This window comes from Carassius carassius, chromosome 48, assembly GCF_963082965.1.
Source record: "Carassius carassius chromosome 48, fCarCar2.1, whole genome shotgun sequence".
NCBI lineage: Eukaryota > Metazoa > Chordata > Actinopteri > Cypriniformes > Cyprinidae > Carassius > Carassius carassius.
In genome coordinates, this window is record NC_081802.1 from 9,375,384 (window position 1) to 9,518,581 (window position 143,198).

General features: G+C 38.6%; 3 protein-coding genes across 7 annotated transcripts; 1 reads left to right on the forward strand and 2 right to left on the reverse strand.

The window, feature by feature from the left end:
- Nucleotides 1-58,543: 58,543 nt before the first annotated feature.
- LOC132131101 (midnolin) lies at nucleotides 58,544-85,188 on the reverse strand. Of its 2 annotated transcripts, none has more exons than XM_059543036.1 (8): nucleotides 85,173-85,188; nucleotides 79,082-79,313; nucleotides 76,956-77,043; nucleotides 76,802-76,864; nucleotides 69,784-70,245; nucleotides 69,528-69,648; nucleotides 69,130-69,435; nucleotides 58,544-61,688 (listed from the first exon to the last, which is right to left on the reverse strand). In XM_059543036.1, the coding sequence occupies exons 2-8, from the start codon at nucleotides 79,303-79,305 to the stop codon at nucleotides 61,426-61,428; spliced, it is 1,527 nt and encodes a 508-aa protein (XP_059399019.1). In that variant the 5' UTR covers nucleotides 79,306-79,313; nucleotides 85,173-85,188; the 3' UTR covers nucleotides 58,544-61,425. The 2 variants fall into 2 exon arrangements, with proteins under 2 accessions (XP_059399019.1, XP_059399018.1); XM_059543035.1 differs by lacking the exon at nucleotides 85,173-85,188 and adding an exon at nucleotides 81,488-85,155.
- A 7,287-nt stretch (nucleotides 85,189-92,475) lies between these two features.
- Nucleotides 92,476-96,683, reverse strand: LOC132131645 (ATP synthase subunit delta, mitochondrial-like). The gene is made up of 5 exons (XM_059543704.1): nucleotides 96,436-96,683; nucleotides 94,867-95,020; nucleotides 93,663-93,751; nucleotides 92,703-92,842; nucleotides 92,476-92,603 (listed from the first exon to the last, which is right to left on the reverse strand). Exons 1-4 carry the CDS (start codon nucleotides 96,547-96,549, stop codon nucleotides 92,720-92,722), a joined length of 480 nt encoding a protein of 159 aa, XP_059399687.1. The 5' UTR covers nucleotides 96,550-96,683; the 3' UTR covers nucleotides 92,476-92,603; nucleotides 92,703-92,719.
- Nucleotides 96,684-97,468: 785 nt separating this feature from the next.
- LOC132131215 (voltage-dependent calcium channel beta subunit-associated regulatory protein-like) lies at nucleotides 97,469-118,966 on the forward strand. 4 transcript variants are annotated; one of them, XM_059543224.1, is made up of 10 exons: nucleotides 97,469-97,814; nucleotides 99,874-99,950; nucleotides 102,226-102,371; nucleotides 105,011-105,090; nucleotides 105,309-105,471; nucleotides 106,541-106,712; nucleotides 108,421-108,558; nucleotides 108,716-108,950; nucleotides 114,012-114,201; nucleotides 115,465-118,966. In XM_059543224.1, exons 2-10 carry the CDS (start codon nucleotides 99,900-99,902, stop codon nucleotides 116,900-116,902), a joined length of 2,613 nt encoding a protein of 870 aa, XP_059399207.1. In that variant the 5' UTR covers nucleotides 97,469-97,814; nucleotides 99,874-99,899; the 3' UTR covers nucleotides 116,903-118,966. The 4 variants fall into 4 exon arrangements, with proteins under 4 accessions (XP_059399207.1, XP_059399208.1, XP_059399205.1 ...); XM_059543225.1 differs by lacking the exon at nucleotides 97,469-97,814 and adding an exon at nucleotides 98,424-99,523; XM_059543222.1 differs by lacking the exon at nucleotides 97,469-97,814 and having other exon boundaries at nucleotides 99,530-99,950.
- Nucleotides 118,967-143,198: the final 24,232 nt, after the last annotated feature.

The window sequence follows — 143,198 nt, forward strand, 5'->3', positions numbered from 1 at the left end:
ATATCGTATGTTTGGTCTGGTTTGAAAACTGTTCACTTAAGTCTCATATTTTGACTGACATTGGTGCCGCACACAGATTGATATAACTGTTTATGTGTAATGGGTTGAAGCTCCATTTTTAGATGGCCTATCGTGTGTATCCTCCTGCATGAGTGACTCTGTGAGCATGATATCTGACAAATAATGAAACACCCACGAGAATAGTGACTGTAAATCCACCACAACTCATTTAACTGTATATAACTATTCCACCTGAAACTCTGGCACTATAGCATTGATAGCGGTATATTGAACTGCTATACAGTCTTGAGTCTCAAGTGATCAAGTCTTAAAAGTCAAGTTGTGTTCTTGTTAGGCATCAATATACATGAAATGTATAATGTGTGTAGTATAATCATGGAAGCATATGCATTTTATATACAAATGTCCACTTTTATATAGGTCAATTAACCGTTTATTAACTATTTTTTAAATATTGAATTAAATTAACCACAGCCGGGTCCAAAGCGTTTAAGATCACATTGAAAATCTGAGATTTTGAGTTTTTAGGCCTAATAATATATTAATAATAATAAAATGTAAAAAAAAACAAAACAAAACCGTGCACTATCAAAACAATAACAATCGCGTGGTTTGATGACGCTAAGGAGCATGGAATGATGGGATTTGTTGTCTTCTACCCAACCGCTGACGGCCATCAATCAGACGGAAAGATAAATCATGGATTTAACGCGAGTTCAACGATTTGCGCGAGTAGATTAGATACAAAGTCAATGCAAAGACGCGATCAGACTATGGATCAGACACATCTTTGCGCGGCTCTAGAGACACGATGCCCCTCGTTTGGCGTGTATGCTCCAAAATAATAATCTTGTTGATCGTTATAATAGCATACATTTTTGTAAAGATACTAATCAAAACAACTCACCTGTAGAGTAAAACACAAGCGAGATCGGCATCTCTTTCTAGATGAAGTTTGTCGCGAAGCTACTTCCGCATTTGTCCACGACACTGTTGTCATGTGGTTTCTACGTCAGTAAAGGCGGTAATAAAGGGTAACTTAACGTCATTGACAGGCGACTGCACTGCCCCGTTTCACTGTTTAGAATGGAAATTTTCTCATGATTTGCAAATATTGTTAGTAATCAGCTGGACAATACATATAACACTAGCCTAGTGGTTTTTGGATATTTTACTGCAAATATGTTACAAATTGTACCTTTAAATCATGCAAATGTTTGGATTTTTTCTTCAATTATCATTTTTATAAAGGATAATTAAATATTATTATTTAATTATTACTATATTATTACATATAGTGGAGTCCAAACAGTCAAATCTGAGATTTGAAGAGTTTTGGGGGGGAAAAAACTAAAATAAATATAAATATAATAATGAAATGAAAACAAAAAATGAAATAGTGAAATCAAGCAATTATTTAAAATATCTACTTTACTTTAAATATATACATATACACACACACAGACACACATACATACAATTAAAAATTCAGTGTGGTTTAGAAAGTCTGAGATCAAGACCAGAAATTAAATAGTGTAATCATGCAAATATTTAAATATAAAATTATATAAAATACAATTGGGTTCAAAAATGTTGAGACCACACTGAAAAAATCTAAGACTTAAATATTTACTTCAATGTTTCATTCAGATTCTGGTTGTTGTATTTTCAATGAAAGAAACTATATTAAATTGGAACAAAGAATCATGCAAATACACAATATAACACTATAAAGTCCCTTTAGCATAAATTTCCCCGTTCTGGGTTAATAATAAATCAGTCAGTCATATTTCTCTAGTAGTGTCTTATTTGTCATCAGTCACCATTGGGAACTGGGACACACTAAATTGTTTAATTACAGACTTTTGCTTGTTCTCACACACATGTCGTGTCGGAGCTGCACACAAGTTGCCCCCGCACCAGCCCTTAGCGCTGAGCGCTCGAAGAGTAACAAAGCATTGATTTCTTTGCTATCAGTCAAAGAAAAGCAGTTTTCTTGCTGGAAACTAAAACTGAATTATTTATTTCCTCATTCAATTTTGATTGCGCTCTTCTGGTGGAAAAATAATGCTTCCTCAATTAGACGGTGTCTCTCCCCCACTATCCTGCTATCTTGCCTCTTTCTGACGCGGTCTCGCTCTCTAGCTCTCCTCTGGGTGGTTTAAATGTGGACAGTGTCTGAGCATCGGAAGTCATGGAGTGTGTGACAAAGAGCCACACACAGAGAGGAGAATTAGATCATGTAATCTGAACTGCTGGCACTGGTGTAACTATAACTAACTGTATTACACACTGGCCATCTGTAACCATTACATTCTAGTGATTGACAGTGTACTAACGTCTAAACAGAAAAGAAAAAATGGCATTTGGAAAAACAGGTTTATGGCCATAAACAATTATACAACAGTTGGCTCCAGTCCTCTTATTTGATTGGTAAAGCAGCGATTATTTTTGTTATTATTTATATACTATTATAGTATTTATTTATATTTTTAAATTAGCTTTAATTTTTAGATTTTCAGTTTTAATTATAATTTTACTTTAGTAATTTGAATTTGAAAATCGAATCGAATACTACACAGGCTTAAGAATTAAAGTGTTTATATAAAATATTACTTTATATATTTATGTTGTGTTATTTTAGTATCATTGAAATACTTTTATAGGTTATTATCATTTGATTTTTTATTAAGTAATTTTGAGTAATTTTGTTGTGTTCTTATTTTTAGTTTTTCTTATTTTTTTTTGTAATTTATCTTTATTAGTTGGTTTTTAGGCCTACATAATGTTTTTAATAAAAGTGATTTCAGCTGTAGTTATTTAAGTATGTCAAGTTAAGCTAAATAAAGTTGAGAAATGTACCTGAAATAACAAAAAAAATAAAAATAAAAAAATAATATATATATATATAGTATTATTATTCTTTTTTCACTTTAGTTAATATCTCTTTTAAATTAATGAAAAATTATTTTTTAAACAACAAGGCATTGAACCTGGATTAGTTCATAACTTTATTTATAGAACTGTCATATAAAAGCAATATTACCCGTGGCCGACTCAGAGCTGCACTGAAATAAAGTACTACAGCATGATTGCGAGTGTGATATTGCTTAAACAAAAAAGATTTAAATCAGGATGTCAGGTGCCTCTGGGTAGAGGAGGTAGAATAAAAACAGAAAGGCATTGTGGGTGGATGGTGAAGGATACAGAGTGAGAGAGAGTCTGAGTTGGTCTGCTCACCACCCTGGTTTAGCATAAGCTCTCCTGGCATCCTCTGCATTCAAACCTGGCTACAACAACTGATGGGAGATCGCTGCCAGAGCGGCCTCTTTGACCCCTGCAGGTGCTTGGGTGATGTGGTCAGGAGTGCATAACAGCACGAAAATGAAGCAGCTTGATGAGAAAGAGAGAAGGTGGGAATGAAGCAATGGCTGATGGCGACTAAGAAACAGCAGCGGGCTCTCCAGGCAAGAGATGAAATATTTGCAATTCTGCCTGGTCCCTGGGCTGCAGGCCTACACTCCATTTATATGGAAATGAGTTTGTCTTTGCTAAGGTGGGGATGGAGAGAGAGAGAGAGAGAGAGAGAGAGAGAGAGAGATAGAGAGGGAGGGAGGGGAGTGAGATCAGAGATGGTCACTGTGCTTTTTCAACACTTGTCATTTCAGAGAATTTTCGATTATGAAAATCTAGTTCATTCGCATTGCTTTTAACTTCCGCAATATGATTCAGTGAATCATTAATTTATATATACATATATATATATATATTTTCCTGACTGAATATCATATTGTACTCAGAAATGTGTCATATTATTTAAGTAATTTGTATTATGATCACTTTCATGTTGAGGGATAGTCCATCAAAATCATTTACTCACCCTCACGTCATTCCAAATCTGTATGACTTTCATTTTCTGTGGAACACAAAATACAAAAACGCTTTGTAGAATGTTGGTAACCAAACATTTTTGATTACCTTTGACTTCCACTTTAAACAAAAAAACACTAAAACTTTTCTCAAAATATCTACTTTGATGTTCCACAGATGAAAGACGGTCATACAGGTTTGAACCAAAAATTTTTTTGAACACACACTACGTCTGCCTTAGACTATGGACATCATCTGGAATCTCCAGCTTTCACAGCACTTTTGATAAACCAACCAACCCCCCAGTGTCCCTCATCTCTATTCCTCAGATCATACAACAGCGCTGCTGGAAAATTAGCAGATGTTCAACAGACCCTTCATTCCAGATCAGTCCATTTGCAGAGAGCTCCAGAGCCTGGCCGAGTCTCGCTGGAGCATTCATGGCCAGCTGCTCTGTGATGCCCAGGGCTTTACTAATACCAATGCTAATGCTTACTCTCTTTTCATACAATCAAGCTTAGTCATGACACCAGGACCCACAAGACCTCAATGTTTGAGACACGTGACAGTGAAGGCCAGTCAGGCTAGGAATGGAGACAACACATCATTTAGAAGTCATTTACTATGTTCCAAATCCTAGTGAGCTGTCTTGTTTCCTATATAGCCTATATATCCTAAACAGAACCTCATAAGTGACTGATTTTCAATGTTCAATACAACGAGAAAAGGTATGTTAAAAAATATTGCAGTAACTGAACATAAAAAAAAAAAAAAATAAAAAAAAAAAATATATATATATATACACACACACATATATATCAAAACTATGAATTAACACATGTGGAATTATATATGGAATTATATACATAACAAAAAAGTGTGAAACAACTGAAAATATGTCATATTCTAGATTCTTCAAAGTAGCCGCCTTTTGCTTTGATTACTGCTTTGCACACTCTTGGCATTCTCTTGATGAACTTCAAGAGGTAGTCACCTGAAATGGTCTTCCAACAGTCTTGAAGGAGCTCCCCGAGAGATGCTTAGCACTTGTTGGCCCTTTTGCCTTCTGTCTGCGGTCCAGCTCACCCCTAAACCATCTCGACTGGGTTCAGGTCCGGTGACTGTGGAGGCCAGGTCATCTGGCGCAGCACCCCATCACTCTCCTTCTTGGTCAAATAGCCCTTGATGCCTTCAGTGTGACTCTACAATTTTCATAGTCCTGAAAATAAAGAAAACTCTTTGAATGAGAAGGTGTGTCCAAACTTTTGGTCTGTACTGTATATATATATATATATATAAATACATACATACATACATACATACATACATATATATATATATATATATATATATATATATATATATAATAAAAAAATGTATTAATAATTTTAATTTAATGATTAAGATGTTTTTTTAAAAGAAGTGTGTTCCATAAAAAATATTTAAATCACTGAAAATGATATATAATTTAATAGATAAAAATGTAACCTTGTAAGCGACTCTATATAGAGCTATAGAGAAAGAGCAAGCGATATGTATAAATATATACATACATATAGTAAGAATATGTGTGTGTGGGGGTGGGGGGGTGAATGTGGGTGTGTGTGTGTGTTAATCTAAAAATTTTTTATTATTTCATTTATTATTTATTATTAGCAGCTCACTAGGTTTTGGAAAACAACTAAAATCATGCATTTGAGTTTGGGTTTGTGTAAACACGACAAAGAAGTCTCGCTGGGGCTCCAGAGTTTAAATGTCCTCAGGGTGGTCTCTGAGGTATTGTCTGTTCATAGAACATGGGTTGTGTTGTGCACTGCCTCATAATCTGTGTCTCAGTGCCTCGTTGAAAGGGTGGGAGTGTTTGCTTTTGCACTGCACTGAAAAGTCTCGTATTTTATGCGAGGACAAGGGTCTTTCTTGTGCTGATGCTGTTTATCGGTGGAAGTCACTCTCTCACCCTGATCTCAGACTGGTTTTAAGATTACCTTCACAATAGCTCTTGTTTTGGTGAGAGGCTGGTCTCGGATCAGCATAGGAGAGATGAGCTTTCCACGGCCATGGAGACAGATGAGACAGATGTGACAGATGTGACAAGTAAACACAATGAGAAACGAGACCACACATGAATTCAAAAAGCTTCGATGCTATGTAAATTTTTTGGTTTGTACCACATTCAGTTCTTTTACTGTACTGAATGTGTTTATTTTGACATGTTTAAATAACAAAAAAGCACTTGAATCAGACCCAGAACTAGCCTGATTTGTTTGAGTGTTAGTGTAGGTGGTCCATAAAGCTTTAAAACAAAATATTTATTGTAATGAATGGCATTAAACCATTAAATACAGAAATGTCAATACAAAGACCTGAAAAAAACCTGAAATCAGTTGTGGGAACCACCCAGCCAGGCAGCTTAATAAAGTAGTGTATTAATGACAATACAATACATTCATACAGTTTTGGGGAGTTATACAATGTATTTACCTCATTATTAAAGTAATTGAAGCCAATGGAAAATCCATGGCAGCTAAAGGTGTGTTTTAGGGATGGAAATTAGGTCCGCCTCCAGCCAAATGCAGGTGATTTTGTGTTGTGGTGGGTAAACTCGCTTCACCTACCGGCTACCGTGGCGGGTAAATAAAAATAGCATACTGTTTCACCCGGCCGTTGTTCACCCGGCCAATGTTTGCAGCTGAAGTTAGTGCCGCTGGCGGGGTGATATATTTGTTGGTTATTTACAGTACTTTTTATAGCACACGCTCATGATATACAAGATCGCAAGGAGAGTAGAATATGTTATCGCACACAAATTTCCGCGTACTGTCACGTCTCTGTCAAACCCCGGTAAATTCATTCTCCTCCAGCATTCTGCAACATTTTAGATTATATGGACAGTTTGTGTTTATCTTATTGTTTTTAACGGCATAATAAGCAAACTAACAAACAGTATTATCAGGGGATGCATTTTGTCCGGGGGATGCATTTTATTTCCAGTCTTCAAGTACTTTTTCAGATGTTAGCTCTGTGGCTAGTAAGTTGTTAAGCTGTTTGTTTTTGTTTGTAGAAACAACAATGTATCGCTACACGTTTGACAGCTCTGGCATGACGAGACGCGTAAAAACTATGTATTAAAAATGCAGTGTGTTCGTTTATCGATGGCGTAAAAGTTTGCGAGCCGAGATTTATTTCAGTGATACAGTGTTGAACAAGGGACTTTTCCCCACGTGTTCCCTCAACCACAAAAAAATTAAAAAAATACACTTATACTAGTGAATCCTTTCCTTTGGAATTAAATACTACATTATTAATGCGTACGAAAACTGTTAAGAATATCGCAAACATTTTTCTGTTCATTATATAAGTTCAGTGCAGTGTATCATCCGGTTGGGCTAAGGAGTTGAGAGAATGAGCTACTTCAGCAAGAGTCAGCTGTTTCAAAACCTAGTAAGCTAGTAACCTGGATAGGCAGCATTTTTGAGCATCACTGATAGAGAAAATGTCAGTATTTCATTCAGACTTGAGATTAAATAAACTGCTTAAGTATTGTAGATCTTGTAGTATTAATTTTCACATGCAGTTACACATTGTCGGTTAAAAACAAAAAAATGGCTGGTAAAAACATTGAGTGGCTGGTAGACTTTGAAATCCACGGTGGACAAAAAAGTAAATTTCCATCCCTGGTGTGTTTAATGTAAAACTGGAGCAGAAAACAATGTGAGTGTACCTGAGCTGAGCTGAAGTATTTCTTATTGTGGTTTAAAGTTCATTAGTGTTTTAATACACTGTTTACTACTCTAAACGTAAGCAGCATGCCAAAACTAGAGCAACCAGAAACCGGATGCGCCCCCACCCATTGTTTTCACACTGTCTTTAGCTTCACTTACTGTAGTTATTAGTGAAATAAAGCACTTTCAAAGCAGTTCTGTTCATGTCCAAAACACTACCCAGACAGCAACATAGTGTTAGCCCAGATCTGGCCCATATCTGGTGCATGTGGCCAGCACTATTTTGTGGTCTGTGTAACAAAAGTAACTTTTAGCAAATCTCAATGTCTCCTTCCCAAACAATTCTGCAAGTGTAGATATGATAAAAGTTTGATATCATAAGCATGGTTTTTCTGTTTGTTTTGCGAACAAAGGGGTTTTGTATGGTTTTGCCAGACTGTGATTAAATTTTAAGGATAAAGACTATTTTAAAACTGTAACCAGCCCTTTGATGTCTCGCACCAGCTATTTTAATAGGAAATATGGCAGATATCTGAAAGTTTCCCTCGCTTTGTGCCTGACAGGCTGATCGGTCTTGCAGGCTCAGTAAGATTAGGGTTAGGCCCTCGTCAGCCTGTCAGACACAAAGCGGGGCTCCATCTTTCAATGGGCGGAAATATGTCAGCAGAGATTTCTGTTTTGAACAATGTCATTGGTATTTTAACTCTATGTGGCTCAGCTGAGGATTCTAAGGCACATGCATTTCTCTCTTCGGAAATCAATATACTGGTTCATCGCGTAATGTTTGGGCTTTGAATATTTCTAATAGATATCCGAGGTCACTTTCAGTGCATATATCAATTTCAGATAGGACTCGCCATTTGAATGCAATCTTAATTATTGATTGGACAATCGGTCAATATTAAACTGTCGTGGAAAGAGAATGCACAACGACATCAAATACACAACCTATTAGAGCCTTTGGGGTGTAGAAGCATCCCTGTTTAAAATAAAAACTATTCCTGATTCTGCTGCTCCGTTTCTCTCTGGAAAAACTGTTTTCTCATTCATATTCCAGTGGAATCCTCTGGCAGCGAGACTGCAGTCGCTCTCAGAGCAGCCGTGGACACATGGGCAGAGGATGAGGGAAGGAGACAAAAAGAGGACTGGGGGAGGGATGGAGAAGGGATGAGATGCTTAAAACGGAAAAGAAACGGACAGGGTCAATAAAAAAGATGGGTTAGGGAAAACAAAGATGGAAGGCTGAATGGGACTGGTAGAAGAAAATGGAATACAGGAGGGTTGCACAATTAATTGAAATAAAACCACACTATCTTAGTGCCATTATCAAATCACAAAGGCTGCAATTTGATTAAATAAACACACGCACTGCATTTTTATAATTAAGTGCGGCACTGTGTTCTTTTACACGCAAACAGCTCATGACCCTGCGTTTCAGGATCTCAAAGCAGGTTGGTTCAAACGCCATCTTATAACTGCTTAATAGTGAAATAAAGAAAAAAAAACATAGCATACGCAAAACCATCTTCCCAGACTTTTAATGGAAGTGCTGTTGTTGACAGAATAGAAAAAAAAGATTCATGGTTTAACATTTGAAAATTACTAAATGGAGACACCTATAAATATTAGTATTATAATTTTATAGTTGTACTATAAAATTTATAATTTTTCTTGAATTTTCTTGGTTATTTTTCTTCTTTCTAATGCAATTTTTACTGTACCTTGTTTGGTATAATATGTTTATTTAGTAATAATAATAAAACATATTATTAGTATTAATATTATTATTACCACCCTTCAGGTCGCATACTTCTGGTGCAGTTGCTCCAGCCAAGCAACTGCTATTGAGCTGAATGGAAATGCTAACGGATTGCTTTTTCCAGGTATTGGATACCTCCTTGTTTGGACCTCATGGGCATTCTAACCTCAAGCTCAAGCTAGTGCACCATTAAGGCCCCAACGATCACTTGTTCTATGTTTCTCTCTTTATTTTCCATTTCTTCTCCCTCTCTCCTACTCGCTTTCCCCCTCCCATATACTGTCAGAGAGATGTGTGTGGGCAGCATTGTGATAGGAATAGATGTTCCCCTAAGCGAGACCTGCAAAAGCCATTTGAAATCTGCTTGATGGAGAACAGTAGGTAAGAGAGTGGGCTGCTTGCTTTTCCCTCTCTCTCTCTCTCTCTCTCTCTCTCTCTCTCCCCCCGCTCTCTGCTGTTCCCTCCCGTTTCCCCTCACCCACCTCTTTTCCTTTCTTTCGCTGTCCTCTTTTTCACCCTCTCTCCTCCCTGTGTTCTGCCACTTAAAGCGTTCCTCCATCTCAGGTGGCACTTCCCCCTCCACCACCCCATTTGCTTGCCTTTCTCTGTCTGTCACACACACTCCCCAATCCTCATTTCTCTTCTGTTTTTCTTTTTCTTTCACTTTCTTTTCTTTTATATCTGGGCACGCATTCCTTTCCACCCACACTCAACATACTCTCTAAATGATTCCAAGTGTCTGGGCCCCAAGCTTCCTCTAACAGACGTGCATACACATAGACACACAATGCTTAAAAGAAAAAAAAGGGCTCTTCAAGCCCTTTTCTAGTATTAACCCCATTTACCACAGTCATTTGCTTCACAACGTCCATTTAGAACTGATGGTACTGCCCAGAGGAACATTTTATTGCTTAGTGGTCGCTCCTTCATCGCTCAGCATACTTAATGGGTTCTTAAAACAAAATTTAGTTACATTTTTTTTTTTGAGTGTACTACCCCTTTAACTTAACTGGTGGAGCACTGGACTACTGATCAAATTCATAGCTTGAAAGCAGTAGATAAAATTATCTGCAAAATGCAGAAAGTGTATTATATTTCATGTTAGGTTTCTGATTATGTTAGCTATATTAAGTTGCTCTCATGGAGATCTGGGGTTAGGCCTGTTTGCCGGGTTCTTCCGAAACCAAAATGATCTGTGCTACCCACGTACATTTTTCAAATATTTTTGTTTTAGTTATTTAATTTTTGATATTTAATAAAATTATTTAAACAATTTTTAGATGTTACAGCTCTAATCACAGATGTTTCTCTTAGAATTCCATGAAAAAAAAAGAATAAGATAAAACAAAAATACAAGATGAAGAGTTCATTCTGAAGTCTTATTGGATGCAAATCAAATCACAGCACATATGAGACATAAAAGAGATAGAAAATGAGATCTCAAAGTTTCTGAAAAACATTTTGTGATTATTTGGGTCTTTTTATCAGAGGAATGTCTGAGACTTAAGCAAGTGTCCTTTGCTCTCCATTCAAAGAGAAAGATTGGGAGTATTTTTTTTAAACAGGTGAGGACATAGAACCCTGAGGACAGTGAACTCTCAACTCTCAGACACTCTCCATAGCGCTGTCTCTTTTTAAAAAGGGTCACTACCGGCCATAGCAACTAATGGAAACATTTTAGAAATTATGTTTTGGGCCATTTTGTTGATGGTGAGAGTAGAGATGTAATAGGAAACATCGGGGTGAAAAAGAAGAAGAAGAATGGAACAAGACACAGGCCGGATTCAAACCCATGTAGGCTGATTATTGCACTTTAGCACACTGAATACTAACTATTATATTAAAATAATGTGTAAAGTCGGCAGTGTGCAGTATGCAATGGTAAATGTTTAAAATAATATTCTTCATGAGCTCATTAAGTGCATGTTTAATTCAGCAAGGGCTTGCAGTTATTATCCTTTAAGTAAATGCTATTGTTTTTACTTTTTTAACCCAGTTTTATATTAAAAAGTGTTAATTTTTGGCAGCTCAACAATGGCAGCATGCTTTCCGAACATAGCCAATGTCTTCTCTTACTCTGATTTCGTGGCGTTTTTGTATTTCCCTGCTGTTGCATCACAGTTCTTTCATTTTTGTCTATTTTTCATTAATAATTGAGATTGCTGTGAATAATGCAAAACACATTCTCAACCATACAGTATATGCTCTGAATCTATAATTATTGCTTAGCTTGTTATGAACTATTAAGTAAATGCAGTACCACCCTGATTTGCGTAAACAAAAATGCTTCTTCAAATCCTAATTTTCATGTATTTTTTTCCCCTTACTACTTATGTTTTCTTGTCCCCTTTCACACTAAATTACATTTTCACTCCCTCTGTCTGTCACCGAGATTACATGCATTTGTGACAGAGCCCTTTTGGTTGAAAGAAACAACACAGAAACTGGAATAAGCACCAGTGCCTGACAGGGGATTTCACTCACGATCCACTTGCTCCACATTGAAGCCCACAATCACACAAAGTAATCCCATCTCCTTAAGAGTCAAAGCTTTCTGAGCATTTTGTGCATTGCAGCAACGTTTTCTTCATTTCAGAAAACCTTGTATTCCTTGACACCTTATTTTTTTTCTGGATGAGTCAAAGGCTGGTTTATTTTCATGGCCTTGTGGCAAAACCTTACAAGTCATTTTGAGGATGCAAGGTGCTGTAATTAGCTTTTTCATATCAGTCTGCTTTTCTATAAATGTCCTCTGGTAATGAATATTGGCACAATGCAGGTTTGTGAAGTAACATGAGCCAATTAAGCTATTGAATTACAAGGTTGTGTTTAGACATCAACAGTCAGTGCAAAATGATCACATTTCAATTTTCAAAGTCTGTCCGCACTGGATGTTGGTATTTTCCCAAATGTCTGGTAAGACTGTAGAAATCATTGGCACCAGTGATGTATTTGGGATTACATTGGTTTTGGGAAATGTAGCCTTGGACATATTTATTTCAGAACTGATTTGAATAGATTATAGCATTCACATTGCCAGTGTAAGCGGTGTGTTGCAGCATAGCAGAAGCAGCACTGCAAGTGCTTGTTTTTATTGCACTGAACAATGCTGAAAGTATATTTATCAAACATTTTTATATAGGCTTTTATTAAGTAAAATGAAACATTGGAATTGCCTCCCACATTTTTTTTTGCTGAAAGTCTGACAGAATCCAAACAATTTCATAGCCTATCACTACACTTTTAGGATTGGGCTTCCATTCTGTGTGGATTAATTCAAACTTGGACATAAGTAAGGCCACTTTCCAAATGTAAATTAGATCAAATGACAATCAAGTTTTTATTAATTCTCAGTTGCCTACTTCTAATAACATACTTTAGAGCCATTAAAGTATGAAATCACTTTTTTATTGTATAGATCTGAAGTTCAGTTCTGCTATCAGTGTGGAAACACTGACAGTCTTGCAGTTATGCAGGCAATTATGTGCTGCTTACATTGTGGCGTGGAACAGCTGCCCCCCACATCTTCATGAAAGCAACTAAACACAGCTAACATAATCAAAAACCTGACATAAAACAGGCAAAAAGGAGAACAAAAAGTTTGGGGTTTGAATAACATCAGCAAAACTTTTAAAACAATAATTCCTTCCATTTGTTTTTCTTTTCACCTCACCCTTTCCCGCACCTCAGCCGCAGTGTTTAAGTTCCTGTCATGTAAGAATTCACCACAACCCTCCCTGGAGGATGAGTCTGTTTACACTTCACACCAAAGGCTTTTGAACCACCCCGACGACTCTCTGAACATCAGTAGACGTATGTACACAGAACTGAATGCTGACTTATCAGTATGTTGTGTTTGTTTGGTAAATAAAGCAGTTCTGTGGCAGGATCTTTCTAAGCTCTTTTTGCACGGGTAACATTGGTTATATCTGGGATGACGCTCTAGAACTGGTTTTTATGTTGGAAAACAAGTATTGACCCAAACATAAAAATGTCCTTAAAATCAACCATAAAATTTTGATGACTCAAAATGATCAAGCAGGTGAATCTGTCTTAAAAGGTAACATTGCCAATTTTCATACAGCTTTGTGTTGTTAAAATTGTTTTCCTGTTTTCGTGCTTTCTGAAGGTAATAATTCAAAAATTGGTTTGACCAATAACATGCAGGCATTGTACATAATCGACCAATCATGGCGCATGAGAAGGTGGGATGGTCAAACAGAATGGTCAAAGCGATGCAAATACGCGTGTGCTTTACTTGAAGCGGCGCTGCACAGACCTATTGGTGTATCATGTCAAAGCATAGCAAGAGAAAAATAAGGAGCCGTCTGCTTTCTATAGCTCTAATGGTACTTTGATGTAATACACTGATACAACAAACCCAAAACCTGAATATTTAAGGCAATATAGAAATCCTGTCCAGGACGTGTTGGGATAAAGGGCACGCATTTTGCCTTTCTAGTGCAGCCAATTTTACCATTAACCACTTTAATAAAACAATCTGACTCCCTTAGCTGAACTTAAAAGCATGAAATGAACTAAAAAATGCATTTAATAATAAGTCCCATCCCTAATTCTCTTATTTTCTGACCATTTTGCCCGTGTTGGCATTTAAAATTTTTTTTGCACAAATGCACAATCTTTGACATCAACAACAAAAGTTAAAGGAAGCATTTTCTGCTCCCTTTAAACATTTTAGAAGATTTCGAGATTAGTACTGCGGTACACAACATGCTAACCCTTTTTAGGGTCTTGTTGGAGAGCATCACCCTGATGTTGGTTAAGATGGAAATGATTTAGTGGCAAAATGAAAACGTCTTTTAATGAGCTAACGGCAACAAAAAGCACGATTTTGTTTTCTTGCCTTTCGGCGACTCCTCTCGCATTTCTGAACAAAAATAAATAAAGGAGTTTGTCTAGAAGAATACACAAGAAAAATCCTCCAATCAGCCTACAGTGTTTTGAAAAACAAACAGAGGAGACATGCTGAACTCCTAGAAAGTGCAGATTTTGTCACGCATAAGTCAGGGGTCGAGTTTGAAAAGGCTTCGGTTCATGGTTGGCTGGCCTTCTGTGGCTGACGGCCTGCTGTTAAAAACACACTAAATTTCACAAAGAATAGGTCTGAGAACTAGGCAAACAGATGACTGCTCTTTCAAAAAGGTCGAAGGGGGCATTTCGCTGAAGCTGTGCTCCAGGAAACCAGCTTGAAGGTCAAACCGAATTGGCCATGTGCCGGCTGCTAATGTCTGTGGTGTGTGGTCAGCAGTATTGCACCTATTCAGAGTCTTCAAACAAAGGGAATTGCCTCAGCTTCCTGTGCTGGGGACAGTACCCGTTTTCTGCTCATCTGTCTTTTTTTCTTCACCGGTTAAGAGTGCATTGTTCTTGTAGCCTTTCTCAGCCCCTGTGGGTTGATGTATCAGCGGATGAAGCGCTCTGGTCTTGACTACAAAGGTCAAAATCTAACAGGAGGAAATGGCCTTCGTGTACACGAGCAAAGCTTTGTTCTAGCCTGTGCTTAAATTAGCACCCAGAACTGGATACTACAACGCTTATCTTTACTATAATATACATGTAAATTCACGTCAGTGCCACGTCATGGCTGTCCTTTGGCTCGCTGGTAACGTCCATTTACATATGGTGTGTCCCGCTTATTTGCCTGTGGGCTGTTTTAGCTTGTCTGCGTGTCATCACGGCGTGCCATCTTTTTTTTTTTCCTTTTTGAACAGACACTTTTAAAGCGATGGCTTTCCTCCCAGGCCTGGCATGCCTGCAGCTCCCTCCTATATCGCCACTGGCCAGATTCCCAGCCTGTGTACTCTGGCAGAGTGGCCCTGAAGCGTCAGCCGCTTCCTTGCAAAAGTAGCAGCCAAAACTGTTAGTCACCAGCCCTGCTGTGACACAGTGATGGCTGAAAGGACCTGGGGCCAGGCCTGAAGAGGTGGCTTCTTGACTTGTATATGTGCGGCTGATTTCCGGAGGAGGGAGCTTGGCACGCCGAACACCTATATCAACATTTTTTAGAAGCTTGGATATGAACAATGTGGGGTTTTCAGCACCAACTTCTCCTGTAAAGGCTGACGAGGTGAAATGAGTCACTCTGCGGTTCCCCAGATGAGTCTAAGCTACCAACGCCCCACCCGGCCGTTGCTTTGAAACCCAACCTGTGTATAATGCAGGCTTCTCTGTAACGGCATATCTGCTGCGATGCGTTTTGACATGGTGAATCTGAGAAGAAAGAAAAACAAAAAATGCAGTGGGGCAACACGTAATGCAACGAAGTTGTGTCAACGAAGCAGAAGAAACAGCGTCAAATGGACGCACTGGGCGGGTTTGTTAAGACACCAAACAAGGGGCCCTCTGGAAAAACAAATAAAAAGTGGAAACCAGAGACGATGAAGTGCACAAACAAAGAATAAATAACATCCAGCTGCTAGAATAATTTCCATCTATAAATTCTCAGTGCTGTCTTGCTAACTAATTTATGTTAGCAATATTACAGAACTGGCATGAAAGGTTGGTCCAAAAAAGGTCGCTTTACAAAATTCAACAGTTCTTTGTCGAGCAAAGATAGTAATTGATTTTACTTCCCGTTTAAATTCATATGATCTAGTTTGACGTAGCATTCATGTAAAGGAGTTGCTGAACAACCTTTAGTCTTTAAATATTTGAAACAATCGGCCTCGTTCACCAACGTACCCACGTACACAGAAATGTGTGAATGAAATCTTTTATTTATTTATTTAAAATGTATTTAAATTTATAAAGAAATATTTTAAAAATCACATACTTTGGGAGGCCTTATATGTGTTAAAGATGTCTGTAATCTGGGTCTGTAGAAAAGTTTGTGTTTGAACTGGTTTTGAGAATGGCACACTTAGTAGTGCTCAAGGTTCTTACAGCGCAAGTGTCAAGTGTGATGCAAGCACTTTTATGTAGAAAATTCTTATATGGATATGGTTTCACCATGTTTTATTTAAATGAATAACTTAATTTCAAATTCATTATCATTAGATCAAGGTTAAGAACAAATTCACATGTGTTGAAAAATTTGTCTCCTGTCCGTACAAAGATGAATAATCTAATTGTTATTGAAGGAGACCCACTGTTTTTAAGGTAATTACAAAACCAAACACACCGACCCGAGCTCTTATTTTTATTGCATATTTACGATTTCACATTGCCGTCAGATATCCAAATGTGGGTAAATTAGTGAGACAGAGTGTAATGACTTTCATTAGGGTTTGTTTAAGTTCAGGACCCTTGTGCGTGTTGACACAGCTGCTGTAGAGGCACTGTGGAAGAAAGACACGGGGAAGTTTATGTAAAGCCGGCCGGAGCGCAGGGTCAGGGCCAATTATGGCATGTATACATTTGTGCATTAAATGCGAATTCTGGCATTTCAGCTCCTTCACGACAGAAATATTGGTCTCCTGGATTTGGTTTTTCTGTTGCATTAGCAAAGTAGGGTGGGTAAGATAATTTTTTTGTTAGTTGTGCCAGATCACTTGATGGGGGTAGGGCAGCAGTTGCTACCTGCATTTCAATGCTCCTTTGTCCAGATTCATCTCTCAACATGGCCCTCAGTGCTGTCACCAGAGTTGCTCCTGACTTACATACTAAAAAAGCGAAGTGAGGATTGTGTGCTCATCAGTTCTTGAGCTCAACCACTAGTGACCTTTGTCCTTTACAGACTTCCATTAGGTGTGTGTATTAGAATATCTCTGACATGCAAAATCACCCCATAGTGGATCATGCAATAGATGCAAACTCTTTGCTAACTTTGCACACCAGGTTGTTACTGAGTTAAAAGTTGATTTATTTTCCTTTATTACTGCTATATCAATTCTGTGCTCTGGATTTTGTGTGTATAACTCCAAATGCTAATTGCATTATATATTATCATTATATCAAATCTCCAATGGCAGTTCAATTTAATTTCTGTTACTGAGCATCCAAAATCCTAATTATGCATCTGTTCCGGCACAGGTAGCCATCCAGACTCTATCATCTCAATCTTAACAGCAGGCCGTCCAGCGATCTATTCAGATATATCAAGAATCAACGTGACACACTGTAATTATCTTTTACCTTTAAACTGTATGATGCTCGACTGCTCATTCGTCTTTTCCGATCCACCCATGGAGCTCGATTAGCATCTAGATGTCACAATGTGATGGGGCTCACCTACGTGAAATGGTCCATGAACACACAAGCTGATATGACTTGTATCTACTGATCACTTTGGCTCGACTGACATTTCAGGGCCTTTGTCTGCGACTGTCTAAAATGAACCGGATAGGAAATTTCTGGACTTGGCAGTGATGACATTTGGATGAATGGAGCTGGCTTTACATTAGGTGACTGGAAATATTCAATCGTTTCACGGCACTGCACTTTTGGTACTCTCCACTGCAACTAAAGCAAATGACAGTCAGTATTAATAATAAATATTTGTCTTTTACTTTTTCACAGAAATGTTATTCTACAATATTATGTGGTGAGTACGTCTTATATTGGTACTGAGATACTCAAATCCCCATTGTCTTTTCGGTGTCAGTTGAACTTGCTTTGAACCTCTACCCTCTTAAGGAAAAACCAATATCATGTTTATCTGTGTAATCTCATTGTTCACACTTTGTGTATGTGTGAGTACAAGACACTCCCTGTATGTTCACCCTTCGTGGAAAACACTGTACATCCTTGCTTGGAGATACTGCTATATCATGTGACCACTGATAGAAGGTGAAATGTTAAAGAAGACATATATTTAAAACAATGATTTGGGTCAATTCTGTATATTCCTTTGTCAGGATAGTGCCATATTTAATTTTGACAAGAATTAAAACGAGTCTGTGAGAAATAGAAATACTTTGCGTTCAGTGGACTGTACTGTTGTATAACATTATACCAACTGTTCAGCTGATATTTCAGGAGTTCACACTTATATATGATCAGATACTGTAAAGGTTATGCATATTTGATGTGCTGTCCAATGGGAGGGTTCCGAGCTCAGAATTTGGCCCGAACTCCCCCCCTTGCCCCTAGCTTGGAAGAGGATTAAGCCAAGAATGAGGAGATAGGGAGGTGGAGGGACACGGGAAACTGTTGAGGAACGTAGGTGAGTTGGTTATATATATATATGCCTCCTCTCAAGCTAATTGGGTAGATAATTTGAAGTGCACCTCCCGAACATTGTTTATAAAACCTAATTTATGAAAAATAAAAAAACTTTCATAAAACTCCACTGATCTTTATACAGTGCATACCACTGTAAGTCTCATTTTCATCCGCATTAAAGTCAATATCATATAACCCGATTAAGGTCTTTTACCTCAGACTTTTAAAGAATTATCCAGGCCGTTCATTACAATAACTATAATTACCAAGAATGTTATTCTTATACTTATCTCGGATGTTCTTTAAAATTCCTCCTTTTGTGTTCCACAGAATAAAAGCCATATTTTTGGAACGACACGAGGGTGAGTATAATGGTGACATATTTGTCTTTGTTGTTTTTAAACGAACTATCCTTTTAAATGTCTTCAGCGTTTGTTTGCTGTATCTCAATTGTGTAATTATTCCCTCTGAGACGTTACTTTATGCTCATAGGCATGTGATGCATTCATATAATTGTCACCTGAAGAAAGATTAGGGATTTTTCTCTGTTTACATCGAGCCGCCTTAGTCTAGCATTCCATTGTTGTCGGGCCTTGAAAGGGAATATAAATGGTTGCATTTGAGGATTAGAGACAGGGATTTGTTTAGAGCAGCAGCATGAGATAGATGGCAGTGCCGTGTTCTGTTTGCCGCGCGTCGGCTGTGCACTCGCCTTGAGGTGATGCTTCCCCTCGTGACGCACTAACCCGCACGCTGACGCGCTCTCTGAGATTACAGTCACTGAGGTAAATGGAGGAAAGAACACCTGGCACTGTCAACAAAAGCGAGTGCGTGGGTGTTGATGGCGGGATACACACACGGGACCAGCGTGGTTTATGAACGCCAAGAAGTGAGGCATAACAATAAATCCATCTTTTGATAACTTTGCCTTTCTCTCTACCTTCCAGCCGAAAGTGAGTCACCGTGAGAGATGTGTAAATGTCAAGGGAATTAGCAGCCGCCGCCGCCTTATTTACCGGCACCCACGGACGAACCGCTGACAATGGCTGTTATAGGACAGGTTAAAGTACTCTACGTCACCTTGACAGAAATAAAAAGGCTCTCCACTTCTTCTCTTGCTGCATGGAGAACGCAGAACAAACGTGTTTCTTGTGCCTCTCTTTGTAAACTTAATTACTGCCACAACAGGCACTCAGCACAGGTGCTTTTATTATAGCTTCCAGTTGCATTAGACAGTGTCACCATGACAAATCACGTACATAGGCTAATCAAAAGCCGACTGTTAACAATACTAACAATTTGCATAAAATGCCAAAACTTAAAGATTTTGTATGTGAAGTAGGAAATTTAATCAAATTACTTAATTAACAAATGAATAATTAACAAAAATAGGCCTACCATGATTGATCCGTTTTTTTTTCGTATTTATTATTATTGTTGTTGTTGTTCCTTGTTTTGTACTATTTGGAAATGTTCCATTGTGCAAAAATGATTATACTTATATTTACTTAATAATATGCATTACGTTTTGCATTGTGTTTTCAGAATATATCTCTATAATCTTTGCAGTAATCTCTATATATTTGTAAACATAAATCTGACTAAATGTTGTTAAATGATTAAAACAAGAAAAAATACAACCTCATTGGAATTCTTATTTGTTTATTTAATTTATATTAAAAAAATATTTATATATATATATTTTTTTGATTTCTTATAACAGAATTTTTTTTTACCATTGCCATTTTTATTTACTTTTTATTTTATTAAAATATTATAAAAAATATTTAATATTTAACATTTTTATATTTAAAATATATGTTGTTCAATGAGGGTTTAAAGCAAGAAGGAAAAATGGAAACTCGTTGGCATTTTTTAAATAACTTTTTTCATTTAATAAAATATTATTCAAAAATAAATTATTTTGAAAATTTAACATTTTAATATATGTATATATATATATATATATATATTTACATAATTCTGACTGCCTGTAGCTTTGCTTCTCAACAATGATGTTAGGATGTTTAAATATTTTTCCTGGAAATCAAGACAAAAAATGCTCTATCGATAAATCTTTCTGGGTTCATATTCGTTCAAGTGCATAAATGTTACCGCGTCAACATGTTTACTGTGACCAAAAACAAGCCTAACAGGATTTTTTTCATGATTTAAACCCAGCCTTGTGCAAGCATGTGATGTGGAGGCGGTGGGGGCGTTTAGGGAGGATGATCGGGGGTTTTGGAGAGTGTGAGTTCAGATCAGACGCAGCTTTTTACAGTCTGATATTCAAACCCTTTGTCCTAATGTAGCTCTGTGAAAACTGACTCAGATTGAGGCCTGTGTAGGCAACTTCCTGGCCTGAACTCCACTCAGTATGCCCACACAGCCAGCCGGCTCTTTTTAGATACTCAACATTAGGTCTGGCCAAGATTCATCGCAGAGTGTGGAGTGGAGGAGACGGAGGTAGGCTGGAAGTGTTTGTGAATAACTTTCGTGGCCCTGACTGAGTGCTTCGCAGACCTACCAGCGTAGTGCAAGACGCTACGAAGAGCTGGAGTACAAGTAGATCAAATGCCATTGACTTGTAGTTTTCAATTGGCTCCAACATAAACATGATACAACAGTGCAAAACTATTCATGAGGAAATATTTTTGGAAAGAAAATAATCATGTCCTTCCAAACCAAAAATATTTCAGTTTGTTTGTCTACACAATGAAAGTCAATGGGCTCGTGTTGTTTGGGCTTGATTGACTTCCAGTGGGGTCCAATGTTGTTTTGGACTCCATTGATTTTCACTGGGGTCCTATTTTGTTTTGGATCCCATTGACTTTCAGTAGGTCCTATGTTGTTGTTGTTGTTGTTTTTTAGGGCCCCATTCACTTTTTTGCGACTTTTTTTGTGACTTTTGGTGGGCTCCAGTGTTGTTTTGGACCCCATGGACTTTCATTGTATAGACAAAAACAGTTGTAAAATCTTTTTGGTTGGACTACCCCATTAATCAGCAGAGAATATCAACATGTTGATTTGTAACCAGACAGTAAACAGTGAGCTTGGTGGTTAAAAAAAGTATCTATATTTTTGTTATTGCATATAAAAGGACAGGGTGTACCACTGATTACATCATCCACAATTGTTCAGTTAAATAATTGCTTCATAATCTGAAGTCTTTTTTTGTGTTATATCATCATGGGTGGTAGGTGCTGTTGGGCGAGGCTACATGCTGTGTACTCCGATTGACTTGTTGCACAAGTGCACCTAACTAGTGATTGGTTTAACTCTTTTATTTTTTTAATGAATTTTTTTTATTTTATTTTTTTGGTCTGCTAAAACCGCCAGCCTGGTAAAGAGCCCAACACACCACCGCTGATGATGCACAGCACTTCCTCAAAGACAAGAGACTGCCCACTTCTGTATCAGAAAGAGCATCTCGGTCCTCTAATCAAGAGGACTTCTGATAGTCCTTGTTTTGAGGGGGTTTTCTAATGGAACAGATGCACTTGGATATCCTCATGAATAGAGAAGCTTAGACAGTTGCCATGTTAGTTTAAATGACTAATGGGAAATCTGCACAAACACAATTGCTTTTAACATAATTGATATTTACACTGGCTATTTCTGTGTATAATGTGTGATCATAATATTTTATAATGCAATACAAATGTATAAAATGAATTTGAAAGAATTAGACAGATATTTAAATATATATTCAATACTAAATATATTTGAGTATGAGTATGGTCAGATGACTAGAACTTGAAAAGAATACATGGTGGAAATTGACTTGAATTTAAATTAATTTTATGGTTAAATGATAAAAATTAAATGACTGCAAAACTGCATTTTTTTTTTTTTGTATTTTAACTGATACTACATGACTAAGCTTTAAGCTTAAATCACATGCAGTAGTAAAGTCTATGATGTATTGTCTCTGTGGACTCTTTTTGGCACAGGTTTCATGTTTATGCGGGCTGTAGTTTTAAGTCTGGTTATGAAAGCCAGGGAAGACAAAGACACGCTTTGAGCCAATCCATTTGGAAATTACCCCTCTACCTTCATCCACCGGCCTAAAATCAGATCCAGACTGTAGTCAACCCCCACACAGATCTGTGAATGCAGATGCATGGGTAAAAAGAACAATGCAACAAAAGGGGTGCATAAATGTGAAAAAAAATGCATAAACCTGTATATATTATATTCATTATTATATATTATACATTTTTAGATACCTAGACAGACAGACAGACACATAGAAAGACAGACAGAGATAGATAGATAGATAGATAGATAGATAGATAGATAGATAGATAGATAGATAGATCACTACATAGAACATACCATGCAGTTGTACGTTTTATAAAAAGCAACATAATGTTCCGATGCCAGAGCTTAAATTAAACTGGCTGAACAAAAGCATGAATAGGCGCGATCGCACACACCATTTTCAGAGAGGGATCCCTTTTCTTTTCTTGTGCCGGCTGCTTCTCCGCCGTTGCTAGGCGACGGCACTCACAGTCCTCCGCGAGCTCGAGGTGCTTGACACCGATGCGAGGGCCCGTCTGGCTCCTCAGCTGTCATTTTAAATGTAAAGCAAATGAAAATAGACACACAGGCATTCTTAATTAGCACGGCAAGGACTACCAAAGACATCTTGTGCTCTTTTTTTTTGCCTTGTCCTTTTTTTTTTTTTTTAATGGCATTAGTTATGAAAGGGCTGTCGATTTTCCTAAAAGATGATGAAAGTGGCACTTGCTTGGGTGACTACAAAGAGTTTTTTATTTGTATTTATTTGATAATGCAATGAGAAATGTGCTTTAATGTATAATTCTCTCTTCACCTTTCATTATAAATTGCAATATTCATACATAGCTTAGCCTATAAATGCTTATCTTTTGTATAGGGGAAACTGTGGAACCTTGTCACAGTAAATTGGCATACATCTTAATTCTTGAGGGTTTGGAAAGTCCGTTTTTGTACAGAAACATAATAGCACGGAACATTGTAGCACCATATGGGGTAGGTTGTCACAGTGGAATCGCGCGACCAAAATAAAAAATGCGCTGGGTTAATAATTTCAGATTGCTCATTTGTATACAGACATGGTTGCGCAGACGGGCCTCCCCCTTTCTCTCCCTCTCTTTTGCCTAAGCACTCTCATGCAGATTCACCGCTGGAATTTATCCACGATTATTTATGTCCCAGCCCAGGGACACACAGGGTCATTTTTCGTCAGATAAGATGACATTTTGTACACCGCAGCATCCGACTCTGAGGATTTCCAGCCTTCTTCATTTGAGACTCTCTCACTTAGCGACCAGGAGGCGTGGCCTTCTGCAGCCTATACTGAGCTAGTGGACATCTAGTCCGTGCTACTGAAAAGCTTAGTATTGAGTGACCGGACGAACCATGTGAGTTCCAGTCCTCTAAGCTCGATTTGCATTTCTTAAATTGGCCCTGCCTCTTGTCCCACGTGAAGAAAGCTGCAGTTCCTCTTCAGGAACTCGAGCTGCGTCAAATGCGCTTTGGGGAACGCGCTTAGTGTGAGCGACTCTGAATATCGTGTGTAATCAGTCCAATGGAAGAGCGTTACGTCACAGGCGGGGTGACGTAAGCGACCAGGAAGCTATAAAAGCACGTGCCGCGCAGCTGGCGTCAGCTTCGCGTCTTTCAGCAAGTGCTCTGTGTGTGAATGTCACTTGTTTGTCTTGTGAGTCTTATTTACTGTTGTCTGTCCAGTTAGAGCTCCTAGACATACCGAAGAGCAAGGCGAAATCTAAGCATTGTGATGGCGATTCCAAATCGCACTATAGGTTGTGTGTTCCTCCCTGCCCGCGATATATAACGGGTGGGGATACACACAGCTTATGCGTGGTTTGCCTGGGAGCGAAGCACGCTGAGTCGGCTCTCGAGGGGGCCGACTGTCCACACTGTGAGTGAATGTCGGTGCGGCTGCTTCGATCCCGGAGGGCCCTCTTCAAGGAGGGGGCCTTCGCCAGCGTTCCCCGCGGTGCTGGTCCCGCTTCTGCCAAGGCAGAACGGCGGCTGCACTTGTGGGGTTCGCAAGTGGATTTGGTGGAGGGAATGGAGACGGGCCAGTCCCTATCTCCTTCCCCTTCCGCCAGGTCCGGCGCCCAATCCCTGGAGTCGGATGCACGCTCTGCGGTTCCTTCCACCCAGGGAGAGGGATCGATGCTCCGCCTCTCTTCCTCTGAGGAGGTTGATGTGGAGTCGGTCGACAGGGATTCGCCACCCCATTCACCGCAATATGAGGAGCTCTTGGAGGTGGTTACTCGTGCGGTGGCCAAATTAAGTATTGAGTGGCCCGCCGAAAAAACAACTGAACCGCAGCGAAGCAAGCTTGATGAACACTTCCTGCGCGCAAATCAGCCAGCCCAGCCGGGGCCTTCCATTCTTTCCCGACCTGCATGATGAGATCGCCAGGTCGTGGAAACACCCATTCTCGGCCCGCCTCTACATCCCCTCGTCTGATTACTATGGAAATGTGGTGGGGATGGGAGAGCATGGCTATAGAGCGATGGCCCGGGTGGAACAGACGCTCGCGAGCTATCTGTCCCCCGGTGCGGCATCGTCTCTGAAGGCCCCGGCACTGCCCTCAAAGCCACTCAGAACAACATCGGCTTTGGTGGGCAAAGGGTATGCGGCTGCAGGTCAGGCTGGTGCTTGTCTGCACACCATGGCGGTGTTACAGGCGTACCAAGCCGACCTGCTTAAGGAGCTAGACGAGGGAGAGGAGATCAAGTCACATGATATATCTGAGTTAAGAAGGACCGCTGATCTCTCCCTCCGCGCCACCAAGGAGACCGCCCGAGCGATTGGGCGGTCCATGGCAGCTATGGTGGCCGCGGAGAGGCACTTATGGTTGACCCTGTCCGATATAAAAGAGCGGAACAGGGTCTGCCTCATGGATGCCCCGATCCAGCCTACTGGCCTGTTCGGCGACGCAGTCAATTCTGTCGTCGACAGGTTTCAGGAGGCCCGCAAACAAGGCGGCGTTCCATAAGTTCCTCCCTCGTCGCTCCCTCGGGGCATCTGGACGGGAGATGCCCCAGCCGCACCCTAGCTCCTCATACCGCGAGGCACAAAAACACTCTCGGCCGAGGTCTTCTAGGCCCAAACAAGATCTCAGGGCAGTCATAGAAGCTAAGAAGTCCTCGGCCAAGAAACCCTGACGCCAGAAGCCCAGGGTTTCAGAGGGCAGCCTCTGCTGGGGTAGAGCAGTACACACCGCAGTACATGGTGCCCGTCTCACCTCAGTGCCCTCTGGGGGCCGGTCTGCCAACCCTGCCAGTGTTCCAGGGCGCAGCAGTCCCCAGCGAGTATCGGTCTCAGTATCTTCCGCCCGTGCGCGTTGCGGGGCTGAGACTCTCGCCGCCCCTGCGGGGGCTTCTTACACCAGATGTCAGTCTCGAGAGACTGATTCCCTTAGTAGATTACTTAGCAGTGAGTTAACTACTGCCAAATGTATCTCAATGGGTCCTGCACATAGTAGAAAAAGGCTAGCGTATTCAGTTCGGCTCTGCGCCGCCAATGTTCAACTGGGTCATCCCAACGATAGTCGGCCCCAGGCAGGGTCTGGTTATGGAACAGGAAGTGAAAACCCTATTAGAGAAGGAGGCCATCGAGGTGGTCCCTCCTCAAGACAGGGAGTCCGGATTTTACAGCCGGTATTTCATAGTTCCAAAGAAGGATGGGGGGTTGCGTCCGATTATAGACTTGAGGGTCTTAAATCGTTCAGTTATGAGATTGAAGTTCAGAATGCTCACAATCAAGCATATTGTAGCTCAGATCAGGTCCGAGGACTGGTTTGTCACAATAGATCTCAAAGATGCATACTTCCACATATCGATCCTTCCACAACACAGGAAGTTTCTGAGGTTTGCTTTCAGGGGCGAAGCTTACCAATATCGAGTACTTCCCTTCGGCCTTGCACTCTCACCCCGCACATTCACAAAATGTGTAGACGCGGATCTGGTCCCCCTGCGCATGCAGGGCATCCGCATTCTCAACTATATCGATGATTGGATGATTTTAGCTCAGTCAGAGCAGGTTGTGGCTCGGCATCGAGATGTCGGTCTCGCACATATGGGGGAGCTGGGTTTGAGACTGAACGCCAAGAAGAGTGTACTTTCTCCGGTTCAGAGAACCACCTATCTAGGCTTAGTATAGGATTCGACCGCGATGCAGGCACGATTGTCCCCTGCTCGTATCGAGTCGATCCTCATCTCAGTCGAGAGAGTCAGAGAAGGCCAGTCACTTACTGTCAAACAATTTCAGAGATTGTTGGGTCTGATGGCAGCTGCGTCCAACGTGATACCTCTTGGCCTGCTGTACATGAGACCCCTACAGTGGTGGCTCAAGACCAAGGGATTTTCCCCGAGGGGCAATCTACTTCGCACTATCAAGGTCATGTGGAAGAAACCTTGGTTCTTGAATCAGGGCCAGGTGCTGGGAGCTCCTTGTCGCCTTGTAGTACTAGCGACGGATGCATCTCTCACCGGCTGGGGTGCAGTCATGAGTGGCCACCCTGCCCGTGGTCTGTGGAGCGTTCACCATCTAACATGGCATATCAATTGTCTAAAAATGCTAGCAGTTTATCATGCACTGAAGCACTTCCTCCCAGACCTAAGGGGTCACCATGTGTTGGTGCGCACCGACAACACATCGGTGGTCTCTTACATCAACCACCAGGGAGGTCTGCGTTCGCGCCCTTTGTACAAGCTGGCGCACCAGATCCTGGTGTGGTCCCAGAGCAAACTCCTCTCATTAAGAGTAGTATATATTCCTGGGAAACTAAATATGGGAGCAGACATACTGTCGAGGCAGGGGCCGATGCCCGTGGAATGGAGGCTTCACCCAGAGGTGGTGAAGCAGATATGGAGAGTATTTGGCAGGGCTCAAGTAGACCTTTTTGCGACTCAAGAGACATCACAATGTCCCTTTGGTTCTCTCTAGTTCATCCAGCTCCTCTGGGACTGGACGCTATGGTACAGACCTGGCCGAGGCTTCGTCTGTACGCCTTTCCCCCTATCGCTCTGCTCCCGGGAGTTCTGGCGAGAGTACGCCGGGACGGGGTCCGTCTGTTATTAGTAGCCCCGTTCTGGCCGGGCCAAGTATGGTTTGCAGACCTGGTCTCGCTCCTCGACGGCTCTCCATGGGAGATACCGATCAGGACAGACCTACATACGTTTTTAAATGACCTGCATCACGAAATCTTTAGATCCTGGAAGCAGCCTTTCTCTGCTCACCTTACTAACGCGGGGACCGCTGATTCACCAACCTAGTGGATTCTGTGGAGCAGGGTTATGACACTATTCAGGTGATTCCCCATATGACATCTATCCTTGGTCTCCACTATATACAATACATTTATTTAATTCAAAACAGCACATCTTCTTATAGAGTTTCTTGTATATGGGAGAAATAACGTGCTACTATGACTGGGTGTGACTGGGCATGCACACGATTACTATTTAGTTCCCTCGATTTGCTAATTTGTTCCCTCTATTAACTAAATCGTTCTCTCGATTTGCTAAATTGTGTGCACAATTTACTAATTTGTTCTCTCAATTTATAATTGAGGGAAAGATTAGTAAATCGTACGCGCAATTTATAAATCGAGGAAGCAAAATAGTAACTCGTGCACATGATTTAGTGTACTGTTTTTTCCTGCATGCCATGTGCGAGGCTCCGTACGACTTAACATCTTGTGAAATAAAAAGTTGCATGTTTATAAGAAATAAACCCATCATTAAGGCATTTTAACTTTAAACTGTAATTTTTGGCCAGAATATGAGTCTATAATCCATAACTACACTTCCAGGAGTACATTTCTGTAACAGTTTTCAACAGTTTTAATTTCTGGGTGAATTATTCCTTTAATGCATGTCTCTTAGGCATTCAAATAAAGCATCTCTCATACACACTATAAATAAGAAATAAAACACACAAACCCATGCTAAGACAAACTAAACCCTGTTCAAACAATCCTGCCACTCTAGAAAGGCCATATTTTATGAGGTCAGGGTCAAAACCTCAAAAGACATGTCATTTCCCCTTTTCCAGATGCAGACTAGTGAGGGATCAGGAGAGGAGCTGGATTCAATCACCGGGGTTGGCAGGGAGTTGACTTCCTCTGAAGTTTAAACGTAAAGGTGATTTAAGACAAACAACTAAACAAGGGAAGCTGCACATTCTTCCCTCTGTGCTAATAGCTCTTTGGAGAATCCAATCTCCTCTTCTGGCTTCCCACTACCTTGCTAATTTCTTACACACGTCTACCTGCAATAATATTTTAATGAAAATATCAGTACTTCTTTTTGTATTGTGTTGATGAATATTTGTAATTGCATTACAATCATTAATATCCTAGTATCTGCAAGTACTATATATATATATATATATATATATATATATGTATATATATATATATATATATATATATATATATACACTTACCAGATTTGAAGTACACTCCAAGGGCACATTCAATACAATTAATCACACTTATTTTTCACAAGTTCTATCCTTTGAAGTACCAATAATTAGGAAACCCATGAAGTCTACTAAAATCATGATTTAGTGATTTAGTTCATACATTTAAGAAAGCAGTGTGTCATCATGTCCAGTCTCTCTGGCTGTTGGATTGTTTCCAGGAGTTAATAACGGACAGGATATCTCATAAGAAATGGGAAACAGGCCCACTTGAGCAAAACCAGGGGCCGTAGTAAATAGACTGCAGGAGAGTGGCTCGTAAACATGAGGGACGAATTAAGCTAAGGGCCTGAGAGGACCAGAGGGTCAGAGGTTTGTGAAAGAGATAGTATGAAGTGTGAAGACTGATTGCTGTATTTAGCCTGCCATTTATCAGCTGAGTCCTTTATAGTTATCAGATGCAGTTGGCAAGCACTAGCAAAGGGCATCAAATTATAAAGACTGGAGGTAAAACGCTGTCATGGTTTGTGTGTGCATCCGCATTTGAGAAGTGCAGATTTGGCCAGCTTCACCCCCTGCAGTGCAGCCAAGTCCCTATCTCACCCCCACAGATGCCAAAGTGACAACCTGCCTCCATGTCTGCGTCTTCAAGGGCCACACCACCTCCTCCTCTACCTAACACCTCATCACATTCCCTACTCTTCTTCCTCATGGTCATCTGAGTTCAGACGGTTGCTTTCAAAAGTTCATGTGCATATGAGTGGGCACGCTCTGTCAATAGCACTCGCTATTCTATTTTAATTAAACATTAATATTATGCTAATATATTAATAATTGTGTAGTGAAAACAGTGGCAATTATTTACATAGCTATAATTATTAATTATTTTTATATTATTATTATTATTAGATTTACTTGATGCTGCCATTTACCTAAAAAAATGAGAAACTCTTTTATCGACATTCTTCACCCTTTTTACTAGAATATACATAGCTTCAAAGCTAGAAATTCTAGAAAGCTTTTTTTCAGTAATTTAGTTTTACTTGGAAACTTGTTTTCCATTTGAATTAAGTTTACGTTTTTCCTATCCCACTGGAAGATTTCTTTTTCATTTGTTTTCTTGTTTTAAGCATAACGTCTCGGTAACGTATGGTAACCCTCGTTCCCTGAAGGAGGGAACGGAGACACCACGTTGGTAACCGACGAATATGGGATATCGCTTCGATAGACCAATCTACTTCGAGTGTAAACTAAATGAGCCAATGCACATTGGCATGCAATTATTGCATCCAGCTGCCGCTGATCACTGCGTGAGTATAAGAGGGCAGCAGGTGCAATGCATACCAGTTTTTCGCTGAGGAGCCGAGCCGGGGACCCGGCAGCTCAGCGGCGGTACAGCAACCATGGCGACGGGACGTGGCGTCTCCGTTCCCACCTTCAGGGAACGAGGGTTACCATACATAACCGAGACGTTCCCTCTCAGTCGGTCACTCTCGACGCCACGTCGGTGACCGACGAATATGGGATCCCTATCAAAGCGCCATGGGTGCTGCCCCTTCCAGTGCCCTGTGCGAGCCGCCTGCACCCCATTAGGTGTAGGCCGGGGCTCAGAACAAGTAGCTCCACTCACCGTTGTCAAAGCACTACCTCACTGGGTGAGATTGGATAACACTGGGAAAACGTACCCGGTCCGCTTGGAGCAGGGACGCTGCGGAAGCCCCATCCTTCCCGAAGGAGGTCTCGGAGGCAAATACACATATAGCATCCGTTTAGGAGTATAAGGAGAAATTTGAGGTGATTAAAACCCTCTTGGGAAGGCAGAAGTCTGCCGGGGAAACACAGGCTCTAAGGCTATACCGTGGACTATACACATATGAGTACCGCTTAGGTCTCAATATGGAACCCACCCTTCCATGGTTCTCACAGATTCATCATGAAGGTCTGGCGCCGGACGTTCCGCTGCGTCCAGCTGCTTAGGGTGATGGAGGATCTCAACAGGGTCTACAATACGGACACTCTGGAGCGGTTTAAGCAAGCCGACACTAACCGGGGCCTCTCAGTGCCACTACCCGTTTGAGGTGAGAACACAGGAGGATACCGGCTCTACATGAAGGCTATTGAACCTAGCAAACGTGTTAGAGGTCGCTCAGCCCGCAGCTCTACAAATATCTGTCAGCGAGGCGCCACGAGCCAGCGCCCAGGAGGATGCAACACTTCTAGTTGAGTGAGCTCGCAACCTGAACGGGCAGGGCACATCCTAAGCCTGATAAGCCAGGGTTATGGCATCCACAATCCAGTGGGCCATCCTCTGCTTAGAAACGGCACTCCCCTTCTGCCGGCCTCCGTAACAGACAAAGAGCTGGTCTGAGGTCCTGAAGCTTTGTGTCCGGTCTACGTAGCACCTTAATGCTCGGACGGGACAAAGCAAAGCCAGGGCTGGGTCTTCCTCCTCCAGGGCCAGCGCTTGCAGGTTCACCACTTGGTCTTTGAAGGGTGTAGTGGGAACCTTGGGCACGTAGCCAGGCCGGGGCCTCAGGATTACCTGGGAGTCAGCCGGCCCGAACTGTAGGCACGAATCGTCGACCGAAAATGCATGCAGGTCCCCTACCCTCTTGATGGAGGCCAGTGCAAGCAGGAGCAGAGTTTTCAATGAAAGAAACTTTAGCTCAACTGAATGCAAAGGCTCGAATGGGCCCTGCTGTAATGATTTAAGCACTAGAGACAGGTCCCAAGAGGGTATACAGGGGGGCCGGGAAGGATTTAACCTTCTGGCCCCTCTAAGGAACCTGACGATGAGGTCATGCTTACCCAGAGACTTCCCATTCACGGGGTCATGGTACGCAGCAATAGCGGCAACCTGGACTTTGAGGGTGGAGGGAGACAGCCTTCGCTCCAACCCTTGCTGTAGAAAGGATAGCACAACCGCAATCAGGCATCTTCGGGGGTCTTCTCGGCGAGAAGAACACCACTCAACGAACAGGTTCCACTTCAAGGCGTAAGCGTGTCTCGTAGACGGTGCTCTCGCCGAAGTGATGGTGTTCACTACCTCTTGGGGTAGGTCAACTAGAACCTCCGCGTCCCGTCCAAGGACCAGACATGGAGTTTCCAAAGGTCTGGACGCGGGTGCCAAATGGTGCCCCATCTCTGAGTCAGTAGATCCTTCGTCAGAGGAATTGGCCAAGGAGGGGCTGTCGCAAGGAGCACTAGTTCGGGGAACCAGGTCCACATGGGCCAATACGGCGCTACTAGCAAGACTTGCTCCTTGTCCTCCCGGACTTTGCACAGTGTCTGTGCGAGAAGGCTCACTGGGGGAAACGCATACTTGCGTAGGTCCCGCGGCCAGCTGTGTGCCAGTGCGTCCGTGCCGAGAGTTCCCTCGGTCAGGGAGTAGAAAAACTGGCAGTGAGAGGTCTCTGGAGAAGCAAACAGGTCTACCTGAGCGGCTCCGAACCATCTCCAAATCAGCTGGACCGTCAGGGGATGGAGTCGCCATTCTCCCGGGAGCATTGCTCGAGACAGCTCGTCGGCTGTATGATTGAGCAGGCCTGGAATGTGAACGGCACGAAGTGACCTCAGAACCTTCTGACTCCAAAGGAGGAGGTGGCGAGCGAGTTGCGACATGCGACGGAAGCGCAGACCACCTTGTCGGTTGATGTACGCAACGGTCGCAGTGTTGTCCGTTTGGACCAGCACATGCTTGCCTCACAAGAGACCTTTGAGACGGTTCAAGGCAAGGTGTACTGCTAGCAACTCTAGGCAATTGATGTGCCACTGCAGCTGTGGGCCCGTCCAAACCCCTGAGACTGCATGCCCGTTGTACGTGGCCCCCCAGTCGGTGGTGGAGGCATCCGTGTAAACCACAGCATGCCTGGAGATCTGCTCTAGGGGCACCCCTGCCCGGAGAAATGCAAGATCTGACCACGGAGTGAGGGTTTGGCGACAGGCCGGTGTAACTTGGACCCGGTGAGTGATCTCGAGACTGTGCTAGTATCAGCCAATCATCTAAGTAGTCGAGAATGCGAACACCCTGCTCTCTGAGAGGAACGAGAGCTGCCTCCGTGACTTTCGTAAAGACACGGGGAGACCGGGACAGCCTGCAGGGCAGGACCTTGTACTGATTAGAACTTCTGGGTCATGACCACCCTTGTGCAGGTCCTTCAGTGCCTTAGCCTGGTGCACCTGCAGTAACGCCATGGCGTGTAAGGCGGAAGCAGCTTCCCCGCAAGCCGTATAGGCACTGCCGGTCAGACCAGACGAGTGCCTACAGGCCCGGGAAGGAAGCACCGGGTCTCCACGCCAGGAGGAGGCGGACTTAGGACACAATTGCATCGCTACCGCCCGCTCCACCGACGGGATTCCCGAATACCCCTTCGCTGCACCGCCATCGAGGGTGGTGAGGGAGGGGGAGCCCACCGGCCGGTTTCTGGCAGTAAAAGGTGCCGTCCACGACCTGGTGAGCTCGTCATGCACTTCCGGAAAGAAAGGCACTGGGGTGGGGCGCTGAGAACCAGCGCGCCACACCCCGAGAAACCAATCATCCAGCCGCGAGGGCTCGGGACGCGGTGGAGATTTTTTTTTTTTTCATTCTGTTGCTTGTAATTAGTTTACTGTAACTGTTTACTTGCAGTAATTGGAACTTAAATTCATAATTAAATTACAAAATATCTAAAGGAAACATCTTTATTTGTATCTTTATTACATCTATATTTGTTTTCATTTAATATTTATATCAGTATTAAGCTTTTCTAAACAAGCCAGTATGCTCAATAACAGTTAGTGACAACCCCACTGCTGCGTTCCCTTCGAAAATTGAAAGGAGGTTGCATCCAGGTTAAATAAGCAGTGAAATCCAAAGATAGGCAGGGGTGTAAACCAGCGGACAAACAGTTAGTATTTTGACTAGCTGGCCTATGGTTTTAAAAGCACATCCCTGACATTAAGAGAATGTTTGTTTGTCGAGGGAGAGGCTCTGCTTGGTCTCTTTCCATCGGTTTTGAGAGAGAAAGACAGTGAGAGAAAATGCCTCTGGGATATCCAAGTTCCTCTCCTCTGCAGCTTAACCGTGTGGCAGCCCACACCACAAGTGGCTTCGGGGCACAGGGAAAGGATGGGAACTTTTCCCTAGAGGCCAGTGAGGTGGGCAGCAGACACAGCAAATAAACAACCCACACTTCTCATGTGTACAAGGCTCGGGAAGGTCCTTAAGTATGGTCGCACATCTCCACAAGTCTGTGTCTCTCCAGAGTCTCAAAAAAAACAATGGTGCCACCCCCTTAAAAAAGTCTCCCAAGACAGGAGATCAAAGGCTGCCAGCATGCGAGTTTTGTCATTCTCTCTCTCTCTCTGCAGCCCACACCATGGTGAAGTTTCTTGTTTTCAAAGTTTTTTTTACTTTAAATACAATAAGAAGAGCACAACAACAATGAACAATGTGGGATCTGTCGCATGTGCTTGTCCCGAGGGGGCTTAAACTCAGACGGGAAATTTCATTAGCAGTGGGGAGGAAAACGAACAGATAAACACTGTTCAAAGAACCTCATAAAGCCAAAAAAAGTGCATTCCTGCAACTTTCTCAAAAGTTGGACAGTTACTTTGAAAATGAGTCTGTTAAGTGTGTGTGTGAGCTCTAGATGTCTCTCTCCACTCACAGTGGGGTTGACCCACTTCTGCATATTTATGCTAGTTGGCCCATAAAGACATTGCCCAAAAGTATAGTTGCCTGTATCAGAGCTATACCTGATGAACAAAACATTGCATCTTGACATCCTAATCATTGTAGTAATTAGATATATGCATGGCATGCAGCTTTAAAGCTGTAGAAACATGAAATCTTCAACATTCCTGCACTAACTCAACTGGTAACGCAAGATGCTAACGATACAGTTTGCAAAATGTATTTATGAAACAAATCATGCTCAAATCATATCCAACATACTTTCTTGACAAAACTACTCAAATAAAAATATAATATTAAAAGTTGTAGGTGGCTGCTTAGAAATATAGACACATTTCTCCTCAGCAAGCTAGCTATTAGTGTACACATTGTTGTTAGCAAAACAGTTAATAAAAAACTCCATAAAAGTTGTTTCATATTTTTATTGGGGGTTTTAATGCTAGTATTAGGGTTTTTAAAATCCTTAACCATCTGTTTGAGTAATATAGGCTAATAGTCATGTTTGCTTTAACATGCTAATAAGTTACCATTCCTGGTTAGCTGCTAAAGGCTATTAGCTCTGTTATTATGAAAGCAGGAGATAGAGTTTTCACTGTAACCATCTTATTTATGAGATTATTGTGTATCTGTAAATTGGTGTGTTTACTTCCATAGTCCTATATTAGCAAACAAATGCAAACTAACTTTCCATTAACTGTATGTTACTAGACAGTGACATGTATGATAAAAGCATTCAGCCTGGGTAATTTCCTCTGTATGAATTGTGCACAGAGTTCCCTTAGTGAACTCATTGCTATTATACCAGTAATAACCCTTAGGTGCTTACTTGTCATTTAGCAGACGCTTTATATCCTAAGCACCTCATATTATGCTAATTGCACAGGCAGTCCCCTTGGATCAATTTGAGTAAAGATTCTTGCTCAAAGGCATGCAATGATGATAGAGTATTTCCTTGAGTTAAAAAAAATATTATGTTGATCTTGTTAACAGGACCATTAATGCATTATATGTATTTATAGTTGCCTGATTTGGAAGCTAATTGTATGTTAGCTTATTTTAACCTGCAGTGTATTAGTAAGAAGTATATTTCTCTTAGGTTTCACTCCAGCCACAGAACGTGGAATCTGAAAAACCACAGACACGGTCATGGTCCACAGGAACTTTAACATCTAGAAATATAAGTACCGCAAGTGCCGACAATGGCACTCATGAGAAGCCGCAGTGCCCACTGGACCACCCCAAAATCCTGTCCAGAAGCTACATAAAGTTAATTTGACTCTAGATGTTGTGAGGGGCTATTGCTAAACACTAACAAAAAGTTTAGATACCATTTTCTCTCTGAAATTGCTATTGAATTTCCCATTTATTTACAGAGAAACAGCAAGTAACATGTTGAATAAAAAGTAAAAGTTTAAAGTTTAAAGGCTGAAAAAGTATTTTCTTGTGAAACATACTTTAATATTTTTTACAATGTATATTAATATTAATTAAACAGACTTTTTTTTTTTTAGCAGTGATGTCGCTTTCTCCTGGGGTTGCCACGAGTTTGAAAATCAGTCCAACAAATCAATTTTAGACAATAAACAATGAACCAATCAGGAGGGGACAGGATTAGCATATTTACATTATCAATAGTGAATGGGAACTACTGCGCTTTAAAATGAAGCTTGAATGTGGTGGTGTGAGAACAGATGATTATAACAGAAAACTGTCTTGTCATTGTAGCCTAATGTGGCCTGTTGTTAACATAGTCTCCTGCTAAACAAGAAGCTCATAAGCTTCCCAGAAACTCTGCCTAGCAACCACTCCCTGCAACGCATGCTAATGACAAAGGACGAGGGTCAAGTAGCAGTGCCAGCCCCACCCATCAGATGTCACAGTGATCAGCACTTCTGTCGGCAGGCGGGATTATGTTCGAACTATCGAGAGAGCATGTCAATATGTCTTTCTTGCACAACCCCACACACTGACACAGCAGAAACCTCCTAGTACTCCACACAATTGATTTGAGCAATGCAAGGGCATCACTCACATGGCAGGAGATACTTGAGCTGTTCTGCACTTGTGAAACAATTCATACATAGGTCAATCGTGATGGGTGCTAACTTCTCCTCAAAAGACGGTATATGTAGTGTTTAGCATGTTAGTTGCTCAACTAAGTTTTTATAATTTTTTAATTAGGTTAGCAAGAAGGTCAAGAAGCTTCAGAGCTCATAAGTTGGTGTTGCTATGTTGTTCCACCAGCATAAACCAGTCTGGTTCAGATTAGAAATTGATGCTGTCTAAGATTTGATAGTCCTTTTGTTGTTGTTTTTGTTGTTGTTGCTTTTAAGGACTACAGGTATTATAGTTATCTAAAACTAAAACCACAAAATCCATTTAAATGACTTGAAATATAATATTAAAAAGCCTTACATTTATTTTATTTCAGCTACTTGCCAAGGTAACATATAATTTTCATTTAATCTGATGTTAAAAAATAACTTAAACTGAAATATAAATTAATAAAGAAATGTATAAACATACTTTAAATATGACAAAAATACAAAACTAAAAATAAGAACTAAATCAAAATATTAATACAAACTAAATGATACAAAAATAACCTGACAGAAATTGAATAATTTTAAGATGTTCTTAAAAGAAATAATTTTTTTATTTTTTTTTTATCAGCATAAACATGCCTAGACTAGCATGGAAATTTATGCCAAGATAGTAATTTGAGGGGTTTTCTTGTTTTTAACCCTCTCAGGCTCAAATTAAGTTTTAGTAACTTAGTAAATTAAGTAACCTTTAGTAAAGTTTTTAGTACTCCAGATACATAAAATATGTATCTGGAGTAATAAGGTTTTTAGTTTTTAACTGTTGCAAATCAGCAACGCCTGCCTTGAGAGGTTTAAGAACCAAACAGGAATTATTTCCTTTAATAGCTATTTAAAGTATTTTCTCCTTAATGTGCAGCTGAGATGTGCAGTATAAACAAACAGAGAACAGGTCTCACTAATATTATGCAGTATTACACAAAATTACGCAACACATGATAGAATAAACATAACTATGCATAACTGGAAATAATGAGAACGTCTAAGAAGTTTATGTCTGTTAAGGGATTTCTTTATTTGCTTTTTATCCACGCCCTGTTCTTCCTTACAGTTTTCTTAATAAAAGCTGGGGAATGTACCCTTAGGGAAACATGTAGCTAAAAACATTCAAGTACCTCACAAACCGAAGCTAAAATGAGCACCCTACCCAAGAACCATGATGACGCATGTAAATGTTTGTGCATTCTTTTAAACAAACCAGACTGTAAAGCTAAGAGGTTAGGACAGTTGTTTGTTATTCATTTTGACTAACAAGTGTACGCTGTCAAACTCCAGACCTCTCCGATACGTTTCCGATAAATTCAAACCTAAATCTTAAGTCATATATTTGTTTATAAAGGATTTGGCTAGTTCTTTCTAGAATATGTTACAAATAAATAAACCTTGTGCATCTTGAAAAAGATCGAATAGCTGTCAATTTCATAATTACCGCATGGACTACTGGTCACACAGAACTCCATGAGGTGCTGTAATGTGAAATGTGTTTCGTGAAGTAAACTCACAGCCCTCGGCAAAATACACAGAGCAAGTGACAAGCAAAATAATGAGGACAAAGTGTTCTCTTAATATACGCATGCATGCATTCGTGCACACATGCAAAAACAACACACACCAACACTTACCTAATCAATTTGCGTTGCCTACCTTCTCAGCGTGGCCCTCGTTGAGAGGAGTGGCCTCTTTGTTATTTGTGCTGGCGTGTTTGGATGAGCCCAGACCCTCGTTAGTGTACATAATTTACCATTACCTTTATCCTGATGGAATCTTAATTGTGCTTTTATGGTGCCTTCGAAGAGCCATTCATCAGCGTCACAACAGCACACCCACATTCAACACGCTAACACAGGCTTAATGACATTTCCTTGAAATCAAAGCGAATTTGCTGTTTTAATTTGGAATTCACTAACCTTCTGTTGCTATCGATCTGTATCCCAGCATGCCCTCGTAAAGCTGAAAATATCACAGCAGCCAAAATCATGTTGCGCTTTCAAGCTTTATCCATGTTTATCTGCAAATCTAAATGCTAAGCTAGCTTGACTAGCATAATTATTTGCAGCAGAGTGTGTTCCAATAGAGTTCTGTGTCATAATCAGTTGATTTTAGTTATTTAACTGGTAGAACACATTGAGATCCAGCTTTACATAAATAGAAGCTATTTTTGAACTTAACACAAAAGGCCAAACGGCTTTAGCAGAATAGTTCCCTTTTACCCATGACATTTAGACAAATTCAGTTCATTCGAAACTGCTAATTGCATGTATTTTACTTCCATTATTTTACCTTAATATGTAAACTTCATAACAAAAACGTTTTTTTAAGTAGGTTACATTTTCTGCAGAAGTAGTGACTATGCAGATGTTTCCAACATGATGCTACACTGCAAAACATGTTCTCAAATTGTGTTTTTTGAGCTTGTTTTCTGGTAAAAATATCATAAAATTCTTAAAACACCTTGAGAAGCAGCATGGCATAAGACATTATTACTTGTTTTCACAGATTCATCTTTACTAAAAGTATATTTTGTCTGCACTGGCAGAAGTTTCTTCTTTTTAAAAGCAAAATGATCTTGTTTTAAGGATCTTTTGATATTATAATAGCAAATTCATAGAGAAGTACTGAAATAACAAATAAATTTGCAATATAGTAGTTGCCAGGTTGTTTTGCATGGGGAGTTTCTTGTTGGTTTCTAGGCAACCCATGTGAAAACAGTTCTTTACCCCAATATGTAGCCTCATAAACTGTAGTCTCGTTTCTTAGATAAGTAGCACCTCTCTTATGAAAACTTGATAAATCATTCAGGTCTGTAAAGTTTAGGAGTTTTAGATAAAAGAACAGTGGTTCATGCTTTAGCAAACACCACTAATGAAAACCAGTCAGCATCATTGTGAAAGCAGTTCAGTTTTCATTTTTGGGAAACACTTCTGTTTCTGTTATTTTCTTGTGGCATAATTCAGTTTCAGTTGAACCTACTACTACATATTTAATGAAACGCCAGATGTACTCCTTAGATTTTTCTATAATTCATTCAGTTGTAGAATGTGTTGCAGAACAGTTGTAGAATAACCTACCTTTGTGTGTACAAATATTTAGCACTGAGAAGAGAAGCGACAACTGTATTTAGCTGCCTTGTGTACGTAGCCATATAGCAGATGAGAAGGACAAGTTTAGGAACACATGACATCTTTACCCTCTTGGAGGGTTAAATGTGGGCAAAATGGTCCAGCTAAACCATAATTTGGCTTAGAATGTTAGGGACACTCAATGATCTCAACGGTTGCTTCAATCTCAGGTTGTTTGACCTAAAAAGCATCTCTCTTGACCCTCAATCCCATCAGCTATCATAGTTACCATTGGGGCTCTGCCTGTTCTTCATTCTTCCAATGTTCTCCACACCCTGACAGCACACCTGTTTTGGAGACCAGACAAGAACAAACTGTCATTTGTGTTTTCTTTGTTGAGAGTCAGTGCCTTGCTAAAATGCCTGTTCTTGTTGTCTGGCTACCTGGCCTATCTAAACCTTGTGCTCACAGCATATTCTGGGCTATAGTTAAGGCCTGACAGCACTTCCTGAATGCTGTGATTCTGCATTACACTGTAACCTCCCTGATCTACTCCTGCTGGTGTCCTCAGGGGTGGGGTGGGATTCTTTTATGTAAGCAAATATTTGGTCAAACATGTAGGAGCTTTGGGGTATCGCTGAGAAATGAATATTTTTGATCCTGGAACCGAAAATGCACTTGCTGGAAACTGGAGAAGGGGATGGTGGAATCAATATTAGGGTTGGTTCACAATAGACAACTAGTCGATTGTTTGTCCACCAATGAACTAGTCAATTCATGAGGTCTAACAGTATATCTAGAATGTTTTTTCTTTTAATATATTGTTGTTTTGCATGTAAAAATCCTGGAAATTCTTCGAAATGTTGCAGAGAGCCAGCAGCACAGCAATGCATATTTGGATGGATATCTTTAGCCCTAATGCATACTAGTCAGGTATCAACAATAAGGACTTTCCAATGACCAGTGTGCAAAACGCTTGGGACAATTGATGGATTTGTCACTGTCACTTATTGTTTTTCTGTGGTATGAAAAAATGTCAGGTTGTCGACAAATAAATATACGCACTTCTGGATTGAGAGTGGGAGAGAGAGTATAGCACTGTGAACCAACCTATTCAACTAGTATCTGTTAATTCACGTTACCGCCACTAGCTCCATTGAAAGAAGACCTGTATTGGGGACCTTCACTGGCTTTTGTTGCCCTTGAAAGAATGCTTTGTACGAAGCCTGAAAGAGCCAACTGTTTCTTTGCGCATTCCCCCAACACCCCTTACTCCAAGAAGGAAGCTTAGCAAAGCTGCAAATTGTTCATATATTAATTCAAGGTATCTGGTTGCCCAGTATCTTGTTTTACAAAAAGCCTGCAAAAGACAGATTGGTTATCAGGACCAGCTGTCTCAGGCACGGCGACCCTGCTCTCCGGGAAGCCAGTGGACTTGTAGACGCAGGCTGAGAGCAGATGGACAGGATCCAGGATCAATCTGGTGAATCAATAGCCGGCGTCTGACTTGAGGAGGGGGGCTGGGGTGGAAAGGTGAGTTCAAGCAAGTGATACGAAATTGAGAGGATATGAGCAAGAGGCACTGATGTCACTACCTGTGCATTTCAATAGGGGGCATGAGATGTCAACAGCGGCAGTGGGCTTGTAGTTTACAAATAAGACATTTTCGAACAGTTTCTTTTGAACAAAACAGACACTTTGGAAGATCAGAATTTCTGTGAGAGTGAAATATCGCAATACCCTTTTCTTGGTATTTTTGTCTTTTTTTGAGTGAAAATAGCTACATTTTTTACAGTTTGCTTCTCAATGTTTTAAGAATATTTAGATATTTGCACTGGAAAAATGACCAAAAAAAAAGTAAGAAAATCTTTTTTGCCATGTAGAGTTTTGTTAAATTAGTGACAGTGTACCTATACAAAAACTAGAGGTAAAGGCAAAAAATCCCCCTACTTCCTCTTACGTTGTTCTCTCTCTCTTATACAAATACAAACCCTCATCCGTCTTGAATAATCTGAAAACTAATCTGAATCTCAGACAGAACAGAAAACAGGGTCTGGTATAGACCTGAGGAGGATAATTTGTTCAAATGGATATGTTGCCTCCATGAAACAATAAGAGCTTGGGTCAGACCGGGGAGTTCCCAACACCAGGAACAAGACAACCTAGTTTCAGCTTTGTCTGCTCCCCTCCCCCCTTTGCAGTAGCATCTGCTTTGTGTTAGCCTGTTAGCCATGTTAGCTGCCTCACTACTGACTCACTACTCATTTCAAAAGCTAGCAAAAGGAAAATACGCTGATACTGATCGTAAACTTCCTGTCTATGTCTCTGAATGACACATGACCGGTCACTAGCAAGGCGAGAAGAGAAATACAGTTTGTGAGGAAGAAGTCAGAAGGAGTGCACTAATGTACAGGGTTTCCTGTGAGGGTAATGAGTACCCACAGTTCCCTGCTGAGAGAGGAAGTAGAGTGTAAATAGAGGGATTCCCACCTCGGCAGTGCAGCCGTTGTCATTGAGATAAGAATGGAAATTTCACAATGGCTGCCTTTAGGGGATTCCGGCCTCCTTTTCTCTCCCAGAGGCTTGCCTTTCCTGTTTAAATATCTTTTGGGTTTGCCTGCCTGTCTGGTGAGAGATTCTGCTAGTTAATATTAGTGCACACATGAGAGTCACGAAGCACAGGAAATTCTGGTGTTTGTTTTAGTAAGACACAAAAACATACTGCATCTGATTATGTAAATGGGGACGTAGATGCTATTAAGAGATTACCGAAGATGCAAAAGTCTGCATGAAATAGAAATAAATCCTATTTTTCTAAACTAATCATATTGACCTTATTGTGAATAACTCCTTTGAGTATCTTTTTAGAGTTATGAAATTTTAATAAAAATTTCTCGACCATTTTGTCGCTTAAACTCCACTTTGACTTCACACTTGCATTACGGCTCTGATGGGGTTTTGTTCCATCTTCCAGGCAGTGCCAACTTACACCAGGAGCATTGCAGAAGTATAGCAACTTGATTCTTGAGATTTGACAATGAGATTTGCCTGTCTGATGCTGTTTATCATAATGTTTTGTGCTTTTTTCCACTCGATTTTTGGGGTTCTACCATGGGTTAGTTAGCTAAATGGTTATTTTGTCTGGTTTAATTGTGTTTATTGTTATGTTTATTGCTATGTCCTGCTTTGTAGTGCTGTACACAGACAAAGAAAATACAATTACAAGTCCATTTATGAATGATAAGGATGAAAGATTCTAGCTCTGTCTGCACTTTGCGTTTAGTTTGTATTTGAACTGTGTGTCTTGTATACAGTGTCCATCAAAAATAGACTCAGTGCAGTGAAGCAGTGCAGGGAGCCACCAGAGTGGCCACGTTCAGCTCCAGTGGCCGTGTTGGAGCAGTAATGCAACACAGATGTGTACAGTGTAAATAAGGGGTAAGTATGTTTCCTACGTAGTAGTTGTTGTTTTTTTCTCGATAATTTGTTCTACTTGGATACACTGAAAGAAAAGAATCTGTCTCTACTTCCATTTTACTGTGACAAATGTAAATAGTGTATTTTTGATGTTAAATGCAGTGTTTTTGGTCTCTTTTTTAGCATTGCAACCAGCCCAACACAGCAACAATGACTCAACCAATGGTGTGAGATTGGGGTGGGACTATTTGTTTGACCCTCCAGTGGAAGACAAGAGGAATGTTAAGAAAAAATTAAAGTAAAAAAAAAAAAAACCAGATCAAGTGGCACAGAAATTACTCACTTCGGCTTTAACAAAAGTCCTCATACGTAAAAAAATACAGCACTAAATTAAATTGCAAAGCTTTTTAAAGCTCTATTTATACCCCTCAGCAACTTAATCTATGCAGCTTATTAAAATGGCAGCCTATTATGATTTAGGGGTCTTTTCAGATATGTCAAAAGAGTCAGCTGGTGCTGCTACAACGTCTAAAAGATCCAGATCTAAATCCTTTATGAATTGATTCAGCTCTTTTGAATATTTAATGTTAATGTAATTGCTTGGTGTAACAAACCAGACCCAAATCTCAATTTACCCTGTCAAGCCGTCATTGATTTAATTTCAGGATTTATAGAAACATTCTCCTTTCCTGGAGGCAAGGATAAATGATGTTGGTGTAAAGAGCAGGCAAAGCACACTGTTAGATTTTCTTTCTCCTTTTTACATTTCAAAGCATCTAACTATCTCATTTGAATTATTTACTTGGGCACGTGATGGAGAGCCCAGCAGAAAGGTATTGATTGGACTGATTTAGGACCTGCTGCTTGGCTAAATGCAATTCTCTGCTGTGCTGATGCGAGTGTGGGAGGTCTGGACATTTCGGAGTCCATGAAAAAACAAAACAAAACATCAATCTATCAGTATGTAATAAGGTAAGGGTGTGAAAACCTGCTCTGGTTATTTAGCTAAACACAGGCAGCTAAAAGGCAATGGCGGTATAGTCATTAGCTATTCAATAAATGCACACAACAAAAGGATCGTACAGTTTTAAGCTCTATTCCAAAACCTAGTTAGCAGTGGGCAGCTGGCTTGCGTTCAGTACAAAGTATGAACTTGGCCAAAATAGTTATATAAAAAGTTAACCTAATTATCCTAACTGACTACGGGAACAGCATTCAGTGTCTTAAAATACTACCTACATTAAATGCCATATTTATTTGCCATACTTTAGTTTACGCTCATTTTAGAAAATATAGCTGAGGGCACTTTGGGAAAACAATTCTATAGTTACCGAATCGCAGTTCACACTGAGGGGACAGTAGTGATGATTAAGAGAATAGAGAAGAGCAGGTCAAAGGATCATCTGTCCCTCTCCCTTCTCAGGTCAATGTGCACAGATCAATACATAATATCTTACAAATTTAATTCGACCTGCATCTTCCCAAAGAGGCGGGAGTCACGCTCTACGATTTATAGACAACTTCACTGCAAATTCTGATGATCAGCATGAATTGAGTGCAAATGTGCGTGTGCATATATGCGTTTTGGGGGGTATAAATAGGTTTGTGACAAATAGACAGTGTGAGAAATGGAAACAGAGAGTAAAGTACATCATCAAATGCACATATTCACAAATACTTTAATTATTCTCATAGTTTATAAGCTGCACTGCTGTGTTGGGAGAGTTCCTGATTCTGACTTCCTCTTTTACCACCATAAACATGCCTGTTTTAAGGCTAGTTCACACTGCTTCAACAAACACCAGCAGGGATAAAGGGCTCATTTAGTCACTCTCATGTTGTTCCAAAAGCTAACAAAAAGCCTGATAATTGTATTCTAAACACTTATCTTAAAATATTCCAAGACTTTTGAAGCCATATGATAGCTTTGTGTGAGAAACAGACTGAAACTTAAGTTAAGGCACAGTCGCATTAGTCAAACTTCTGCAAAAAATTGCCGTTAAAGTTGTTCCATTATCAGTAGTATATTTTAGTCAGTTTCTTCCAAACCACGTGGCTTTATATTGGTTAATGTGGTGAAATTTGCATGTTCAAAGTTCAACAATCTTGAGCAAAATTGTGTCAGGAAATTTTGCCTCTCACATTCCTAACACAAAAATCCAGATTCTTATTAAAATGTACAAAGGAAAACATGAGTCATTGAAAGTCTTGACATTAATGCTATCGTTCCCTGGTGGATTTATAAGAGCAATAGCAATGTCCGATTTATGAACATACATTCTTTTGAGTCATATCTTTTCAATGTGTCACTTGATTTGTTTCACAAAAATGATCTAAAGGATTATTTTACAAATCAGAATGATCTGAGTTTATCAAAACATTGTAAATTTAAGTAGACCGTACAAACTGTTGACACCAAAGGTGTCTATAATCCACTTAAGATCAAAATATACATCAGTTTTGACATACATACTTAGCATCAAATGCTTATTAATGAACAGCAGCATATATTAAATTTTTTTCTCTCACAAAGCTATTATATCTTCAGTCAATGCAACTGCATGGAAAATAGTGACCAGCACAGTCTTCATAATTTCTTTTTTTGTGTTTAGCAAAAGAAACGATTAGGCATACAGAACATGAAGTTAATAAATGAGGACAGAACTGCGTTTTTTGCATGAACTATTTCTTTAACATCATGACAAACAATCCTCCAAATCATCAGAATTAGCTTTTTTTGTTGTTTGTCGTCACACTGTGTGAACTAGCCTTTACATTCATTCTTTTTTTTTAAATTAAGGCAGGAAATTATACATAAAAACTGTGTAAATTCCTCTTATTTTAATGGGTTACTCATGGTGTTCTCAATGCATATGTGGTTTTAGTCAGTTTCAATGCCAAAGATTTGGTTAAAGGCAGTGATATGAAACCAATGGTATAGGGTAAAGCTCATGCAACAAGGTCAACTGAATAAAATGCATAGTGTCCCCGTCTATGTGCACATATACATGTCTATATTCCAGAATGCATGTCGGTGTGTGTGTAAATGTGAAACTAGCTGGGTTCCAGCGATGCATCGGATGAGCTCTTTGGGTGAGATGACTGTTTCTCTGAAGCTATTCAGATACTTACCAGAAATCATTTTAAAAAACCTTTAAAAAAATCTGTGGGGCATGATTTGAAATGAGGAAGGCACTTGCACATTTATCTCTAGTACAACACTTTTTGTTTTTACAGAAACCACAAAGAGTCATTTCATAAATAACAGCATGATGCATTTCTCAGGGTTAAAGCATGACTACGATAATTGTCGCAATGCTTGCAATCTTTGCGTCGCATTCGAATAAATGGGCTTTAATGTCGGCGTTGGCGTGCGGGCTGTTTGTGCATATGCTCGCCAAGGTTAAAGGCATATTCATTTGTGTCTATTCAATTGACGTCTTGCAATCGATTGAACAGAGAGGTTCTTGGCCAAGTAACACACCTACTCCCATGAGTCTTGGAGCACCATGTCCGCCACCCCATCGGTCACACGATTGCCAATGTCTGAAAGATCTTCTCCACATTCTGCTCCGGCCCGCTTAACAAAATCCCTATTGATTGAACCTCCCCCCTTTCCATAGAAAAGCAAAGACAGTGCTCCGGGGATCTTGAATGATCCCTCAATGAACAATTAAATCCAACTGAGAAGTGTTTATTTTGAAGCCTGGCGAATTTTCCTCAGATGGAGGCCTTTATTGTTGCCCAGAGGGACTGAATATGGTAGATATTAAGGTTCTGATGGAGACGTGTCTGAAAGTATGTCATCAAAATGATGAAGTGACAAAAAGTGGTCTGAACTAACATATTCCATTAATTTATTATGTGCGATAGAGGCTGATGCAATAAGCATGTTTTTCCATTGTTGGCCATTGTGTTTTTTGAATGTAATAATAATATATTGCAAATATTTCTCAAATATTCTTTTTCTTTTTAAAGGAGTCATATGATGTTGCTAAAAAAGAACATTATTTTGTGTATTTGGAGTAATGAAATGTGTTTATGCGGTTTAAGGTTAAAAAAACAAATTATTTTCCATATACTGTACATTTCTCCTCTATGCCCCGCCTTTCTGAAGTGCGTAGTTTTTTATAAAGCTCATCAGTCTGAAAAGCAAGGTGTGCTCTGATTGGCCAGCTATCCAGTGCTTTGTGATTGGCCAAAAACCTCAAGCATGTGACAGAAGGTTTACTCCCCTTGCAATACTGTGATGCATGTAACGGTCAGAAAACCAGCACCAAAAGACAAAAACAATAAAACCTATTACAAACGAGCCATTTGTTGCATCCAGTGGTGACATAATTATGGGTTACACTGTGTTTTTATGCGTTGCGTTGCATCGCTCCACGTAAACAAAACCATGTCTGCATTTATGATTGGAGAAACGAAAAACAACAAGGGCTACTCTACACCAGCGATTCTTAATTCCAGTCCTCGCACCCCCCAGCTCTACATATTTTGCATGTCTCTCCTTGTTAACACACCTGATTCAGATAATCAGCTCCTTAAAAATGAGCTCTGTGCATGAACTGTGTTACCATTGACACGGTCCATACACAGTGTTCATTGCTCCCTATCCCTGAGCAGGGGAAATTTATTTCACTTTCGGAACATTCATTCACGAAATTGCACTGTGCAACGTCTTCACACACAGACTAGTACCGCAGTTCTCAATTCCAGTCCTCGCGCAACACTGCTCTGCGTTTTTCACACGTCTCTCTTTGTTAACACACCTAATTCAGATAATCAGCTCGTTAGAAGTGAGGTCCGTGCATGAACTGTGTTCCCACTGTTCATTGCACCCTACTCCCTAAGCAGGGGAAATCTGTTGAAGTTTACCTCACAACCTCGGAACATTCATTCACTGATTTGTGCTGCGCAACGTCTTTACACACGGACAACTGTGACATCATATACCTCTGTAAATAAATACAATTTAAATTCACATCTTGCACACTTCAATGCACTTTGAATGGAACATATAAGTTCGCTTCGAACTGGAATCATGGCGGAATATCCTGTGATGTCCACTTCGCAGGGCACTTACGTTCGAATAGAAAAATGTCTGAATCGCTAAGAGAAACGTAAAAAATGTGCAGAGCAGTATGGCACGAGGACTGGAATTGAGATCATGAGACTGTTTGAATCATCAGTGGCAAATCCTTTACATATATAAACATACTTACTGACTGTGAGTCAGAAGTGCTGGCATTATAGTCTTCTCTCCCAGGATCAGGAAACAGTCCTCCATAAAATGTGCTGCACACTAAATATTTGGGTCGAACTGTTCTGGAACAGTGTTGTAAATACAACTTAACCACTGATTTGTAGTTGTGTCCTCTTTTGGAAGGCCAAACAAAGTAATTTGGCCTTCACAACAAAACATCGTCTCCAAGACATGGCGCCGGCAGCAGCAGCGAGAATAAAAGTTACGCCTTCTTTCTTTGCTTGAACATTTGGGTGATGTTATGCAAATCTTTCCACGCAGTGACGTAGACGTGGGGTGTGTTTGAACGAGCCATTTTAGGGGGGTGTGGTTGAATCTTAAATTTTATAAATAATATCTCTTTGGGTTTGAGACTTTAGTCTTTATAACTTTACAAATCTTGTAACACTCCAAAGAGAATGGAAAACTTGAAATTGCATCATATGTCCCCTTTAACGATTGTTCCTATTCAAGCTTATTTTCACCACAGATTATCTCAAAATTCTGAGTTTTTCTCAGAAGTTTATATTGTGCAACTGCTTGTTACATCTAATTTGCATCTTGCAATTCAGTTTGCAGTTCATTTTTTTCTTTTTCTCAGAATTTAGTTTTTAAAAAATAGCAAGTTTATATCTCACAATTAGGACTTTTCTTTTCAGAATGGGTTTATATCTAGCACTTCTAAGATTAATTCTTACAATTCAATTACAAACCAGCCATACTTAATATATACCATTAAAATAAATGACTTGATATTTGATTCTAAGTATTTTATCTGTTTACCCATTGGGACGTGGCTGCTGGTTCTTCACACATCAAACCAGAAATGCTTTAGTATGTAACTCAACCCCCAAAACCTTTACACACAGATACACACAAATATACACATGCATCACCTGTCCTTAGTCCCTCATCAGCGTATTTCTGTGAGCCGAAGTGGGTGGGTGTTACGATAGGGCCATATGGGAAACCACGATTATCAGATAAGAGGACTATCCTGGTTGGGGGGATAACGAGGAAGGGGGGTTGTGCAGCTGACATATAAACATCAACTGAAATCCATACATACATACATACATACTCGCTGATATAGACAGAGGGGCCTCATGGTGTGGATGACACTGTTTTGGTTCCCTCTCTTAGCTTCTCTTTCAGTCATTGGCGAACATGCAACACAACAAATCATACCTCATTTCAGTAGACTTTGTCCAGATGACATTTCTTTGATTGTAGCTTGAAAGGAAACCACTGACTCATATTATTCATTCAAATCAACTCTTGTCTACAAGAATCTAGAGCGTAAATTTCCAGCGAATCTGTGATTGCAGTGCTGTTCAGAAGATGAGGCGGTAAAGGTCAGAGGAAGGTCAGCGGGAATGGGCTTCACTCAGGTTCTCCTCATTGATCTAGACTGCAAATAGCTTTTAGCTCTTTATGACACTAGTGCAGTACAATTAACAAGCAAACATTCAAAATCACTAGTAAAGATGACATTTACAGACATTTTTGTTTACCGTTCAGTAATTGCAATGTAATAGACAGCTTTGGAAAACAAACCTTTTCAGTACAGTCCATATGGGAAAATAAAAGTTAGGACTGGAAATGCATTTTCTTGTATTTTGGTATTTCCTTAAGCTGACCCATTTATAGCATTTATTCTTGAAACATATTTTGGTCAGAAAAAAATATACTGTTTTGCTGCAGGAAAGTGACTTGAAATAATATTTCAAAGCTCACTATGTCAGTTCATTAATCAAAGAAGGCTGTCTGAAGAGAGCACCATCTGCTTTTTAACTTGTGGAGGAGGATATGCCATCCTGAAAAAAGAATTTCTGAGAAGACAAACATCAGGCCATGGCTCTCATGTAGCATTTCTGAGTGAGCGCTCTAAAGTTCATCCCCTCCTTTGTTTATTTTTTTCTTCGGCAGCTGTTCTCACTCGCTGTCTCTGTGCGCGAAATGACGTCAAAAGACAGCGATTCGCGAGAGCTCCACCAGGGCAGCTTCTTTCAGTTCGTTACCATAGCAGCTGTTCCCACTTCCTGCCAGAATGAGGTTTCCTGTGTTCATTCATTTCTTTTCTCTCTCTCTTTCTTTTTTTTTTCAAGCCATAGCTGGATTTAAAGCGCTCTGTTTACAGTACCATAAAAGGACCTTGGTGCATTAAGTCGAAGGATCCTGGCTCGATGGAATCTGGAAGTCAGATACCATCTATGCTGTTCCTTAGCATGGATTGTAGTAAAAACTATATTTTTAGAGTGGTTCTGACTGTGCAAAAGCTGCCACCACAGTGCTAGAGTGCCGTGGGTGGTTGCCAGAGCTTTGTTATGCAGTTGCTAAGGTGTTCTAAGTGGCTGCTAGGGTCTTCCGGATGGTTCCTCAAGGGTCAATGAAATTATTCTATTTTTCACCATTATTTTTTTTCTTATCAATTTATGCACAAATATATTAAAAATGACTTGAATACACAAAATAGAGCGATAGAACTATTCTGAAATCACATAACGATTAAGATACATGCTTATGGGTTCAAGGTGTAGAGGTGTTACATTACATGATATGTTTAGAGTAAGTAAAGATTAAAAAAAATAAAACAAAATGTGGCGATTAAGTTAAAAGCAGTTCGATTTTTAAAAACGTTTCTCTAGACCTTGTGTTTTCCATTCCATGGCACTTCTAAACGGAAAAACATGTTCTTCGTGAACAGCCCCAAAAACTTGGCATTGCCATTGACCCTCAAGTCTTTAGGATATTCTAGATATGGCACGGATCTCTTCAACACAAGTCTCCTGGGGTATATTTTGCCCGATTAGACGTCTTCGAACTAAATGTTGCGAGTCATGTTAGAAAAGTACCTCACGTCTCCTCAACAAGCCTCACAAAATGAGGTACCATTCATGTCCACAAGCACCACTAATAACTGGTGCTTTTCGTGCGACCCGCAGCCCACTTTCATTAAATGTGACACATCTAGCACTCCTCAGACACTTGTACCCTTCAAGCACAGTACAAGGGACGGCACCTTTTGCACAATACAGGTCACCCCTGATGTCTATTATGCAGATGAAGAAACCGCCAAAGGGAGATGCATTTTAGAACAGCCGTCAGCGGTTCCTTAATCAACACCTGCATGTGTCGCATTACTAGCTTTTTCCCCCAAAACCATGGGATCCAGCTGCACAGATAAAGGGTTTACTTTGCAAAACCCTTCTTTCTGGGCTTGCACTTCTTCTCACAAGCGGAGTAGATGTGTCTGTTTCGGGTATGCGTGGGTTGGCTGTATTTTCCACTCAGTCAAACCTCAAGGATGTCGAGTCTCACTGTGAGGCACGAGACTACAACCACAGGTTAGTAAGACAGTTGCACAAGGTCTCTTGGATCTTGCACAGTTGGGTGCTGTTTGAAAGTCTTTTGCAGGGGTGTTCCCGAGATGTTGGGGAAGGCTCCATGTCAAACTTTATATGCCAAGTGTCTTTAAATGGCACGTGTGCAATTTAACAAGGACAATAGCTGTTCTTCACAAAGTAATGATAACCTGTAAGTTACATGCCTGTAAAAGTTGCTCCTAACTGATGATCTGAGACCAACTACCCAGAGCTGACATTCAATCAGAGAAAGCCGGCGCTGATTCTTGGAGCTGGTGTTCTGGAGACCCTTCAGGAGAAGCAGGTTGCACATCTTCCCACCTGTTTGGGACTGCAAGGATGCCTAGGCCTTTCTAGAAGCTTGCCGCAATAAATCATGTCATTTGCAGAGCAGGCCTTCAGAGGCCTTCGTGTAACACAATTAGCTTCGAAAGCCTGTAATTAGACCACAGATCATTTGGCGAGGTTCTGTTTATAGTCGAGGAGCAGGTTAGGTCATGACTGGTAAATGAGAGGCAGTGATTATTAATTTCTGGGGTAATGCATGCGGTGCTTCTAGGGTAGCATGGCTGCTGAATTGAGGCTGTTTTGGCCTGCTGAAGCATGTGCCATTTCATCACACCTGTTAAAGGTCACATGTAAGGGGGCTCGAACAGCAATGTACTAGAAAGACGAGGACAGATCACACTTAGCACATCCCACATAGGTGTGACACCAAAAAATCTCCCAGTACTCATTACTGTATACAATCCACATACTGCTAATTTAATGTCATGGAAACAGGGGTAACAAGGACAAAGCACATGGGATGTTCATGCACGGTCAGTGACGAATAAATGCCATCTGAAATCTTCATTACCACACCACAAGATGGTTTATGCATTCCTGGTTCCATACTAGAGAAAAAATAACTGTTAATTCACCATGGTGGTGGACCAGGTCAAAGGTTAACCCTGATGTTGTGACTGGACAGCTGGAAAAGCATGAGAACCATCCAGAACAGCTTGGTGTAGTCCAAAAGCAGTAGAGAAGGACCGAAAGGAAAAGCTATGATGGTATTAAAGGTCCATTCAGCTTCAACAGCTGCATAAATAAGATGAAATTTTAAACAGATCACCATTCTTCTCTTGCAACTACTCAGGAAATACTCGTGGATGGAGAACAACAAATTGCCTGTCAAGAAATTACATCAATATTAATTGTGAGAAATGTTACTAAACTCTAGCTATAGTATGACAACCAGTCGTTTTTCATGCAATGAAAGCCTCTTTTCCTTTTGTTTAAAATAAATACAAAATACAATGATTATGTCCTAATATGTGCATTTTCACCATTTCTGTATCAATCAGCTAATGCTAAAATAGAAACGCCAGTGTCACATGACCTGTCTCAGCTGTGCCCAGTCGAACCATGGAAAAGTATTCATAACTCAAACTCAAGATCTGCAGTTTGTGGTTTAGGTCCGTGGCCACAGACTCATCTCTGTTCCCCATTGCTAAGTTTCGTTTTAGATGCACATCACTAACATGCGCTAACTGCAGTTTTCTTCTCACCAGCTGGGTGTGGAGGCAGATGCAAAGCTAAGGCAATACATAAAAGGGTTGTCTAGTTCTGGGAAACTTATCTGACAGAAGTGTTTTAGCATTACTGGAAACTTTTAAAAGGTTGCTTGGGCAGCAATTCTTACTATGATAGTAGTAGGGCGTACATTGTTTCTTGTGCTTGCATGCACTTGGACTCAAGTTTTGTCTCTGCACATCCTATAAACTGCCAGTGACAATTTCACATATGAGTTGCATATGTGGAAATGTGTGTGAACTGCATTCATTTTTTATTATTATTTTGTATAACAAACAAAGTGATTTCAGAGTAGATGAATCATTTGAATTTGTGCTGAATGAGCAAAAGAACGAAGTTCAAAGTAGTTTTAAACGAATCAGTGAAATGGAAATGTTATTGTTGCTACTGGCAAAATGGTAGAAGTTCTCAAAAGCTGGATTTTAAGATTAGTCCATTGAAGGGGTTAATTTGTGCTAATGCTACATATTATAACTAGCCTACATGTAAATACCATTACTGAGGGAAGACCATAAAGAACTTGGGGGATTGGTGGGTTTCCCTCTTTCACCAACAAAAATTGCACAAGCTACTTCTGGCACACCACAGCCATAATTCATTTATCATAGATAGCAGGGAAAAAGGATAAATAGGTGAGTAGATGTATTCGTTTAGCAGATGACATTTGCTATACTTCATCTAGTCTCAGCCTCAGACATCACACCCACGGACCGTAGGCTAAACGTCTGATGCATACGGGACACAAAAGTGTAAACACTTCAGGAGTGTCGAAGTCGTCATTGGATTGGTTTTATTCTACAAGATTTCCAAGAGACTTGTGTGTCACGTTCTTCAACGTTCCGCCTGGAAACAAAGTTGTGTGGTGCCAAACCACTCATGAAAGTAGAAAGCCAATGTGTTTACAACTGTAACGAGTGCTTATCAGGATCAACTAAATGCAGGATTTTCAATAGTATGTGAAATATTTAAAGTTCGTGGCATAGAATCTTTAAAATACGGTAGAGAGTTTTACACACTGGTCTGTTATTGTGGCGACATTTCCACGCCCCGAAACATGAAGATCTATCTATCTATCTATCTATCTATCTATCTATCTATCTATCTATCTATCTATCTATCTATCTATCTATCTATCTATCTATCTATCTATCTATCTATCTATCTATCTATCTATCTATCTATCTGTCTGTCTGTCTGTCTGTCTGTCTGTCTGTCTATCTGTCTGTCTGTAAATTGTATAGCGGTAGGGCACCAGTTTGGGACAAACTCAGAGTCACTGACTAAAATTCGAGACAAATTATAGATTTACATGTATACCCTTTTCTCTACCTTATTCGTTGATTAAAGTTCATTCTCCAGTCCTTCTTTCGTAATGATTGCGTTAGCTACATTTAACCATGTTGCCAGATAATATGTACTTTGTGAAGCCTATGTCAAAACTGTGGGGGAATGTTATCTGTGGATTTACACTTAATGTTTCACAAAACATGAAAATACAGTTATGTGTTGTTATTGTCTTAGTCTGATTTAGTTTTAAATCAATGGCATATAGGTTATTTTTTCACTTACCCGAGCAATTCAGGTGCAGCTTTTCTAGAGCATGAATTTGCCCAAATGACAACCAACCAATGAGATCGCACAACAATGACAAATCAAGTCAAGTCACCTTTATTTATATAGTGCTTTATACAATACAGATTTTGACAAAGCAGCTTTACAGTGTTAAACAGGAAAAACATGTGCTGATAATGCAAGAGCACAATAGAAAACAGTTTATTAGTTAAAGTCAGTTCATTGTTGATTCAGTCATGTCATCGTCCCACTCAGTTGAGTTCTCTTCAAAAAGTGTCTGTGCAGTCCAGTCAACAATGTTGCCAGAAACTGTGTCCCCAACTAAACAAGCCAAAGGCGACAGTGGCAAGGAACCAAAACTCCACTGTTGACAGAAATGGAGAAAAAAACCTTGGGAGAAACCAGGCTATGTTGGAGAGCCAGTTCTCCTCTGGCCAGAAAAAACCAGCATGGTGTGGTTTAATTCCAGGCTGCAACAAACATCAGATTGAGCAGAGGACTTGTCTGGTCGTTGTGGTCTTCACAGGGGATCTGTCACTAGGGCTCATCTAGTTGACATGGACAAGTATAGACACTAAATGTATTGTTTATACATCATCTAAATGATTAATAGGTGAACTTAAAGCCTAAAGGGTTATTTAAAATGTCAAAACACGCTTATACATCCATACATTGTTTGATATATTCAAAATACATAAAAATACAACATACATTTCTTCAGTATTTCTTACTCATTTGACCTTTTATGCCATAAATCTTAAAACTATGTTTTAATAACATTTTGAGTCCCATATTTTCAATTTGTTTTCCAACCTGACTGTAAATATAAATCCATGGATCGATGTGTATTTTAAAGCTAAAAACACACGACTGAATATAATATAGATGTTTTATAATTGTGAAATATGAAAGAAGATGTTTTATAATTGTGTTTGGCATTGCAGATTGAAAAGACCCAGAGGGAAGTCACCCACATACTATTTCCAAGATGACCCCACATATTGGCAGGGATTTTAAATAGAGTAGTTGGAAATAGAGTGCGTGGCGTGTGTTAGTAATCTTCCCCATTTGAATACCAATTTAAACTCTGATGTTCTTGTCTGTTGCTTTTATTTTTCTGCAGATGTCTTCCTCTTATATTCTGAGAAATTGTATTAATGTTTCTTCAGGAGAGAGTGGGAGCTTTAAGCTGAAGACTTCTCCTTAAAACTGCATATGACTGCGCACCACTTGCCCACTGTACCAGCCAGTCCTTGCGTTCACCCTCAATCTGTCATCTCGTCTCAGCTCTCAGGAGGATGGACTGCCTGACAGATGGGGGGAGCGTTGGAGTCTCAGTCGCCATCACGTCACTCGATCCATCTTTGATCTGGCACCCCAGCGATTGAGCAAACACCAGACACAAATCTGTACGCTTTAAAGCTAGCTTTCATAATGAAACCCTGCGCTTCTATTAGCACTTGTCGTTTTTTGCACAACACAACATTTTCAAGCATCACAAGTGTGTTTTAGAAACATATTGTGTTCCTATTCGGTTCCATAAGATATTCAACTTTGGCCAAATTATAATATACCCTTCAGACAACATTGGGTTAAGATTCAGTGAATACATTAATCCAAATTGGCAGACAATGCATAGGTCGCTTACTATAGAGTGGTGGAACTATGATGTCTCTTTGTATGCAGAAACCCGGAAGAGAATTAGCATTTTAGCAATTCTGGTTCCATCGGACCAGAGTCAATGTTTTTTTTTGTTTATTGGATTTTGGTTAAGTCCCTAAAATAAGGTCCGTTGTTCACACAGGATCAAGATACTTATGACATAAAACACACCAGTTGCACCCCACTCGTGATTTTTTTAAATTGATATATTTGATACATTACAACAAGTTGCTAAATGGGACTACTTGGCCAGACTTGCCAAGAGTTGGCAACCCTGACTTGGCGCCATCAAAGTTGTTCAATTTAAAGTATTTTACAGTCGTAGTATAATTTGTAATACAATTAATAGTAGAATAACCAATTAATATTTCACCGCATTTTATATTGTTGGTCAACAATGTTTTTTTGTTATGCCACGAAAAGCAACAAGTCAAAAGCAAGTCTTCAGAAGGAAATTGCTCGTTTTATAGCTTTCCTACTGATGCAGAGATTCTGGGTTCGTAAGGCAAACTCATATTATGATTATTCCATGAAAACACCACATTTAATGGCTAAGTCATGGTGAAAGTGAAACTTTAACGATACATAGTGCTTAAAGACACGTTAAATTTAAAGTTTACGGCCACATGAAGCTGTAAGAAAGCATATGAAGATTTCCTAGAAGCAAGGATAAAATAACATTTTGTGTACCCACCCTAAAAAAGCTGAAATGTGGTACCTTATTCTCTAAAATAGGTTTAATCTTACCATATCCAAAAACTCGCTCACTCTGCTGTTATTTAATAGATTAAATGCACTAGAATTTTATTAAATAGTACATGTAGACACGTTTTTAATTCAAATATTCATATTAATCAAGGATTTATTGACGTTTAATGCACCTTATTTCGAAATGTACAGAAATACATTTTCAAATGTCCTTTAGTTATGATTATTTCATTTAGTCACTATACTATTTATTACTTATGTCTCATTTCAGTTTTAGTTTGGCTCTAGTTTTATATTTATTCCAGTTTATATGAAAAGGTTCATGTAGCATGGATTAAAATTCATATACAGAGTTAATCCTTTTCACTGAACACATAAAAAATAAGTTAGAAAAAGTTGTCGGAAGCGCAGTGGTGGAGACGCTGAAGGCGAGCGACCGTGGTGCTGTAGTTCGTTTATAGCCTACCTAAGTTCTGGCGCTTATATTTAGGAGGAGCAGGAGCTAAACCATTTAGGGCCTTATAGGCAAGTAATAATAATTTGTCAATGATACGGAACTTAATAGGTAGCCAGTGCAGAGACTGTAAAATTGGGATAATATGACCATATTTTCTTGACCTGGTAAGAACTATAGCCGCTGCATTTTAGACTACCTATAGCTTGTTTATTGAAGATGCAGGACAACGACCTAGAATTGCATTACAATAGTTCAGTCTAGAGGTCACGAATGCATGAACTAGCTTTTCTGCATCAGAAACAGGTAACGTTTCGTAGCTTGGCAATGTTTCTAAGATGGAAGAATGCTGTTTTTGTAACATGGGAAATATGGTTTTCAAAAGACAAGTTGCTGTCTAACATAACACCCAGATTTTTGACTGTAGAGGAAGTAACAGTACATCCGTCTAATTGCAAACTGAAGTCTACTAAATTCTGTGTACTGTGCTTTGGTCAAATAAGTAATATCTCTGTCTTATCCAAATTTAATAGGAGAAAATTATTGGTCATCCAATCTTTTACATTTTAACACACTCTGTTAGCTTTGGTAATAATATTACCAAAGGGCAACATGTATATTGAAAATAGCAGAGGACCTAGGACAGATCCTTGTGGCACTCCAAATTTGTCTCTTATGATAGCTTTTCATAGTAAAGTATACTGTACCGTATACAAATTACACTGGGGATAAAATAAATAAGTCACATGTACACAATAAAAACTTTTTTCTTTCAATTTATTACCTAAAAAAAGAAAATGTCCTATCACAAGTCACACTGAAATGTATTGCTTAAGAAAAAAAATATATTTAGATATTTTCCTTTTTTTTTTTTACTTGATTATTTCCATTATGTTCCACAAAAACAAAACAGGGCACAGCCACGCCCTTTACTGCCTTCTGCCCACTTTAAAAAAAGCACAAAGAAATACATAATTCACAGTTACCATTTTGGTTTCATAAATTAATACAGTCACATATGTGCTACACCGGTCTATAGCTAGAACATAGTAAATTGTTTTTTTTTTTCTCAACTCTTGTAATCAGTTTTCATTGGCTACAAGAAAGAACAGGCAACTTAAATGATGTGATCAGAACTCCACAAACTATTGAAAATGCTCCCCATTCCCTCCCTCCACCCTTATTCAATTACCCAGTCCTAAAACTCAGATCATCTCCTATGCTTTTTGAATTTTTTACTTTTTTTTTACCGCTTTACATATAGGTGAGGCAGACAGAATATATTTTATACATATATAAAAATTAAACAATGATTTTCTCGGGGGGGAGGGAGAAATCATCCATTGAAGTTGTTTATTTGAGAAGAAGGGAAGTGCATGTTGTCAGTGTGTCCTTAAAGGACATCTCAATTGAGAGTTAGGGCACTTTGTTGATATAGCACTGCAGTTGAAACTATATTTTTATTTCAATTAAATTTGTAAATTTGTTGCTTCTTTGTAGGACAGTAGGGTTCAAGGGACGTAATCAAACAAACAATGGAACACACTGATGGAACCTGTTTGAACTCCAGGTCGTGACTGGTAACAATCAAACCATAAAACACACAATATTCTACCACAGCTCCTATAAATTGATAAAAACCTGCAAAAATGTGAATTGATTTGTTCCGATTTTTTTTCGTACACCGAAGGGGCAAAACTTTAAGGCACTGAAGCCTTGACATAATAGAGCCTCCACCTCCTAAACACAAAAACTGCCCCCGAAAAATTTATGCTTTAACAAAAACACTGGACAAAAAGAAAAAAAAACATCCCTATGTTGTCCACCACTCTGCAAGTGTTTCGATGATGAACGTTAAGGCCACTTGAACAGAAAAAAAAAAGGAATAGACAATGTTCCCCTTCAGGTAGGTAATCTCATTGCAAACTCAGTGAGTGCAACATCAGTGTGGTTCAGGACATTTTCACGTTTATTTCCAAGAAGTCATTAGGGGCGAACGTTGGTTGCTAACATCCCTGTTAGTCCGATGGGAGTGTTGGGGGTTTGCTCTGAGGATCCCTTGGATGTTGTGAGTAGAACATGTTCCGTTGTTCCTTAGTTAGTCCAGGAATGATCCATGTAAAGTAGAATTCCAGTCCTGTTTTGGTTTGAGACTGATATGTAACATCATGTTCCTACTTCAAAAATCCCAAGTAGCTGGAGCATTTTTTTTTCTTTCCATTTTCAAAAATTCATGCTTGTATATCTTTTCTTTTCAGCACCAGTATCTCAGTATTGTTGTTATTATTTTCTTCTATAAAAAGGATCAGGATAGATCACGCTTTTTCATGCAAAGAGAAGTCCCATATAGCAGCAGAACCGTCTGTCTGTGGAACGCCTGATAGAATATGTCAGTGCATCTACGTATGAGGGTATGAGGCACTATCGAGAGTGGAGGATACACTCCGGTCTGGATGTTTACATGGGAATCTGCAAAGAAGTCTGGCCAAATGGACAACTAAATATTGGTAGTCTTAGTAAAATTGTATCACAAATGTAAGTGGTTGCTGGGATAACACCCTTGAATGGCGGTTTGTTTTAGTCAAATGCATAAATGAGAGATTCCACTTTGGCAGAGCGTGCCATTATAATGCACAATTGTAAACTATTCCTCTGGCACCCTCTCTATTATACACATTTAAACAGTAACAGGAGAGATACAGTGTGTATTTAAATGATTATATAACATCAGATTCATCTAACAGCCTTGCTTAGCAATTGCTGTTTTACGTTTGGTTGGTTTGTATGTTTACACGGAGGTAAAAAAGAAAAGCCATTTTTTATATATTCTAAAAACAACCTACTTCACAAGCCTTGCATCTTGCTTATTTTCGTTTCGTTTCATGTTTTAGTTTCCTACTTGAACCTCTGACTTTAGTCGAGTGAGCTGTTGTTGAGAAAACATTTTTTTGTGTAAATATATTTATACTAAACATGCACTGTGCCATCTCTTGGTTATGTTATGATATTATTTGTCTATTTAAAATCACGGGTGTGTGTGCAAATGAACCCTCCTCATCTACAAGATAGAAAACCTGAATGCTTTGTGGGTAATGCTACATATTTTGTATCATCATCATGATTCAAGAAAAACAGGACTTAAAAACAAAGATAACCCCCTTCAAATGATTCTTGAACTGTGAATGCCCATTTGTAATGAAAAAAAGGAGGAAGTAGCTTCAGTTTCTGATTTTTGTTAGTTCATTGTGCCTGTATTTGGCCTTTATGGCTCTTCCCCCTTGAAATAAAAAAAAGTAAAGAGAAGAACAAATCTCAACACCAATGATGTCTGCTATGCTCATTTGTGTTTACTTAATGGACGTTCTGAGTCCAAATTCTGTCTATTTGTCAGTCCAATCCATATCCAAACATCGTCATTTGAAAATTGAGTCTATTCCAAGATCAAAGTCTATCAAGGATGAAAGGTAAGTAAAAGTCTGTGACTATTCCTTTGTGTAAAGTCTTCGTGGTCACAGAATAGATGAGGAGAGATGCCTACGAGATTCTGAATGTGCAGCTTTGGACACAGTCTTCAGAAAGTTTCCTCAGTAAAAAATGTAAACCTCAGTCTTCCTCGATGAAGATGGCACAACCGTTGTTGCTTCAGGCCATGATGAATTCTGATTTCATATCAGCTTTGACGTCTGGCTTCCACACAGAGTCTTCAAAGTCCAGGTCCAGGGAGCCTTCGCTAGACATACTGCTGTTACTGTTGCTGCGTCCACCCTTCCGGTTGGGGAGCCAATGGTACGGGGCGCGGGAGTCTCGCCGGGCCTTCCTGCGCAGGCGCTTCTGCTGCATGAGCAACTGCAGTCGCTCCACTTTGCAGCGCGTGGCTCGGTTCTCTGTCTGACGCAATCGGTCACCTGAAGAATCAGGAAGACAAAACAACAGTAGTTAGAGTCAAGGTCTGAATTTTTGGTTCAAGCTAAATGGCGCTGGTTAGGGGTAGTCTAAACTGGCAAAAGAATGTGCAAAAATGTACCGTTCTAAAATCTAAATTTCATAGGGCTTGCCTAAACATCTAGTTGACTTGAACACAACAGCCTAAAAGAGAATGCAGGTGTCTTGAGAATTTACAACTCTTTTGGGACTCGAAAAACAATGCAAGATGTTATAGAGCAGCCAAAGGTGTTAATCTGAATGTAATGGCACAACTTTAGGGGTAAGGAAGTTGGGCAAAAATAAAAGGAAGTTGACTAGTTAACCAATGACTCATCCCTTGCTGGCACACCAATGCTTTCTAGCAAAGCAGGTTGACCAAGAAAGACTTGGTGTGGATACAATCTGCATTTGAGCATCAAATGCTAATGACTAGCATCCAAATCACAACATAAGGCGGTGACTATCTACGCTAGTCTTTTCAGCAGGGGGGAAATGCTGGTGCAATACACATATTTGGTCTAGGAAAGAATGACTCAGTGCTTTGGATCCCGACTGCTGATCCTGCTTAATGTTATCAAAGGCTGAGCGCTAGATAAATAAACTCAAGTCTGAGTGGTGACGCTGATGTTCTTAAAAAGGCATGCTGCGATTACCCCCACCCCATTGCTCTCTCTTTCTCCCTCCTTCTCTCTCTTTGAATCGGTACAGAAATAACTACTCTCCGCTGCTGTCTCATTTCAAAAGAGAACATCCCAGTATGTGGCAACAAGTCCTCTCTTCCCTTATCAGAAACGGTTCGAAATGTCCTGCCAGGCGTGCCCTTGAGATATGCAAAATGGAGAAGTGCATTCTTACAAAGGAACCCACAGTCTTGTGAGGAGACCGACGCCCACGCATGCATGCACACACATTCCCAAGCGATACGATCTTGACTTTGCTGTTTCTTTAACAGGAAGCAAATACCTTGTACTTTCTAATCTCACAAACAATGCTAGGGTTTTAGCGGCTAATGCGCCAATTAAAGGGAAAAAAACACTAGGGGGTTTTCCACACTACAGCTCAACCCTAAACCTTTAATTTATAAATATATTCAAGAGAATGGGAGAGAACAAAAAACCACAATCGCTTAGCCAGCTCCATTAGGAACTATCCCTGAATTAAATAATGAAATAGCCAGATAGAATGTCAATAATCCAGAGCATGGACTATCTTTCATCGCATGTGCTCCACACACATACGCACACAGCAACAGCAGCAGTAGCTTTTAACATGGATCGATGGCAAATTAAAAAGACCTATTGATTAAACCTTAGCTCTAGCGCACCAATCCATCTCCAGGCGAGGACACTGCTATTGGCCTTCAATAGAAAATGCAAGCAAATGAAAATTGTAAGCGAAGTCAGGCCCTTTTTCCCCCTTTCTTTTCCTGGCCTGAGCTCATTGAACGAGTAATCACCCACCCAACCCCCCAATACCAAGACCCCTACCCCCAAACACACACATAGTTCACTCCTCCCCAATGCCTCTGGAGAGAAAGACAGACAAGGAGGTAGAGAGAGAGAGAGAGAGAGAGAGATAAAAAGACATGCTCTGGAATTCCATCCAGAATGCAATAGAAAAAGAGACCAGATGCATATTCTCATTCCCTAATCAATTTCATCCACCTCTCCATATCAAAATGAAATCTGGATTTTATGTGGGCTCAATTTCCCCCCTTTACTTAATATCTTTCCAGGGTGGGCGGGTTTAAACCGTCTAGGAAGGATTTGCGCTATAAATGTAAGTGGTAGTTTTAATCATTTGGATATTCGTAGAGAAAGAACAGGCTGTACAAAGATCAACAGCAGACATCTGCCAAACAGTGCATTCCTAACCTGGTTAGACAAATGAGATTTGGAGCTTGCTCTTGCATTTTAGTATGATTAGAGAGGTTCTGGTCTAAAGGGACTTTATGGGTTATAAAGGTCTTTGTCCGACTAAACAAACTCAACAGATACACCATTCAGAAAGGGTCTCTACGCTAATGCTTCTGCTTTTCTCCTTCATCTGCCCTTTCAAAGAGTCTACTTGCAACTCTCAAAAGTAGGGCAGCTACATCACCTTGCAGCCTGTGAGCTCTTCTGTGCATACCAACTGAGGCTGGTGGAGGAAAAAAAACTAAATGTACTAAATGATGGTGCGGTGCCTCAAGGGACCGAACTACAGAAATCTGTGAGAAACAGAGCAGTGGACTCATTAACAGCACTGGGCACGGTGTGCCACTGTCAAGGTATTGTATGAAGCTAACAATGGTCTTGGCTTCAAAGCCAAGTCCTTTTTTTTCTTTGTGAGAATCTGTGGCCCCTGCCTATGTCTTTTCCCACACAGTCGCCTTTCCAAACATATCCATGTACAATGTAAAAACACATCACCGCTAGTTTGGCATGGCTTGGGGGCTGTGCTGCAAGAAAAAATTCACTTATCCTGAATGTTTGGAACAACTGCCGCATCATTATTAGGATAACCGTGGCTGCCTGTGGGAGATACTCAATGTGGTCATTTAGAGGGTTATTATTAGGCTACAGCATGGCCAGCAGGCCTAAAGCCATCCCAACAGATCCTTCTGGGCTGTCGTGAGTGCAAAAAAGATGAACGGCTGCAGTAGGGGGCTGGGATACACCAGGAACAAAGGCAGCACAAGCAGTGCAAAAGCACTGTCCCTTGCTTCCAAGACCCCTCCCTGCGCTAAGGTTTGGACACATACAGGGGGTGGGTGAACAAGAACAGAGTTATTTTGCTGCCAGTGATGATTGCAAGTGAACATCATTGACAGAAAAAGCCCTTCCCCCCTATCTTCGCCCTCTCTACCCTTCCCTTCCTCCCCTCATCCTCCTTCGCCCCACGCCAATGATGCATTGTCTCAGAAGGAGCCGTGTGTGCTGCAGTGCCCTCAACGCACACTCAGGCCTGCGGATCAAATTAGGGGGGTTTGGGCAAAAAAGGCTCGTGACGAGCTACCCCGAGCCTCAGGGGGAAAGGAGTGGGGGGTGGGGGTGGGGTGGAAAGAACAAAACAACCCCAGCCCCGCCTCCTGCTGCACAGCTGTTCGGGCCTGCACATGAGATATACACCTGGCTTTCCTTTCTACCCCCCTCCCCCCAGCACCCACATCCACCCATGCGCCTCCTCCTCAATACAGCCATGACGGAGGCCTCAGAGGAACACAGAGAAAAAGAGAAAAAGGCAAAAGAGAACATGCCTCAGTGGGTGGAAGAGATTACACACAAAAAAATCCCTCTGGAATCTAAAAAGTAGCAGCGTACTGGCAAACAAAAGCTGGAATGTTGCACTCGCCTCATGCTTTTTGAAGAGAATGAGCTGATGTATGAGAATGTATTGATCCCCGCATAGAGGGAGAAAGATCCAGACCAAGTGCTGATGGCCACGCGAGGGGGGAAATGGAGAGGAGGAGGATTAAGAATGAGGAGAGAGTGAGTGCAATGGAGGGAGGATTTTTACCCAGTCGATGAGGCTGCAGGCATTAGGTCAGTTGAGCAGGGTTTTGGGTAAACATTAAGCCCAACTCTATATGTTAGCCCACACTACAGTAATCAGGGAGTCTCAGCAAGCTTCCCTTTTGCCATTGATCCATTAAAGATCAGCTTAATTAACACTTGTCTTTGACTTGTTTGTTTGTTTGCCTTGATAAGTCCTGTGATCTTTTCGAGTCTGGGTGCTGAAATCACTCTGCATCAAGGGGAGATGTCTTGGCAGTGGAGGAGGAAGTCACACAAAAGTGAGTGTCAAACATCAAATTCTGGCACATAATACTTATTTTTCATCCAGGTTTATTAATTTACCAAAAAAAAAATACAATTAAAATGCAATTCACACCTACAATAAGTTTCAATATGATTAGCATGATTTACATTTTTGTATTAAAATGTATTCTGATAATATTCGGAGGCATAAAAGTAAAAACTGAAAAAAAGAGAGAGAACAAGAAATCTCAAACTGTCCTGATATCAAAATAAAAACAACAATACATATATTACATTTGTAATAATTAAAAATAATTGTAAAGATTAATGATATTGTTACTTCCTAGGAATAAAAATGTTACTAAATATTGTAACAAAATTACTTCACTGCTTATTAATTTCTAATTCAACAAAATCTAATTCATGTAGTGTGACCAACATGCAAGAAACAAATAAAACAGTGAATTGTCATTAAATTGAAACTTTACTTAAAAATGGTATGAAAGATTTTTTTAAAAACCATATAGATTTAGCATTTGCTTTGTCGAACCAAACCCCCTCAGGATCTTCTAGCAGAGTGACGAGATCCCCCCCCCCCCCAAAAAAAACACACTTTTATAGTTCTCAAGCCTCTGCGATTCTCCTTTTTAGATGTACTCTGTGATCAGTAGGTGCTCCTGTTCTATAAGCCGGCTGAAGCTAACTCCCAAAGAGCTGGGACAGGTGCCAGTGTTGCCTCTGGGTTGGGAGGAGCTCGGAGTGGGCGCACAGCACAGGACAAGCATTGTGTTCAGCCATCTGCACTCCTAGCAAGAACTAAACCAGAGGAGCGGTCAAATCCTGACATCTCCATTGCTTTTCTGATATGACGGCACCAATGACCCTGCAGGGAGCTGTGGTCTCAAATGACCACAATTTGCATACTAGGAGCAATAAAAGGCATCGGATATGGTTTGCCATGGCCCCTGCCTGATGATCAGCTAAGGATAGTCGGCCTGGGGGGTTTCTTACATGCTTGGTGGCAGTGAGCAAGGAGGGGGAATTAATTATTTAACCCCAGTTGAGCTGGGCAGGTTTGAGCACCGTTGTGACATGGTGAGAGCCCTGGGGCACTTGATCAAGCAATCTGCACAGAAGCAAAACTGTCTCTTTTGGGTTAGGGAAAAGAACTTGGCAGTGTTTAAGCACCAGGGATGCCAGGACAAAGAGGACTGAGATCTTGACATTTCACATCGTAGCAGTATGTACACAGCAGCCGGGAGCATTTGCTTTCAGTCGGATTAAATAAGCGAGGGAAGGAATTTGAGCACCCTTCCTTATTCTTTCTATTTCACTCCGCTAAAATACAGCTCCACCCTGACGCTCTTGCACAGCCCAAACTAAACTAACCTGAGCTGACAGATGCAGAACGTTGAGGGGCGAAAGCATTCCTGCACAATCTTCCCCCTCCCAGTTTAAGAACCGTTTGGCCCCCGCTTCCCACCCTCCATTTAGCGCATTGGCCAGGCAATACCAAATCTAAAGGCCATCCCCAAGTTTTACCCTACAGGCTTTCATTCATTCACTCCACCTAAAGTACAAAAGGCAAGGCTGGTGGACCACTGCAGTATTAGAGAACACTAGGGCAAACAAAAGGGGTTGCCTGCAGTGGGTAAAGGGGGCTGAAAGACCCTAGCAAACACAGGAATTTGAGTCAAGAATGGCGACCCTCTTCATTCCTTCAGCTCTCCATCCCCCATCTCCTCCCCAACCTCTCTGCAAATACTGACTATAGTCTGTCAAAGCCAAATGTCTAGAAGAATCCAAAGATGTCTAAATGAGTATGGTGGGGATATCGGGTTTGTTTGGTCTACAATCACATCAAGTAGACAGCTGCTAAAAGTATGTGACATTTCAAAGAGGTTATGAAAGACACTGAGGTGTCTGTCCCATGTAGGCACGTTGGTCACCAGGTGCCAAAGCATATATGTCTAAGGTTACGTGTACACGACACAGTGTAGTCAAAAACGGAAAAGTTTTTCCCTTGCGTTTTTAAAAATTTCATGTATACACGACAACGTTTTCAAACGATTTGTGTTAATAATTATTTGCGAAAACGGCCAAAAATCTAGTATTATTTATGCAAGGCCAGTAGTTGGTGCTGTCACCTTGTTAGTAAACAGTACCTGAAGGGAAGTGATGATTCAATGATATATAATATTGGCCAAGTAAATCCACACTTTACTGAAGAAGTATTAGCAAAATCTTGAGCAGCAACAATAGTACCATATACTCCACCACTGTTGTGTATGTTTGTTCACGCTTGCCTTTAAAATCGACGCATACTGCGCATCTCTACATACCTAACAAGTACTACGCACATGAATGACGTCACTGTTTTCAATGATTCCCATACTGGGTGCCCTTTTCACAAACTTGCACTTTGAAACCCATTTTCAAAAATATGCATTTTCAGTCCCCAAAACACTGTTGTCGTGTAAACTAATATTAAATAGAAAATTAAATGTTAGTCGTTAAAACACTGTTGTGTAAAGGCCCCTTAAAGGGCTCAAGACAGCTATCTAGCAATCTCACAACTAAATCTTGCTGTTGAAATGCAAGGTGTTTTTTTTTCTCCAGAAAATAGCCACAGCACCCTTCCCTTTTTTCCATCTTGCCCAAGAGGAAGCGCCAAATAATCAGTGGGCAGTCACTGGCCGGATATAAACAACAATTTTATGAATGGACTCTTGGTATTTTCCCTCCACCGCCTCTTGCTGACTTTCAAACACAATGAGCATTCTCTTGGAGCTCATATTTCTTGAGTGAATCTCTATTTAAAGGCTGCTCGGAAAACAAATGTCCATTGACTAGCCATGGCCCTAACTGATGGGATGGTTTTTGCATTCAAGCAAGAGTGAAACCAGTATGATGGCCCATTTACTTTCCAATGTGGGAGAAGTATGAAGACCAATGGTGGAGAATTATGCAAGCAGAAAAATAAGTATGTATCGCTTAAAAAAAAAAAGTAGGATTTCCTAACCCTTTGCGAAAAAATCAAGTGACCAAAGTTATTAGACCCCAGTAGTTGATTATATGTTTTCATATTGTGCTGCGTTAGCTTGGTATGCTTTTAATCTAGTCTAGATTGATAACAGGCCTGTGCTTTGAACAGTGCTAGGATGATATTTCTTCATTATCTCCGTACTCTCCAACAGAGGTGTTTCATGACAGAGCAGTTCAATTTCCTCCTCAGTACTGAAGCGAGCTGCCCCAGATAATCAGTTTTTACCAGACAGAGCGGCGTACCTGCCACACGTCTGTGAGTGCTATCTCGCTTCGTTATCTCTCTCCCTCTGGCTCTCTGCCTCTTTCCTCTTGGTAACAGAGTAGTCCACCCCCATTCTTTGCCTCTCAGAGGAAAGAGGACACCGTCAGCACAGAGACAAAGCCAGACATGCTGTGGCTGCTGAAGCATGACTACCAGGGCCTGAAAGAACAAGCTTAGTTCTTCCTCCCCCTCTCTAACATCTTCACTTTTTTTTTAAATCCTAGCACTCATCTTCGACCCTCTGAAACTACATAGACTCTACGTGAATATGAATCTTGAACCTCTTGGCTAGATCCTAAATGCTACTGGCTACAGTAAATGCACTAGGAAATTAATCAAAGCATAATTTCTGGCAAATCCAATACAACTTACCAGGAGGCTTGCACATGCGGATCTGGCTCTGGCACTGCACCAGTGGGTGGAGGGTGGGCTGGGTCTCAGAGGGCACTGTGGTAGGCAGGGTGCTTAGTCTGGGGGTGTGGGGAGGTGAAGGTGGTGGCGACGGTGTGGGCGAGCTGGGGCTGTTGCAATGGGTCTGGTAGCGGAGCTGTGTGAGCGACGGTGGCATGCCCTGGTAATGCCGAGTGGCACTTAAAAGGTCATTCAAGATTTGAAGGATGGTGCCTATATCTCGTCTAGGACGTCCGGTGCTGTCCTGACAGTTGGGATGCAAAGTGCCTTAGGAAAGAAAAAAAACAATATAGAAATAAGATACAAACTACAGATATATAACTATTTTAAATAAAAGTGTCGTATGCGAGAAGTTGTACCTGAAAATGTCCCAGAAAAAACTCCAGGAGCATGGTTCACAAAACTTTCGATGATAGCCCCTGGTTTGCGGGATCTTGAGGGAGTGTTACAATTGCCAGATGTCTTTGCTGGGCAGCTGGCCTGTGCAAGACATGGGCCAGTGGCCAACCATAAGTATAGTTTGCACATTCTACCAATTTAATTGGTAAACATAATATATCACCATTATTATACAAAATTACTGAATTGGATAATGCAGGGCAAACAGTAACTAACCTCTGGACAGGATGCTTCAGGGCTAGGGCTGCTTGGAGAGGTGGGACAGGCTGAAGATGGCTGCTGGGAGTGAAGAAAACTTCCCGGGACTTGAGAGGGGTGTGGTGGAGGGCTACAGTGCCCTGGGGCTGAGGTGGGGTACATGGGAGGAATAGATGGGATAGAGGGGGAAGGTGGGAACGCTGCTGGGTAAGATGGAAGTGTTGTGTTTGGATGATTAGGATGTGGGTGTGAGTGATGTGGGTGAGGGTTGTGTGAAACCCTTGCCATCCCAGAGGCAGAGCCTGAGGCTGCATGCTGTCCTGTCGTGCCCTCTGAACTCCCACGTGATATGAGATGTCGATGCTGTAACTGTGGGCCGCCAGAGTGCTGAGCTGCCAACTGCAGTTGGACAAACATCATATGATCGCCTACTCGCAGAGCCAGTGTTAAAGGAGACCGTCCCGACAGGAAGTCGCTGACCTGTGAAAAGGAAATGAAGAGGGGGTAGCTTTAGTAATTCCCTTTCCACTGCTCTATACTGGAAAAGAATTTGGCGACATGACTGAATGCCTTTTTATGAATAAGGAGAAGTATACAAAAGGCGCACACACACAAAACACTCTACCATTCAGCACACCCACGAAACACTAACTTCTGTCTGGCCCCAGGCCTGAAAAATCAGCTATAGAAACAGGATGCAGACCCACTCACCACACAGTCACATAATAGCTAATTGTTTGAAAGGCTGGACCGGAAAGCCTTGCCCATTTTGGAAGTCGTGGCCTAGTGGTTAGAGTTTGACTCCTAACCCTGGGGTTGTGGGTTCGAGTCTCAGGCCGGCAATACCACGACTGTGGTGCCCTTGAGTAAGGCATCGAACCCCCAACTGCTCCCTGGGCACCGCAGCATAAATGATGCCCACTGCTCCGGGTGTGTGTTCACTGTGTGTGTTCACTGTTGTGTGCACTTTGGATGGGTTAAATGCAGAGCACGAATTCTGAGTATGGGACAACATACTTGGCTGTATGTCACGTCACTTTCACTTTCACTTTTTTTTTTTTTTAGTAGTACCCAGATTGGAAGTTGAGCCAAGGGGCTCTCCGATCCCTGGAAAACAAGTCAAGGAATACTCGTATTGACTTTACATTCCATACACTGAAACTACCCCCTCCTTGTTTGATTTCAACCTTGTTTGATTTCGACTTTCTTTGTTGCATCTTAAGCTTTGATAATAATAACTGGGGAAAGATGAAGTATGACTCTAATGCACAAGCATAGAAGAATCAAATGTTCCAGAAAAAATAAACAATGATAGCTGTGAAGATTCCTTCATTAGATCTATTCAGCTTCCAAGTGTGCTTGTGTTGGCTGACCTGTTGTTAACTTTTTGAATCACTGTGGCCTACCCTCTATCGTTTTCTTCTCTAACTCTACTCCTGATCTATTTTTCCATCAAGCAGCCACTCTTGCAGTCAGGTGACCTTTACTATTCTGTACATTTTACTGACAGACCCTAAGAGCCAGACACAGAGACCCTTTTCCCATCTTTAGAAGAGATTAAGTAAAAAACCATCTTGATAGCTAAGTATGACTATGGATTAATAAAAATACACTGAATATTCTGTCAAGTTTTATGATAAACCCTGTTTAGAGGTCATTGGTGGCTCACCCCTGAGTGAGGATGCATCCCACCCCTGACTGAAAGCTGTCTTGTGAGTTGATCTGCATCTAATGCACAATTCAGATTCCAACAAAAGATCCCTGTAATTTCTCAGCTTCCATTAGCATATAGTGGAGCAACTCTGTAAAGTAAAGGCTTTAAATATCTGAAGCAAGGAGGGCATTGAACATCCAAGCACTAATAATTAAAATTATTTGGGCCTGCAAATCGCTAAGTAAATCATGCCAGACCCCACATTAGCCTAGCCTTCCAGATCAGTCATCATCAAGGCCAAGCATCAAAAAAGCCCAGACTCATCCCACATAACAAGAGAGTGCATGAACCTCCACAAACCAGAAAAAGTGCCTCTGAAAGGTGAGGACATGGTCTGCAGAGACATTCTCCACAGCAGCCGTCAGTTTGAGTCACATGCTTCTGGTGCAATGACTGAATGACCAAAAAGACAAAGACACAGCGGGTTTACGGATCTGAAGTCTTCCCTTACACAGCATCTAAGGAACGTGTGTGCAAGTATACATTGTACAATGTTTCTGTGGTGTTTAAGAGTTCTTGAGCTGACTGGAAAAACAAAGATATATTAACAGACCATTTTGGAGAGTCTTAGTGCTTGTGGAAGAAAGCCCATATTTAGTAACCCTCAGAAATCTGCCTATAATCAAGAGTTTTAGAAGACTTGTGGCCAGAAATTCCACACTTCACCTAGCACAGCTATATAGAATCTGTCAGGTGTACATAGCCTGAAGTGTCAACATGTAGTCTATATCACCTATAATGGATAAGGTACTCAAAAGAGACCGCAAGTGTACATTTGCACAGGGCTCTTTGTTCTTAAGGCCACTGACTCTCTTTCTCTCGTCAAGGCACACAGATCAAGTTCTATAACAGAGTGCTCTTGACACTGGCTTGGAAATTCTTTTGAAGCCAGTAGCCTATCTGGATCCACCCCTTCTTCACTAACTACATGAAAAATGAATAAACTGGAGGTCATAATCTCTAAAAAAACAGCCCCATATGGAATTTGCAACCATAAAGTTTTCCACAGAACTGAAACAGCAATAATTCAAAGTTTTACTCTTCTTTTTTCATTTATACAATATAATATGCTATTAATAAGACTATAGTATAACGCAGATTCATATCAAATATAGTATTTTGTAAAAGTAATGTATTCTAAAAAACATACAAAAATATTAACAATTGAGAAAGTAATTTTTTTCATCTCCAGGACTATTAAAAGATTGTACCTTGAAGCATAATTTGTCTTACTGCATTTGCAATATATATATTATATATTTAATAAAATATATAATATATATATATATTTTTTTTTTTTTTACTTAAATATGAACAAGTTCACTACAAGTAAAAAAAAATCTGCCAGAGTAGTGAAACAAAACACCCTTATTTCAATATTATTTAATAAAAAAGTCTTGATATCTTATGTATGGAGGAAAATTTGTTTTGATACAAGGGTTTTTAGACATTTAATTGGAATACAAGTCAAAAACACCAGTTAAAAAGACTTGAGACAAATTTCACTCAAAAATCAGTGCAGTATCTGCAGATTTTGTTTAGGCTGATTTAAATGCAACAAAGATAGATACATACATACATCTATGGCAACAAAGTTACCATGTTGAAGAATTGTATACTTGGGTAAGCCAACAGACTAGAGCTACTATTCCTTTATTTTTACCCTTCGTCCATTTTGATTTGTTGGGGAGGCATTTTGCTCTGCATTGGGCTGTGGTTGCTATGCAGTGAAGAGCGAGTGAAGGAGAGAGAAAGAAAGCATGATAAGGGGAGACAGGGGAGGAGGGCTAGGGGAGAAGCCTTGTGGCGAGAGAGAGAGAGAGGGTAGAGGGGTGTGAGGATGCCAGTAGATGCTGATGTAATATTCAGTGAGAGTATGCCTCTAGCTCCTTCCGTTTTTTTTCCTCCCTTCCAACTATATAGCTGACAGTTTTATTTATTGGGGTCCCTGCGGTTCAAGGAACTCATTTGCAGGCAGTTTCTTCTGTAACACAGGAGATGCGGGGCAAGAGCTTGGAACAGCACCAGATTGACGTTCATCCACAGCCTGAAGACACCTGTCTATGAGGGGTCAAGTAAGAAAACGGGTTCTTTTGATACCAAGCATCACTAAAAGACTACTGGTCACCTATCAAAAGCCTTAGCAAACACGGAAAGTTCAAAACCAGCTTATTAACCCTCACCATAGACTGGTGGGTTTTGATCGTACCAATATAGTCCTCACAAAGGGGTATGAAGGGTGTGGATGCAACAACAAGCTCCTTCACAATAATCAACCACTTGCATCTTTCTTCAAACCCTGAAGAGAAGACTACCTTCAAAGATCTCACTCGAGGGGTTTGACCTACTCAAGGTCTACATGAGATTGAATGGTGAGGATTCAGCAGGTAAAGACTGAAACGATCGGTCAGAACCTGCAAGGAGCCTTTTTCAATCATGCCTGTTGACCAAAACCATTAATGTAATTATTCCAAACCTACATGACTATTTTCTTTTTCTGTGGAGAACAAATTAAGATAAGATTTTATATATATATATATATATATATATATATAAAGAATAAAGGCCATACAGATTCAGAAGGGCATGAAGCAAATTTCAAATTTTGCTCCTGCTGTGTCCACTCTTCCTCATTCTCTGAGCATCAAAGATATGCACCGTGAAAGCGCAACACCTTTTTCTTCAGATGACTGAACAGATTTGTCTGGGTAGGCGAGAGACTGAGTCAAAACAGACGTGTCGCACAGCCAACAGGATTCAAAATATCTACAATCATGGGACTCGGTATTAATTAATGAATTAACAAAACATGTAGAGAAATGTCACCCAATAAAGAAACACTAACAAGGACACGCATAAGGAACAGTGCTAAAAAAAATGGCTCAATACAGAAGACGAGTTTGATCCTAATTAAAAAAGCTGGTGGCTTGGTTATCAGCTAATGAGAAGTTCTCCATACCCCCCCCCCAATCCTCATTTTCAGTTCAGTCACGAAACTGAACACTTCAATCACAAAGGCGGATGGGAAACAGGAACAGTCACGAATCCGAGTGATTGCCCATGTCAACACAGTCCCTCTTGGATTGGGAGTGCTCTTCGTGCGAACACACATAGGCATGGGCCAGATCGCTGATCAGAGAAACACAAACTAATCTCTCCTCCCATGTGCCAGCTGTTCACATGACACGCCAGCACCAGTCTTTTCTATTTCAAATATCTGTAAACTAAAAAAAAATCCATTGTACATATGGCACAAAAGCCATCGGCATCCTATGGAGCCTTGCCACCCAGTGTGACGTGCGTTCCCACTGCTTCTATTTTCATCCTCAATCTATACCTAGGTTTCTGACTCATCACTGTCCTTCCTGGCAGTCACATACAGATCAGACCCTCGTCCGGGGTGACGTCACTGCGGCCATCTCTCAGATTTAGTTACTCTCCTTCCCTCGCTCCCTCCGAGAAGGGGGTTGGGTGGGTGGAAATGACAAGGGGTGACTGAGAGGTGACTCGCTCTATATGGTTGGATCCTATTATTTGCATCTGTCCGTTTTCAGACACAATGACAAGCCCCCCAGCCCCATTCTAAAGTGGGTATGTGGGTGTCTGGAGGGTGGAGAGTTATGACAGGAAAACATCTCTAGAGAGAAGTGAGACTGGGGGAGAGGCGCTTGCTTATAGAAATAAACCGCTATGTTTTCCTCCAAGGACAAAGCGAGCAAGCTACCTGCCTTTAGAGGCGGATTAGCACCGAAACCGCTAATTAACAAACTCTCTCGCCTGAAGAATCAAGACACCAGTCATTACATCTACTTGATGGGCAGAATCACCAGCAACAAAGTGCCGTTTGAATAAAAAATGGCGTTTTAATGTTCAAGAGGATGGCTGAACAATCAAGTGGAGTGCAGAAACTGGGCTAGATTTTCCCTTGGAACTAAGAAACTCCTTGATGTCATTTCATTCTTCCTCTTTAACGGCGGGAGACTATGGAGAGACACGCGAAACCACAGCATTTTTAAATTATAGGCCAGAAAAAGCTGTTAGGCCAGAGTAACAAGGGGAAAAATGCTATTCCAATAATTGCAAGCCTTCCCTTTCCATAAAACAGTCTGGTTACAAGGAGTCTGAGAAAGATCTTTCCCTGGAAGCAAGCGTCACAGCTCTTAGAATTCTGCTATGTACTGTATATGTGGTTGTCCGCTATAACTATGAATCCAACTTTACCTATTCCTACATGGCAAGATGGGCAGGTATCATTGAGCGCAGATCACTACAGTCGTTGTGGCTGCACGACTGACTAATTTCAATTCAAAAGTAATATGTCTCATATTTGACAATGATACTGACTCAGTTCATGTCCATAACCATGAAGCTACAAAAAAAAAAAAAGGACACAAATGATGACTAAAAATGAGGATTTCTAAAAAGGGGCCGTTTCATAAGCGACCAGATGACACAGTTAGCTGCCTACAAATATTAGATCAGAGGAAAAGAACAAGGAATGTTTGCACAGTACTGCAAAAGCTTGAAAGGCCAAACACAGCCACTTTGAACAGGTTAAAAAGTTTTTCTACAGAAACTTTTGTATTGAATAAGAGCGGTACACTCCCCAGTCTACCCTTCCCCCTCGTACGCACACATCCACACTCCGTCACACTGACGTCTTTACAGATAGATGCTTTCCTCTCCTACACAAATGCACATGCATATCACTCACCCACAAACAGAATAACTCAGAATAACTACGGATTTCCAAAAATATCAGCAAAAAGATGCCACAGGCCAATTTCATGCCCATGTAAGTGTATTTGGAAGATATTTTAATCAATATCCAACAACTGATTGGATGACAACTGCAATATAAACAATGTGAACAATATGTTTGATTAGTTAATATATCTAATAGCTAACATTTAACCATTAGCTAGAAATTAAAAATAAAGCAGCATTATAATCATAGTTGGACACAGATTCTTCCACGTGAAAGGTGGCTTCTCAATGAATTGGCTTCTAGATTGGGTTTGCCTCAGCTCACAGATGTTGCCTGGAAACTGGAAGGTGCTTCTTAAAATATGCGTAGTAAGTGTGTGGAGGTCTTTAAGTTAAAAGCTTAGGAGGGCATCATCTGTATCCCATTCACCTATGTGTCAGTACAACATCTTGCCAAGTAGAGAGTTTAAAAATATACAAATGATCCTTTAAAAAAGAGCCAACTTGGCCACTGCCCTGGCAATTAGGTTAAGTGTACACACAGCTGTCCAATGTAGTGAGCCACTGTGTAATTTAAACATCTACTGGGATGACCTTATTAGAGTGAAACCTTACCTGCGTTTCTGTCAAGCTCTCCAGCGCCTGCATTACTGACTGCTCTGGTCTTGATGCTTGAGACTTTGAGAAGAGAGATACGACAGGGTAAATATGTGTGGAAAAAAGATCTGGCCAAGTGTAGCACATGTAATGTAGCTCAAGCTCTTTTTACCATTAGGCCTGCTTCAACTGTTGGAACCAGCGTTAACTTGCTCCCATCCGTTATTCCCAAATCTTGAAGTTTTCCTGAACTCAAGCGTCTAGAAAAAACAAGGAGATGTTAGACTTTCCTAGACAAATTCCACCATGTTATTTCCAAAAAAACAAATCTGTTTAGGATTTACTTTCTTCTTCCAAGTACAAATGATATTTAGAAGAATGCTTCAACTGAATTTGTTGAAAATTCCATTGGACCCCGTTGAATTTCATTGCATGGCTAAAAAATACTGAGACACTTTCTTAAATATTTTCTTTTTTGTTCCACAGAAGAAAGTCTTAAAGGTTCGGAATGACACAAGGGTTAGTAAATGATGAAAAAATCTTTATTTTCGGGTGAACTCTCTCTTTAATTATACACAAAAACCATCATTAAAAATCTCTCTCTCTCTCTCTCTCTCTCTATATATATATATATATATATATATATATATGTATGATGTTTTTCTTTAAATCTAGATAATACATTTTTGGAAGAAAATATGAAACAAAGTAAAATAATTCTAGGCTAGTACATCTGTAGCCTATACCGGAAGACCAAAAACCACAAGGGGTGTCTTAGTCTTACAACATATGTAAATAAGCATGTTTATCCCAAACCAACCCAGCATGAATCCCAGTGTTTCAAATACACAGTCTAAATGTATTTTTAACCAACAAATCGGTAAAAAAATATCTGTCTTAGTGGCATAAATGTGCATACATGTGCTCAGGCTAAATGTCACCACCTCCTGCCGAACAAAGGGACTGAGCACTTGGCCTGGAGGCAGCTAAACCAAACAGAAGAGATTAAGCGACTCTCTTCTTTTAAAAGGATGATGTAATTTGGTGGTGATTACTTGTGAGGGCTTTTCAATCGGCCCAATTCAAAGAACAAACAATGCAACTGTTAGGGTCATTTGCAAGTGACAAAAGGGCTTCTCTCTCACCTCCCAGCTCCACCACCCAAGCGCAATTGTTAGGCAATGTGCAAACTGCACTGAAACTAACATTACTCCGTTTTCTCTTAATGTTTGCTCAGAATTTACTTACACAGAGGTGCGAGTCCCACTAGGAATGCTTTATTCCCCGGCATTCAGTTTAAAATGACAAATACTAATCAAGGGATTAGGAATGTCAATTTATATGCATGCACTACTGTCACTTAAACTGCGCACACCTTTGGGCCCTTTACAATGGAAACAGTAGTACAGTTTCAGGTGTAATGCAGGTTTCTGCACCTTGCACATGACCTACATTAAACTGGCTTCCACAGCACACTGTCAACAGCATAGATCACTTTCACTTATCTATTCGAGAGGTTGTGGCCTGCCACAGCAATAATATCATGGAAGATATGCAACATGGACTGCAAAGTTGCTATGCATTTAACAACCCGAAACCAGGGCTCCATGATGCAGGTGTCTATGGCAAGCCATTTAAATATGTAGTCTGTAAAACTGCATATTTTGTACTAGTAACTGTCTACCTTTCTTTGTCATAAATACTAGCACTTGACTACTCCAGTAGTGACTACCATCTATTCAGTTAGCCAGCAACTGCTCATTATTTGCATACTAGTGATGACTATTTTGCTAGTCCTTAATATCCCAATATTAGTAACCATTACAGTAGTACAGATAATAATGACTAATTGAGTAGTTCAACACTACTAGTACCTAAATTAGAATAGATACGAATAATTACTAGTTATATGAACCACAGAATTGCAAATGGTTACCGGTAACAACAATAGCTACTAGTCATTACTTAAAAAAAATAGTTCAGGAATATGCTCCAATGTTTACTGAATAATTACAAGTGATAAATTGAATAGATACTAATCATATGTAATGTTTTCTCATCTATATTTTCTAGTGAAATACAAATATACACTTTCACTTCTGGATCAAGTGCTAGTAATAAAAACAAACACTCATAACATAATAATGTAAGAGCCTACTAGTCAGTTTAAATGAATAAATGTTAAAACGGCTTGCCATCAGAGGCTGAAAATCTCCATTCGGAACCCACCTACTGGCTCTTAACCATTGTTAAAAAAAAACTATCCGTGCAGTCTAACAGTATCAGACTACTACTCACGTTTCTTTGTGTAGCAGCGCGAGTCTTTCTTTGGGTACTTTCAGTCTTTGAGAGAGTCTTCGCTTTAGCCCTTCCACGGTCTCTTCAGCGGGAAGGGAGATCTCGATGCGTGTGCCGGTGGTGGAGTGGATGTACAAATTCATGGGGGGCTCGCCGGAGACGCTCTCGCAGGACGGCGCAGCTCCGCGACTGCTGCAGCTCCGGGCGCTCGGATGCTGGTCCATTCGATAGCCTACGATAGAGGAGACAGGGTCGATGGAAGCGGACGGAAAGGACTGGATCTCTCAATGGAAAGCTAAATGTGAAAGCTCTTGGAAAATATTCCCAATGACTATTCCCGTTTGGTGATCGATCCTGCTTCTTATACCGCAGTATCTAATTCTCTCTTTCCAATAAAATGCGTATTCAGTTAAAATGCATAACTGTAGTCCTTTGTCGTTGACAGTGTACGGCAAAGCCAGCGCGACTTTTTTAGTTTTTCTTCCTTTTATCTTTTTAAAGCGAAGCCCTCATCAACTCCAGTGAAACACGCATAATAATGCCCGTTGTTTCACCGAGTCTCGCTTCCACTGTTCCGCTGTGGTTACGCCCACAATAGCACTGCCCAATCAGACGAGGCACATGTAATTCCGTCACTTGTGTAGCCAATGGGAGGATGTGCTTCTCACCCACGTGGAGCGCAAACCCCGCCTCCCCTCCCCACCACCACCACACACATCGCTTTCCTCATTGAGGACAGATCCAATTTGAGTGGGCGAGGAGCGCCAGTCCACTCGAACCAATTCCGCACCATTCATGAGGCAAACTGTCAAAATAACAAAAGTCACCCAATATAACCTGCCATGTTTAAATAGCAACACTGAACGCTCTGTTTACTAAATAAAATCTTACATATAGCTAAGAAAGATAACCAAGAAGCGTCTCAAGTTGCATATTTGTTGCCCACTGTGTCAGTTTATTAACGTCTTCTTCCACAACCATAATTGTTTTAGCGATTTTGTGATATATGTGTGATACGTAGGCGTATTGTACACACTGATATGGGTGAATCTTCATTTGTATTAGCTACATGAATGTGTATTCATAAATATGTATAAAAGTTAACGCCTTGGTGTGAGACATTTAAAACGTAACATTTATAACGTCTTGAGATATTCTACAGAATGAGTATAGGCACAGCGGAATATTTAATACTATATAACGATCTATATTTCAAAGCTAAAATGCATTTTTAGGTCAGTGCTAGACGACAGAACACTTCCCTTAATTGAAGAATCATCCATATGCAAATATAGGCTATCATTATACACGCATGTTCTAATAGCCTGTAATCTTTCTACGTGTGTGCAGCTTACGTTTAAAAGCATGCATTACGGTTATCATTATCTCTATTCAAATAGTCCCCCATAAAAGACAGTATGCTGTTAAGGAAACGCTGCGTCCCAGTCATATAGTATAATAAGTATCGCTTGGGGCGATAGGCTACATAAATTAACACTTACGTCACTCACTATCACGATCTCGTGCCAAATGTGCTGTAAGCTACAGTCTGCAAACGTCTGCAGATGCGAGGCCAGCTCTGATACAGCACCTTATCTGCGCAACAAAACTTAATTACTGATGTAAAAAAACGGTTTTGGGTTATATAGCAGATATGCTTTGCGAAATCCAATTGTGCCTTATGACAGAATTTACAACTTATTCACGTGGTGCACGAGCACAGTCATCACTGACTTATGTTAACCTGTAAAATCGATCCATCTGTAAGCTACTGTGTGAAAGCAACAAAATACTTGAGCGCCTACCAGTGGTAAAAAGAGGTAATGGCGACACCAATTTCTAATTTAGCAGATCCATAACAAGCCAATTTTTTGCATAAGCAAGAAATAAACATCAAATAGAAGCTTAGGGGCTTAATATATTTGCGCAACTGAAAGTAAAAGTTAACACAAACTTGAATATCTTGTCATTTGCCTATCCTCATGTTGTTCCAACCCCATTTGACTTCCGTAGAGTCCAAAAGAATACTTTAGGCAGAATGACAAGCTGAGTTACTATTTTAAGGAAGAAAGATGCAAGTGCACGAAAACTGTTCCTAATATTTTCTTTTTTCTCCACCGAGGAAAGTAAGTGACACAGAACAATACGAGGATGAGTAAAATTACAGTATTTTATTATTAATAATAATATTATTTTGTGTGCGTGTGTGTGTGTGTGTGAAAATTGTCCAAGTTCAATCAGTCACAAATCATCTAAAAAGTCAGAAACTAGTTTTTACAAAGAGTTTTACCCAAAAGCTTTAAAAAAGTAAAATAATAATAATAACTCAAATAGAAAAGACAGCAACCCAGCTGTTGCACAAAAAAGTTCACCATCCTTATTAGAAAATTTCATTCTGACACTCACCAATTATTGTGGCGAAAACTTCAAAGTTTCGCGACAATGTCTCAGAATCCTCCACAAGGTTGCCTAGTTTTGGCATGTATAGAGAAAAATTGAATGTAGTTTAGATTTGTCCAAAAAAAAAAAAAAAAACTCCACTAGGATGTGTCTACAACAGCCGGTACGCTTGGTTTAATGAATCAGCCGTCCCAGAGCAGACGCCGGGTTAAATCCCAAGTCTTTTCCAGTGCTCCTGCTATCCGAAACTACTCCGTGTGACAGCATTCGAGCGCTGGAGTTCAAGTATAACACCTCTTTAACAAAGCTGCTCACAGAAGGGGTGGAGACTTTGCGGCTTGCGACGTCAGCATGTGTTTTAAGGTGGAGGCCCCAAATCACATGCTTGATTTGATTCTGTATGGGCATTTCAAAATATTCTATGAATTTCTCACTTCACAATCACTCAGATGCAATCTAAAAGCGAAAACGAGGTTTGTTTGGTTGGGGAAACACACGTATTGCAAAAGTATAATATCTGAGCCACCTTAAAAGAGGTTAACGTGGAGAAGCGTTTGATTTTTAGGAGGGGCGTGACTATGTCTTGACGTCAGAAAGAAGTAACTGGGCAACCAGTCAAGGAAAACACATTGCTTGGATACAAGAGAAGTCGACGAAAAACAACAAACTTACGAGGAATTCAAATCGCAGGAAGTTTGTGACGCCACTTCAGTAGAGCAGCAGAGATGTTAAAGATGAGAAACTATGATGAAATAGATCAACATTTCAAGATATAAAAGTGTGCATATTATATAAATATACTTGGAAGTTTAAGCCGGTAAACTCTACCATAGAGCAAACTCTAAAATACAGGACTATATAGAACTATATTTCAAATTAGTAACTGAGAAGTCATAATGCAGAAATAGCACATATGATAGTGTATATTAATATGCAGTGGAGACCAGAACGAGGAAGTTGACAATGGCGATATATGTTGGTTTTAAACAACTCATTCAAGACCCATTAATCATTTTATAAAATGAATAATAAAAACTAATTTTCAGCTTAAAGATATATTAATGCATTAAAAGTTGTTAGTAGTCATAATAACAATGTACCTACAACTTTATAACACAACAGTACTGTAATGTGTTCCGTATTCTCGCATTAATATCGAGTCTAACACCTTCCCTCATCTCCTTTTTGAAACAGTGACACAGCAAGGTGGAGGCCATAAACCTGAAACTGATTTAGAATTTGTAGATGATGAATTATGTCATTGTACGGGTTTTACTAACAAGCTGACACAATGTGCTCTAAGAAGGTTTAGCTGCTTTTCCACCCTAAAGGGAATTAGGTTGAAGAGGTTTTTCGTCTCTTGCCAATTTAAACAGCATTCAGTGAATCACTTAGCCTTATTCATGCAAGCTCGTCTTTAAATGGAATGGGTGGATGTGACCGATCTGAAGTGTCACGTACAATGGGTATCTTTATGTGTAATCAAATGTTTGAGACATGTGTGGGACATATGTGGGCGTCTGTGCATGTGTGGGTGAGCAGCATTCCAAAGCATCAAAGTCATTCCCGTTCCCATTTTCAAGTCTGAGATTTGTTCAAGTCTGTATCCGTCTGTCCATTCCGATTGTTTTTTTACCCTGATTCCTTTGTTAAAAACAGAGGGGGAAGCATTGGGCCACACCTGTCAATGCGTAGGGCCATGGCTCATAGGTATGTCAACAGGAAGTGGGAATAAATGAGTATTGTGGGAATACAAAAATTACACAAGAATCATTTACACCTCCACCTAATTCACATGAAAAGGTTATTAAGCAAGAAGATGGCTAACTTTGCAGGTCTGTTTTTTCCAACTGAGTGTGGGTGATTTTTGACTACTGTTGTAATGCCTTGGGCTGGTAAGATTTTTTAATGATATTTGGCCTCACTAAGGCTGCATTTATTTGATTAAAAAATAAAGTAAAATAGTAGTAATGTGAAATATTATTGCAATTTAAAGTTTTCTACTTTAATATATTTTACGATAAAATGTATTTATAATTAGTATATACTAAGTTTGTACGAACGTTGCTGTGGACGACTGCAAATATCTGATACCCGCAATTAACCAATGAGAATCAAGTATTCCAGATACCGAGCCACTCTGCCAATGATTTGTTGAAAATAACTGTTGTGTAAATTATGACGCACTTAACATCGCTCTTAAAATCATCTAGCATATGTGATGCAAATAACAGCTTTCTCATTACTTCAAGTGGGTAATTCTGAGATAATCATGAGCCCACTGATGGAGGTATTCTAGGTATATAATCACAATGTTGCGTCGTTTGTTCCAGGTCTTAGTAGCTTTGCAGGCGTATCACATTTGTATAGTCTTGCATAATTAGCCACCTGCCAGGCTTGACCACGTTATAAATGAAAAAGTTCTCGAAAGCACTTCTTTATGGAAACAGAGTGCAACCACTACAGAAATCACCCAACACATGAGCCAAATTCCAATGCAAATGAAGCTTGTTCTGCTTGTTATTAATACACATTTCATTTGGTATTATACAAGACATCACATGATGAATTAAGGCGAAATAGAATTACAGGAGAATCTTTGTTAGCCTCATGTTCTGCAAGGTTTATTTGTTCTCCGCAAACCCTCGTTATCCACCACCCACTCAGCAGCCCACACTCAAACACACATTCTCCCATGTACTCTCGGTAGCCTGCAGGCTTAATCTTGGGTTGGCTCAGATTAGCAACTTCCCACGTTAGGCTAATTTAATCAGGACACAGCTCTTGAGAAAAGCAATGCACGGGGGCTGTGTGGCACACTGACATTTTACCTGTATCCACTGTTGGGCTGGTTGCGGTAATCTAATCATTGATATGGAAGGTTATTCTGGCCCCTCTGATTCCATCTGTGACGTAGGAAGCTCAGTCATCTTGCGTCCAATCAGACTTTAAAAATAGAAGCCTACACTTCACAGGAATGCCATTATTTCCCGTCACTCTTTGAGCTGCAGTCCCCACGACCGGCCTTTCTTGCTAATGTTCCTACTGCTTACTTCCTTATTTCCCTGTGCTGTTCAAGTCCACCACAGAGAGTTCAATTGTGTCAGTCCGGTAAAGCATTTACATGTGGGCCATGAGATTGTTTACTTTTACAGCTTCCCACATAGTGACCGAAGGAATCAGTTTATGACCTCTATGAAGTGTTCTTGTGAAAAGCTGGATTAAGTCTAAAACATTGCTGGCTTCCTAGAAACAAGGTAATCCTGCTCCTGCACAAGATTGCACTGTCAGTTGAGCTTGCCCATATGTTGCTTAATTAGAAGTCTGTGCAGTATTAAAAGTGGTTGATAATTATTTAGGTTCACAACTCAAGCATTAAAAAGATATATTTTTAAAAGTACAACCGTGCTAACATATCGGAAAGGTTCAAGTTTCGACATTCTCATATTGCTTGATTTCAAAGGAAATATGTAATTTGTTCATGCAAATTAACTCTTTTTTGTGCTTTTCAGTTCCTCATTAGTTGACAGTCAAACAGCTGCTAAGGTATTATGAAGCAAGCATTTGACAAAGCAAAACTGTCTGCATCAAAAATGTCAAAATCTGAACAGAATTACAGTATATTTAGCATAAATAAAAATAACACAAATAACAGCACATTTATATATTACATCCAAGTAAGATATAATACATGGAGAAACCTATCCGTCTGCATTCCCAGTCATTTCAATGGCACTTGCTCGGCTGGCGTTGAACCCCATAGAAGTATGCATATGAAATCCAACGGCTTTGCTCATGAGCACTTGTTTTTGCAGCCAGCCACGTGACTAATCACTCTAGAGCCACAGCGAAATGACGTGGCCATGGAGCTGATTGGATGACGAATGGACACACTGTACAATCCCAAACTGTTTACTGGCGTTTATCCAGCCGTGATGTCAAAAGCAGCAGATAGAAACAAAAATGAGGCATTAAATAAATGAAGTCAATATAACAAAGCACTGATACAACATCAAAACATCACACATGGCTAAATTTTAATGGCCATAAATAGAGAAATATGGTGTAGTTACAGCATCTACAAGCAGCGGCTGAAGGGCCATGCTAACTAACAAAACCTTGATCACTAATTGCATCAAGCATTTCTTTGTGATGCTTTATATCACAATTTTGTAATGACTAAAAATAAAGCATGAAACGTTGGGGTTGAAATTAGTGAGACAAAAAATAAATAAATAATAATAATTGCTAAAATAAGAATATATAATGTCCAGTGGGAAAAACAGCACACTGGCAATCATGACTTTTCATTGGATCATGGAAGAAACTCTCAACCTTTAGATACTTTTAAATTAATAACCCTTTATGCTAAGAGGAGAAAAGAGACTGATGCAGTCCATGTTTAGTCATGTCGGTATCATGTGGAGCAATTCTAGTGCCTAGCAGTTAATTAGTTGAAGAGGTCTATTTGTACTCTTTGTTAATCTATCTGGCACTATAGGCAAGAGGATGGGTTTACATGCAAGGCTAACTTAATGTTATGCTAATGTCCCTGAGGACTTACATTTTTATTTTTGAGATGCATGACTTGTTGATTGGGTTACGTTTGCAGTGCATCAACACTAAAGGTTCATTAGACGCTTTGTACACTAATATTGCACACTGTCCATGAGGTGTTCATACTTGGCGCAAAACCACACCAGCAACCTTCTACTTATTACATGTAGTGGCTTCCCATAATCTGAAGCCTTGTGAATTCTAGGAAGGGATCTATTTAAGGGTTTGTCCTCAAATGAACCCAGTTACTTCTACCCATGTAATACCTTATCAGTATTCTGTAACTGCTGTGATAAAATGTATGCAACATAACACCACAGCTAAACAGCCAAGATGCATTGACCAGTCAGTGATAAGTTGCATGTTCCCCAGTGCACAAGGAATCCTTTTTGCATCAAGTCACTTTAAGGCTGAAAGCTTTTACTAGCTCGAGTCAGCTTTAGCATGCACGTTGACTTTCTGGAATGATGAAGAGTCGGGAGTTCCTGGGAGCACTGCCTCAGAAAGATCGTCATAACATAACTTGGTGAAAGGGCAACTAGGTGGTAAACATAAATAAGCTCACTGTCAAGCATTTGTTTTTCACATATAAGGCTAAGCTATTCGTTTGGATACTGCAAAACTGCTGTCATTACCTGTTGTCACTGTGTCCACCATAAACCTTGACTAATGGCGTCATTGATTTCCCATTGAGGAACTACAGTCAGTGCATTTCTGACCTCGCCTAACCACCCAATCTTCCCCACCACCACCACCAGCTGTTCATACCGGGTCAGCTGACAGAATAAGATCAATGGCTGGGCTCATGGTTATGTTTGATCTGCTGTCTGCCAGCACTAGAAGGCGTCATACATTTGCATGCGGGTGTGGGGCCTTGCGCCAGAGTCCGGTACTTGTCCAAAACAGCATACGCATGTAAATCTAGCCAAGACTACTTGGGTAGTGCTGGATGGAAACTAGCTTGGTGCCATATTTTCCTAGCACTTCAGCACAAGGACATGTGATTAGGAAACCAAGTCACTATATTGTGTAAGGACTCATGCAAAAACCTTAATCTACTAGTACTAGGAATTTACTAGGTATTTCAAATGAATGTGCTAATAAGGGCCAATTAATAATAATAATAATAATAATAAATACACACACAAAAAAAAAACAATCCATGCCCCATGACCTACGGTATATGTAAAATCCAAAGTAATGTTCCTATAGTATGGGATCCATTTAAGCTTAAAAAACCCAAAATGCAAAAATGCTAAGCATATTTTTATGAATTAAACAGTCTGCAGAACTGCTACTACAGGCAATGCACTTACAGATAGCTGGTAGCACAAAAACAAGGGCTCGTTCCTACAAGATGCATTCTTGTATGCAAGACAGAGAGCAACAGGATTTATTAGAATGAAGGGTATCAAAAGTTGAGCTACTTTTAACTTTTAAAGTAGAATGCAAAAATTGCAGTGGAATGCAAAAACGCATTCAGTGTGAACAGCCCTTTACAATGCATTAAAGGTTACATTTGATCAGTTTGTGTGTCCCCTAGGAATCAAACTTATGACCCTGGGATTGCTAATACTCTGCCTCTAATGCATTTACATATTAGTGTAAAAAAAAGAAAACAAAAACGTCTTATATTGTTAATTGATTGTACAGTGATCACTTGGAATGTTGCCCCCGCAGTCTTCTGATATTGTGTGAACCCAACTCACTCAATTTTCTTGTCAATCAAAAGGTGCCAGTTTGAAAGTACAGATTCATGCACAGACATGTGAGTTTACCTTTTTTTAGGGAAATAGTAGGTCTATGTTACAACTGGGTTTTCCCCCAATTGGTTTTCCATGCAGTGCTGGTTTATTCTGCTTATGTAATGCATTCTGAGGGGCAATGTTTTGCACTTAAGAGGAAAAATCAGAGCTGTTTTCCAGCTGGATACCTTACGTGGTAAAAAGCGATGGGGGCGGAGAAGTAAAGTGTTTCTTGATTGGTAAGTTTTAGACAAGACACTTCTAGGTGACATGGAGTCATACGCTAGAGACTGTACAGGAAGTCTTTGGATTCTGTGGTAAGGTTTTTTGAACTGTCAGTCAATTCTTGATGTACCTTACAGAAGACATTTCCCCTGAGAAAAACACTGCCTCATCAAAATGAGTGTGCCTCAACATCTCTGGCCATAGATTTAAACCTTTTCAGTACACTATACAAATGTATTATGATCAGTCAAACATGGCTTTTCTGAAAGCATGCTGTAGAGTATGTGTACAGGGTTTAACTCTGTGCCCATGCCTCACCCTCACTTTCCCAGTCAACTGATTTAACAACCTCACCCTTCTGGAATGTGACAATTTGCCTGGTGGAACACAAGACCGCTGCAAACATCACTGTTAACCTGAGGGGATACAAAGAATTAGCACAACCTTCTGGTTACTGCAGCAGTAACATGCTTTATTTGCAGCCAATAATTAAAAATTATGTCCTACCTAAGTACGTCTTATAATAACGCAGAAAGTTAGCCATTAACATTCTCATTCATCTCAGTTGTGAAGCTTGGACCCCCGGAAGTAAATGCCTGGTAGCCAATCCAATCTCTCTGGAAAGATATATGCAGCCAGATGGTCTACTTGCGACATCTACTAGCAGGGGCTAACCGTTCAGTGATAACCAGCCAAAAAAAAGACAGGCGGAGTCATTATTTGCTATTTTTTTTTAGTACCACAAAAATTTTTAGAATATATATATATATATATATATAGCAAGGTGTATACTCAATATGACTGCTATGAAAGAGCTACGAAGGGACGCTTTGCTAAATGCCCACATGTATTATTGATTACTTGATTGATTACTACATACTACAGCAAAGTTGCCAAAGTTCAGCCAAAAGGTTTTGAGGTGTGTTGTGGATTTGCAGGTTTCTCTAGAATGCTTGCTCTATTTTCTATTTGTAGACACCTTTGCATGTGTGGGTGAGAAGGACAAAAAAGGATGTGGTGTAGGGTCTTTATCGAGAAACAGCCCTAAAAGACTGACTTAAGAGCGGCTGCTTTTCTCAGATCTCCAGCCTTAGTCAATTCCAGTAACTGCAGAACTGGTCACGGATCTGCGCTGGTCCGTATGCCTGTGTAGGCGGGAGTGTCAGGCCTCTGCGCCCACTCCCAGCCTGCATGCAGTATCTCACAGCCACCTGAGAGTCTGAAGCTGTGCAGACTGCAAGCGAAACAAGGTCAGAGCTTCAAGCAGCAAGTTTCTTAACACTGTCCGTTTTCCCTGCAAACATCAGAAGCATGACTGTTATACCCATTCCTGCAGAGTTCAGCTCAGGGGTGTCCAGTCCTGCTCCTGTGGGGCCACCTTTCAGACATTTTTAACAATTAAACAAACCTGAACCAGCTAATCAAGATCTTTAGGAAACTTTCAGACATGCGCGTTGAAGCTTAAAGGTAACTCCACCGCAAAATATATATTTTTTTGTCATAAATCATTTACCCCCATTTCATTCCAAATCCGTAAAAGCTTTGGTCATCTCCAGTTTTTTTTGTTTTTGTTTTTTGATATTTTGGATGAAAACTAGGAGGCTTGTGACTGTCCCATTGACTGCCAAGTAAATTGCACTGTCAAGGTCCAGAAAAGTATGAAAGACATCATCAGAATAGTCCATCTGCAATTAGTGGTTCAATTTAAATTTTTATGAAGCAATGAAAATACTTTTTGTATGTGAAGAAAACAAAAATAACAACTTTATTCAACAATTCGACAAAGTCTTTCATACTTTTCTGGACCTTGACAGTGCAGTCACAAGCCTCCCTGTTTTCAACCAAAATATGTTAAATTGTGTTCAGAAGACGAACAACATGGGGGTAAGTAATTAATGACAAAATTTTCATTTTGGGGTGGAGTATCCCTTTAATTCTTCAAGAAGTTTGACCTCTGGGAGCAGGATTGGACAATCCTGGTTTAGCTAGACCCTTAATTAAACACACCTTGACTATTTTAGGTACTATTGGAATAGGTAAATAACCATAAGAATAACAAAAGTGTAGTAAACAGTAGAACTACTTGCTTTACAAACCAGTGTTCATGATTATTATAATAAATTTAAATAGTATATAACTGGACATTTCTAGATCATTTTGTACCAATCTGGGATATTGTTTCTTCAAAAACCTTTGGTGCTTTAAGCTGGGACATCTTGTCCCTAAAGTTTCATATTTGCATACAGAGGTTTATAAAGTTATTAAAGAGTTTTGCTAGGGCTGGACTTCTGACATAAAGCTGTCTTTTCTCAAGACTGCAGAATAGTAATTAAGTTTATCCTGCAGAGGAAGTTTAAGAATAGAGGCTATACTCACACTTGAGATGTAGGAACAAAATATGAAAACAAGAGAAACACTGTGGGACATAAATAGTACCTTGTGGTTCCTTAACGAGCCAAAGTAATCTTAAAATCTTTGCAACACTGATTTTTGACACCACTGGAATGTGAAAAAGTAAAAATTTCCTTTTGTCAACATACATATTCATTGTTGGCAATGGATTCTCATGCAATTTGGTCAATTATTTAAAATGATTTCATCACAAATATACAGTAAACATGCAAGTTATGCAGTGCAAGTAGAGACTACTGAGCTGTACATGTGCCACTAGCAAGCTGCAGCATGTTGCCACAATAGATGTCTGATGATCATAAAGACACATGTGGTTTAGTCTCTTTAAATCCAGTCGGCACATGCTTATAGCTCTGGAGCGGCCATGTAAACTCACCCTGTACTAAAGCAAATTCTAGCCTTTTACACCACAATGTCGACTGTCTGTAGGATGTTTCTTCTGGCAGCATAGACTAGCTGTATTTCTAACTCTGTAGCTGGCTTGTGAGTGCATTTAGCCAATTGTTTATCAGTTTTTAGGGAACTACAAAATGCATATGAAGACCGCTTGATTAGGTTGAAAAAATATTGGATAAAAATAGTGTACTTTGTACAAAAATAGTGTCATTGACTGAACAATATCTATTAATTGACTCGCTTCGGTTTTCAGTAGCCCCCACTGCAGAACATAGGATCCAGGGGGCGTGGCTGGATCCAAATCTAGATGTGGAGACAGATAGGTGTAGGGGTAGAGATGGATGGATTTATGGATCGGGGGCGGATGATGGGTAGGTTTAAGGGTAGAGATGGATGGCTTTATGGATTAGGGGGCAGAGACGGGCAGGTTTAGGGGTAGAGATGGATGGATTTATGGATCAGGGGGCAGAGACATGTAGGTTTAGGGCTAGAGATGGATGGATTTATGGATCAGGGGGCGGAGACATGTAGGTTTAGGGCTAGAGATGGGTGGGTTTAGGGATCAGGGGTGGAGATGGGTAGGTTTAAGGGTAGAGATGGATGGATTTATGGATCAGGGGGCGGAGACGGGTAGGTTTAGGGCTAGAGACGGATGGATTTATGGATCAGGGGGCGGAGACATGTAGGTTTAGGGCTAGAGATGGGTGGGTTTAGGGATCGAGGGTGGAGATTGGTAGGTTTAGGGGTAGAAATGGATGGATTTATGGATCAGGGGGTGGAGATGGGTGGGTTCAGGTATGTGTAAGGTGGGAGGAGTTGGATCAGGATCCAACCACACCCCTTGGATCTTGTGTTCTGCAATAAGGACCATTGCCTTATCCAAATGCCCTCACTTGCAGTCTTGGCCACTTGAGAGTGAGTGCAGGAAAGAATTGTGCAAGACTGTCCAAGATCTTAAAAATGCCAAAGCGTAGTCTCCTTAACGCACTATAAATCAACACTATCTTGAATACTGCTCCGGAGTGGTATTCAAGGTTTAGTGTACCCCATCATGCATCATGTTCTGGAAATAAATCATGAGACATTTTGTCAAGATCTAATGAGAGGTCATGAAAACCTTTCTAATGTATGTGAAATTTTAATAATTAGATATTACATATATATTTTGGTAAAAAAAGTGTTATGTTTTATCGATGCAAATATGATCAGTGGTGATATTTGCAATTTATTTTTATCACTTAATTAGAAGCACTACAAATGAAAATTGTCAAGTTATAGGGACTACTGCACAGACATCAAGAAGTTTATTTTAAATTAACACTTGCAAGTTTACACAACTATAAGCATGTCCCATAAGGGTAATGGAAAGTTCGACATTAACACAATTGTGGTCTACATCCTCACTTGAACACTTGGACCAAATATAGGAAATGCGTCATATTAGTAGTCAAATGGTAAAGTGCAAAGACCACAAGTGTGGGTATTTGGACAAGGCACATCTCTTTTGGACTTGGAGATCATTTAAGTTTGAACAGTACCATACTGCCCCCTTTCTGTCATGAACCGTACTGTATTCATCCTCAAACATCTTCATATCACCGCAAATACAGCTTCAATTATTTTTGTGGAAAGCAAACAACATTAAAGTGACACAGTATGTTATTTCAAATTAATTTATTGTTAGTTTCATCCACTGTACAAAGCAAGCAGCCAAGTCTTGCGGTTTCTGACTTCACTGGGGTGGGGAATAGATAAAGCCAGAGACCCTTTCCACACTGAATATCCTACTGAAAAACAAAATGAGAAATTTCCCAAATACATTCATATGCAACATTCATTCTACTGTATTTAATGAGTGTAGTCCTGCACGTGTCTAAAATGTGAACATACCAACACAAATCATTTACTCCAGTGCTTTGACGATTGCCTCGTTTGCCTCCACGCTGATCAGAACCTCCGCCCGGGCCAGTTCATCTGAAACACCCGTCAGTTCTGACTGGGCTTTCTCGAGGTTTGCTTTCGCCGTCTGTACAAAAGACATGGCACTCCTGACATTTGGTTCGCATTCACTGTAATCTTGAAGCTGATGTATTGGGTGATGATTCAATCTATAACAACTGGCATTATAAAAGGTGCCATCAGTTGGAACAAGTGTCATACAGAACCGAGAACTTCAATATCTTGAAGCACCTTATAAGTGAGAAAACTCATCTTTGCCTTAAAAATCAATGCTACTGCTGCTTAAGCCACATTCTAGACTAGCATGGCCGTATTTCTCAACAGTGCGAGCAAATAAACGTGGCATCTTTCCTGTGAAGGACATTTGTCACGGTGGCGATTACACAGTGTAAAGGCCAAACATTGCTAGGAGTTAAAGGTCTCTCAGTGGGGATTTGACACATCTGCACCACTTCAACAGTGACTGACCTTTCCTTCCTTATTAACCAGCAAGGCCCCCGAGCACAGCTATCTATATCGGCCTATTTATGTGGAATGAACTCAAAAGAATGAACTATACTCTGTGTCAGAAAAAGGGCAAGTTTGAGAACATCCCGCTTGGAATGAGCTCACTTTCGGTGTGTCATTCTGAACGATCGGTTCATTCTGAGAAAGCAGTGACTAACAGTCTTTGTTTTCAAAAATTGTGCAAACCCAAAACACCCGTGTCCCTTTAATTCTTGAAATGGTATTTTTCTTGCATAATGTGACGCATTTTGCATAACGTGAGTGAATTCAACAACAACAAAACATCAGGAATGGATTGTAAAAAGTGGACAATAAAGCTATGCTTGAATGAGTTTTCTAATGATTCTTTGCGTTGAGATAACACCATAGCAGGGACTCACTGCGAGGTCCAGGCTGTCCAGAGGAACGGCCTCCTCTGCCAGCAGCTGCACTGACGAGTCGGCATTGACGGTGACTGATCCGCTGCTCACTGCAAAACACAAACCATGTTTAATTTCAAGCATGGATGTCTGAGAGCTCACGGGTTACATCTTATTGTTCGTTGAAGCTTGAAGAGGCTCTCCCTTGTGGGACAATCCTGACCCCTTCTGGATGAATTTCTAAACACAAATTAATATCTAAAAGGAATCAGTATCCCAGTAAAAGAGTAGTCATGTGTCTTTACGCTTTAAATCACATTTAAATCTCCTTCTTTCACCAAAGAAAATCATGTTACAAATCTTAATCACTCCCTTTTGAAATGTGCAGGTGAGGACTAAAAAAAGTCACATCCATCATCTATTTTATCAGACTGGATTTAAATGAAATAAGTCGAATCATTGCTCAGGAAGTAAAAACTTCTGAAAATTACCAAAGCTAAAAGTACTTTAAATACATCTTTTTTTGCTCATTTTAAACCAATTATTTCATTAATTTGCTTGTTTGATGCCATGTTAGAGTTTCAAAAAAGGCTGAATAAATAAGTTAATAAACATCTAAACAGTAAATAATAAAAATCAACTAAGCACAGCACTAGCAACACCGAGGTCATGTGTCAAATTACCAGGGAATTCATGAACTAATAAAATGCAATGTAAGTCACTTTGGATAAAATTTAAAAGCGTCTTCCAAATGCATAAACATCAGTTACAGAAAGATGCACAGAAAGATAAAATGATATCCACCCTTTGCTCCACAGTAAAAAAAAAATGATTAAGACTAGTGAAAACTATTTTTCTCTTAAAGAACTAAATTATATAAATTTGCATAATCCTGAAAAAAGAATAATCCTACATGACCCACAATGCTGAAATTATCCTCATGGAAAGTCTATTTTGTGTGTGTGCGCGCGTGTGTGTGTTTTAATGTCATACCAGCTTCCTTGGCTGTTTTCATGGCAAGAAGGTTGAAATACTATAAAAGACCTATTTAAAAAGCTATGCAAGCTTTGAAAATCTACTGTTTTTGCTTCAAATCAAATACTGCAATTCATCTCAGATCTTGTTGGTTTGGAATTTTCTGAAATGAATGGAACCAAGGCCAAAGGAAGTGGGTGCCCATTATTGAGCATTATAACGGATGGTAAAACAGCACAAGAGAACTCACCGAAATATTTGGCAGCGGAACCATCGTCACTGAAGACAGTGACTATGCCGGGCCGGAGCACCTGCAGTGTGGGGACGTGGGCTGGGAGGATACCAAAAGCACCTGTCAGTGTTGGGACATCAATCTGTTTTACGCTGGCTTCCTTGAAGAACACCTTCAAAAGACACAAGCTTAACTGAATCAGATGAACACAGTTTAATGTTAAATATGAAAGCTGCCAACCAAACTATTAGAAGATTGAACTGCCCAAAGGGACAGTGAAGCTTAATGCATTAACTATGACCACTGTGCCCTTGAACAAGACATTAAACCTCAGGTCACTGTAGGGAGACTTATTACAGTGACCGTGCACTTATATAAAAAAAAAAAACGTAAAATTATGAAAGACGTTACAAATAAAATAACGGAATTAATAAAACAACAGAAATTACAATTAATAAATACAAAGCACCTGGTCAATTGGGACAATTTCTTTAAAGAACAAACAAACAAAACGTTTTAAAAAGGTTTCAACACCATCTGAATGACAGCAATCACAGGACATTTATATTGGAAGATATTAATTATATTTTAAAATTAACCAATGCTTAGAGAAAAGTGCAAGACAAAAAAAATATGCTCTAGAAATTTTAAATATGGGGGCGCCAAAAATGGTGATTGTCTATTAATTTACTATCTAACATTTAAAATTTTAAAGTACTGGGGATGGGTTTAATACTTAAGCATAGTAACAGAGTACAGCTGTCAGATTTGTATCTGTATTTGTTCCTTATGTTCTGTGCAATTTTATTTTTTAATGATATTTGTGCATTATTTACATACATGAATTGAATTGAATTTAAAAATTGCATCCAACTGTACAGATAGTAAAATAATTTTTTATTTTGTATAACTTTAATTGACAATTGCTTCTATTTTAAGATTAAGTACCCATCATTCCGACAAATTGTATTGTATTTTTTTTTAATAATAACACAACACATGTATTTTATTATTTTAGTAAAAATAAAATAAAAAACATTTTAAAAAATCAAAATAATATTAAATCATATTTAAAAATATATGTCGCTGATTAACTATTTATAAATAATAATTTTAAAATACTATTAAATATTTTCAGGTTTTGCCTGAGTGAAAACATTTCAGTTCAATGAATGTGTAAAAGTTTTTTTTTTTTTTTAAGTCAAGGTGATCGGTAGCAATGCTAACAGTCTGCTAAAGTCATTCAAACTTGAGTTCCATGTTTTAAAAACCAAAAAACTAATTTTATTTTAATGGTGTCAACATTTTATAATGTTACATTAAATGCATTCGCTTCTGGTGCAAAATTACTAACGTTAATCTAACAACAATGTCTTCATATATTGACGAGTTTAGCTTTGGAAAGAAGCACGCCCAGCACAAACGAATTAAACCGCGACCAGAATAACGAGGATCTCCATGACAACCTGAAAGTATATCGAGATATTCAGAACTTAAAACGTTACTCAAATAATCGTAACCGGTGTCCATGTTGAGCACTAGCGTGTTAGCGGAGTCTGTGTAGGCCTGAGCCCGGAGTGTCGGTACCTGCGTCGGCGATGCGAAAGTGAAGGACATCTGAGCGGAGGGCGCGTCAGCATAACAGCGCGCGTGTCTCAGCGCGGGCACCGCACGACGAAGGAGAAACCTCGCCGCCATCATTTTTACCACGTAGTAGGGACCCGACCTTTACAGCACGGTATTGTAGAGTCTCGGCTTCCAGTCCATCGACAAACAGACAGTGCGCGGCTGATAGGACAAGGGCACGTGCGAGCTTTCCCGTCAGGCCTCGCGAGGACTGTGGGGCTGATGGGACATGTATTTTTGTGTCCCCTAATGCGGCGGGTGTACAGTAATTAATTAATATATATGTGTGTGTGTGTGTGTGTGTGTGTGTGTGTGTGTGTTGTCCCAGATTTAGATTACACGTTAAAATAAACATTAACATTATTACACATATTATTAAAAGAGTTATGATGATTAAACAAGGAGGGAAATTAAGATAATAAAAAAATGTATTGTGTAAAAATGACTAATAGTTGTTGTTGTTTTTTAAATGCAAAGATTATTATTTATTCACATAATTATTAAAGTTTTTTCAACATTTGTCGTGCCATTTTTATAAAGATTTGTTTTACGACTGATGTGTTGGTAATTAGTAAACAAGGTAGCTTAAAGGTAGTCAAAATTCCTGTTATATGCACACACACACACACACACACACAAATTTGATGGTGAAAACAATTCCGTTTTACTTGTGTCGTTTTGTGTTGATTTTTCAACTGTAGTACATAAGCCATTATATAGCTTTTAAATGCCACTGGGGCACGTTGACACAGAATGTCCTTGTGTGGAGTAAACTAGGCTGTAGGTCAGTAATATTCACATTCATGTCGTTTTCTATTGTAGTCTGTTTCAAATATAAACTTGACGATAGAAATATTCACTGAACATATTCACTAAAAAAATACTATAAGGGTGTACGACCACGAGGGGGCGCTCAGTAAATATCAATTTAACATTCAGTTTTACGAATTGAATTGACTCATATTCGTTCAAGGTCAACGTGAGCACTGAATAATGAGCCACCTCAGCGTTATTGCGCTCGTTTATTCAGCGCGATCTATACGTTAACCGAAACTGCAGGGAGCACGGACCGCCTGGGGATGCCCGTTCCTTGGGACCCAAATGGGGGATCACCTCATTTCCATAACAGTAGGACAGGACGAGCGCGTGACAGACAGACACTTGTGATCTCAGGAGCGCTGCACGTCACGGCCTGCGCTCGTCACCGGGCGCCGGGAGAGGGGGTGTGTTTAACGGGGCACTTCATTCATAAATACAAACAGGTTTAAAAGCCAGTGTCACAGAGAAGATCGGGGAATCGTTTGCGAGCGTTTCTCATGGACCTCGTGAATTATAGTTAGGTGAGTTTTGTCGGCTTGTCGTCGTTCATTCACGCTGCTTTTTGTCTCTGTCTTCGTGCTTATTCTTGGAAATGATGGGAGTCTAAAATGCGGAAAACAGACATGCTTATCGATAGAATAGCATTAACGATTGGGAATGCGATTTAAATATGGGTTTGTAGGCTACTGCCTGTCTGATGATGATCATATCGCTGTTATTTCAGTTTATTCATGAAGACTAACTAGTATCTTATATTACTAATGCTTTTTAAATTACTAGTGAGTGGTCCAATACTGACTAATCAATCATCAGTAGCCTAACTATTAATTTAATCCTTATCTCAATATCTGCTCCAGGATTTTTTTTTTTTTTTTACTATTATTTATCACAATTGTTACTCTATCTATCTATCTATCTATCTATCTATCTATCTATCTATCTATCTATCTATCTATCTATCTATCTATCTATCTATCTATCTATCTATCTATCTATCTATCTATCTATTTATTATAGTAATACTAATAAAAGTAGTAATAAAAATAGTAATACTAATAAAATATACTAATATCTACTTAATTAGTACTAGGAAAACTGAAGAACTAACATTTTAGAGACATATACAAGAGACAAATACTTTTTTATGGCTTTAGTTTTAGTTAATTAAAAGAACCCCAGTAGTTACAGGTAACTAAAATAAATACAGGTCCCTGATAAATATGGGTAAAAATTGAATAAATACCAGCAACAATTTGAGTACAGCTTTGAGTACTCATGTAAATAAATTATATATTTGAACAAAATAATAAAATATTTCCAGGTGAAATAAAATGAAATTTGTTGGATGATCAGTAGTGATTCGGGAAAAAGGATCATTCTTGGTGTTGTATTACTTACTAGTGATTAACCATGAATTAATCATGAAGACACTAGTTATTACATAATCAGAAATTAATGTTAACACGTAAATAATTTATTACAAGTTCTATAAATAATGTATAAGACATTTTTATAGCGAGATTTTTGAATGTATTACACCTCCGCAGAGTCTGCCAAGAGCATATGTTGCATAACGTTCATGAGAGTTGTTAGAGACTGTCAAATATATTTCTGCAGGTAACCTAAAATGAGAACACAAACGAACAAGTTTTAAGTCAAAATATAACCAAGTCAACCTGACTACTAAGGCTACACCAACAAAGGTTGTTTACAATGTGCATTTTGCACAATTTTTTTTTTCGCAGTGTATCATCAAGCTAAATATTTCATTACAAAGAGAATTGGTGAAAATCGAATAAATCACAAGTGAATTGACAGTGACAAAGTGATTAAAAAGGGAAATCTGTCAATGCCATTAAATATAAAAAAACAGCTCGGAACGGTTCAAACCGGTCTCAGTTGATTTGTTTTAATAACTATAACTAATAATGCAGTACATTAGGTGTCTCTTTGAACAGCATTATGCATTCGAAACACACACACACACAAATAGCTTAAATGATCTCAGGAACGCTAAAGACCCTGAGATGGAGAAAGAGAGAGAGAAGCTGTGAAAACAGGTAGGTGGGCAGAAGCAGGATGAGTATGCAGCAGGAGCTGAACGCTTTGCAGTCCGAGCTTTCAAACACACTGCTATCTCTGCATCTTTTGCACACAAACACATGCTGCTTTCAAATAATGGGAGAAAAGGCAGCATCACAGCATTAAAGAAACGAGGACTGCTTGGAAGGTGAGTGCAGGAGTTTTTATGCAGAAAGCTGTGGTGTTGATGGTATTAAGGGGAGCATATGCTGCCGGGCCTCAGCCAAAGAGGAAATGAAAAGGGATTTTTGGGGTGAAAGGGTGACATTTTGTCACAGAATTCTGTAAGTATGTGTTTGTATGTACAAGGGTTGCATTCAAATATATTTAGAAGGAGATTAGGTACTGTATGTCTGTTTAAAAGCTGAGTATTTAAGGAAACTGTCAGTTCAGGGATGCATTTGGTTCATTTTCCTCGTGAAGGAGAATTCAAATCCTTCTTTAGTGCCATAATTGGCTTCAAAGCAGCTGGCTGACTTCCTGTAATGTCTTCCTCAGGGGGGACGCTCTCTCTGGATTGGACCATGAGCAATGAGTCTGCCATATGGCCACACCAGAACAGAACTTACCCCACCGTAAGTACTTGTGCTTCTCCTTCCTGTGCTGGGAACTTTCATTACGCCCTTTCCCTTTCTTCGCAGCGCTATCTTCAGCCATGCAAATTGAAAATATCCTGTTCTGCGTCCCTCATAATTGGATCCACCGCAAGATCTAAGCAAATTAGCCCTTGCGAGAGAACTTTGAGTCAGACGATGTGACAGAGAGCATCACAGTCCCAGAGTTACTGTCAGGAACTTCAATTACTGTCATCATTGGGTTACAATAAAGACATTAATTTCGGAATAGTGACTCATTCCAGGATCCTCTGGGATTCTGGACGTTATAAATATATAGTTTATTATTTGTTTACTCACCTTCATGTTGTTCTAAACCTGTATGAGGGATTGGCTTCAAAAGGGAGAATTTTTGAAGAACGTCGTAGTTGCTCTTTTCCAAGCCATTACAGTGAATTGGGAATGAATATTTCAGTCTTCTATAAAGATGATTAAGCACCAGAAAAGGATCATAAACATGATCAACATGAACCATGCTCTATATTTTGAGTCTTCTGAACTCATATTGTAGCTTTGTTTGATGAACAGAAAGAAGTAGTGATATCTGAAAAGCCAGGCCTTTTCTTTGAATCAACTGGAAAAAAACGTATCCATTTGTGTTTCATAGGAGACAGTAGTGTTGTCACGGTACCAAAATTTCAGTATTCGGTACCGATACCAGTGAATATCCACGGTTCTCGGTACCAATTTCAGTACCAAAGCAAAACACAAAAATATGCTAATTAAAAAAAAATTACTTTTTAGCACTAAAAATAAAACCAATGCCATTCTTTATACTTATTTACAATTGTGTTTAAAGTTTTTCTACAAGTTATATAATTATGAAAAACAGTAAACAAGTTTCACCCAAATTTAATTTGTCTTTAAATTTATGAAATTTAAACACATTTTATTTTTGGAAAATAAAAGGGATTTGCTATTAAAATTAAAACATGGAAGAAATATTGTGATTTATTTCTTTAAAAAATAAAGTTTTATAAATTGTTTCAACAGTAGTAGCAGTACCACATACATTTTACTAAACACATAGAACACATAGAAACATTTCTGCTTGCTTGACTATAAAATTAACCCCTAGACTACTGTTTCATGTTTATTTTGAATAAACGTTTTTGGGGGTATCCCAGCATAGCATGGTTAATTCAGTCTCTTTGAATAATGTTTTTCGACTTCAATAAAAGCAGGTAATTTAGATATTACACATTTTTAGAAAACACTTCGTTGGGTTTGTATGGAGTTTCAGTATGTATGTTTTTTTTTTTTTTTTTTTTTTAAATTAATTGATGTTGCATATCAGTATATCAATTCTGGGATCCTTAAAGTACCAAAACGACAATGGTTTTCAGAAGAACAATTTCAGAATGTGAACTTTTAAAAGTGTGAGCTATCGTTTTGTCCATCCATTTTGCTGTCCCTTCTGAAAACAAGTTAGCCTGGTTATTCTTGAGACCATCCACAATGATGCTACTGTCCAAGAAACAGTTCCCAGTTTCTCCACTGAGAGCATCCTTCGCTCTTGCCAAGCTAGATTAATGGCAGACTCAGTGATAAATAGCTTTCTTCCATTTATAGTTTAATGAAGAGAAATCAGTCTTCCAAACTCTTTCAATAACAAAGTAATAGACCTGAACAATGGCTGGTAATTAGGATGTTCTGCTCCACCTTTGAAACACTGCATAATATAAGAGTAATTGTAAGATGTTTCAAAGGCTCATTCAGGCCTTGTTCTTATGCTCTTCTTATTTAGCATTCTTACCATTGAACATCTCTTTGGGGACATGAACGAAGATGACATTTAAGCAGGTGGCAGGGTAAGAGGTGTTGTATGGCTTTGTGCTTTGAAGTCTTTGAGGAAGGAAACTTTTGTCTCTACCTTTCGTGTCTCTTAAGGTCTCCGGCTCTAGATCTTTCTAAACTCGTCTTTGGCGTGGTGAACACTGTACTTAACATCTCAACTCAGAAACAAAAGCCCCCACACCTGAAGGTCCTTCTCTCCAGAAACTGTGCTTTATGTAGTATTACCAGAAGGACCACTCTTGAACAAAGGGCTTTTATGTCAGTAAAATGGTAACAATCAATTTTTTTTTTGGGGGGGGGGGGGGGGGGTAGGGTTGGGTTGAGACCTGAAAAGGTTGGACAATAGAATTTGGGAAACCTATATAATGTGAAAATTGAAGTCATGCGGTTGGAGAAGGAATTTCCATTTTATTTTTTTCTTTCTCTGGTGTTTACCTAGGATGTCCCGCTGTCATCAGGGACACAGAATGGCTATGTCCTCCTGCTGGTCCTCTTGTCCGTCTTTGTCGGGGGGACGCTGGTCCTGCTCTCTGTCCTTCTGATTGTCTGTCGTCGGTATTGTGAAGGGGACAGACGCCATGCATGGTAAGAACAACCCCTCGTAACTTATGCATTCACAGGCCCCAATACATACTTGGTTCTGGATGAATATTTCTGTCAACCAATCAGATTTATTATTATTTTGTTTATTTTAGGGATTTTAATATTTTCACATAGCATTTCCCATTTAGTTCTTCGTCCCTAAAAAAAGTAATGTGGTGCGATTAAAATTATATATTTAAATAATATACTACATTCATATAAGTTAGTAGTAGTAATGGTTATTTTATTATTAGCTTTACATACTATTACAACATTTATTAATATTTTGAATATATATATATATATATATATATATATATTTGTTTTTTTTTCATTTAAAATTGATCTTAAGTTAGATTAGTAATTTTAAGTTTAAATTTTAGTACACCAAGGCATCATATATAATTGTTGTAAAGTTTTTCATGTAAAATGTATATTTTATTGTATTTTAATTCAGTTTCAGTTTAATTTACTGAAAATAATTATAATGCTTTCATTTTAGTGACAGTACACTGAGAGTAGTACAGTTAAAGGTTGAAATATGGTTTAATATGAGTTTGCACTGTTTATTTAGTTGCCAAGGCAAAATGTATAAATTCTTTTACATTTTCAAAGCTGTTCATTTAATTTTTAATACTTTTTAACAATAAATATTTAAAGTTGTAATATTTAATTTAGTTATAGTACACTGATGATAGAGTAAAAGGTTTTTAAATAAATATTAACTTAGATTTTTTTAAACCCTTAAATGTTTGTAAAATATAAAAAAAATCCATGTTAGCATATTGCATTAATAATACAATTTTGGATTTTTATTTTTATTTCCATAATTGGTTGCACTGCCTGACAGATGGTCGCACCAAATGATAAGACCGCATGAGGTTAAGGGTAGAATGCTTTCACGCAAGACAAGTTTTTACATTTAATAAACACATAAATGTACAATTTAATACGTAGTTCCAATAAAATGAGAAAATGCATTCTGTGAATATTGAGAATATACATTATGATTGTTGCTTACAGTGTGATGTTTGCATGTTGACAGATGATGCGTATGATTGCATTTGACACTAAATTCTACGTCAAATAGAACAGTAACGCAGAGATTCAACTGGAATTAACTGTTCCTCTCGTGAAGCCAAGGATGATCAGCCTTGAAAATGGTTTCTGTGCACATTTGGCACAGCCTGGCTGTATTTCTCAGCGGCTGCTGAGCGGTGTAGAGTCTGCCTGCTCTCCAGGCTCACACAAATGACGAGTATAATGAGATCTCATAGCAGCCATCAGCCACGATAAATCACTCCTGGTGCTCTCTAGCCAACACCCACTAAAACAAACACACACACAGTTCACTGTGGTTATAGGACTGGAAACTCATTTCCAGTTTCTCATTACTTACAGTGCCTATTGGCGAACGAAACTGTATACTGTTGTAATAAAGCCATTGTTTTTATTGTGGCTATCATATGGCATTTATTTAGATGTCAACGCAGGTGAAAGTGAATGAGATTTGTTCTTACAATTATTCGCAGCTGGGACATTTTTAAAATCTGGTGACTTTGCATAACGTTTAAAGACCCCATAAAATCATATTTTGAAGGACATCTCGATTGGTTTCAATTACATCAAAAGCCATGAACCGTGATTTACTACAATTGGTGGAGAAACAATTTTTCCTCAGAAATTGCTAGTAAATTTCACGTTTGATTAGAAGGAGATGACAAGTAACACACTCAATGAAACATGCAAGGCTGCAAGTGACATTGGGGGAGGGGCATTCTCATTCTCAACAGCATTTGATTGGACACAAATCTGTAGTGCACAAAGACATCATCAGTATTTATTTTTAAGAAAAAGACTGTAAATTGTGGCCATGGACCACAAAACCAGTCTTCAGTTGCTCGCTGGGGTATATTTGTAGCAATAGCCAAAAAAACATTGTATAGGTCAAAATTGTAGATTTTTCATTCATGCCAAAAATTATAATTAGGATATTAAGCAAAGATCATGTTCCCTGAAGATATTTTGTACATTTCCTACTGTAAATATATCAAAACTTAATTTTTGATAAGTAACATGGCTAAAAACTTAATTTGGCATTTAGATTTTTTGGCACCCTCAGATTTCAGATTTTCAAATAGTTGTATTGGCCAAATATTGTCCTCTCCTAACTTATTTATTCAGCTTTCAGAGGATGTATAAATCACAGTTTTGAAAAATTGGCCTTATGACTGGTTTTGTGGTCCAGGGTCACAATTATGTTTACTATAGTATACAGTGCATATAGTTTACCTGAAATCTAGTACACATGGATTAAAAGTAACATAATCTTAAATTTAAATTTGAGTAATATATATATATATATATATACTTTTATGTCCTTGTCCAAATTTAAATGGGATGTACTTCTTCACAACTTTTGTATAATTTCAAGACTTTTTAACATAGAAAAAAAACCATTGTATACTATAGTATTATTCCTTTATATAGAGTTGCCTGACGTTTTGTATTTATTCATTTTCCTTTTTGAGTGAAGTCCAGGAACTTGTTTGTCACCATATTTTGAGAAAGCCCCAGTTCTGCATGTTATGAATGAGATTAACATGAATTTGAATTTGACTGGTTACGTGTTTGCATTGAAGGTTCATTGTTTGCCTCAGGGCTAGCGATGACACCGAGAAAAGTAATAGCACCTATGTGGAGGAGGCCCAGCCAGTGCATGGTAAGAACTACACTAAAAAAGTTAATGTTCGTGTTACATGTCAACCTCCCAGTTACAGTTATTTAAGAAAATATGTAAATCATTTGCATGTGTATTTGCATAGAGCTTCAGGGAAAGTGTCAAGGTCAAGTTAAAGTGACAGTTTCACATACATCAACTGAGGGCATCATGTGAAAAACAAACATGTCCTCTGGTCTAATCTGGCTCTCCCCGCACAGAGATTACGATTCGCGTCGATGAGTCAGATTGCCTGTCGGCAGTCAGCTCCCACGACATGGAGACAGAGCGTTTCCTCTCCACGGGCACGACCGGCCGCCGGGTATCCTTTAATGAAGCAGCGCTCTTCGATCACAGCAAGAAAACACAGGAGAAAGGTCGAAGGTCAGCCGCCCACTCACTCATACCACCCACTCTAGACACACAGCGCTCACTACCGCAGCAGACTGCAGCTTTCATTACTCATTTGTGCGTTTTACATTTACATCTGGCCTTGTCAGATGCATGAGCTGTTGATGAATAACAGGCATTAACTTGTTTGTCAACATCAAGATTCTGGGTTAAATTAATTACGGCAAATAAGGAAATGTTATATATAAAAAAAAAAAAATCTTGCATTTAGACATATATAAATCACCTTTTTCTTTGTATTGTAATTAAAAAGTCACACAATTTGATGAATGAATATTTGCAAGTAATTTTCTTTATTTGTAATATCATAAAAATGCATAATAATAACAAATTATTAACATTAATAATATTAAATATTAATAATAATATTAATTCTTTCATATACACACATTGTGTTTGAGATGTTCTTCAAAGTAATAAAGAATTGTTATTAATATAAAAAATATAGATAGATAGATAGATAGATAGATAGATACAAAAACTATATATATATATATATATATATATATATATATATATATATATATATATATATAACTCACACACAGTATGCATATATAAAAAATAAAGGACTAAATGCATTACATATTTAAGTTGAGATGTACTATTTAAAAAAATAAAAATGTAATACATATGCATACATTATTGCCTAAAAATTATTACCTAATCATTCGATTTTTTTATGAAATTTTTTTTTAAATAATATTTTGTAAAACAAATGTGTCAAAATTAAAAGAATAACATGATTTATATATATATATATATATATATATATATATATATATATATATATATATATATGTAGTTTTTAATAATAATGGGGGTTATATATAAATCTGTTTTTAGAGCAGTATGCAAATTAGACAGTTTCTTTGGTCGACTACATTTCACGATGCAATTTGTCTACCAGCTCAGTTAACACATCTTCAACTATCTGAAAGACGTTTTCAGCAAGAACTCCTGTGATATATTTGTGGTGTTAATTTATAATGAAGTGATAAATCCAGCATCCAGTATGTGTCATTTTTCCACCTCACCTCAGGTACACGCTTACGGAGGGCGACTTCCATCACTTGAAGAACGCGCGGCTCACCCACCTCCACCTCCCTCCACCCGCCCTCCAGATACTCACCATCCACGAGTGTGAGTCATCAGAGAACAGTATTGCCATGACGACGCGCCCCGTCGCTAAATCCAGCCTCTCCATTTTTCAGGTGACAGCCACATTGCTCTGCTAATAGGAGAATATGATGTCACTCACAACAAGGGCAGCATGAGATCATATTTTTCTAGGTCAGTTAAAAGCATTGAGGTCGTGACGGATTGTCAGTTTAAGTGATGTGGTGTGTAAGGAGACGTTCATGCAGTTGAGCAATTGATATATCTAGATATTGGGGTCATTTAATGTTATAACATGTTAGCTTTTACTTCTATGTTACTTTAGCCGTGTAAGGATGAAGAGAGACATTATGAATCCTACCGTATCTCTCAAATTGTACCTTATTTTTTAACCTAACCAGCTGTTATTGATGTGATCCTTGACAAGAAATTGTCTTTGTTCAGAATAGTGTAATAATCTAGTAAATGTTTTACTATATACACTGGATACTGACTACTATTTAAAAAAAACAATAGTATGTAAGCATCATCTATATTATCAGTTGGGGTCAGTAAGAGTTTGTTTTGTGAATGAAATTATTACTGTTATTCAACAAGAACACAATAAATTGATCAAAAAAAGAAAGTAAAGACCTTTTCTGCAAATTATTAAGCAGCAAAAATTTTTTCAGCATTGATAATAATAAGAAATGTTTCTTCAAATCAGCATAGAATGATTTCTAACGGAGTAATGATGAAATTTGATGAAAATTTAGCTTTGACATAAATTACATTTTAAAATACATTCAAATAGAAAAGAGTTGTTTAAAATGTTAATAATATTTCACAAGTTTTACTGTTTTTGCTGGATTTTAATAAATAGACGAGCATAAGTGACTTCTTTAAAAAACAAAATAAAGTACATTCCAAACATTTCAATGGTTGTGTTTTTTCTTAAATTTAATTTATTTTCACAATTATTGGTCAGAATAACTCGATAACTGTGTTTATAATGTATTAATTTGTCTAATCAAATAGCAAAGAAAAAAAAAAGTAAAAAATTTAGTATATGGTAATGTGCTTTCGCGAACATTCTACTATTGCGTCATTCCACAAGGTAGCCCCTCCCACAGTCAAAAATCATTGGTCCAAAATTCTGCTTGCATTGCTATATTAAACTTATTTTTAATGTAAGAGCGCTAACTTTTTAAACTTGAATGTGTGAGGTTCAGGTGTCATTCGCTTCAAGTCTTTTTAGCTACATAAAAACTCTCCGTTATGCTGCTTGATATTGCAAACTAGCATTTTGTATAATATTATTTCAATTCTGTATATATTGTAATCATAAACACACTACGGAGCCCCGCACATGACATGCAAGAAAAAATAAATATATTTTGCGCACGATTTACTAATTCGTTCCCTTAATGAACTAAATGTACGATTTAGCAACAAATTAGTAAATCGTGCGCAAAATGTAGTAATCGTGCGCACGTTTTAGTTCATTGAGGGAATGAATTAGTAAATCGTGCACACGATTTAGGCTACTATTTTTTCCTGCATGCCATGTGTGGGGCTCCGTAACACACTGGTTTGTAGTGCAAATAGTTACTGTAAATTACTGTTTTAATTACAGTTATTCTGCATGTTATTTACCTATAGCAACTAATAAATTGTAAGTCTTGCACACTCTGAATTCTTTAACGAACGATCTTATACCAGACCTGTACCAGACAGGTTTGGAATGACTGCATCACTGTGTATATTCAGGTTTCTTGTTAGTGTCAAAACAATAACCGGCCCTTGTGTTTGTCACGTGCACAGCCACCAGTGTGTTCACTGCCCCAGACTGGTCTCAGTCCCAGCTCTGCCCTTCCTGGTGATGCTCTCAATTCCACTGTGGACACGACATTCTGTGAGAGCATCACAGTGGCCAGTCCTGAGCCATCCAGCCCGTGTTTAGTGAGTCACACACACTGATACAGGCACTCACTGACACATCATATCACACAATCCATGCAAGTTCATTTGAGTCACAAACCCGTGTGAATGCATAACAGCAGATTATCCGATTGTTCATTTGTTTTTTGCATTTATGTAATCTTGCGAACACAAACAGATGGAGGTCAGAGGAGGAGTTGGGAGGAGCACAGGCATCATGGGTAATGGTAGAGAGGGTGCGTCAGCCTCATCCACGGCCCTGTCCTCCTCTGGCGGGGCCCCACAGGGCCCCATGCTGCAGTTCTTCACCAAGCTCCGTCGACACGCCAGCCTGGAGGGAGCGAGTCCTTACTTCAAGATCAAGAAGTGGAAGTTCGACAGCAGCCAGAGAGCTTCAAGTCTAGACATGAGAGGTCAGTGACACATCCAGGAACTGGCAGCAGATTAGAGAGAGCGTCCGGTGTGAATGTAGAGCGATAATTTCATACTAATAATCAGACTTTGCTAATGAAATGTGTCTTGTTGTTTAAAGCCGTATTTCTTAAATATAAAGCCAACTACATTTTTTAATGGACTATGCTGATTAAAACAGTTTAGTTTCAGTTTCTTTTGAATTTTGATATTATTAGCTTTGCTTTATCTTTAAGTAGCTTTAGAGTATTTTATTGTATTTTAAAGCTGTGCATTTTAAGATTAGAAAAATGTAAATATTTTCCGTTTAATTTATTTTTTAAAAGACAAATAATGAAAAAAATTTTATTTAAATATACAACACTGTTAAAAAGTTTGGGTTCTCTAAAGATTTCTTTAATGTTTTTAAGAGAAGTCTTTTATACTCACCAAAAAAAAAAAAAAACACGTTAATAATGTGAAATATTTTTACAATTTGAAATAACTGTTTTATATTTTCATATGTTTTAAAGCATAATTACTTCCTGTAATGGTAATCCTGAATTTTCAGCATCAATACTCCATTCTTCAGTGTCACATGATCCTTAAGAAATCAGTCCAATATGCTAATTTGATCAGGTTTTTACAACAGATTTTACCGTTTAACATTTTTGTGGAAACCGTGACACTTCAAAGAACAGCATTTATTTGAAATTTTTTGTAACATTAAAAATGTCTTTACTGTTGCTTTTGATCAGTTTAATGAAATTATTATTATTATTTTTTTTTTTTTACATATTTTGTTTTTATTCAAACATTTGAACGGTAGTGTATTTTAAGGTTTTTGTAGAGTCTAGTGGTTGTCATGTTCTTCAATGTACTAAACAATTTTTTTGCAAATTTGGTGCCAAATTTTTTTAAATGTTGCTCGATCTCATTTTCATCTATTAATTTTGTCACCTCTGTATTATACTAATTCATTGATATGACAAAAAGTGCTCTGATAGCATGAGTATGATTTTATTCTACCTCATGTTTAAATATGAGAAAAGTGAATGGTGTAGCTAATAGGACTGAATTAATTAATAAACATGAATGAATAGATTAATAAGAATATATATGCTGCTTGATTATATATTCAGTGGAGGACAAAGTACTTAAGTATATCTTACCAGAAAATGACTTTGGTAGAAGTTAAAGTCACAGTTTAGAATATTACTTGGGTAAAAGTTTTAAAGTATGTCATGTTTTTTTGTACTTATGTATGAAAAGTGTCTGTGTGTGTATATATATATATATATATATATATATATATATATATATATGTATATATATATATATACATATATATTTATATGTATATATTTATACATATATATGTATATATATATATATATATATATATATATATATATATATATATATATATATATATATATATATATATATATATATATATATATATATATATATATATATATATATATATACAGTACAGACCAAAAGTTTGGAAACATTACTATTTTTAATGTTTTTGAAAGATGTTTCTTCTGCTCCTCAAGCCTGCATTTATTTGATCAAAAATACAGAAAAAACAGTAATATTGTGAAATATTATTACAATTTAAAATAATTGTTTTTAAATGTATTATACTTTAAATTATCATTTATTTCTGTGATGCAAAGCTGAATTTTTAGGATCATTATCACATGATCCTTTAGAAATCATTCTAATATGATGATTCATTATCAAAGTTGGAAACAGTTCTGCTGCTTAATATTTTTTCAGAACATGTGATACTTTTTTAGGATACTTTGACAAATAAAAAGTATAAAGTAAAAAAAAAAGAAGCTATGTTTTTAAAATATAAATATTTTGTAATAACAATAAACACTACTGGTCAGTAATTTGGGGTCAGTAATTTTTTTTCTTTCTTTTTCAATACTTTTATTCAGCAAGGATGAATTAAATTGATAAAAAGTGATAGTAAAGAAAATATATTATTAGAATATATATTATTAGAATTTTTTTTATTTTGAATAAATGCAGTTCTTTTTAACCTTTTATTCATCAAATATATTAGACAGCAGAACTGTTTCCAACACTCATAATAAATCAGAATATTAGAATGATTTCTAAATGATCATGTGATAGACTGGATGTTACATGTGACACTGAAGGCTGGAGTAATGATGCTTATAAATAAATTATTTTTTTTAAGTATATTCAAATAGAAAACTATTATTTTAAGTTGTAATAATATTTCACAATATTACAGTTTTTTCTGTATTTTTGATCAAATAAATGCAGGCTTGATGAGCAGAAGAAACTTCTTTCAAAAACATTAAAAATAGTAATGTTTCCAAACTTTTGGTCTGTACTGTATATATATACATATATTAAACTTAAGTGTTAAAAGTAAAAGTACAAGTAAATTCAAGATAGAAAATGAGCAAATAAATATAAAATATTGTTCTATAAACAGTTAGAGCAGCAAGATTGTGTTAAGTTTTAACTCTTTCTTCCATTTTGTATCTTCGGGTTCGCGTTAGAGCTGCTTCATCTGGTACAAATACACTTTCTTTCTAACTTAAGAAAACTGTTTTTGCAAATATGGAATCTGCATCTGAAGTGGCAATTAGATTCATTTACAGCGACTGTTTAATGCAGCTCAGAGGGGACGGGGATGAATTTAACCAGCAGTTACAAATGCATAAATAATGTTCGCTATTTTTATTAATGATTTTATCACAGCAAAAAAAAAAAAAACCCATTAGCGCACACCCCAGCTCTGACTTAACTTGAAAATGAAATCAACAGCGGCTGTGCGAGATTTTTTAGGAGTCTTCTGTTTTCTTCCTACTTTATTTTGTAGTAAGTAACAAAGGATTATTACTTTGTTAAATTACACCACTGTAAGTATTACTGTAAATATCTCAGGATTTATCCTCTCAGGTCTGTCAGCATGAAAGGAAGTGAGAGAACACTGCTGTGGAAAGTACAGACAGAGTTATGAACCTTTGAAGCGATCATTTTCCTAGCCTTAGGGGATGCAGAGCAATATTGAGTGTTTCTTTGCTTTTCATTTAGCAGCTGCATTGTGTATTACCTTGGAAAAATGATTGAAGATCTTAATAGAGTTTTAGTGCCTTCATGTAGCATGGAGCAAAGAAATGGTTCGGCTTTTGTGTGTGTGTAGCAGACTATAGAATATTCTCTCAGCTGCTGTATTTGAGTGCCAAGACTCGCTCTCAAGCAGATGGCCTGTTGACGCAGGGCTCTTCCATTCCAAACATCTTTTTTCTTTTTTTAAATGAGAGACAGCAAAAATGAGCGTCCCAAACACTCAGTATTTTTTATTCTGTGAAACAATTTGATAATGATCAAAGCCATGCTTACCATCTAATGTATTTCCACTGTTGTATGCCCAGGATAACAAGTAAGATACATGTTACATTGTTAAAATGCTAATTATGTTTTCTGAATGCATTATACCGAATGCACTACATTTAGAAAGCAAAAAAGAGAGAGAGGTGGAAATCCATTATTCTAGAATTAGAAAATGAATTAATGAATTGTCAACGTTTTTAATGTTCCATATTCTATGTTGGTCTTATTTGTATTTGTTTTGTTTATATGTGTACATGATATATTTGGCTATATATACCTATATTGGCCAGGATACTCCTGTAAAACTAGGTTTTTAATCTCAAAGAGTTTTATAATAATAATAATAATAATACATGTATATATTATTCATATATTATTCTATTATTATTACTTTATTTTATATTTATATAATTTTTTATATTTTAAAGTAAAATACAAATAAAAACATAATTATTTTAATTCATGAGAACCCTAGATATACACTAAAATGGAGTCAGACGAGATGCGAGTTTGCTAAAATATCTAATTAAGATATGATTTGATTCTTATCAAAACTATGAGATTAACATAGTGAGAAGTGAGATTTAATATATTTAGAATTTAAGAGCAAAGTTACAATTACCGATATTTTTCCACTAAAACTTTATTATTTAAACACTATTTCTGTAAAATGGACTGCTATGAATAATTAAAAAAATTAGCCCTAGAAAACCTAAGCTTTTTCTCTCAAACATATTGCCGATCATTTGTTTTGTGTGGATATATTCATGCATTAATTTTCAATAATTGTACCATGATGAATAAGCGTAGGATAACAGCTGATTTACGACCAATTTGATAGTACAACGCACTAGGGGGCGAAATGCAACAATTGTACACAAATATTGGATATAGTGGAAAGGCAGCTTTAAGAAAATATTTTCCAACTCCCCTAGAGTTAAACAATTGAGTTTCCATCCGTTTTCGAATCCATTCAGCCGATCTCCGGGTCTGGCGGTAGCACTTTTAGCTTAGCTTAGCATAGATTATTGAATCTGATAAGACCGTTAGCATCTCGCTCAAAAACGACCAAAGAATTTCGATATTTTTCCTATTTAAAACTTGACACTTCTGTAGTTAGGCTACATTGTGTACTAAGGCCGACGGAAAATGAAAAGTTGCGATTTTCTAGGCCGATATGGCTAGAAACTATACTCTCATTCCGGCGTAATAATCAAGGAACTTTGCTGCCATACCATGGGTGAAGCAGGCGCAGTGATATTACGCAGTGCCTGAAAATAGTATGTGTAGTTGCATCAGTAGCAGAGTTGCTGGGGACTATTTTCAGGTGCTTTAAGGTGGAAAAGAAAATTCATTTCAGAGGAAGAGCAAGTTAGAGATTACAAAAAGTAACTGTAGTTGGCTAGTACTAACAAGAAACTGCTTCTGACCACAGGTCTAGGGCTGTAGTACAAACCACACAACTTTGTGATACTGTTTGCGATTGTCCATTGGAAATTTGGTTTTGGGAATTTGTTGAACTATATTGGTAACAAAGGAATTAGCAAATACGGATGGCTAATAGAGTTTTTCAAAGATAATTTTAGTGGACCAATTAATCACTGACAATAAAATCTGAAATGTTTTATTTAATTTTAGTATTTAAATTGCGATGTGAGACTATTAACGATGCAAAATTCATGTCATCCCCACAGGTTCCCCCAAGCGGTGGCAGTTCCAGCGGCAGCGTGCAGCCAGCGAGAGCATGGACCAGGAGGAGCATGACGCCCATCATATCGACCTCATCCAGTACATCGCTCGCACCAAGGATGTCACCTACTGCCCCACCCGGCCCAGTCCACATCTTCTTTCCCCCCCTTCCACACCCCCACCCTCACTCGGCAGGTATTTTTAATTGCCTCCCCCATGCTATAGCAACCATCTGCCTCACCACGCCTCATACAGCAGACCTCATTCCATGCTGGACTGATCTTAGCTCGCTGATCGCATTGCCTTATCATGGCATCATCAGCTTACAGTGCAAAAAGCTTTGCATTAGATTTGGAAATTGCTTCCTTGGATATGGGTAAATAGGTGTACCTTTTGGTATTTTTAGTTTGGTATTGGTTTGTATTTGTATTTTACAAAATGTGTCCAGAAGTACAACACACATGTTTATGAACATCAGTAAATTTGTTTATATTTGCTTACCTATTACAGCTGACTTTACTGTATGTTTTCCTTTCGCTGTGTACTGGTCTCTTCAAATTAACCATCACAGAGTGAGTCACAACCATCTGTGCGCTAATGGAGGCATCTGTTTTAACATCTCTGATTCTGGGCTCAAAGCTTTAATGGGAAAAAAAAAAAAAAAAAAATTGAGATACACTAGCGTTCAAACATTTGGGGTCACTTTTATTCAGTAAGGACAAATGAAACTGATCTAACGTGACATTAAAGACATCTATAATATACAAAGGATTTATATTTCACATAAACAAAAAAAACAACATTCTATTTAGCAGAGAATTCTGAAAAAATCACAGTTTCCATAAAAAATATAAGAAAGTAGCTATAAAGTAACTATTTTCATGACTGATAATAGCCTTGGTAAGCAAAAGAGACTTAAAAATCTTACCAACCCCAAACTGTTGAACAGAAATGTAGAACTACAGAGACATCAAACATGATGTTGTGCTATGTTGTGGTATTTTCTAATGAAATAATATAGTACGTATGGTCCACAGTGGTTAACTACTACTCAACTAGACTAGTCAGTTAGTTAGGTTGACTGGATTACCTTAGTTTTAGATATAGCTAAACTGTAGTTTCTAAATTGTAGCAGTGCTACTTAAATTATCATTTAGAAAAAAATGTTTTGTGTTTTTTATTGGTTCTGGAGCATTACTGTTTTTAAATTTTAAATTAGAAAATTTATAAAAATGTTAAATATTGTGAAACTAATATATATATATATATATCATATATATATACTGATATATATATATATATATATATATATATATATATATATATATATATATATATATATCAGACCCACACTGACATAAAACAGATTTTGGGCTACATTGAGGCTTTTTCTAAAGAAATACTGACTATAATTAAGAAAACGATCTTGACTGATTTCATATGTGTACTGTTCCTCAGGTTAGAGGTGGAGGTGATGGTGGAGCCCAGCTGCAGCAGAGCGATGGGCCCCGGGGTGATCGGCCTCACCCCTGAGCCCCCAGATGAGAGTCTTGGAATGGGCTATCATCAGGAGAGTTTAGAGCATCAGACCTTGTACCGTGATATCTGGACTCTTCGCGCGTCCCTCGAGCGGTATGTCTCATCCGACCAGAGCAGTAACAATGACAAAGACTCCATCCGTAGTGACGCAGACAGTGTGTGCTCTTTAAGGGGCAAGACTGAGATGGAAGGGCTGCCTAGGTACCCCTCACAGGATATTGAGGATGAGATGGAGGGGAATGCTGACGTGCCTCTAGATGAAGGACTGGAGAAAGGTCGCAAACAGGATAGTATTGATTCTGAAAGGGGAAGTGATGGGGAGCCAGGAAACCGCAAGTTGCTCCAAATGGACAGTGGTTATGCCTCGATAGAAGCACCTTCGCGTGCTCCCGAGGAGTTGCGACTGTTTGGTAGCAGCAGTAGCAGTAAGGATGGCTCCGCCGTGGAGCGTAGGCACTTCTTCAGTTCCGGTCACAAAGGGACCGTGTGCGAGAGCTTCGACACGGACATCTTCGACGAAGAACTCGAAGAGGAACCTGCGGGTGCCAGTGGCGGTGTGGACAGAGTGGAAACGGACAAGAGCACCATGCTCTGGTCCCCCTATGGCCAGATGTTCACTCAACGTGATGCTCAACCTCATCCCCCCATCCTTTCCCGCCGCGACTACAGCATCGATGAGAAAACAGAAGCACTCTTCTACGAGTTCTTGCGGCACGACCCGCAGTTCGATCAGCAGGAGTCTCCACTGCGCTCCAAGCATCGTTCCCGGGTTCACCTGCGCAAGCAATGGCAGCGCTCCAAACAGTACAGCGACCCCGGCCAGCACTTCCAATCCTCTTTTGACCGGTACCGCACTCCGCTTCGACGCGGCGAAACAGTCAACTATCCTCTAGAGACTAGCTATCACAGCACACTCCCACGAATCATTAGTGTACCTAATGAAGAGAGCAGCGAAGGTGCAACCAGTACTCCCGAAACACCCAAGGCAGATCAGGATACCCCTACTGACGTGGATCCCTACATGATAAGAATATCTTCCAGCACCGGAAGCAGCGGAACCATCAATGAAAAGGAAGTCCTTGAGGCTTCGCAGCCCCCTCCAATGACTGACATTGCTGAAGAGCAGTCGGTGGGCCAAGAAAACTCTAGGCAAATGTTACCACCACCTGAGCCTCCTGATGAACGTACACCCGAATGTACAAGCTATGGCCCACAGACAATCACAGAAGAGCTGAGCGACAAGCTAGCAGCTACTCTCGAAGAGCGGCTATACTCAGATCTCCGCAGGACCAGAGAACCGCCTGAGTGTAGTGTAGTGACTGTGACCTACACATCGCCCGATCACAGTCCAGTGTAGCATGTGGCTCCCTTCATCTCCTCATACAAGGACACTTTGTGGCAACTACAGGTCCAAAGTTTTGATCGACATTGGCTCCGATCTGGAACAGGTTTGCTTTGGTCATTTAAATGGCGTTGAAATCATTGTCATTATGTCCTAGACCAGTGGTGTAGAGACATTTCTTCCATGCTTAGTGTTAAAATGGCAATTAAGGCTCATACCTCATGTTGCTCAATGCACCAAGTCTTAAACAAAATGAAGTGTCAAAGTCTGTTATTAAAGCTCTCCATTTAGCTACTCGTTGACTTCAAAAGCCAATATTTTCTCTGCACTAGGTAATCCACTGTGAAATTGGGTGCTATTAGATTAAAGATTTATTACATTTGTAACTGCATGAATTATATTGCAGTGCTGCCTATTCGAATGTCTGTTCATGACCCAAATTGTTATTATTATTTATTTATTTTTTAAATGTTTCTAAATGTATACCAGCTAGTCCTCCATTTAGTTTTGGTTTCTGAAGATGTAATACTCAATAATATTTATAATTAGTATCTGTTTTTTGGTGTTGTTGTGTAGCTACACCTGCTTTCAGATTTAATAAATCTAATTTTAGAGAAAAAAAATCCTATAAAATATAATCATAATTGGGATAAACATTAGAAATGTCCTTTTATGGGTAGACATGTCTAAATATGTCACATAACCTGTATTTCAAAAACAACAGTGTATCTGAAACACCATGGCATTTGTCCCAATCCTAAGCAAACTTAAGTGTTTCCTATTTTAACTTCAGAGTGTTTGTAAATTGGGTTAAATAAGATGGGATTAGATGCATTAAATCAATAGGAAAGTTATCTTGTTCCCCACAGACACATTTGCAATCCATTATAAAGTGTCCTTTTCCTTTAATAGTGTTATTGTATCATTGAAGTACTGAATGGCTAAAATTGCCTCTTAGTGAGATGCTATAATTTTATGACCATTGAATTATTATTGGGCTTTTCAGCTTTTAAATGTATAATTAGTTTGTTCTGTATTGTTGATCATATCTGTGAGAATGAGAAATAGACATACTGTATATAGTGCCAAATTCTTGTCAGTTAATACCAAACTTAAGCAAACAAACCAACAAACAAAAAACACTGTAAGCAACAGTTGGGGAAATGGGGAAAGAAAGAAAAACAGTCTTGCAAAATAACAATCACAGACATGTCTCTCTAAAGGTTTGAATCAGGCCTAAGATATTTTTATGAATTTCATTGTGTGAAGGGCATGCATTTTCTTGCATGTATTTCACAAAATGAGCTCTGTGTGTTTGTTAGCATTACTTTTATGTGAAAATTACCAAGACGAGAATCCCTAGAGGTGGACAACTGCCTTTGGACAGAAGTTTTTTTTTTTTTTTATCATTTAAAGCAAAACCCATTGCCCAGCATAAGCAATTGCTGAATCTCATTACAAATGCCACCATTCACATAGAACCGAATTATTCCGATAAAATGGGATTCTAGTATTCCCATCTGTCAGCTCACAGTATGGGTTGCATTCTGTATCGATCCTTATGGGTTTGATCTTCTTGTAAGCTTGCAAACAAAAGGTTGTCCTTGGCAGATTCTCAGGTGTGATGTGTTAAAAATTCTATCATTGTGAAATGTGAGCGAAAAGGCCATTGGCCATATATAGAGGCTCTTGATTTAATGAAGAAAAACCTTGGGTAGCATCCACAGGCCTTTTCTATGAAAGCACACATTGTTTTGTGGCCTTTTAGGGTGATTGTTTGAGCTATTGAGTAGTTCTCAAAAATTTTCATGTACTATTTAGGGTACATCTAAAGTGCCATCCAGAAATAAAAGGCTTTCATTATCTAGGTGAACAATGACTGATGTGTATTGGAGTAATTAACAATGCCATTGAAAAGAGAGCTTCAGACTAACTGATATTGCTTGATTGATTGTTTCTGGTTAAATGAAACGTACTGACCATCTCACATAATCAGTATGGTGCCTACCTGTGTGTTTAACATTTAATGGGATAGTTCACCCCAATAAATAAATAAAAGAATCAAAAAAAAAAAAAAAAGTCCATGCAGTCCTTAAAGGGATAGTTCACCCAAAAATGAAAATTATGTCATTAATGACCCTCACCCTTATGTCGTTCCAAACCCGTGAGGCCTCCGTTCATCTTCGGAACACAGTTTAAGATATTTTAGATTTAGTCCGAGAGCTCTCAGTCCCTCCATTGAAGCTTTGTGTACGGTATACTCTCCATGTCCAGAAAGGTAAGAAAAACATCATCAAAGTAGTGCATGTGACATCAGAGGGTCAGTTAGAATTTTTTGAATCATCGAAAATACATTTTGGTCAAAAAATAGCAAAAACTTCGACTTTATTCAGCATTGTCTTCTCTTCCGTGTCTGTTGTGAGAGAGTTCAAAACAAAGCAGTTTGTCATATCCGGTTCGCGAACGAATCATTCGATGTAACCCATTGACTTTCAGTGTATGGACAAAAACATTATTCAAAATATCTTCTTTTGTGTTTAGAATTTTCATTTTTTGATGACCTGTCCCTTTAAGTAAGCAAAGGTTATGTCCAGATCTCAGTAGAGCAGTTATTTCTTATAATATTTTACATTAATTGAATAGGCCAAATTACCTTACAGAGGTTATTAAAAAAACATAGAAAAAAAAAAAACTTATTGCACTGCAGAAATATGAATCTGAAAAGTGGTACTTTGCATCAAATATATGTACACCATGTGTTAGCCATTACAAATCCAGTCTTCGGTTTTGATCAACTGTAATTCGTAACATGTCAGGGACAGTGAAATCTGTACAAAGGAAAGTAGAATTGTATATAAGCACAATGAGGTCCCAGTGCAGGCACTAGAATAGTCTACAGTATGTCTTGGATTTGACATAAACCTAGTTGGGAACTTTGGGTGATATGTGCACAATCAAATAGTCTGTTGGTTGATGGATTACTGTGTATAGATTTGCATGTGATGACAAATTAATGTTTAGCAGATCCAAAATGAAGCACCAAATGACAGATATTTTTAGACTCTGAGAATGAAAAGAAATAGACTTGGTACTAAAATATTGTAAAGTATTTTAAGGAGTCTGTTATTTTAGAAGTTCTGCTTTGCTGACTTAATGAGATTTTTTGCCATTTTCCATGGACAAAAAGGATTATTTGTATTGCTGGCTATATTTCGATGAAAGAGAAAATATATTTATGTGCAAGGAAGAAAAATCTGTAAAAACCTGCTTGACTAATTACTAAAAAAAAAACCAACAACAAAAAAAAAACGAAACCGAGAGAGCGATCTGGATCTCTTTGTTCTAGATCTGAGCCTTGAGGGACCAACCAATCGAAATGTTTATTTTCATGTTATGTTTTTCCAACTAGTCAATAAAGAATGATGCATTACGATTTTGCCCGAGTCCGTTTAGTTTTTTCAACTCAAGATCAAGAGATTGTCAGCTTGCACTGGCAAACCATTATCAGCACATGTCTATGTTCCACCCTGCCGTTCTCCAGTTTAGGTGCTGAAATATCCCTTTGGGAACATCAAATATTCATATCAGCCAAGCTAATAAACCGCATCTACCGCATGCCTACTGTTAACTATCCAAAATCAAAGGGACAGTTTTCGAAATGGCCAACATGTATATGTTGCTCAAGCTCCATCTCAAAACTCCAATTGTTTAATAGGACTGTTTCCAGGTCCAACACAAAGACACACTGGCTGTGTCCATGAGTAGGTACTTGTTTGTACTTTCTATACGGTATGAACTTGTGTAGTATGAATTTAATCTGGAAGAAACTATATTCACCATGTTGTCATGTGACCTACTATCATCCATGGTGTCATTTCAATGCCTTTCACAAATCCTTTTCCATGGCCTCACGGGATAGTAAAGTGTACATCAGATGCACACTTCAGAATCTCACTTTTTCTCACTTTTCACCAGCTGTTTCATGAATACTGTGAATTCAGACACACTATTCTTATAACATACATTTTTGTCTGATATATAGCAGGAAAGTATGTGATTTCAGACTGTGCATATTTCTTATTTAGGTTGAGAAATATTAAAGGGCCTGGACTTTCAAGTTTATGTATATAAATAACTATGTAATATATTTTGAATGTATATCCCATCGCAAAATAGCATTTATTTAAACAAAATTCAGGAATTGCCAGAGAGATAGCAGAATGAATGTATACAATGGAGTGGGTATGTTTATATGGTTGTCAATGAATTAGACACTAAGTTTCATTCACAATTTGTGTGATGTTGAATAATTGTCTTCTATATAGTTTGGCTTGAATTCTGTTACCCCAAGAAAAAGGCAAGGAGGAACCTGCCGCAACCGATGATTTTTGTTCTTTCGGCAACAAAGCACTTAAACATGTTTTTTTAATTTATTCTTACTTAGGGGTAAATAGAGCAGTGCTTGATGCTGCCCACACTGCCAAAATTTTTCAGAAAGTTCCTTTTGGAGAGCTGATCTTTATGCCCAAAATGAACTCCAATCAAAATTTGTTTTGGCCTAATTTTGCTCAAAATGCCTCACACCAGTTTGTTCTTCCATTTCACTTGAAGGATATCAGGGCATTAAAGAGTTAATTTTCTCACCTTTTTAGCAGAACACTACCTACCATTACAACTATGAAAGCCACAGCACTCTTTAAATCTTATTTCAGTAGAGTACTTTCTGCATGGACACACATGCAATTTATTGCATTTTAAGCTAAGTGAAACCTCATTTAGTACTTTGGAAAGGAAAGCTAAGAGAAGAAAAAGCCTCGGCTCACCCTTCGAAGCTTGGCACTCATTAGGATGACTGTATCCTGTGAAGCGTGCTTGGTGTACATATGCACTGCTCGAGGCTACAGAATATGATGTGCTTCTCATCATCATAGTGACAGCACATATGGTTTCAGTGAAAAGCGTCTTCTAACACTACCTTTTTATAGTGGTCTACTAAGAGTAAACTGTCTTCTCAGCAAACTGACGAGATGAGAGGATGGTTTGCACTTGCAGACTTATCTGCACGTCGTTAATTTATTCCTAAAATGGAAGCATCAATTGTGCCTAGAACTGCTGCGAGATTCGAACTCACAGGAACAAATGGTGTCTGAAATATCTCTGCTTCATGAAACACAATATCCTGTGCAATCCATTAAGCAGAGATGGCCAGTGAGTCACCAGCAATGCACAAATTAATGGAGATGAAATGTAACTCACTCCCCACCCCACCCCATCAGCGAGAGCACTGCATCAACATTTCAATCAGCCCATTCCCTTCTGCGAGGGAAAGAGAGTAAGAGATAAAATGCATGGGAGACACCGGTGACTCAGACTAGTTAAGACACACTTTTATCGGAAGGTCATTCACTCTCTCCTCTCCAATTAAGCTGTGCTAAAATGTTAAAAACTGGTTACTGGACTTTTTGACGTACCAGACTTCAGAAGCATTGGAATCTATCTGCCAAGAACAATCCGGTTCCTATAGGAAAGAAAAATTACAACAGATCTCTTTCATATCTCATTTGTTTCTCCAATATTTATAAATGTGTGTCTGTTTGTGTCTATGTATAATATTTATCTATATGTATAACACTTATATAAATGTATATAATATTTTAAACACTTGACAATATTTTTTTTAATTTTAACAAGACCAAATTATCTATGCTATATAATTAGCTATGTTATGCGTAGATATATGTGTCCACATACATACATATGTGTGTACATACAAACATACATACAGGACATACAAACATATATGAAATTATTTTATATCCATCTATAAACACACACATATAATATATAAAATGCAATACATAATTACAGTTGTACATATATTAGTTAATTATTTTTTATTTATTATTATATTAATATATTAATACAAGTATTACAATAATAACAAATATTTCTTATTATACACCACCAAGAGCAAATTGTTACAGCTATTTTTGTATTCCTACAAATTGGGTCTAAATACATTAATACATATATTATGTATAATAATTTTTTCTTAAGAAATTTTATAAGAAAGAGCCAAGTAAAGAAAGAGCAAACTTGATCTTATCTCTTCCTTTCTGTGTTAGTTCTGACGTCACATAAAGAGTATCATCCTACGTTTCAGAACACTTGGAATCAGATAAAACGCTCAGGGACATTCAGACAAGTCTGGAACTTTTAAACCTTACCGATCATTTGTTCATTTCCCTAATGCTTATGCTTCCTGCCATGTAATCCACAACCCTCTTTTACATTCACTATGCAGAATGGTAATGGCTGCATGGGGAGCATGATGCGAGGTGATTTTTGCAGTTTCTTTCCTAAGGGGCGGGGTAGGCAGAGGAAAGTGGGAACTTGTTAAGAGATTGTGCCAGTGCCTATGAATGAGTCATAGGGAGCATAGCCCACATGAATGGGCAGGTGCCACTGTGATGGAAAAAGAGAAACAGAGAGAAATAAAAAGAGAGAGAGAGAGAAATAAGGGGGAGACTGAGAGGTATAGAAAGAGACATAGATAGAGATAGCGCAAGATCCCTGGAAAGCTGATTAGGATCCAGCTCATGCCCACACATCCACCCACACACTCTCCCTCCTCCGTTTCTCTTCCTCTTCTTATGAGGATGATGAGCGTATGGTTCCTCTTGTCTGCGTCCACCTCCATAACAGCCCTGTTGCGTCATTCTTCTGTGATAGTCTTTATCTGTTGCAGCAAAAAAAAAAACGCTTCAGTGGTGCTAATTTAAAGAAAGCACAACCACACAAACGTTTAACGAGAGAGAGGAATTATTCACATGAAAATCTTTTCAGCCTTTGCGTTTGAGAGAGATATTGTATAGCTTTAAGTTTTATATATATATATATATATATATATATATATATATATATATATATATATATATATATATATATATATATATATATATATATTAAAGATTATACTCACCTTCAAAATGCCTTTTGGGTTAACCGGACATCTTTGAAACCACGACTGTCCCTCAGTGTTGTCGCACAAGTTTGATGTGCTTGTTGCACTTTTTGGCCAAAAATGTGTGATTATATATCAACATGACTAATTATTTGAAGTATTATTAATAAATAAAAATAACACATATTATATAAATCAAGCATTTAAAATAGATAAACACTTTATTGGCAGGCAAGTATATATTTTTTATTACTGCATCACAATAGCCACATTTTTACTCTATATTGAATTTTAGGATTGACTGATGCACAAAAAACTTCAGTCTAACCCTATCAAATCATGAGATTCTGTCTGATCTTTGATTTGACAATAAGTATATTCACAATACAAAACATTATTGGGATTGATAATAATATTGGCAGCCTTAATATATTGATAATAATAAATACAATCTTAGAACACATTTTTATTTAATGAAACAACTTTGACTTTAATGTAGTAGATAAAACATGGCTTTGCAAAACGGCTCTCAATTATGTCACGACCATGATAGAACCTTCCACCCTGACAAAACAGAGTGACATAAGCACTCTTCACATAGGCATATGTCACCGATCAACCCAATCAGCAGCTGTAAACGTCGGGACTGCAATGACAGCAGTACAACAACTGTAAATCTGTGGGTGTAACTGAGCAGAAATAGTTCAGATGCAGTGAATAAGATTCTGGGGAGTTGCCTGATAAAGCTGGCCTTGAGTTATTAGCCTGTCTTGCGCAAACAGCACAGTGTACTGCGTTCATTTAAAAGCAATTGATCTCTATGCTTGTGGTTTATAGGTGATGGAAGTCATTTCCCTGTATCTGACACCGGAAAACACAAAAGGATGCATACTGAACCCGAGATGTGGTCGTATTAAAAGAAAAACACAAAGGAGAGCACGTTCTATTGTAGAAATGTGACTATTCTGCTTGCCGCAGAATGACTCACAGTTGCCATGGCAACTTTACCACTCACCACTTTCTAATCGGCTATTTCAGAGAGAACCAAAGCTGAGTAAAATGCTACATGACGGAAATAATCAGCATATGGCACTGGACAAAAAATGTTATTGTGACAGTAAGTCTAAATACACTATTAAAAAGAATGGTTGTTTTTTTTTCTGAATAATCATTTGGAGTTCCCCAAAGAACCTTTCAGTGAGACATTTTTTCTTTGTGCATATAATATTTTTTAAATAACCTTTTTTTCAGTATAAAGAACCTTTTGTGAAATAGAAAGATTCCATGGACCTTAAAAGTTCTTAATTGAATCATATGCCAATAAAGAACCTTTATTTTTAAGAGTGTAAATAAACAAAATGATCTTATTAGAGTTTTAACAAGGTAGTATTAATGATTGATGGACTCTGTTGTAGATTGTGGGTGAAGGTTTTCTGTACAGTATGCTCAAACTGTTATGCAATAAGAAGTCTGTTTGTAGCCATTCAAATTCATTTGAAAAAGGGGTTAGAAGCCAAAAAATATCTGTTGGTTGAATTTAGGTTTGGACCAAGCAATCAAATGGGTAAAAGCACATTGACATTGTAAGTTTAAACATTCATCTTTGGACTAAAATCAGAACACAATTACCACCATTATAAAAACGAAATTATCATTGTTCCTTGACTGCATACAACTGAACACTACTCCAACTCAAGGGAAGCTTTTATTAATCAAAACAGGACATTGAGGAAGTAACAAGTTCCCAGAAATAAAATGTACTTAGGTGTCCGCTAGCTTTATGTATTGAGCAACAAATGAATCATTCTAGATTTTTTTTTTCCATTTACTAGGATAATGACACTTCAAAAACTGCATCCTGATTTGTAAAGAAAATCAAGCTTGGTACACATTATGAAATGTGTAATGGGGTTGGCTCTGTCTGACCTCATTTTAGATTATCAAATGAGAACTACAAATGCACTGGCAAAATTATCTACTTTTTCCATTTTGAATGTATGGACTATTGCAGAGGTTTCCGATTTTGCAGACTGAGGCCTAAGAAGTAATATTTTAGGGCATATGGCATGACATAATTTTAGGGCATATAGCATGACATAAACTTTTTTTTACTTGCTTTCTGCAAGTTGCTGTTTAAATATTTGCTAAGAAGCAAATATTAGAGACTTGATTTCATGCAATGTTGCACTAAAACTGAAACTACAGCGTCTTGCTAAAGTTACCATACCATACCAGAACCTGCCTGCATTTAGTCTAAAGTGACTAACTGCTGGCTATTTGTTTTAATATATAGTATGTTTGTCCAACTTCACCTTGAGAGTTTAAAACTGTGACCTTTTCAGTCATCACAGCAGTTGCTGGCAATTCGTGCTCATGATCTCAAAGAAAAAGTCTTTTAGCCCACTCTCGATGTTATACATACTATGACTGATATTGCTTTCACCTCGTCACCAGGGAATAAAGATCGATGTGTCACCCAATCAGATGCTGCAGTACATGTTAAATAATGGAATTATGCTTGTCTGAAATTGCATATGCTTTGGTACAAACCTTAATAAGCAAATGGACACAAGGATGTAAAACATCAGTGAAAAAAGCTTTTCAGATTCTCTTCAAGGACAAATTTATGATTGTGTGTATTTATAATAGAGGAGAAAGAAAAAAAGTGAGAAAACGAGATAAACCCAATAAACATCTATCTCTAAAAAACTTTTATTTAATGTTCATTTGAGGGTGTTTTCACTTGTAGTCTGAGTTTACTGGGTCCAGACCAAAACATAAAATGGTACATTTAGTCCTGGTTTGCTTAGTGTTCACTGTCATTTTTAACAAAAACCTAAAGCTAAAACAAAAGGAATAAGCATACTCACATCCCAGTTGGTGTTATGATGTATATTTTGCAAACTTGCTGAATGTGCTTGTTGTATGTATGCACATATGGTGATTTTTAACTCAGCTGTTAATGCAAAGAGCTTATGAAATGTTTTTTTTTTTTTAAGTAAAAAGAGCACCAGGAATCTCCTTCACACACTGAAAACTACTGTGAGAAGATAGTTGTTCCAACACCTGTACCAAACTGTTATGTCAACATTTCTAATAGAAAAAAAAAACTTATGCTTGAGTATTCTGACCTTTTTAGGCTTGCATCTTATGACATCACATCCTGTTTTTGGTTTGTTTAGTTATCTTTGGTATATGTTGTGTTCATATTTCAGTCGAACCATGCCCTAAGAGAACATGCAGGTTTGTCGCAATTATTTCAGTTTAAACATAGGTAGTTAATTGCACGTCCTGATTTTGCTGAGTTAGAGGTGTTCCTGGGTCAACATATTTTGTTGACCCTGGAACAACATTTTACTCCAAAAATATATTCTTAACCATATCCCTACACCTAAACCTAACCTTAACACTGAGTAATCCCTAAAATCAGGGGAAATGATAGATGAATGACACTAATGTACAAGCACCAAACAGTGATTTTAAGCGTAAACTTCACAAAATCTATAAACTGGTTCTTCAAATCTGATTGGTTAATCACAATGTTGTTCCAGGGACAACACAGATGTTGTCCCAGAAACATGTCTCACTTGGTAAAATCAGGTTCTGCAGGTATTTTTGACCATATGGTCTCTTATGTCAGCAACAAAAGGGTGCAAATATGTGCATGGAAGGTGTGTATATATTTATGTTCCCTAATCTAAATAAATCATGCGGAATGTAAATGTCAGCCTCCCAAATGCGCAAACAAGGGATGCAAAGCAATAAAAGTGAAAAAGTTATAAGATTCCAATATGTTTCCATGCAGTTCACTGAAGCGAAAAGGACATCATAAGAATAGACACATGCTGTGCATACAATAACTCAAGACAAGGACGTTTTCTGAAAGAAGTTATTAAATATTCATATGTAACAGCATGGTGCCTACATCCTATGGTGAATCCTCTTAACGTTGATATCTGCATGGAGCTGTGCTGTTAATTTTAATGACCTATCTGCCCTTTTGATTGTTTAAATATTTATAGTTTTTTCTTCTTTTTTCAATCGTTGGCTCATATCCTGCTTCATGTTGAGTACTGATGCACCCTACAATTGAAGGGTAATTTATTTAATAGAAGAGTAAATAACAGCTGATTCCTTCCTTATTCTAAATAATTACAATGTACTATTGATGAAATAAGTATGGACTGGAAATATTGAATACTACGACTTTTTGATTATTCCGGTGTGCATTTCCCAAAAGCAACTATGGCCACAAGTTCCATCAGTACCAATGGAGTTCAATGGAGCTTGCGGCCCTAGATAGCTAATGATGATTTTGGGAAACTGACCCCTGGTTGCTATTCCATTAATAATTCTTTTTAGGAAGACATACATTTGGAAAAAAAGAAATGCTTTTCTCTTTCGCAGTAATTCAGGAAAGACTATTTTATTGCTGCACTGCAAAAAGAGATGTGTCAAAAAACAACACATGTGACTGTGTAGATAGCATTTGTTGGCAGAGGAAATAAATACACATATTTTATCTGATAGATATGAAACGCTGTACAATTAATAAAAATCATGACGAAAAACAAATATATTCTTACCAATTTTATATTGAATTTACGAGATTAACGGCTGTTTCTGTGTCGCCCAATCACATCATGGGCCACTGTCTTTTTGAAACGCTGTTTCCGTCCGCCCTTTTTACTCAGTCACTATGCGTGGGAATAACGATGCAGTCAGACATGGAGACCGATGTAAGTATTTTTGTATTATTTTGTGGCATTTACATTTCTCGGCGAGCTGATAATAATAATAAAAAATCTTCCGATATGTATAAGGTAAGTTTGTAATGAGTCTATGTTAACTGTTGGCCTAAGTTACATCGAGTTTTGAAAAAGAAATAGTGAGGTACAAAACCATATTTCAATATTGAACGTTATTTGGCAATAAATGGCTCTCCGTAGGTTATTTATTTCACATATTGCTAGAATGATATTGCATGTTGGGATGCAAACAGCGCGCTTTTCAGCGCCTCCCGCTTTTTTCACGTCCGTTTGGGTGACCTGGGTCTGATTATTCTTTCACAAAGTCATCTGAAGCCATTCCATAGCTTAGTGTGAGGTACAAAAGTCTATTACCATCATTAAATTAAAGTTTACGGAAACTTGTTTTCCCTCCTCTGCGACTGTCAATCATTCTCAATTAAGAATTCAAACAGCGCGCGCGCCTCGTCCGGTTACAGCAGGATGCACGGTAAAACTTTCTCCAATATGATATTCACATTATAATGCTTGATCTGTAGATAAAAGGCTTTAGATTTGCATAAATGACTTTATTTTGTGTATATTATGCTTGTTGCTGTTTTTAAATGACTCGCTACCGCATGTCTGTTAACGTTAGATCACAAACATCACGTGGACTATGAATCGGCATCAAACGCACAATAACTGGAATTTAAAACTGTGAAGAAACAAATGATCAATAAACTGTTGGACAGATATAACGTTACACTAGGATTTGTGCGCTCGACATTTCTTCCCTTTGTGCCGTGAACTTTAAAATGCACACTTGTGCAGCGCAGCGCTTAACACTGACTCCATGTTGCTGTGAGCACATTATTCTGACCCGCGATGCCGTTAAATGTTAGCAGATATTTCAATCGTTGCTGCGTCAGCGTCGCCGCCATTTTACATTAGCGTTAGCTACTAATGCATTCACGAGAGGGAACAAGCAATGGCTGGTTCCGGACTAGAGGGTGACACATTTTCGGTATTCCCGCGGGCGCGGGAGTCAATTTCACTGTTGGTAACGTGGTGAACTGGCTAGTTAACATTATCCTCCAGACAGCGACGGACAACGTCTTTTTCTCATGCTTTTTCTTTCTCTCTTTTTCGCCGGGTGGCCCGCGAGCACAGCGAGTTTCTGAACTTTTCACAACTAGAGCTGAAACAACTAACGTTAACCGATTAAAATCGATTATTAAAATAGTTGTCAACTAATTTAGTCATCGATTAGTTGCTAAATAACTTTTATTTGCCATAAGCGGCTCATTTAGTGCATATTTTAAATCTGTGGTGACCAAAGTGTGGCAGTAATGAGCCACTGGAGGGTTTACTCAGCCAGTACAGCAGGAGAAGTAGCGAATAGCCAATAGTTGGCCTTGTTTTATGTCACGTGCTTCCCGCACAGCGTCTCTGCAGCATTTCAGCGAGACATAAGTGTATTGATATTTATTCACACACAGCACACTATACATAGAGTAAATATCATTTCCCACCTTTTCTCTTTTTCCCCAGGACCTTGCTCTTGAATCTGAAACTGTCAAAGTTCTGGCTACTCTGTTTAAACATGAAAAAGAGTGCTCAAGAAAAATTTACACTGTTAACAGTGCTGAACATCTCATTAATACAGCCATGTCAGAGCAACCAGGTTTTGCTTTTCACAGAGTTCAAAAACACAATAGTGATTTCAAAGAGTTTGTTGATGTTGACAGAAACGTAGAAATCCAGAACTTTGACAGATTTCAAATATTCATAACAAGCGCAGAAGCACCACACCACCAAACAAATGCTGGAGAGGCCTGTCAAACACAGGTATTTTGTTTTGAAACTGTAAATGCATTGTTGTGTGTTGTTTAGGGCTCTGTTAGGACTGGGCAGTAGGATTTGAAATTCATGTCACTGTATTGTTGCATGTATCAAGTAATGTTAACCTTAAATTAATGCAACTCCAATGCAATAAGTAACATACCATGTTGGCCCTCTGTCAACATGTTTGTCTTTCAACATATTATTAGTTGCTTTACATTCAATTGAATTAAAGGGGCACAAAACATAAATATCTGGGCTCTACTGAACATAATAGTATTTTTATGGTAAAAGTCACCTCCATTTCCCTCTGCTTTCATAAATACAGCATGTTTCAGTGCCAGATGAACCGGGAGGCCTGCAGTCTTTACTTCAGATCAAAAAACCAGAGATACTTGAGGAACACAAAAGAACAGGAACACTTACAATTGAGTCCAGGAGACATCTTGTCAAAGTATGCATAAGTCAGTTGGTGGAGAAGCATGGATTGTAAGTATATAAACTCAGCACTGTGTAAACTAGCCTATATAAACTCGACACTGAAGCTAAAATGGCAACATTTCTGGCCTGATTGGAATTAAGTATCTCTTCTCTGTCCCCCTACAGTTACCCACCAAGTGCTGAAAAGCTCGCCCTTGCAAAGGGTATAATCACAACTTTCCCATCCTTGAGGGTTCATATTGACGGCAATGGAGATGGATTTGTAAGTAAAAGGCCAAAACAACAGCCAAATTTGTGTTTAAAACTCTGGAAGTAAATGTTTTGCAGGTGTCTTTTGTCATCCCTTGACAGTTGTCAAGTATCATATAATGTGTCTTGATAAAAAAATTTACTTTGTTATATTTACAGTTATGTCATTAGACTGCTTATGTAGGTGCTCAATTTTGTTCTCATGTCTTCAGGAGCATTTTTATGATCCATCGTCTCATTCTGGCTTCTTGGAGATGAGGCTGCGTAACATTCGGCGAAAGCTTGAAGCAGGTCAGCGGCGTTACACAAAACGCAACAAAGGGTGTGCCACAGGTAGGGATGCAACTAACGATTATTTTCATAGTCGATTAATCTCCCCATTATTTTCTCGATTAATTAACTAGTTTGATCAATAAAATGGTGAAAAAATGTATATCATTGTTTGCCAATGCCCAAGATTTTGTCCTCAAATGCCTTGTTTTGTCCACACACCAAATATTTAGTTCATTGTCATAGAGGAGTAAATCTGAAAATATTCAAGTTTAGAAGCTACAATAAGAAGTTTTATGTATTTTACAAAAAAAAAATACACAAACCAATTAATCGGTTATCAACAAAGTTGGCAATTAATTTACTGTTAAGGTCAACAACAATTGATTAATTGTTGCAGCCCTAGACAGAGCAGCAAGATCGGAGCAGGACCAGGGGGAGAGCAGTGGGACCGGTGAGTGGATCACCCTGATGAAACGACTCAGGCCCTCTGCAGAGAACATTCCTTCAATCAAATCCGCAATGGAGAATACATACACCAGGCGCAGATCGTGGATATCAAAGGCAACTCCTACATTGACTGAAATCTTCAACGAATACCCACGCTACTTGGATACTTGGAAGTTTGGTAGGTTTCTCATTGTAAAAGATCTGATACTCTTAGTAACACTGTTGACTTAGAATATATTCTGAAGAAGTCTCTTTTTTTCTCTTTTTTTAAGATCGATATCGAGTTTGGCAAAATAACAGATGGAAAGACAGACCAGTTCATCAGAAAATGGGAAGCAACCATCATTCCAAAGCTGAGAGCAGTGGCTGCCTTGGAAAAAGGTGGTGTTGCTTCACTTACGGAGGGGATGGATGACCAGACAGATGGTATGTGTGTATGTGGTGGTGTGTGTGTGTATGTGTGTAATGATATGGCATGCAATGTCTAAAAGGTATTAAAAAATATTGAGAAGGTCTTGAAAAAGTCTTGAAAAGGTATTAAAATTAACTTCAAGATTCCTGCATATACCCTGATGAACCCTTGCTTTATTTCCTACTTACCAATAATATTAATTAGTCCTTTATCAGTGTAATCCATGTTGGTAATACGCTGATTATGGATAAGCACCTCATACATAGCCTGGTTAAAACCAGACTCATTTACTTTGTAAATATAGTCTGGGGACTCATGATTGGGGAAACATTTCCAACGGTAACATCATGATGGGGGTATACTTTAGGTTAACTTTGAAATTATTGGTTCAGCCTAACCAATCACATTGATCAGGGATTCCGAACATTACTTCCTACTTTACCTACATTTTACAAACTTGACAATAAACAGCATCAACGGTCAGTATGTAGACCTACCTTTGCTGTACATAAATGTACACAGTCTTCCGACTGCAATTTCTGATGCATTGCTACAACTGTACTACCAGAGCCTGTCTGGGGTCTGATGAGAACTTAGTGAATGATGGTGTTCCAGAATAGTTTCTCCCTGAAAGGAGATCTAGGTGGGTGTGGCTAGGCTACCTCATACAGCCCCAGTTCAACGCGGTTTAACTCAGTTTTTGAACCCCAGTTTAAAAACACATGATCTAATCCTTTTAATCCTACTTGGAAATATTTGTTGTAGCTTTAATCTGTTTTCATTTAATTTTCAGATGAAAAGTGCTACACTATACTGGTTCTTCTGACACATCTTCTGCCACCAATGCCCGGAAGTCGCTGCAGTGTGAAGTCAGCAATAACATTCCTGATTGATTTTGTACCGGTATGTTTCGTAATGATGTCTGTAAGAGCCAACGAAATACTAGGTATGGTGGCCCTGCAATTTATGACAACACATGCAGATAGACAAAACAAACACAACTTAAGAAAACATCAATTTGACAACATATGCACAGCATTTAGAAATTGCGCTGCAAATTCATGCGTTGTCATAAATTGCAGGTCGTTTGCATCCGACGGCGGCCGTAACTAGGTAATTATTAAATAATTTTTTTTTTTTTAAAAAGTTAAAATATTTATGATTTTATTACAATTCATAAAATGTGTAAATACCGGTAGTACAAAATGTATAACACTGTTTTTATGACTTTTGAATTTGATATTTTCTACATACACATTTAAAGGGTAATCTTGTCTTACTTACAAGTGGTAACTTACAGAAGAATAATTACTCAAAAATGTTAACTAATGCAGTATAGCATGCACATTTAGACTTCTTTATGCTGCTTTTTCAACTCTTAAATTGCATCTTTTTCATCATCTTTAAGCCTGGAACCAGTATTGCATCCCTCTGCGATAACTCCGAGATGGCATCAAGGACCCATCCACAGCTGATCTGCATCGGCAGTCTGAAAAGCCCAACACGACAATACATCATCACTGCAAGGAACGACCAGGTGACCATTCCTCTAAATGATGGCCTGACGTGTGCAGTTGACAAGCTATTCAAGCTTTACTGGGTGTGCAACTTGACATATCCACCACAGCTGAGCTCTGTCTTCACCTTCTTCGAATACATCTATGATGTGACCATCTCAACCAAGAAAGCCAAGGTACTTGAAATCATTTCAAAGCTTCAGGCTGCGCATTAAATAACAACACAATGTATACGTGTCCAAAGTGCAGACAATTGATATCTACAGAAGTAAGGAGAGTCATTTGGCATCTCCGTGAAATTCATGCCTTATCAGATGGACAGGACATGACCATTATCTGCAGCCAAGATGGTTGCCCAAGACCGTATCATAACTTCAATTCATTCGCCAAACATCTTCATAGAGACCACCAGTCCACAACAACATTCATGGACATGACATTTCAACCTAATGACCACAGTTTATCAGATGCATATGAGACTGGGACATCTAGTACTGTGGAAACATCAGACTATGTTGCAGTTCAAACTGCCATTCCTAGTGAAACTGTTGCCTCTTTTGTGGCAAAGATATACCGTTCATCAAATACAACTTTAATGGATGTAGCAAAAACTATCTCTTGTAAGCAAGAGGTGCTAGAGAGGACTTTTGATAATCTTAAACAGTCAACAACTACATGGTTGAATAATCTGCAGGTACCACTTTGCAGTGAGTCTGTCCGGTCATTAATGGGTGAGTTTGAAGCTGCTAAACTACTGTTTAAAGATGTAGACACACCTTACAAAAAGAGTAAATACTTTGAAGAGAAATTTGATCTTGTGAAGCCGAAGGAAATCTTTATTGGTCATAGGACAGACACAGCAAGAAAACAGGGACAATTAAAACAAGTTTTGGCAGCAGACACGTGTCAATATGTGTCAGTAATTGAGACTATTAAATTTCTGTTCAGTAATGACCAGATGCAAAAAGTTTACCTTCAGGGTAAGAAGCAAACCGAAGGGAAAATGCACAATTATTGTGATGGGACTCATTTTACATCTCACCCATTGTTTGGAACATGTCCTCAAGCACTCCAAATACAGTTGTATTTTGATGACCTGGAAACAACTAACCCTTTAGGCTCCAAAACTAAAATCCATAAAATGGGTGCTGTTTATTTTAGTTTAAAAAATCTGCCACCGCAATATAGTTCTTCACTTTTTAAATATTCACTTATGTCTTTTGTTTAATTCTATGGACAGAGAGGTATATGGATTTGGTAAAATTTTGGAACCACTGCTAGAGGACGTTAGACTACTTGAAAGGTCGGGTGTTGCAGTAGACATGCAAGGACAAAGACATCAACTTTATGGAACAATCTGTGTTTTGACTGCTGACAATTTAGCTATCCATTCCCTCTGTGGTTATTTGGAAAGCTTTTCAGCCAACAAGTTTTGTCACTTCTGCCTGATTGACAAAACGACTGCGCAGACTGTTTTCGACAAAGATAAAGTAGAAAAGCGCACCAGAGAAAACTATGAGCAGCATGTGCTACGTAATGATCCATCTGCAACTGGAGTTAAAGAGGACTCATGTTTAAACAAGCTGCACTATTTCCATGTCACTGAGAACACATGCGTTGACATTATGCATGATATCCTTGAGGGTGTAGCGCCTTTGGAAATCAGACTAATGTTACGCCACTTCATTTATGAAGAAAGGCTATTTTCTCTAGAACTGTTGAATCATAGAATTTCTAGTTTTGACTATGGGTATGGGAATGAAAAAAATGAGCCCAGTGTTATACTCAATCTAAGAACCTCTGACAATGCAATAAAACAGACGGCATCGCAAATGTGGTGGCTTTTACAGGTATTACCCTTTTTGGTTGGTGATCTTGTTAGTGTAGGAAGTGAACATTGGCACTTATTCATTTTGTTAAGAGAGATATGCAGCATTGTATTTGCACCTGTTGTTACATATGGACTTGCTGTTTTTCTTAAACAGCTCATTATTGAGCATCACACACTATTCAAGAAGCTCTATGACCGAAACTTGATACCCAAACATCATTTTATGACACACTATCCGCGAATGATGCTTATGTTTGGACCTATATCTCAATTGTGGTGTATGAGATTCGAAGCAAAGCATAAACCATTAAAAAGACATGCTAATATAGTTGGAAACTTTAAAAATGTTTCTAAAACACTGAGTTATAAACATCAGGTTCAGCAAATGTATAGCTTCAAGTTAGGTGACCCTTTTTCTGAGAAAATGATTGTTACAAACTCATATCCTGTTACTATTGGCTCTTTGAAGAAAGCAGGTGTTGTGCTCGAAAATCTGAAATCAGCCAAAGACTTAGAAAATACTTTGAACAGCACTGTCTACGTCACCCATGCTGTTAGTGTGTTCGGACAAACTTACAGAACTGGCTCTGTAATGCCTCTTAAAGCAGATAACAAAGGAGAGCCTTTATTTGGAGAAATTATTCACATCATACCTCAGACTGATGACATGTCTGTCCTGATGTTTGTAAGAATTCTTACAGTGAAGTACTTTGATGATCATCTCTATGCCTATGTTGTACATCAAACTAAAGAGTATGAAATGATCAGTCTGGCCGATACTGCAGATTTCAGGCCTTTGGACATAATGCAGGGTTTTGATTCAGATGAGCTATACTTAAACCCAAGATACAAGATTGTTTAGCTAATCCTTCTCAAGAATGCAAATTGTCAAACTGCAGACTGTCATTGTCATCTTTGAAGTTGTGATTAATAACAATCAGCTTATATATTCAAACTGGGTGATGTTTTACTCTAAACGATTTCAAGTCAAGTTCAAGACTAATTATCATTGACAAAAGTTATATTATTATCTCAGTGATCTAAACATGTTTCTTATAAAATGAATTCATGCATCTGTGTTTTCTGATATGACTTATATGTTGTTACAAGTCATCCATTAGTCATAACTGTGATTGATTTTTAAATGCAAGTATGGTTTTCATACAGATTAACTATTTTAAACAAATGTTTCTTATGACGTATTCATGCATCTGTTTTTTATGATATGACTGATCGTATGTCATCCATTTGTCATAACTGATTGTATCTTTTAATATGTATTCATGTTTCTGATATTGCTCTTATCACTGTATATCCTGCTACAGTTAGAGTAGTTTTTGTTGTACTTTGCACTCATTAAATGGCAAATATATTTTGACATTTGACTTTATTTTTTTATGATTACCGTACATATGCTTGGTAATGTTAACACATTATTAGTCGTTTCTGGTCATTTTCAGCTACAATCAGCACTTAATGTTTTGAAATAACATTTAAGTTTAAAATTGTCTCACACGCTTTGTGTAAAAAGTATTGATATCACACATTTGTGTGTAAAGTTATCTACACAATTTCTGTGTTAAAATAGCTCACACATCTAATGTGTAAAATTTCACACAACATGTGTAGTCCTTGAACACACTCACCACATGTGTTAAAATTCTACACATGATGTGTAATTTTTAACACATCTCTTTTTGCAGTGTGTTAGAGTATTGGTAGAAGACAACACTTATACCAAATATCATGCTCCGTTCTTTAAATGTTCAATATACTGTAGCTATGTTTCCCCAATAAAAAATTTAAAAAGTTTCCCCTTATCACGGAGTGCAGACGTGATAATGTAATGTTCATTACATGTCTAGATAATTACCACAGAATCATTTAAAGATTTGAAGGACTTTGGTGACAGTGCTGTATATGTAATATAAGAGCAAATCAATTTGATTGTACTTTTTACTATTATTCTCTCTCTTTTACAGTTTTCAATTTCAGTAAATTGAGTATAAAATGTAATGGCACTATGTTTAGACAGAGTTTTGCCAAAACATTATATAACAATAAAATACAATTAAAATAACATTTTAAGAGATTATAAAATAGGATTTTAATAAGATGCAACAATTTAAATAAGTTTCTGGTTCCCATCCCTATCAACAAAAGCGCAGTCAATCCCTGTGTTTAAACTATATAATTTCTTATATAAATATTCTGGGCAAAAAATACCACTCACACTGACCTTAGATACAGAAACAGCGGTGACAGCCGTCAGTCCGCGCTGCAGCTAAAGATACAGTTGAAAGAGTTTGATCGTATCGTTGATTGTTTTCACCATAGACATATCGGTTTTCACACCAAACAGGTCGTCGAGCCCCTTCACCCCATAAAAGCGCGAGAGCGGGAAAGGTGAGAAGCGGGAAAATCTCCCGCTCTCGCTCAGCTACACAAGTTAAAACGCTGCCCTGGCACGAGAATGTTACATTTGTAGCCATGGCAACTGTGTCCTGCTCGTCTGAGCTAGCAACCTTTCAAGCATTGTGATATTAAATCAGACTTTTTTCTCCCCACTGAGGCGTTAAAACAGCCAGAAATAAAAACAATAAGCCAATTTGGTATTCTCTTCCGTAGGCTAATGGCAGCATTATAGAATAATAAAAAAAGGTTTATGTAGCACTCCGGTGTTATGTAGCACTCCGGTGTTAAAAGCTATTTGTGTATTTTCGGAGAATTACCCTGATCCTGCTGGGGAAAAAAACCTGGTTTGCTGGTCTTCCCTTGTCATCCAGCCAGACTGGACCTTTTGCTGGTTTTAGAGAGGTCTGGGCGTTTTTGTAGATGATCAGGCATGGAGACAAGCTTTAACTTTCTAAAACCAGCATGGCCTGACTTCCAAGACCAGCAAACATTCTTAAAGCTTTTTTAAACTGTTTAATTCTTATATCTAGCAACACATATAAATCATATAATTAGGGCTGCAACTAACGATTATTTTGATAATCGATTAATCTGTCGATTATTTTTACGATTAATCGATTAATCGGTTTATGTACTTATATTTTAGTTTTTCCCATTTTTTCCCCAAGTAAATTATCAATAAATGGTCTTTATCCTTCAGCATAGATTTTTAAGAGATTTTAACCATTTTGCACTGTCATATCCTAATCAAAAATATACCTGGAGTTGTTTTATTGTGTTAGTAATCCTTTGTCGAACTCTTCTGCAATCAGAACACTGACCCATACTCTAGCAAATTTCACAAGGAGATTTAAAATAATGTTTTCACCATGGCAGTCCTTAGAGCTCCTAAAGTAGTTTAACATCCCAAACAAAGCTTATTAAGGAATCTTTCAGAACATATTTTCACGAAGAATAAGGATAAAACAGAATAAAATTGCAGTGCATTGCATTTTATTATTTACTGGGAAACAGCTTTATAGCTTTTGCTGTGAAATTGTAAACAATCCTTCAAATAAAGTGCCAATGGCATGAAACCTGAATGGAACTCACAATTTAAAGTAAAATCCATCAGAAGGTTGTCCAGAAAAAAGAAATTGGACAGTCACACACAAAAAACCTGCTGTGTGAAAAAGAGCAGTGAATACTTAGAAAAAAAGTGCATTTCAAATATCTTTAAACATTTACCTCTCTCATTCAGTCATAATTAGGCTGCACGACTGAATTTTGAACTGGTAAACGACAAACTGATCACAGAACATGTTTGTAAAGCTTTAAATGTTAACTGTTAAAAAGCAATGTTATCAGCTTTTACGACTAAACATTTGCAAACAACATTGTACTGGAGAATCTGCACAAATAAAAGTCTTAGGGGCCGTTCACATATCGTGCCTAAAAACGCGTGGCGCTTTCTCCTTCTTTCCAAAGCGCTCGGGCAGAAGCGCCCCTGAGGCGTCTGCCTTTGCTAAGCAACCATGACGTGCTCTCTCCTTGAAGACGCGGAAATTTCAGCAAAGGATAAATGGATTTGCAGCTCAAAAAATCACTTGCAGTAGCTCTGCTACTAAATTTATTTCAAAATGGAAATCCATATACAACTATGATCAGCTGTTCCTTTTATCTTGACTGAGCTTTTAACGTTGTTACGGGAAAGGATGAAGCTGATTGGTTAGTTCTTGTCACATGACCCGCGATGCGCTTGCAGCATTCTGAAAAGTTGAGATGTTTTTAACTCGATGCGGTGCGGTGTTGGAAATAACGAACTTGAGCGCGCAAAAGACGCGATATGTGAACGTCCCCTTAAACAGTTCAGTAGTGCAGAGTTTACAGGTTACTCTTCTTTTTTGAAGGCTCAAAGTAAAGTACTCCCAGTCTCCCACATCCCGCTAAATGCTGCAGAGACGCTGTTCGGGAAGCACGTGACATAAAACGAGGCCAGCTATTGGCTATTCGCTACTTCTCCGTCTGTACTGGCTGAGTAAAACCTCCGATGGCTCATTACTGCCACACTTTGGTCACCGCAGATTTGAAATATGCACGAAATGAGCCGCTTACGGCAAATAAAAGTTATTTAGCAACGAATCGATGACTAAATTAGTTGACAACTATTTTAATAATCGATTTTTATCGATTAAATCGATTCGTTGTTTCAGCTCTACATATAATAAAAACAGTGCTATGTTAATGCTAATGCTATTATACAATTATTGCATCAAGCTCCTTATATGGCAAGGTTGGTTATGTTGTGATTATTTGCTATTGCAAACATATAATTTGTTTGTTGGTTCAACAATAGAGTGATACTGATTCTAAAGACAATCATTAGTGTTAAACAGTTTTTTTTTCTTTTCTTTTTTTTGTATTGAGGGTCATTTTCAAGTATGTCATGAGTAAGACTGAAAGCTTTGTTGTGATATCCCATCACAATAGACCCCACAGCACATTATTCAACTAAATGAGTCCTCACTGTCATCTATGATTGCCTGTTGTTCAAAAATGAAACAGCACTGCAATAACTCCCATTAAAACATTCAGTCAGTCTCTTTTAGCAGTGCTGTGTACAAATGAGTTGATCTGTCCTAGTTATTTAAGATATAAATCATACATTAGGGTTTGACATAAAATAAAACAATAAACATCTGTTCTAATGAAGAGCTAGAGCCAATATTTCAAATGCATTTGATAACTATATTTGCCCTCTTGACCTCTCTTATTGAAACACCCGCTCCTAAGCATCTGAAGGCAATCATAACGCCTTTTACTGTAGACCAGTAATATGATCAACACATCACGACTCGCTCTTATCCTACACCCACTCATTTCAGACATACAGTAGTTCAGTTTGCCAACTGTCATAGAAGGTGCTAGTGCCATAACAGTGCCACCTACTGTACAGCTGGTAATATGTGGACATAGTATTAATCATTATCACTAACACTAGACTCATCATTCTTTCGCTACGTTTCACACATTCACAGTAGTGTGACTTATAAAATGTCACGTTCAACAGTTTGCATACAGTATTAGAGTCGCTGATGTATGAATGAGTTGCTAATCAGTGTCAAACACATTTTTTGTTCTCGTGGAACCCGTGAATCACTTGTAACCATAACAAGAGTGTCAAAAGTCGATATTAAAGATGGCGACGTCAACAACACTTGAAAGTTCTATCACAAGAAGCGAGTCCAGTCAAGGTGCGTACCTCAGTGGAGCATAAGCCAGTTTCTTGATCCAAACCTTCAGATGACACACTAATAAAATCTACCTTAACTCTATGAGACACATTTAACACGTTATATGACATGACAGATGAAATAAGTGTTGTTTGACGTCTGCATTTGCAAGATGTAGTTTTGTAGAGTGTTTGCTAATCTGCAATACGTTATGTATTTAAAGGGATAGTTCACCCCCAAAAAAAAAAGAAATGTCATTACTAACTCACCCTCATGTCTTTCCAAACCCGTGAGACCTCCGTTTATCTTTGGAACACAGTTTAAGATATTTTAGATTTAGTCCAAGAGCTCTCAGTCCCTCCATTGAAACTGTGTGCACGGTACACTGTCCATGTCCAGAAAGGTAAGAAAAACATCATCAAAGTAGTGCATGTGACATCAGAGGGTCAGTTAGAATTTTTTGAAGCATTGAAAATACATTTTGTTCCAAAAATAGCAAAAACTACGACTTTATTCAACATTGTCTTCTCTTCCGTGTCTGTTGTGAGAGAGTTCAAAACAAAGCAGTTTGGAACTCTCTCACATGTCTCTCACATGATGTCACATGGACTACTTTGATGATGTTTTTCTTACCTTTCTGGACAGTAGACCGAGAGTAGACCGTACACACAGTTTCGATGGAGGGACTGAGAGCTCTCGGACTAAATCTAAAATATCTTACACTGTGTTCCGAAGATGAACGGAGGTCTTACGGGTTTGGAACGACATGAGGGTGAGTTATTAATGACATAATTTAGATTTTTGGGTGAACTATCCCTTTAATCTCACTGCTGACCTTTGATGGTCTGATTCAACTATGCAAATAAGCACACATTACTTTAGTTAAACATCACATTTGTGTTTTTTTAATGCTGAAATAAGAGAGCTATTGTTATTAATTAAGTTTTTGTTTGCAAACCCAGCCCATGTGAGAAAAAGTAACTTAAAAGTAATGTAATGCATTACTTTTCATAAAAACGTAACTAAGTAACACTATTAGTTACTTTTTGAGGGCATAACACAGTATTGTAATGCATTTCTTTTATAAGTAACTTTCCCTAACACTGGTTTACAGGTGTTCATATATAGGCCAAATTGAACTGCATTTATGCCTATGGCAAAAAGTCTGCATAATATGTAACCTGCAAATTATCAGATCATTTCATTAATAGAACACAATGAACACTATCATTGTGTTCTATTAATTAAATGATCTGATAATTTTGCAATGGAATTGCATATTTATTCCATATATTTATTCCTTGAAGATACCAAAAGAATCTTTAATGAAATCTTTAAGAAACTATTTAGCAAACACCTTCAAAGTGACTATTAAATGTAAATGTCTACTGTTACAGCCTTAAACATTCACCTGTTACAATTTAAATTAAAAATGTGCATCAGGGATGGAGTACTATCATGAAAATTTGCTCCCTCTATATCTCAATTATTGTTTGTTCCAAACAGGGGTTTAGAGTGATTATTACCCTCTACAAGTAGATGCTCACTTAATTGTTTACTTTGTCAATTCGATGGCAAACTGTGCATGATGTTTGTGTCCTCTTCACTGGCACGGGCCTGAGCAGACATCATTGTAGGATTCTTCGCTTCGCCCTGAGGCCCCAAGGTTTCCTGCCAGTGTTCTCTCCTTTTAGTCTGTGTTGCATCAAAGCACGTCCTTTGCAGCAAGATCTACAACCCACAGCGTAGCCGGCTAAGATAGATTAATTTACCCATCAATGAACAGCTGGAGGGACTTTAAATGGCCATTAAGAAGAAGTCAAGGTGTGTTGGTGTGAGGGGGTGAATGAATTAGTCACCTTCTTCCTCTTTGGTAAACTTTTCAATCGGCAACATAAGGCAATTAATTGATTAGGTTATTCTATGTGTTTGTGTGACAAAGAATTTTAATGGGAACTTTGATGCTAATATCTTTAAA

Bases quoted from the DNA above. Each gene is read 5' to 3' on its own strand.
- LOC132131215 (XM_059543222.1), top strand. From the start codon at position 99,861: ATGTCTTCCTCAGGGGGGACGCTCTCTCTGGATTGGACCATGAGCAAT. The intron at 105,091-105,308 runs GTAAGAACTACA...CTCCCCGCACAG, and splicing joins GGAGGCCCAGCCAGTGCATG to AGATTACGATTCGCGTCGAT. The intron at 106,713-108,420 runs GTGACAGCCACA...TCACGTGCACAG, and splicing joins CCAGCCTCTCCATTTTTCAG to CCACCAGTGTGTTCACTGCC.
- LOC132131645 (XM_059543704.1), bottom strand. From the start codon at position 96,549: ATGATGGCGGCGAGGTTTCTCCTTCGTCGTGCGGTGCCCGCGCTGAGA. The intron at 95,021-96,435 runs GTACCGACACTC...TGTCTTTTGAAG, and splicing joins CTTTCGCATCGCCGACGCAG to GTGTTCTTCAAGGAAGCCAG. The intron at 92,843-93,662 runs GTGAGTCCCTGC...TCTTTTGTACAG, and splicing joins TGGACAGCCTGGACCTCGCA to ACGGCGAAAGCAAACCTCGA.
- LOC132131101 (XM_059543035.1), bottom strand. From the start codon at position 81,563: ATGCCAAAACTAGGCAACCTTGTGGAGGATTCTGAGACATTGTCGCGA. The intron at 79,314-81,487 runs GTGAGTGTCAGA...CCTCTATCGTAG, and splicing joins AGTTTTCGCCACAATAATTG to GCTATCGAATGGACCAGCAT. The intron at 69,649-69,783 runs GTTAGTTACTGT...TGTCTTGCACAG, and splicing joins CTGAAGCATCCTGTCCAGAG to GCCAGCTGCCCAGCAAAGAC.